Source organism: Barbus barbus, assembly GCF_936440315.1.
Source record: "Barbus barbus genome assembly, chromosome: 47".
NCBI classification, from domain to species: Eukaryota; Metazoa; Chordata; class Actinopteri; order Cypriniformes; family Cyprinidae; genus Barbus; species Barbus barbus.
The window spans coordinates 13,002,423-13,116,576 of record NC_136725.1 but is presented as its reverse complement, the minus strand read 5'-3'; the positions used below and the strand labels follow the sequence as shown (position 1 = coordinate 13,116,576).

At 39.6% G+C, this 114,154-nt stretch overlaps 4 protein-coding genes across 4 annotated transcripts; all 4 read right to left on the bottom strand.

Annotated features, from left to right (window-relative positions):
* Nucleotides 1–9,521: 9,521 nt before the first annotated feature.
* Nucleotides 9,522–18,308, bottom strand: LOC306865854 (uncharacterized protein; the record flags this gene model as incomplete). Its single annotated transcript, XM_079410680.1, has 8 exons — nucleotides 18,263–18,308; nucleotides 17,055–17,163; nucleotides 16,779–16,966; nucleotides 16,509–16,643; nucleotides 15,297–15,399; nucleotides 12,450–12,637; nucleotides 12,167–12,364; nucleotides 9,522–9,635 (listed from the first exon to the last, which is right to left on the bottom strand). The coding sequence occupies exons 2-8, from the start codon at nucleotides 17,146–17,148 to the stop codon at nucleotides 9,522–9,524; spliced, it is 1,020 nt and encodes a 339-aa protein (XP_079266806.1). The 5' UTR covers nucleotides 17,149–17,163; nucleotides 18,263–18,308.
* A 2,884-nt stretch (nucleotides 18,309–21,192) lies between these two features.
* On the bottom strand, nucleotides 21,193–23,795 carry LOC306865467 (cornifelin homolog B-like). Its single transcript, XM_079410072.1, has 4 exons — nucleotides 23,751–23,795; nucleotides 22,831–22,944; nucleotides 22,335–22,489; nucleotides 21,193–21,957 (listed from the first exon to the last, which is right to left on the bottom strand). Exons 2-4 carry the CDS (start codon nucleotides 22,934–22,936, stop codon nucleotides 21,835–21,837), a joined length of 384 nt encoding a protein of 127 aa, XP_079266198.1. The 5' UTR covers nucleotides 22,937–22,944; nucleotides 23,751–23,795; the 3' UTR covers nucleotides 21,193–21,834.
* Nucleotides 23,796–29,846: 6,051 nt separating this feature from the next.
* LOC306865344 (claudin-7-B-like) lies at nucleotides 29,847–34,644 on the bottom strand. Its single transcript, XM_079409888.1, has 4 exons — nucleotides 34,189–34,644; nucleotides 31,878–32,042; nucleotides 31,519–31,603; nucleotides 29,847–31,377 (listed from the first exon to the last, which is right to left on the bottom strand). Exons 1-4 carry the CDS (start codon nucleotides 34,409–34,411, stop codon nucleotides 31,221–31,223), a joined length of 630 nt encoding a protein of 209 aa, XP_079266014.1. The 5' UTR covers nucleotides 34,412–34,644; the 3' UTR covers nucleotides 29,847–31,220.
* A 15,290-nt stretch (nucleotides 34,645–49,934) lies between these two features.
* On the bottom strand, nucleotides 49,935–112,027 carry LOC306865597 (fibroblast growth factor 11-like). The gene is made up of 5 exons (XM_079410303.1): nucleotides 111,027–112,027; nucleotides 79,547–79,657; nucleotides 73,433–73,536; nucleotides 52,183–52,381; nucleotides 49,935–50,894 (listed from the first exon to the last, which is right to left on the bottom strand). Exons 1-5 carry the CDS (start codon nucleotides 111,217–111,219, stop codon nucleotides 50,761–50,763), a joined length of 741 nt encoding a protein of 246 aa, XP_079266429.1. The 5' UTR covers nucleotides 111,220–112,027; the 3' UTR covers nucleotides 49,935–50,760.
* Nucleotides 112,028–114,154: the final 2,127 nt, after the last annotated feature.

Genomic DNA, 114,154 nt, shown 5'->3' with positions numbered 1-114,154 from the left:
TGTCCCACCTGCCCTACACACATTTATACATCCACACACACCGTCTCCCAGCATAGCCCGAGGCATCGCTGTCTCCTCCTATGTCTCATCCATCTCCGCTCACTTCCAGTCCGTTCATTTCATGTTTTGTCACTTTTTGAGGGTTTAGTTTTAGTCCTATTTTCTTTTAGTAGAAATAGTTGTTTTCCCCTCCAAGCTGTTTTCGTGTGTTTACAGAGTTACCTGTCAGTTTTAAGTTACATTAGGTGGTGACATAAACTTGTAGCGCAGTTTATGGACTCTTCGACTGGTTTGAGGGTGTTTATAGGATTTTGTATTAATGTAGTTTGCTGTCTGGAGTATGTGTGTGCTGACATCCAACATGAGGCTACTGTGGGATTTAAGGGATAATGGTGCTAGTTACGGACACTGAAAAAAAATGGAAACATTTGGAAACAAGAGAGGTTCAGTTAGGGAGCGTTAGCATTAGCATTAGGTAGCATGCTGCTAATAATGAGCAGCATGTTTTGCAGTATTTATTAATCGAGGCTAATGTTAATTTATTATTGTTTGTATTGTTAATTTGATGTATGTTTGTGAATTTTAATTGATACAAAAAGTTCATGCAAATGTTATAAATGCATTAATGTTATATTCATTAATAAATGTTAATAATAATATATTAATAAACATTAAATATATTAATAAGCTATTCATAATTTTTCTCTACCTCATATTGCTGCTGTTCAAATACCCTGTACAACTTTTTGCACATTATTTTTGCACATTCCTCTTTATTACTATTTAAGTCAACAACATACTGACCTGCACATTTATATTATATTTTTTATCTTATCTTATTTTATTTTATTCTTTTATTTTATTTTATGTTTTGTACTTCTCCTTCTTAATATTTGTATACTTTATAATTGCACTGTCCTTGGAGCGGACCTGACCTACATTTCACTGCTGGTTATACCCTGTATAATTGTGTATGTGACAAATAAAAACTCTTGAATCTTGAATCTTGAAATGCTCTAAAAGTAGGCTATTATTGGTTGTCAGTTTGTGTTTTTAAAAATAGATTGAAGTTTTGAAGTTGTAAATGAAATATTATTGGAGTATGCATTCCAATACAATACTATTTCAGTCTTTCCATTTTGCATTTATGTTACTTACCATTTCTTTAATTATTTGTGAAATTTATAGCATATTCTGAGTAAAAAAAAAATTTCAAAAGTGAAAATTAATTTGCTCACCATCATCTCGTTCCATGGTATGCCTTTCTTTCTTCTGTGGAACACAAAAGAAGATATTTTCAAGTCAATGGGTCCAAAACAACTGACTTTCACTATGGACAACAACAAAGACTGTAGAAATAGGACTTTGACAATAAACACTTTTTTAAAATAAAGGCATACAGGATTGATTATTATATCATTATGTATGTTAATGTGTATGGTGAACTCAAGTGTATTACAGGAAATAAAGGAAAACTGTGATTATTTCCTCATTACTACCTTAGCAGCTTGAATGTGTTTCAACCACATAAAAAATGTACGCTTTGTAGTTCGTTTTAGCAATGTCCACTAAATGCTCTTGCAAACAAGCAGCACTCATGAGCCAAAGCAATGGACACACACACATACACTCAGAGAGGGTTCTTTCTGCTCTTTTCGTTCTGACATCTCCATGATGGATGGCTTTCAAACACACACTTTATGAGCTGAGCATTCATCTGGATTCACAGCATCCACAACCAGATTTATCTGGGACGTGTATGAATGTGTGTGTTGGGGTGTGTGTGTGTGTGTGCGCATGTGTGAACCGAATGTGAGAAAGAAAAAAACTGGGTAGCGACAGAGAAACAGTGAGGTGCGGAAAAATTTCTTTTTTTTTTAACGATTCTGTGGTCTTTTTTGTCTGAAATCCATGATTTAACTTTCATTCAGAATTATTGCGATTTTCAAATGAAAAAAAAGAGCGCTAATTAAATTCTGAATGTTTTCCCCTAGATGTATTCAAAATGTCCCACAGGTGAACGGCGAGCCTCAGGTGTCAATCAAAGCGTGTGGGCGGGGCTCCATGTGGCCAGAACAGTTCGTAATGAAGGGTTTCTGCAAGTTGACATAAGTTTGGGAGAGGACTGTCAGGACAGGGGTTTGGAATTTAGTTATTCTCGCTCTCTCTCTCTCCATCTCCTTCTCCTCCTGTCTCTCTCTCTCCCTCCTCCCCACTTTTCAGAGCGATTAACGCCCGGAGGATGAGACAATAAATCCTGGCCGCGCTGAATGAACGCCATTCATCATATTCATTTTCCTGTCGATACAATTATGAAAAGCCTCTGGCCTTTCTCTCTTTCTCTGGAACTCAATTCTGCTCAGGGAAAACGCAATTAGTGTGAGAGTAGGAGAAGGCTATCTTCAACTCCCTCTCCTGGATTCATCCCTTTCTCCATCCCTCCGCTCCTTCAACTTTTCCCGTTTCGTTATTCGAGGGGAGGTTGCGCGGTCCGTGCAGTTCGGAGTTGAAAAGTTGCCCTCTCCGTCCATCTGCTCCATGCGGTCGGTAGTTGGAACGCAGACTGACACCTGCTGGTCAGCGTCTCTGTCGACTCTGAAGCACAGACGTTATTGATTTATCATTATATGTGTGTTTATAAAGCACTTTTCGGGCCGACTGCACTTTACTTGCTTGCGCTCGCGCTCGCGCGCGCGCGCGTGTGTGTTCAAACAAGGGTGCAGGAGTCTTGTAGATGATACATGTGCTTTTATAATACACACTGTATCATACTGTACCTCGCTTGATGTATAGAGTTTGCGCGAGAGGAAAATAAATTACCATTGCCGCGTGTATGTGTATTATTCCAGAGAAATAATTTGTTTCAATGTAATGTTTCTATTTGAGTTAGAGACGATGACAGTGCGAACCATAAAGTGGAATACGTGCTGCACTGTGAATATATCACGGTATTTTATGAACATGCTAAAATATCATTTACACTCTCTGAGCAGCACTGAGGAATAGATTAGCTGAAATAGAGAGGGGAGATTCTCTAGTCCCATAATGCTTTTCAAAACAATTTTTCATCTTTTCGCTATTATTGTTGTACGGAGAGAGCGGCAAATGGACATGGATGTGGGCAGGGGGAAGGAGTGTACAGGTGAATGAGAACAAGAGGGAGAGATAGAGCCACTTTATGAACGCACGAGAGAGAAGAGGAGAGCAATAAGGTGAGTAACCAGCCCTGCGGCCCTATGCTGCCAGACTATTTAAAAGTTATTAACACACATCTTTAAAAGGTAGAGCAAAAGAGAGATAGAGAGAGTCCGGAAGATCGGCAAAAACCAATTCTGTTAGAAAAGGATCCGCATGGATGGATGGATAGATGGATGACTGAATGGACAAGAGCAGTGCGTCAGATGAGAGAGAGAGACAGGCCAGGTGTGGGGCCAGTCGTCCTCTGTGGGTCTCCCCCCGTCTGCCCACCCCCCCCTCCTGGTGCTAATTGATTCTGGCTGCTCTGAGCTGATTAGTGTGAGGACTCATGGGGTCTGAAGGCTTAAGCCAGCTGTCCCAGAGCAGTGTGTACCCCACCACCCACCTGCGGCACTGACGCCCCCTATTGGAGCTGCAGGGTACTACCACATTCAAGAGGAGGGGCGGGGGCAGGGAGTGGACAGGAAATGCAACATGCTTAATGTAATTTTGATTGCCTTCAGATGCTGGATGCAGAGTAATTAGTTAATAGGTAATTAGTAATTATTGTGTACTTGGCAGATGAAGTGCTTGAAGCAGCGATGTGCTGATGTGATGGGTCTCGGTGGTGAAGCACCATATCCCGAAGTCAAAACAGAGCGTGCAGTTCGTCTGTTATTCACTTCGCAAAAGATTCACTGACTTTCAAAGGGGAAGAAAGTTTTACGGGATCTTTTTTGGGGTGCAATCTGTTGAGGCCTGACCAGGCCCGGTTCTATGGGGGTGCTCAAATGAAATCAGTAGCACCCTCAGTTAACCCTGTAATAATGGCATTTCATTGCAGATTTGGAACTATCCAGTGCATTTGCGCTTTGAAAATCATTCTATTTCAATGTGTTTATGCAGCGTTGAGCAGTGCGTATCTGTTGGATTTCTTGAACCCAATAGCCAATCAGAAGCATTTATGTTAAAATCTGCTCACCGCTCGCTGACGTTTTTGTTCAGGTTTTGTGTTCAACACAAATCATCTCATCTCATGTTAGAGATTTATTGTGCAGTGTAGAGAACTTCATTGATTATAGCAACGGACAACACTAAAACCTTTATATTAAGGTTAGAGCACCCTCGCTAATTTAAAATTCACCCTCAGTGATTTGATTCTGGAGATCTTAAGAGCCTTTTGGATAAAGACATTTAGTAGGCCTACATTTCTGTTTAAACAAAACTCTTTTGTGATGTAAAGTGCTAACTAGTTGCAATAGCCTACTTACTTTTGTCAATATAGGCTGCCGTCCTAAAGGAAAGCAATAGAGATCTGTAGATCTATCTATAGTCAAAAGTTTTTGAACAGTTTTTTTTAAAAAGCCTCTTCTGCTCACCAATCCTGCTTTTATTTTATCCAAAGTACAGCTAAAACACTAAAATTGTACTATTTAAATAACTGTTTTCTATTTGAATATATTTTAAAATGTAATTTATTCCTGTAATTTCAAAGCTGAATTTTGTTAGCATCATTACTCCAGTCACATGATTCTTCAGAAATCATTCTAATATTCTGATTTGCTGCTCAAAAACATGTGTTATTATTATTGTTATTATTATTATAATGTTGAAAACAGAGTAGTTTTTCAGGTTTCTTTGATGAATAGAAAGTTAAGCATTTATCTGAAATAGAAATCTTTTGGAACATTATAAATGTCTTTATCATTACTTTTGACCAATTTGACCAAGCATCCTTGCTAAATAAAATTATTAATTTTTATAACCCCAACCCCTCATCCAAAAATAAAAATATTTAAAAAAATACTGACTGAAAGCTTTTTGTTTCAGATAAATACTGATCTTTGGATCTTTCTATTAATCAAAGAATCATGAAAAAAATGTAATCAACTTTTAAATACTGATAATACTAATAATAAATGTTTCTTGAACAGCAAATCAGCATATTAGAATGATTTCTGAAGGACCATGTGACAGATCAGTGTATTGATTTCAATTTCACGTTTTTGAAATTTTCGAATTAAAAATTTAGTACTGCTTTTGCTGTATTTTGGATCAAATAAATACAGGCTTGGTGAGCAGAAGAGTATTCTTTAAAAAACTATTTCTATGATAAAGCAATATCAATAAAGATACACTTTAACATTTTAAGATGACTTAAATATACACACTAATATTTTAAGATTACTTTTTTTGTCCAGACATATGAGGTGGATGCTGGCAGATTTTGCATAAACCCATTATTTGAGAGAAAAACAACTAAAAAAAGAAAGGAAGATAAATTGTAAATGAAGAGCTGAATAAGTGTAAATGTTGTTGCATGAGATCTAAAGAAAGTTAAAATGTGTGTTTCCATTCATATTTTCACCTCTCCCAGGTAACTGGCAACCTGCCATACATTTTCATCTTCAACCGTTTGAAGTGTGGGTGTATACAGATTGAATATTTGTTAATGTTTGCCCGCTATGATTAAGAGACAAAGTTGTGTGTCGGTGTACCTGTCTTTGTGTGCGCATAAGTATGTGTGTGTGAGCGCGTATGTTTGTGTGTGTTTGGTAATTGGCTGTATATTAAAGATAGTTGTGATCCTGCCCTCTCTAACACAGCAATAAAGCTCACTTAGAGTGTTTTATTAAAAACAGCTAGCGAGAGGGGGGAGACGGAGGGATGGGGCGGCAGAGACGTAACAACACAAAAATATTGGACTTTTTCCTGTATCATTTTTTGTCTTTAAAAAGTCCAAATGACCACTCAAATTGGGTAGTGCATCATTTTCTGTCATGCAGCTGAAAGCGTGGCAGACAGTTCTAATTCATCATTTTGGTGATTTAATAGCTGAGAAATATATTAAAATAATAAAATGTGGGCTGAAATGCCCTGGATTTGCAGTGATAAATAGCCCTCTCTGGCCTGATCGGATTAGTTGCACTAACAGATATATTGCGGTCAGGATTCACGCAGGCACGCACGATTGTTTTCCAATAAAAAGTTGCATATTAAATTCCAACACAGAAAAGGAGGGGAGAGGCCCTTCTATCTACAAACCCTCCAGAAAAAGAGATAGAGGGGAAAACGAGAGAGATGAATGTAGAGAGGGAATAAGGGATTTTAAGTGTTACACCGATATCATCCGGAGATATATTGCCAGAGCCGAACCACCACAGCCGATAAGTAAGCTACTTAAACTTATTTATCTGGACATTTATAGCAAATTCTCACACATACATAATTCCTCATGCTCAGAGAGTCATATTAGCATGCTCACAAGCTCATAAACTTTCATTTAAACTCTCTCTCTCGCTCCCTCCCTCCTTCCGTATCCCTGAGGAAAACATTTGGAGTCTCATTGTCCTTCGACTCATCAGGAATTGCTTGGTTGTAATTAATTAGCTCATTTGTTTATGCAAATGTCTGCAATTAAGTCATATTGTTTGTTAAAGAGATAATTTTCTAAATAAAAAAAAGATGTCCTGTATCTGAGAGCAAATGATGTTTGTCTAATTAAGCACATTAGGCCAAATTTGTAATTAACAGCGCATAATTAGGTGGGAAGATATCCTGTTTATGCGTGACGTCATCGGGGGTTTAAATGCACAGAACGAGAGTCTGACAGACAGATGGGCAGGTAGACGGAATCGTAGACTGATGTAAAAAAAAAAAAAACAGACAGCAAGGAAAAAACAGGTGAAAATGAGACTGTATCCAAGGGACATGTGTGGCAGAGGAATACACAAACATGTGGATTCGTGAAGTCAACAATTTTCACATTTTTCCGTTACCCATTCAGATGGAAAACAATATCAGTTTTACATTGAATCTAATGTTTTCCATTGCAATCAGTGCTGTAACAGTCAAATATGTGTGTGTGTGTGTATTTATTTATGTGTGTGGGTGGGTGTGTATGTGTGAAACACGATGGAGGGAAGGTGTTCGGGGGTCAAAGCGGTTGAACATTAAAGGGTTAAATCTCTTTCATTATTACTCCCCAAATCGACCTGGGGGGATGCAAGGAGAACTGATTAGAAAGGAGAGAGGAGGAATGAGAAAGCTAAAGAGAGATGAAGACAGAGGGCAGAGAAAGAGAGAGATCTCAAAACAGTCCGATATAAATCATAACAATCATAACCCCAGGGCACATCATTATAAAGAAGAGAAGGAAAGAGACAGAGCGAAAGAAAGAAAAGTGAGGGACACTATACAAATACAACCACAGTTGTTACATCACTGATGTGATGCTTATTTATTCAAATATGAGGGTTTGTACATTATGATTATTGTTAAGGTTGTATACAGTACATATATGAATTGTGAAGGCCTAAATGTGTGGATGGAAGGAAATCTTTTTTTTTCATGCAGGACTGGAGCATTCAAGAAGGGTGCAAAATACCATAAAAATATCATAAAAGTAGCCCATATCCCACATGCTATATGTAAGTCTTTTGAAATCAAACAATACCTTTGTGTGAAAAACAAACCACAATTTAGGTTATTATTTACTAAAAATCTTTCCATCCACCTTACGAGTTCATTAGGTATTTTTTTAATTCATAAATGAATGAATCAATTATTCGAAAAATATGATTTTTAGAGGTTGTTTAGTAGTTCTATTTATAACCATATTATCTTGACGAACCCTTGCATGATGAAATGGTGTAGGGATTTTTATTCCCACCCTTTTGTCTTTTTTTTATCTGTAATTGTCAAAAAATGTATTCAGTGCCACTTTATTGATTTTTTGCAGCTCATATATCAACATCCAACTACTCAGATTGTCAACATACTCTCAACAGACACTTGATATTCTTCTTAAAATGTTTATAAATGTTAACTTACAAATCGTAAGCGAACACTCAGACTAGGATTACAACAAAGAAATGTTTGTGCAGTGCAAAGTTTCCATAGATGTGAAAGTTTCTTCATGAAACCAAAGTTCCCATTAAATAACCTTTATTTTTAAGAGGGTAAGTGTGGTCAGCTCTGTTCAGTTGAGGATACTTCACACTTCTTCTCCACTAAGCAGGCTAGTGACTGAATTTATGATCCATATCTTGTTACAGTTTTTAGTTCTTGAGTATAAACAAGAAAAACAATCCCATTGTGCAATCCCATGACTTTGTACTGGTAGTGTTTAGAACCATTTTTCTAAAAAGTGTTCTTTTGAGTCTGGTCTTTTCATTGAGTCATTTCAGATCCCTTTCACACAGACTGAATGATCTGTTAATGAATCGAATTCATTCGGTTCAAGTTCAACTCACTGAATCATTGATTCTTTGCATCGTTAACGGCTCGCTGGAGGGGAAAATTATCAGTGACTTAAATTTCAGTTTGTTCCCTGCACAAATCTCGTGTATGGTTTCAGAAGACATATTTTTAATTATGATTTCATGTTGTATACTGTACATGTATTATTTTTGCTATGTGATGTAGCCTACATGTTTTTGTTCTGAATCTGTGCACATAAAAGTAGGCCTTGTGTGTGCCTGTTTTTGCCGTTTTATGCGTCAGGGGGATAAGTCTAAGAGAGGGTTGAAATGAGTAGTCTATCTCTTTTGGGATGGAAAGTGCCTCTGAAGAGATTTTCGCCAGACCAGCCCGTGTCCCAAACAAGCCACAAATGAACAAATAACACACAAGCATGTTACATTGTGCGTTTGAAGAAAAATACGTACCACAATGAGCGGGGAGCGGCGGAGTAACACCTCGCTTTACTGAGGATGACGGGATAATAGTAGAAAAGCAGGAGATATCGAAAGCTGAAAGGGGGGGGGGGGGGGGGGGGACCATGGCCATGGAGTAAAACCGGGAAAAACTGAAACTATATGAGCGACGAACGCGATAATTTTGTCCTCGTGAGACTGAAGTCTCTGGCCGCTTCTCCGTTGGGTAACCAGGGGGAGGGCAAAAGACGATGTCATCTCTTTGTAATTGGTTTTTAGTTTTAATTTCTTTGTGTTTAACACAAATAGGATGGTTCTATTAATGTTAAGTAGGCTTGTGTAATAAGTTTCTATGACCTGCAGGAATTCCTAATCATTAATTCAAGCAAAAGCCTAATGACCTTCTAATCTGTAGCATTTATGAAGAACATTAGTCTCTTTCTCCCTCTCTTTCACTCGCTCTCTCGTCCCACCTCTCTCTCTCTTTTGCTAAGAAAGGCTAATTAAAATAGCCATTTGGCAGCCTAGCGTCCTAATTGCTATTCCCATCATTGCTGGTCGATTGGGAGGAGATAGAGGAAGGGGAGAGAGTGAGGAAAAGAAAAGATGAGCGAGAATAAGATTGATAATGAGATAACGAGTCATTAGAAGCATACATTAGCGAATACAGCCCTGGCTAATGTCCCCTCAATCAGTTAGAGCTCTCTCATCCTTGCCTGTCTTCTTTTTATCATTCTGTCCCTGCATGTGCTTCCAGCCATCTCCTGTCTCATATCTGGAGAAAAGGATGTCCTCCTCTGGCTGGTAAAGAGAAAGTGCTGTGCCACGCAGCATTTTGGTCAGGTTTGTGATCATCTAACTTTTAGATCATTTTGCTTTAATGAAACCATGGCATTTTGATGTATGGTTTATAAAAAGCATCAGACTGATGTAAAATAATATAGGCTATAATCTGATTTTGGATTGCAGAACGATTCCAAGCAATACTTTGAATATATCCATTACGCCATCTGCTGGTGATCTGCGCAAAAATATAAATGCGTGATAAAATGAAACCTGCTGTTTTGGACTCCGATAAGAGCTTTATTTTGAGCATTTGTTATGCATTACGTTGTTAATTAACCATGTTTTAAACAACGATGGTTACAGATTGTTTCATTGCTTGAGCTACAAATGATGAGCTTTCAACACAACACTTTGGAACTGCATGTCACATCCTGAACAGGCTGACAATAGATTATACAACCTGGTTTAAATCATTCACATCTTGCAAAGAGTTACATCATGCCAGAATATTGTCAAGCAGCTGTATGTCACCGGTGACACTTTTTCTTTCTTTCTTTCTTTCTTTCTTTCTTTCTTTCTTTCTTTCTTTCTTTCTTTCTTTCTTTCTTTCTTTCTTTCTTTCTTTCTTTTTGCAAATGCCCTTAAATGCATTGTATGCTAGAAGGGGGAATACTTCAAGGATTCCAGGAAGGGATCAGCACCTAATCACCAACATAAAGTTTAGTTGGCAGGGAAATGCAAGAGCGCAAGAAATGGGGGAAGAGAATTAAAGGCAAAGAAAAAGAAAGAAAGAAAGATTAAATATTACCATGTCAGAGCTGTGACATAAATTAAGAGCCATTGTGCTCATGAGGACCTGGGTTCGAGTCTAACCCGTGTCATGCATGTCTGTGTTGTGTTCGTATTATTTATATACCATAGTATTTATTCATATTGTGAATTGGCTTTTATTTTATATTTTCAGGAGGGGGGGGGGGGGGGGTATTTAAACTTCAGTGATTTTGTTACTTTTATCTTTTTTCATATTTCTATATAGCTTTAATAAATTTTTAGTTTTAGGAATTTTAGTACTTTATTTCAGTTAGTTGCTAAGGCAACATATCTAAGACTAATATTTATATTTTATTTCAGCTTTATTTCAATTACAAAAAAAGCTATTTTAATACTTTTAGCTTTAGTTAACAATAACACTGGGGGAAGGATATTAAAGAGAAACAATGAAAGACAAATTGAAATATATATATATTTTTATATATATTTAATATATATTTCTGTGTTTTGGATTGCTTTTTTTGTATTTGTATCTCCATATAAGCTCCGGTACATGGAAGCCAGTTTTCACCTCACATTTTTCAATTTGAACTTTACATCTCACAGTTGTGACAAATTTTGCAGTTGATTGTGACTTTATTTCTTAGTATTGCAACTTTATATCTCACAAATGCAACTTTATTTATCTTAAAGGAATAGTTCAAAATTGAAAATGAATCTATCTTGGATGGCCTGAGTGTGAATAATGTTTCAACATACTTCCATTTTTTGGGTGAACTACTCCTTTAAATTATCTTTTTGTTTTTACTTTGAGGTAAAAACAGGCTTCCACACCAGCAATAGTGAACTTTGCTGAAATAGTGCAATATTTTTTTTTAATTACTGTTCCTGTGTATTCAAATCAGTTGAATACACAGGAACCCAGTGACTCCCATCAACGGGGAAAACCAGGATCTTATCGCCATTATAACCACAGGGTAAGGACAGAAGGAGGGATGTCCACAGGAAAATGAGGGAAATGTATCCACACATTTCTCTCTTTTTTACTCTCTCAAAATAACAAAAATAATCAGCATGAAAATCACTTTAAATGCCTTTCCAATACAATACACAGCATTTAAAATGGACTAAAATATAAAGACTGAGTTCTCTTATGCATTTTTCTTGCAAGTAGCCTACATGTATAAATATATGGTATATAAATTAAAACTATGCAAGTTAAATATCAATGTATAAATAGTTTGTTAGGTCACATACCTAAATTGAGCCTTCTAGATTCAGTCCCACAAAAAAAGTTGCTACGTAAAAGAAAAAGCCTTCACATGGTCTCTGAATGACGAGAGATTTGCAATTCTTGTTTGCAACTTGTTTGCAATTCACTAGTTTTCAAGAAATCTCATTCTATTTCCATTTTTGAATCTATTTTTTCCTGTAAACAGTCTCTCAGTTTTCTTCAGAAATGAGCTGTGCTCACTTCTGCTACTAGATATTCACAGACAAGGTCACTTTAAAATTTTTAATCAAGAATCATCAGAGACTAAACAATATAAAGACACAGGCCCTTTCCTAATGCATCCAAGCCATTCACAAAATATAATTTAAGCAGGTTAGATATTACACTATGTATCAGTTACTATTGTCTATATACATTGTGTCTATATATTTATGTATGCCTTCATTATTATTTAAGTGAGACGCAAGTAGCAGTCCTTCTATTTAACAACTGTTGTGACAGATGGAATTGCTGCCATATGGACTGCAGGAGAAAATGCTACCGGTGCCGCATTGATCACTCCAACCGACTGTTGTGTAGAGATAAATTGTGTGGTGGTTGCCATTGGAATGGGTTGAAACACATGATGTGTTGTCAGTACAGAGACCGTTTGTTTGCGTGCTTTGATTTCCCGACTCATCTGACACCAAGAACACCAGATACAACAGCAAGTCACCATGATGTCCTCACAGATACTGCCCTGTTGCAACACATACAAACAAATGATTGTTTTGAAGCCCTTTTTGATTTCCTGTCTCACTGGTAGAGGGAAAGGAAAAACTCACCCCAATATCGTATTTGTGGCGAACTGCCACCCTCATTCCCAGAGACACAGGTGGCACACATACTGGAACCCCGAAAGCTGCCATGATGCCTGGGCCGAATATGTCCAGCAGAGGCAGACAGGTGCTCTCCCCAAACTCCCCAGAGGTGGAGCAGGTAAAGCAAGGAAAGCACCAGAACCCATAGCAGCCTGAGGACCAAAAAACAAATGCACATAATGTGATATTATTTGCATATTTTTTAATTAACTGTAAAAATTGTCCTGTAATATTTATTATAAGGCCTTTAAAGTCATCGGATGCTAAATTCACTTTTACATGTTGTTTGAACTGAAATGTAATTTGGCAATGTGTGTACACAACCACCCTATAATAATAAAAATCCACCCAGTGTTTTTTTTTTTTTTTTTTTTTTTTTAATCAACATAAATCATAACCACTTTCTTAGATCAAGCCATTCACAGAGTGACATAGTTTTGGCAGGCCCCTTCCACATCTTTTGACAGACACTGGTGTTTTAGCATAGACTTAGTGAGCTGTAAACAGTCCGCCATTGTTTCGACACTGGAGCAGATGTAAACAAGAATGTCCCCTAAGTGATAGAGGTGTTTTAATAATGTAAAGGGTTCACACTACCATTGACCAAAATATGTCATAGACTTTTCATTAAGACCCTACAGAATCATATCAACTTGTGGAAAACGGGCATCTGGTGACCCCTTTAAGCATACTTACAAGAATTCAAGTCCTGGCAACAGTCACATATTCCTGAATTCCAGCCACTCTTCTGAGGTGCCTGCACAACTACAGTCGTCATTGTGTTTTGACTTTACTAATATGGGAAGATAACAAAGAAATAAAAAAATTTCACTCATTCTAGTGATTTATTTATTTTTTATTTGAACTTAAGTACGTTTACTGGAAATCTGCACTGTAAACTGAATTTTACTAAAAGTAAGCAATTTGAGACTCAACTCAAATTGAGTTTTCTTAGGAAATCTTAGAACAGGGGTGTCAAACTCAGGAGGGCCACAGCCTTAATTAAACACACCTGATCCAGCTAATCATGCCCTTTAGGCTTATTTGAAAGCCTAAAGGGCATGGTTTCTGTGTTGGAGCTGGGTTGGAGCTAAACTCTGCAGGGCTGCAGCCTTCCAGGAATCGAGTTTGACACCCCTGGCTTAGAATGTAAAGAGTTTTGTTATATTTTTTATAATCTAAAGAGTTACAGACAGTCTATTGAATTTAGGTTTAGTAATGAAAGAAATTTTAATTGATTATTATTCTTTTATTATCCACCTTATTCCTTAATGCAAAGTAAGCCTATGGGCTAGATTTCCAGTCCATTAGCCGCTATAGGGAAATAATGAGAAGAATAACAATGTGCAGTAAACAGTAAAACTTTTTGCATTACAAGTGTGTTCATAATTAAGATAATATACTAAAATAATATTATAAGACACACCAATTTGCAGTATCAAGCAGCAAAACGAGCGGTTTTGTACATATAAAAATAGCTGGAAGCAAATGAAATTAAAATGTACAAATGTCCGCTCCCATTTTATGTGAAGAATAAGGTGGATACGTCATATTTTTTCATACAGCAATGCATGCTGGGAACTATTGGAAATTATTTTGTATGTGTTCACGCTTAAAAATAAAGGTGCTTCATGATGCCATGGAATAACCTTTTTGTCTAAATGGTTCCATAAAGAACCTTTCACATCTGAAGAACCTTTCTGTTTCACAAAAGGTTCTTTGTGGCGAAATAAGGTTCTTCCGATTATAAAATGGTAAGAAAGAGATGGAGTGTTGGTATACATTCATGTCACCTTTTACCATATTCTTCAGAATGAAGCAGTTTGTTCAAATGATTCTGTTTGGCAAGTTTGTAATTCAAACTTGTGTGATAGTTTCAAAAACCCTGGTACTGGAATCAAATGTTTTGTGTGTGTGTGTGTAATCATCTTCTGAAGCAAACACAGTATCTACTGTAAGAAATGTCAAATTCAACCCCAAAAAAAACTTTGTTAGCATAATTTTTCCATTAGCAAACAATTATTTTACTTTCAGTTAAAAACCAGTTATACCTTTACTCTGATGTAGCTGCCAGTAATGCCCAAACTAGTTCCTCTGGGTTTTGCGTGGGTTTTCTTTACAGTTTTTGAGGACAATGAATGTGCGTGAATATGAAACAAAGATCATAAACTTGACTTAACTGACAATTATAAAAAACCGGCGAGGATACGGTTTCATTTAAATGTACTTATTAGTAACTTCCCAGTTATTCTGAGTAGTGATTGGAGCTTAATCAATAAACCTTCCATTCAAATATGATTTCATTAAAGATTTTGCTTTCATTCAAAAGAATATGGAACTGAAACAACTATAAAGAAAACTTGTATTTTAACCTTACAAAACAAAAATGATTTATAAGTATATTTTTTGCAGCTGACAGCTCTGTGTACATTCTAAAAACAAAACCATTTATTTCATGTTCATCCTACAGACTGATGATTAACTTTCTGCTGTGACTGATTACCAATGTATACTGTACAAATGGAATAAATATAGCATTTAGCATCCAAGAATTTCAAAAGACAAAACATTTTAAAGACAATTGTTCTCAACCCATTTTGAAATGTCTCATCATCTTATTTTAAAAAGACAGTGTAACTATACATTTGTTTTAATTGCTGAAAAAAATAAGATGAAGAAATGGCTTACTTACTCTTTCTAAAGCTCCTTTTTCTGTTATAAGAAAGTGAAAGCAGGCGTATTTATACGTTTGTGATTTCAAAGAAAACTAAGGTATGATTAATTGGCCACACATAAAAAAAGCAGCTAAACCTGAAGATATGACACGGGTAGGGCTGGGTAGAGAAAAAAAGCTAAGAATGTTTGATTCAACATGAATGGATGTGTTGGAATCTCTCCACTTTCTCTTTGAATTCTACAAAAGAGACAGAAAATCACACTGTTCCATGTTTACCTTTATATATTTAAAGGGGACACTTCATTTCTAGCGATTATTGTCAATTTGATTGCACAGATACTACAGGTATTTAAACTAAACTGAGCTAGACAATGACATCACTGAATTCAAAAATGAAATGCTTTTAACAGAAAATTGAGTGTTTAATCTTATCATTATACATTACACTCTGTCCTTCAATTTGATACTGTTAAGTTCTTTGACACAATCTGTCTTGTTAAAAGCGCTATATAAATAAAGGTGACTTGACTTGACTATACTTCAATGTCAAATAATCCAACAACAAAAAATAATTTTTAATTAACATTTAATGAGCATTGTATGTATAATCCGAAGAACGAGAGATCAGCTTCCCTACTGAACATAACTATATTTGGCAAAATATTTTTTATTATAAAACATTTCTTATGCTTATTCTTTAAGTCTTGCTCTCCACCATGAAATAAATTAAATGATGTTATTAAATGTTGAATTGCTAACACTAACACATTTTAAATCATTTTAAAGTCACTTACAACTACTTAAGTTATAATTACATGCTTTAGTGTTTGACAAATCTAATCCTATTTCCATTTTTGAAGCCCGCTGCACACTATAAACGTGCAAACTGCATAAAACCCTATTTATCTGTTTGTTCCAGAAAACAATTCATCAGTTTTTTTCAAAGCTGTGCTCACTTCTGCTATTTAAGGCTCAAAGTTATTAACGGACAAAATCGCTTTAAAATACTATATCAAGAGTCATCAGCGTTGAAGAAAACAAGACTTATATTACAATTTACTCTGCTTTTATTTAAAAAAAATAATTTGAATAAGTCTGATTACCTAAACCAAACAAGAAAAACAAATACAAAGAATAAACAATATACAATATACAATATAAACGCATTTTCCAAAAGCACCCAAGACATTCATGCAAAATTATGATATTGATTAAACTGATTAGCTAGTGCACTATGAATCCCTTATAAAATTATTTAAGCAAGATACATGTGGCAGACCTGAGGTGAACTTCTACATAGGAACTGTCTTCATTGGTGCCATCTGGACTGCAGGACCAACTCCTACCGGTGCGCCACCGATCACTGTCGGCTGCTGCATAGCGGCAACTTGTGGGTTGACTCTCATTGGAACTGGTTGCATCATGGGTTGACTTTGCACTATTCTGATGACTTTTTTGCGTGCTTTGATTTCCCTGCTCATCTGACACCAAGAACACCAGATGCAACAGCAAGACGTCATGATGTCCTCACAGATACTGCCCTGTTGCAACATACAAATAAATAATTGTTTTGTGGCCCTCTTCCTTTTATTGGTAGAGGGAAAGGAAAAACTCACCCCAATATGATATTTGTAGCGAACTGCCACCCTCATTGCCAGACCGACAGGTGGAACGCATACTCCGATTCCAAACGCAGCCATGAGAGCTGGGCCGAATATGTCCAACAGAGGCAGACAGGTGCTCTCCCCAAACTCTCCAGTGGTGGTGCAGGTAAAGCAAGGAAAGCACCAGTATGCATAGCAGCCTGAGGACCAAAAATGCACAGAATGTGATATAATTTGCATGTAATTCAGTAAAAATGGAAAGGCCTTACAACTTACAAGCATACTTACAAGAATTCAAGTCCTCGCAACAGTCACATATTCCTGAATTCCAAGATGCTGTCCCAGCCTTGCCAAGAGGCTGCTGCACAACTACAGTCGCCATAATGATTTGATCTTACTGATATGGAAAGATGACAGAAATGTTAAGGTTTCACTGATCCTGGTGATATATGTTATGTGAAATTCGAATTTCATGCATATTCGTTTCATGCTAATTCAAAAGCATGCATGCATTGCAGTCACCTGTTGCAACATTGTTTAGAACGAAACTGTTGTTCTGACGACCCTGTTTGTCAAGTTCAGTGTTGGACAACATTTGAGGAAATACTGCTGATGGAGTGTGTTTTATGTAGGTTGGAATCATTCGACTTTGGAAACTAAAGTAAACTTTGATCCAGAAATCTTTATCAATGTTTGTAATGTGTTAAAAAAAAAGGTTTCCATAGTTAACCCAAATATTTTATGCATACTTTAATTTTGCATAATAATAATAATACCCTTAGTCTGATGTATAGTTGCATTGACACCTATAAACCGGTTACGCTGCATTCGGTTATGCTGTAATCTGTTTATCGACTCTCAAATTTCCAAATTAATCAATAACTTTTACAGATTTTTTTTTTTTAATTATCAGAATAATGTTTACTCACTAATAATTCATTCAATGATCATTTAAAGAGTTTTTATTTCAAAGAAAAAATAAAAATGCTGCAGAATTACAAAAAACATTTAGTTGCAATCCTACAAACAAAAAGTGAAAATTATTTATTTATAATTATTCCATATTTTATGTACATGTGTCTCTGTGTACATTCTTAAAATAAAACAGTTACTTTCCTATTCATTGTATTTACAGATGATTTACTGTCTTATGTGACTAATATGTGGTTTTCATATTTCACCCATAATTATGTTCAGTGCATACAATCATATCAATAGCGTGACATCATTTTGTGTTCAAGTTTGCAAAGTAATTTACAAAAAGATCATTGACTAATGTGTACACAAATAGAATAAATAGAGCACTTAGCATCCGAACAGTAGACTAACATTTCAAAAGAGGAAATTCTAAAAAGTTGTGAATTTATAAAAAAAATAAAAAATAAATCTCACCTTTTTTTCCAACCATTGTCAAATTTTAAAAAGACAGAATGTAACTTATACATTTGGTTTAACTGCTGAAAAAAGGGAGACGGAATAATCAATGGCTTACTTACTCTTCTAGTGCAACTGCTCCTTTTTCTATCAAAAGAAAGTAAAAGCAGATGTATTTACGTGTGCAAGATTTCTTGACCCCCCCCCCCCCCCCCCCCAAAAAAAAGAAAGAAAAATGTTTACTGAACCATAGAAAATATGCAGCTAAACCTGAAAGGGGCTGTATTGTCTGATTTAACATGAGATGGTATCTCTCCTCCCTTCGCTCTTTGCATTCTTACAAGAGAGACAGAAAATCAACAGTTCATGACACTGTTCAACATTCACTTTCATTTACTTCAATGACAAATAATATTACATGATAGAGCCCCATGTGTAACAGTACGAAAACAATGCAAGATCTATAAATTATTTAAAAAACATTGGATGTATGGATGTAAACTGGAGGCAGCTAAGTTTGTCAGCTGACATATGGATTTGTGAGATACCAGATAACATGAAAAGGCTTTTACTGTAATATCAACACAAAGACCACAAAAGGTAGGCCTAAGAAAATTAATTTATATATATATACACATGTGTGTGTGTATATATACACAGACTGGAAAACAGAGTTCAAAAGTGCTATTGCAGAGCATAATAATCAATACATAAAATGATGCCAACAAAATGAATAATTAATCCAAAAATGAAAATTTTACTCATCTTCATCCAACATGTAGGTGACTTTCACCCACTATTAACTTCCAACAACATTGTTGATGTTGCAGAATTAGTTCATTATGATCAAATTTGATTCAGCTAAAGCAGCTCATTCTTCATTATTCAGCTCAACTCAGCTGAAGTTTTGCCATCTAGTATCAATAATACAAATATTAAAAATGTCTAGGAGACAATGGCACCCGGGGAATCCAAACTCCATCAGGTGACAGAAATTGAGGAAATAAATCCTTGGGAGAAACCAGGCTCAGTCAAAGGACCAGTTCTCTTCTGGCCTAAATGAACAAACATGGTGTGCATCACAAGGATTTGTGGATTTATGTTATTTAATAATACTTAGCATAATCTTTTTCTGCTTGAAGATTTGAATAGGCTACATCACATCAGAGGAGTTGTAGGCTTTCCAGCAGATTGAAACATGAAGTTAGAGCTGCACTTTAGCCAGCAGTAGATGAGGTCGCCTAGTTTAGTTTAGCCATTTGGCTATAGATGTTGTGAATGAAGATTAATGCTGATATGCTGAGGATGCTGATAAGTTGAGCTGATAAATATGAGAGATAAACACAATAATAGCCCACTCTATGTGGGTAGAGTGTGATTTTTTCCCAAAATAATCAATAGATAAATTCAGTATATATTTTTGTTGTAACTACAGACTACGTTGGCAAGAGTAATGTAGAGGTAGCCTGTTCACCATGAAGCTTAAACTGGTGATGTACCTGAGAGAAAACTGATTTCAAAGTAAGTTAACTAATTTTCAGCAGTAAGAAAAAAAAGTGTTGTTAAAGCTTGTTCTTTTGTAGTACATCACAGTTATACATGAAATGAGGACAGTAAGGCCTGAAGATATGGATCATGTGCATGTTATTCAAGAAACAAAATATAGCCAAATTATATTTTCAGAATGACTTTCAAACCTAGCCTTTGGGGTAAAATGCCCCCAGAGAGCAATGGGCAATTAGTTACTCTGTTCTGAACATCAAATCCTTTGTTTTTCCATCAAGTGTATTCTAACCAGTTGGTTGAATAAAATAATTTGGACTTTGTAATTAAAAATGACCTCAAGTTAGCCTCAGGTAGCTAATTAGCTGGCCAGTTAGCATCTGCTAACAATATTTTTCAAGGCTTTTATCATTTTAGAATTCATAATTATTGATTACATTATTTTTTTATTTTTAAGCTAAAACTGCCTGCACTCTTATTTTGCTGTAAATGTATGAAGCAAATTGCTTTGTCAGACTGGGGGCAGAAGGACAGAAGACTACAATAAAAATCTAACCACTAAGATCTTGCTTTAATTTTGGCAATTACAAAAATTCTCCAATTTGTTTACCTGTCTCTCATAGTGAATTTCAAAGTAAAATTGACTATTCTTTTTAAGAAAACACTCCTTACTCCATGAAGATTAATAAGCAGAGAGAGGCGGAGCTACCCAGTCCTATCGTTCAATGAAAGTCTTTACAGTCATGAGATCAAGGTTTGATTGGTTCGCCTTGGCATTTAATTAAATAATTAAAAATATAAAGAGCAAAAATGCATTATAATAGACGTTTCATCAGTACTCTTTTAGTTAAATACGACTTTATATCTCACAACTGCGACAATTTGAACGTAATTACGACTTTTTAAAATATGTTTTAGGTGTAACGTTTTATTTTGGGCCTGCAGTTGCAATTTTACAGCTTAAGAATTATCTCACAATCTGACTTTATTTCTTATTTGAAATGTATCTGTCATGCTCTTACTTTGTACTAAGCGAAACAAACTCACACAGCTATAGAGAAGAGGTTAAGAATTTTCTGTGCTGGATTGTGACATGCCTTGATGCTATTTTTTGCAAGTATGTTGTTTTGCAAGTATGCTTGACAGTGTTTTTTTTTTTTTGCATTTTTAGAAAATGTCCAGCAGGGGGACACAAACCCCACAAAATATATGCGTTATAGTTGCTAAATGTGACAGTGTCAACATTCACATAAACCTCAAAAGATATTAAAAATATCATATTAATAATGAAGTGTAAAACTAAAAAAACTGCTAATAACTTCTAAAATGCTAATAATATCCTGCATTATTTGTCATAAACATCTATAATAAAAGTTATATCCACTAGGCCTACTAATAATAATGTAATGAGAGTCATAAGAAGCAATTTACTGCATTAGCAAAGTCACAAGAAAACAGGAAAATAAATAGACTACAGGCATTTTACTATACCTGTTTACGCAACTATGCAAAGTGCAATTCCCTTCCAGAGACAGGAACAGGAAAGTGTCAAAGAAAATGATCAATAATTTATTGTGTAACAACACATGTAAAAGATATGAAAGATTTTCCGTCTTAAAATAAAGGCAATCGTGAAAAAGCAAACATGCTGGGAAGCAATACACATTTCTTGCTTCATGCTTAAAGTAAAACTCAAAAAAATTTTTTTTTTTTTTCTATTCCATTTTGTAAGTGAGTATTCATTTCTGTTGTTTTAATAAGCTTTACACGACAAAAACAGAAAGTGGTATGCAAAGTGGTATGTTTTTACCATTTATGTTGAATACATTCACTACTGTCACAACCCCCCACACACACACACACACATACACTAACATAGATATGTCAAACACTAATTTCACTGATCATGATATTGATAATACTGATTAGAAACTGAGAAACTGTCATTAAAGATGCACAACAATGCAGACATTATAGAAAAATAAAACTTAAATGTCTTTGCGTATCATCACTACTGACACCAGGGATTTACATAAAATCATCATTATTATAATAAGCATCTAACAATATAAATGCAATATAAAAATGATTCACTTCGATGAGATATATTAATAGATATGTATCTGCCTTTCAGCGTGTCAGGATTTTCCTTCTTATCATTTACACACCACCATAGCTGCTTCAAAACACATTACAAATTCCTGGCACCGACAAGAGTGATTTGCAGATCTCGTGCTTTCATTTCTCGTGACATCTGACACCAAACACAAGCTCTGCAGAATGTGGCCACCAAGCAGTCATGACACATGTCGCCCTGCAAATCAACACAAAAATATATTGGCTACTCTACATCGGCCTACTCATTTTGTAGTCACATTTAAAACATGTGACATATTGCCACAATGAAAATAACAATGTGATTTTTTTAAACTGTTCCACATTACCCCAAAACCATGGAAAAACATGACGATACTCATATCTTTGTTTGAAATTTGCTGTATAATTCTAAATGAAGACACGTTTGAATATGTTTATCAAAATCAATGCTTGAGGGAATAGGCCTAAACATTTTTTGTGTGATTTCACTTTTGGCTTAAACCTTCTAGTTACGCTACTGAGATACAGCACATGTGAAAACTAGCCCCTAAAAGTGAAGTAGCCTAAATTCTATTTTTGATTGATGATTCTTACCTTAATGCCATAACGCTGGCGCATTGAGACCCTTATGGACATGGTTATGGGTGGGACGATACCACATATATCCAGCAGGGGGAGACATAAACACTCACCGTATTTCTTTGCTTTTATACACGAGAAACACCAGAAACACCAGTAAGCAAAGCAGCCTGTTCACAGAGAGGGACGTAATAATAATATTTATTATAGTGCTTTACAGGGCTTTATGACACAATATACACAGTTAGATGCTGCAGTAGTCTGGATGTTAAAGATGAGTCAAAGCATAGCCCGCTAAGTTCAAACCCAGTCAGCGGGTGAATCTGCAGGATGCTTCAGGGCAACTGTCTCTGGTTCTGATCAATGACTGCACTGAGTAGAAAATACCACTCAAAATATATTTTATGTTCCATAGAAGAAAGTAAGTCATACAGGTTTAGAATGGCATTAGGGTGAGTAAAGGATGAGATATTTTTCTTCTACCTCACTTGTAGATCCAAACTTTACTTACATTCAGGAACGTCATTGCAACAGTCACAGATACCTGACCCCCACTGATCAGAATCTCTGGAGATCATAACAGGCTGTGGCTGAGTGACTACCATTGACTTCGACATGTTTACACCTACGTACAACAGAGAATATGATTTCAGCATCACACTGCAATGGTTTCTTATATTTATACACTACCATATATACTTCTTCTTAATGCTTTTGTTGAAACTGTGATTCCTTTTTTCAGAAGGTTTGAATTAGACATATTTTGTGACATTATAAATGTCTTTACTATCAACTGCTATCAAAAAAAGTTCTTACACCAATGCTTGAATGGCAGTGTAACATAATTTCCACAAAAATGTTAATGAGCTTTTTTTTCAACATTGAAAATAATAAGAAATGTCACATCATCACATGACACTGAAGGCTGGAGTAGAGCTCTGGCTGCTGAAAATTAAGCTTTGCATCACAGGAAAGAAATGCTTTAAAATATATTAAAATAGAAAATGGATTATTCTGAAGTTATTCTAAATTGTAATAATATTTCACAATATTAATGTTTTTACTGTGTTTTTAATCAAATAAATGCAGCCTTGTTGAGCATAAGAGACTTCTTTCAAAAAACATTAAAAAATCTGAATTATTCCAAAGTTTTGACTGGCAGCATATAGAAATTTAAATAAAAAAATATGATATATAATAAATATTATATTATTAATTTAATACTTATATATTTGATTATTGATGTTTTTTAAAGAAGTTTTCTTCATATAAAAGATTACATGCAGCTTAAAGTGTTTACAGCATTATATGGCATTCAGAACTCACAAGTGTCAAAGTAGAACATATTCCAGTCCTAATCTTAAACATACACATAAGAATAATAAAAATATCTTCTGATCCTGCATATCTGTATAGGAAATCTTCACCTACCTCTGTGTTGACCGGTCCAATGTAATGCAAAGTATCAGCTGTTTCTAAATCTGTGATCACAATCTTGCCTTTATACTGAGTGCAAGACTATGTCAAATGAAAAAAAAAAAAGATCATCACATTGGCTCTAAAGGAAACCTCCTTAACCTGTTAGACCCGTTCACGGCAGCATCTTTTAAGCATTACACTTAAAAAAGCACACAAAACAGGGTGGAGAGCAAGACTGCATTGACCCATGCATATGAAGAATCCAGACATGCTTAATGTATGAAAATATAGGTATTCATGAAACTGTTGACATGAATGCCTACACGCTCAGAAAAAAAGATACAAAAGCTGTCACTGGGGCGGTACCTTTTCAAAAACATATTAGTACCTCATTGTTAGTACCTTATTAGTACCTTAAAGGTACATATTAGTTCCTAAAGTGTACATATTAGTACTTAGAAAGAAACATGTTACTAATTAACAGAAAGAACAAGAAATCTTCAGAAAGAACAAAAGAAGGAAAGCACCAGGCCCAGACGGTGTGTCACCAGCCTGCCTAAAAACCTGTGCTGAGCAGCTGGCCCCCATCTTCACACAGATCTTCAACAGATCACTGGAGCTGTGCGAAGTCCCCTCATGCTTCAAATGCTCCACCATCATCCCCGTCCCACAGAAACCCAAAATTACTGGACTTCATGACCTGTGGCTCTAACGTCTGTGGCCATGAAATCATTTGAAATACTGGTTTTGGCTTATCTGAAGGACATCACTGGACCCTTGACCGCCTGCAGTTTGCCTACAGAGCAAACAGGTCTGTGGATGATGCTGTCAATATGGGACTGCACTTCACCCTGCAGCATCTGGACAGACCAGGGACTTATGTGAGGATCCTGTTTGTGGACTTCGGCTCCGCTTTTAACACCATCATCACGGACACCCTTCAGAATAAACTGACACAGCTCTCTGTCCCCACCTCCGTCTGTCAGTGGATCAACAGCAAGAAATCCTGTTAGCAGTAACATCCATGAAATACTTCCCATAAGTGCCTCTCACTCATGAAAAATGCAATATATTAAGAATGGACCTGGTAAGATGCTGAAACTCATATCTTGACATCATGCAGAAATATTAAAATGATGATTAGAGTAATTGCACAACTTTGACAGAGGTTTTTGTTTTCAGAGTTTTAACAGTTGACACAGAGTCATACGGAAATATCTGAAGCATTTTGCAGGTTGTGTAAATTCACATGGACATTTGCCAAGGTATGTCAACTAATCTTCCCATCGCATCTTTCTTCCTTATCAGTTTGGTTTCTATCCTCTTCTCTTTCTATTGTCGTTCCATTCTGATTCATGTGACGCAGCACCTTTAGTTGTTTTACTTTGTGCACTGAAAGCATGACTTAAAGATGCACAGGAGTTCTGTCCCCTTCAGTAATCTCAGAGACAGATTGTGTTTGAAGATAAGCAGAGTTACAACTTTCTCTACGGATTTATTAGTTTGGTTCCAGGATTAAAGTCGGAAAATTGTAAGCTGGAGTACAGCTGGGCAGTATACAAGAGTCATGTAGGTTTGGGATATCCCTGAGTCACAAAATCCTCTTCCTGTCTCCGTTGAGACGTTTGAAACAGACAACATCCTTAGTCTGAAAGTCCTATTTGAATTCTTATTAAAATTTGCAACCAGTCATGAAGGATCCTAATGTGTTTTTCCTCATACAATTAACACAAAACAACAAGTAGGTCTTTCAAACTATATAGTTCCAAATAGAATCAAATGTCCCCATAGTAGCCTACTTGGGGACATGTTTTATTGTAAATATAGTGTGTGTGTGTGTGTGTGTGTGTGTTGTACAGTACATACTGTGTGTGTACTTATTAGCATAATTACAGAAAATTATGCATAATACAAGTAACTAACCAAACCCTAACCATTGGGTAAATACTTGTCAATTAATATTACTCACTGTTTGCTATTTGTGTTATTACACTGTGACAAGGACATCTTCAAATTTAACCATAAACATACATACTATATTCCTACATTCACATGATAGACAAACAGATAGATAGATATATAATATTATAGAATATACAGTATTTAGATAATATAGCTACATTGATGATACCCAACATTATCTTTATAAAATGTATTCATTTATTCATGCATTTATTTTGCTGTTTCATTTTAATTCTAATTTAAAATCTGACTTTTGATTCTTAAAGGATTCTTATTAATTCCAGACTAGTTGCATAATTCAATAAAAATCCTGCAGACATTTCTTTTGAAATTTTGTTTAGGGATTACATGGATTTAGAAGGGCAGTAAATATTCTCTCGTTGTCGTGTTTAGTCGCAAAAACATCAAAAAGTCATTTAAGGAGCGTGAGTGAATGACTAATGTGATACTCAGCAAGAGGAGCTTTACGCCACCCGGTCCACTGCATCCTTTGACTGGAAGACACAGAACACGAAGACGGTCATTACCGACGGATGCTGGTCAAGAGCAGTTCAATTCTGCAGTTTTCCGCCTGAAAAACGAAGTGGAATGAAACACGAGCCCACTGCAGAGACAACGACAAACTGCTAACATTGAGTAAACTGATCCTCCGGCCAACATATCCACTGAAAATAACTGTTATATCCTCGTTACGTCCGTTTCGTCGTCCGCTACACATCTGGATGCTGTACTGCTGCGGTGGAAGGGAGAAGGGGGAGCAGGAGCAGGAGCGCACGGGCGCGGAGGAGGCGTCGATGAGCTGCGGGGAAGCGGACACCGTTACCGCTGGAAACCAGGAAGAAACTCCAGCTGCAGAGATGTTTGATACGACGGATATGCCCGAGCTCCTGCCGCCCCTGGGGCAACTTCAACCGAGTCCTCGTGACTCGGTGTGTCAGATGCAGCATTTGAGAGTTGAGTTCAACAGAGACTGCTTGAGCCCCGAATCCCCTCAAAAGAGGTTAGGCCAGAGGGCCCCCAAACTCGGACAAATTGGACGGTCAAAGAGAGGTCAGTAATATCTTTCTCATTTTGTATGGTAAACAACTTATTTAAAACCCTTATGTTTGAAGAAATATCCGCCGTTTTTAACTGTTTAAGCTGTGTCCAAGACAACATTTAACGGCCCCAATGGACTAATTTTGCTCTGGCATTTCTGACAAAGCGTCTATTAACACAGAATACAAGTATCTGCTAAACATAAACATGGACAAAACATACTCAGTAATGTTTTTCTGTTTCACTGTATTTGCTTTTGTTGTTGTTGTTGCTCAGTAAATTTATAATTTATACTTTGTATAAGGTAAAGAAGCTCTCTAAGCCTTAAATCAAACTGGGATATGGAAGCATTTAAAAGGTAACTGGGTTCATAACAGGGTTGACAGTTTTATTACTCATTTAATTAGCCTTGTGCTCAATGTTATGATATTACAAGGTGATTATTGGAAAGACAATTTAATGCTGATATATGCTCATACACAATCATACAGGGTTGACAGTTTCATATTTCACATGTGCCATAAAGGCCATATAACCAAGATTTTTATTAAGCAGATAATTCTTGATATTTCTACAAATACCAGTTTCAAAAAAATTATTTGTACACACGATTCAAGAATATCCCCTTAATGTAGAAAATGTAAGATAAAAAGGAGACACTTAGTTTGTAACATTTTATAAGAGTTTTTGATAATGTATTGTGTTAAGAAAAGTGCCTATAATAACTTATGCAGTTCTAATTTATGGAATTGCATATTCAATAGAATGTTTACATATTAAGTAAAGTTACACCTTATTCGTTAATTTAGTTAATTAAACTGTGTGCAGTGTAACTGAACACTAAAACATGACCCAAATTTCTGTCTCTGTTTAAAGTAAGATATGTGAACTTTATTTTATAGTGGTCATAGAGAATGAAGATCTGGACGACGTTATGAACAACAACAACAACGGACCTCTACCTGTCCCTCTGAGCAATGAGCCGTCCTGAGCCTCTCTAGATTCTTAATATTCTGGACCAGCTATTCGTGAAATGCACCCTTCTGCCACGGTACAGTCAGGAGACTTTCAGCAGGAGAAAAGTCAGACACCTCTCCCAGTATCAGATTCACACGAGATCCGCATGCGTTTCAGCTGTAGTTTACTAGTCGCATGGCAGAAGCTGTCAGCCTACAACAGGCCACACAGATGATTTGTTGTGCAGTAACTTCTTAGACCAGAGCTCTGTGTGTGACACTCGTGTCTCCCAGCGGGAGAAATATGCATATGTAGGCTGATTAACAGATTTCTGACCAAAGGCAAAGACCAGCCACTGTAGATCACTCTGTCCAAGCTTGTGCTGTTATAAATATGTTGTCTTTCAATTTGTTTAAACATTTGGTTAGAACAATAGCACAATGTTCTTGTGTTTTACTTTATCGCTCAAAACTCTGGAAATGTATGCTGCTTCTTAGAGCCATGGTTGTAACCTATTGTCCATGACAATATTCAATACTCAAATGTCAACTAAAAAGATATTTCCTCTGGTATTTCTGACTTATTTTATCAACAGAAAGTAGAAGTATCTATAGGTTAAAACAATGATGCATTTCTTGATTGCAGTGGATTCAGAACTAAACTTCTTTGATCACTTTTATTTCATAATTTAATTACTTTTTTGTAAATCTTAAGGCATCTTGCGCCCATGAGGCTGAGTATTACTTTTCTAAAGGCTTTGCATCTCTAGCTAGTTTACACGATTTTATGCCTTATGAAACATTGCACGTTGCATTAGTTATCACTGCGAAAAGCTATGCAATTGCTTGATCATTGCTATGATACAATGCATTTGATGAAGTATGTAACAAATTTAGTTGGCTGAATGATTTTGTGGCACGTATGAAGAATTTATATTGTTTTATGTGTTGCTTGCATTTTGTAGCTATTTAAGCACCGGAAAAAAGGGCCATGCAAAAAAAATAAAAAATTTGTAAATAAGTTTGACATAATAAATGGCAAATGTAAAGCTGAGCTGTGTTTGGTTGCTCTGGTGTGGGTCAAACTGTTCCATCTTTGTCCACTAGATGGCCACAAAACCTAAGAAATTAATTTGCAATAGCTATTAATTTATTGCATTTGCATCCATTTATTGGCATTAGTTTACTCAAAATCTACAACTTTAACGTCTGGAAAAAGCCTGGATTAGAAGGCGGTTTGTTTAAGGAATTACCATAAAACATGTTCTATCTAGGTTCAGTCCAAATTGTACTTGGCGCCACAATTATTAAAACATCGGGTATCTAACATACTTTTTGATAGAATGTGATATACATATATATATAGAGAGAGAGAGAGAGAGAGAGAGAGAGAGAGATATTGACAGCGTTTATGTTTTGTAAATGTTTCATTCGCTAATAATTCTAATCAAATAGGCTTGGTTCTATGGTAATTTCTTCAACGCGATTGGTGTTGGCAAGGGTTTACCAGGTGTCTCTATAATTAGTATACTATAACTTTTGTTGTTACTAAATCCATTTTGGGACGTATATGCGGTATATACACCTATTAACATGTAGGCCTATAAAGAATAAGACTACCAGCCTTTTTTTTCGACTTCCTTAAGGCGGGCTTAGTCTGAAATGAATCCGCAACACCCACCGACAAGATACACATTATTAGCAGGAAATGATCTCGAGTGGCAGTAGAGAGCAACAACTACCACAGGTTGAACATTGTGGAAAAGTACCTTACAGTTGGTCTCAAATATTTAGGTGAAACGTAAATCCCCTTTGTAAACAAACGTTTTATGTTATTTATTATAACCAATGATTGCATATTTGCAAAATACAAATGGCTGTAATTGTTACCCATGCATATGCTACTGCTCTAATTCTCCCAATGTACTTGGTGACCTATTTTCCTTTCATTCATATCCTGTAATATTCTCCCATTACAGGATTATTTACATTAAGACACATTTGCAGCGTTAGCCAGAATAGGCAAATTATGCTGAAACAGAAGCCAGAGGACCATGTGACTCACAAGGCCAAGGTATTTGCAAATCACTAATATGGTATCCTTCCACAGATTTCATTTGGCACATATAAAGAACAGGACAACAGCCAAGTCTCGTTTTAAAAAATGTATTTACATAATTTTTATATTGCAAACTGAACAGTCAAAAACGTTTCAAAAAGTTAAATATTTGCATAAGCTGGTTACAAATAAAATACGAATATCCTAAATAGACTTGAGGGCAACCCACCTCAAGTGGTCCAAGCACAAAGACCAAAAAAAAAAAAAAAAAAAAACACAACAATAGCCATAGAGGACCAGCTTTTGCATGTCACATGCTCGTGTACATGTTGTTGTGGATAGAAAGAGACACAATTCACGCAAGTCTTGGATTGTAACCAGCTGTGATAAAGCCTACCTACAGCCTTTTCTCCTGACCAATCAATGGGGTGTATAAAACAAGAAAGGAATATCAAAAGATTTTGTAACATTAGCTTAATAACAGGAAGGACACTGAGGAGCTGGAGCACAAAAGCAACTGAAAAGTTTCACTTTGCAAAAATACGAGCCATTTCTATGATTAAGATTTTTATAAAAATTGACTTAACTGAAAAGTTTAGTGCTTTAGTTTCTTTATCTTTAGCCTCACCCAAACCAAGTCAAGCTTTTGTTTATCCACCTAGTTTCAGTCTAGCTTTAAAGGCATGCCAGCAATTTCAGTCTAATTCCATAAACATACCAATCGATTCCATGATAGTTCTCGTTTGAGTAGCTCAATACTTTACTTCCTTTCAAAAACTGTTTTTCAATAGCAATGAGCGAAACTTCCCTCCGATGATTTGTATAAAGTGAAGTATTGTTTGAAAAGAGAAGATCTGGTATGTCACAGTCACCGGCCTGAAATTATGCTGTAAAGTGAACCAGAAATTTGCATGTTGGCCTCGGCTCTTATAAAAAAAAACAAAAATAAAAATAAAGAAATTTAAAGTTGTTCTTTTTATGCACCTCAGTGTCTGGCACAATTCACAAAGCAAGCAAGGCAGATGAGGTCAGGACATGGATTTACAATAGAGATGCAATAAAGATAATGCGTTAATGAGAAGTATGAGTGACGATTTTACCCCGAGTATGCCGCTCTCTTTCATGTCCACTAAACATGGCAGTCTTCTGAAATGAGGAACACACTGGGGAAGAACCCCTCTTTCCAAACTCACATCAGTAACAGGGTTTAAAATAGGAAAAAATAAACTTGGTGCTTATCAAAAGAAAGAAAACAGAAGTGACCTCTTTTTTTGAGGTGGGCTGCTGTATTGGAGCATGAGTAAAATTTTCCCAAGGACACTGATCTTAACTTTTTGTTCCATTCTAAGTCAAACAATACAAGAAATTAAAATCTAAACAGATCGAAGATCAGCTGACTAGGGAAACTTCTACAGATGCTATGCGATTCATTATGATCTTCTCCAGCTTGTGAACTGCTGCCATGGCTCAAACATACTCCTTGCTGCTGCTGGGGGGTCTGGAGGACTTGGGGTACTTGGGAGATGGTTTACCCTTTGGGCAGGAGGCAGCCAACATGCCTCCACCCATTATGTCCAGGAATGCACCTGCCCAGGCAATGAAAATGGCTGCACCGAACTCATACCTATAGAAACAGAATATTATGATATGAGCTCTGCCTTCCCTTTTTGGTAACAAGAGGATGAGAAACAATAAAATAAGATAAAGCACATGGATAAATGCCTAAACCTAATTTGCTTGTGGTTTGCAACCACATTGAACTTACTTTGTGTTGACTGGTGTGAAAGGGTTGTAGAAGTCCCGGACGATTTGATTTGTAAACCAGCCACAGGCAACAATGCTACAGAGGGCTGAGGAATGGAAGAGATAAATTAGTTACTTATGAAAAAAAATTCCAAACATGTTTTTGAAAATTTCTGTCCATGAAGAGCGAGTGAACATTTTAGTCAACTAATTCTGGAGCGATAACAAAGCACGGATTCCTATCCTGGCAAGAATTCCTTTAACCTTGACATTTAAAACCTTATCTAGATTTTTTGTGCTACAAGCACACTTTTTTTGTGTGCTGGAAAAGTACTGCTTCACACAACTAGCATTAATATAATGCTATTAAAGTGAACATACCTCCAACAACGAGGACTATACCGCCCGTCATGGCAATGCGGGACTTTTTGACCTTGTCATCGCCACCACAGTTAGTGCACTTCATGCCCATGCTGGCCACACCCAGTCCAGCTACTGTGAGAAGGATCCCGACGATCATCAGGGCACGAGTTGCCTGGAGAGAACCTGGAAGAGGGGGAGGGTAGAGAATGAGTGATACACAGAGAAAAGGTAAATAATTCGGTCTCAATGCAGTACATTTGTGACAGGGACACTCAGAATGCCCATGCAAATTTAAATTAATAATAAAAATATTATATATAAACTTAAAATAAATGTTCTTTACTAGGCTACAGGTAAGCTTATTCCCTCCATTGTTTATCATGGTTAAACTCAGTTCAGCACATGAAACGGGCAAGTGCTTCAGTGGAGAATCAGAAAGATTATAGGCAGACTAAAGGGTTTTGAAATGGCTTAATTCTCTACAGGCTTTTGTTTTTTTCCTCTGACTCACGAAAACGCCCTTCCCCCAGCTACACCTGCACTCAGGTACAACAGAGACCGGTTTCAACCGGAAGCCTCCTTTGAGAGCGCAGTGAGATTGTACACATATGTGGGCTTTAGCTTTAGAGAAGGAACCGGTTTAACCAGTCATTGGGAACTTGGGTATCACCGCAACAATCCACTTTCTTTTGCTTTATGGACATGGTTTGGCTTTCTAAAGTATTACAACACTTCGCTTTTAGTATAAAGATTAAGAAATTCTTATTAAATAGAAATCACTTTATTAGGTGCGCATCACCTGAAATGAACATTAAAATCTTACAGGATATACAAAATGGCTGCCTATGGAAAATACATCGCCTTGCTTTTTTTTTTTGCTCCTCTATTATATCTCATGGTTTACCCCTAACAGAAATACTACAGATAGATATTAAACATATCAAACTTGTGCATAACATAAAAACTCACTGATAAGGGTCTGTTTTACACAAGCTAAATCACATTACTGATATGGTAATCGGCTAAATGACTTTAGTGTGTATAAACATACAGCCATAAACACTGAAGTGAGCCTTTTCCATCAATCTGAGGTGTTAAGAGTAAAGATGGGATTAAATAAAGTGAACAAACATCATAAAGAGCCTCGACTCATTCATATATATATTCTCTAATATCTCTTATATTCTAAAAGGGCACTATGAGAGTTTAAAAAGCTTCATTGTCTGTATTTAGGTGTTTTCACTCCTTAGGAGTCCTCTTTTGGTTGTGTTTTAATAAGTTGTTGGCAAAATATACAAGTCATTCAAAGACAATGACTCCCCCACCCGATACAGGAGCACCGAGTTTCCGCGAGGGGAGGAAGGGTGGGAGTCACGGCCGTGTAATCATTACTTTGAGTAAAAGCGTAACCCAACTGTATCACCCAACACTAAACTAGCATTGTCTCAGTCGAAAAGTTCACCCTAATGTTAAAACGGTTTACATTTTGTGCTTATTATCATGAATAATCTCCTATTTTGGCAACCCTGGCTTGAAAATGTCCTCATACTTCGTTTACACATTCCTGAAGGACGGCTGTCCTTTTTTACCACCTTTAAGCTTCCTTTGACCCAAAACGTAACAAGTCAAAACAAAAATCATTATCTAACAACAGTTCTGCAGGAATGTGAGAGATAGGCTACTATTCCCACAAATTGTAGGTGATCACAGCCAATAGGAGTTAGCGTGCCTTTGTTATTTATATTTTAGTATTTTTTTTTTACACCAAACACCACAAAAATTGAGGGAACTCGTGGAACAACAGGTGATTGTCCTTATTATTGTAACACTAGAGGACTGGCCGAGAAATGGCTCTAGGGCGTGGTAACGTCCTAGCTTTCATGTAGCTACGGATAAGACAATTGCATCACAACAGTCTGAAATATAATTTGCAACTTATATTTTACAACTAAAAATTGAAATACATTTTTTAAATATGATTTTCATGTTATCAACAAATAGTTTAAAAGTTTATTTCATAATTAATAACTAACATAGCTATGACAGGACGCAAATAAATTATATCAGTAGCTTGGCACCATTCGAAGCCAAAATACTCATATAATTATCATCAGAGTGTGAGGAAGCGATCATATGCCAGTACGTACAATAGTGCGCGTACAGGTGCAAAGGTTTAAAACCGCAACTAATACAAACAAACAGTCTAGAGCAAATTAAAGTAATTTTTAAGAACATCCAGCAGTATTGTTAATAATATAGGCTAAAGTAAGCCTTTGTTTTAAAAAAAAAAAAAAAAAAAAAAAAAGGAGGCGGTTTGTAGGCTACTTACTATCGAGTTGTAGGATGGAGTCGTACACCTTGCACTGCATTTGTCCGGTGCTCTGGAAAGCGCACGACATCCAAAGGCCTTGATACATCGCTATCGCTGTGATTATATTATCTCCGACGTAGGCAGACATCTTCCATTGGGGTAAGATTGTGCCAATAATGAGCCCAATCAACCCCAGAAGCGATAGAGTAAATCCCAGGAGCTGAAGTCCTTTATTTGCCATCTTCTCGCAATGAACTTTAAAGATAAACTATATATGAAAGCAGCAGTTCAGCAAATAGTTATAGGCTTAATGCTTTTGCAAATGAGCTTTGTTTTCGTAATCTTCCGACGTTAAATCAACAAAAATGTTAGGAAAAATATGTTAAGAGGTTGTCGATACCCTGACTCAGCCACCTGTTGAGTGAAGCTGCACAATGAGCTGCTGATTTCAGCTTTTAGAGTGTCGTCCTCTTTATGGGCGGAGTTTGTTGTCGTGAGTTCTTGGGGTATCGTGACGACACCTTGTAATAATATGAGTAACGTCACTAGTTATCAAAAATCACAGCTTTGTCATACTTTTGTCATACATCATTATTATTTTGTATTATCTGTGTCCTGTCACTGTCAGTCTGTCGCCCTGTGGAGCTTCTGTCACTATAACAAATTCCTCATACCTGGCAATAAAGCTAATTGTGATTGCGATATTTTCATTTACAATCTGTATCGCATCTACATCTTATGTCTTGGAACTTAATGTAATAAACTTAATAAAATAAAATAAAAGATAAAAAATATAGATATAAATATAAATGTGCAGGTCAGTATGTTGTTGACTTAAACAGTAATAAAGAGGAATGTGCAAATAATGTCTCATATTAAAGCAAGGTTGTTTTCCGGTGACACATACATGTTTCGTAAGGGTTCAAGTTCGTGCTCCCACTTTTTGTCAACACCGTCAGACATTTATTAAAATGTTATAAAATCAGGGAACATCAGGGGCAGCTGTCACTCTAAAGGAGCCCCTTGCCACCTTCCACCTCTGCAGAGTTCATGCATGTCAGGCAGGCTCAGTTTTATAGTTTTAGAATATTTTAAATCCTAATGTTAATATTTCCTGGTCACAACCATGATATGTCAACACCATCTTCCAATTTGTGAGGAAATTATTTGAAATATTTAGATCATTTTATTCTCCTGAAGCAGGTTCCATTAGCATCTAGCGTCAACAGAAAAAAACAAAATAGCTACTACATGAACTCCATTTGTTTTGTGAAAGAAATGCCAAATTTGTCAACACCGTCAGATGTCACCACTGTCAGATTTTGTGTTCCAAAAATACTTAAATGTGACTCTTGAATAAACACTTTATGAACAATAACATACTCATTGTTTGTTGTGTTTGTTTTAATACAGTAATTGATTGAGCCAATGTATTTCATAGTTAAAAAGACTACAAATTCAGGTTTTCGTCACCACGTCAGATGTGTCAACTCCGTCAGATCTGTCACCTCCGTCAGATTAATATTTTGATATTATTTCATTATGATATTTTATATTTTTTGTAGAATTGTTGGTCATGTGAAAGTGTAATCTATCTGCTAACATGAGAATGTGTTTTGAAATGTTAAAAACATCTTGAATGCTGTTAAAGATAAAGTTGAAATTATGTTACACAGTCCAAGGTAAAAAGCACATTTTATTAAAAAAAGAGAAAAGTTGGGAGGTTGCATCAAAGCATAGCTCAGTAGATTAGCACACATAAATGTAGTCTAATTTGTCTGAGTACAAAGTTTTTTTTTTCCATTTTGCATCCTGTTTTGTCCCACTTCTCAAGAATGACTGATAGGTTACATTATGCAGTCACATGTGGGCCTTTTCATGAAAAGCATGCCTTATTCGTCATGTATGTGTAAACAATCTATAACAAGAAAAATAAAGTGTTTTAAAATACCACTATGTGTTACTAGTGGTATTTTATACACAACCAGTATTTATTTATTTATTTATTTATTTATGTGGGCATGTGGGGTCGTTAATAACAATAATAATAATAATAATAATATGTAGGCTATGTGTGTGTGCATATGTGTTGACAAAGACCTTATTTTATGTATACTGAATGATGGTGCAGCATTATTTCACCTAAATTTTGACATTTTATTTTCACAAAAGTTATTTGAAAAGCATAACACTTGTGTTTAATATGCTTTCCATGTATATAAAATAACTTTTGTAAACTTAATTTGATGGTGGATATCTACATATTGCCATTTATATTTATATATGTGACCCTGGACCACAAAACCAGTAATAAGTAGCACAGGTAGTTGTAGCAATAGCCAACAATACATTGTATGGGTCAAAATTATCGATTTTTCTTTTATGCCAAAAATCTTTAGGATATTTCGTAAATTTCCTACCATAAATATATCAAAACTTTATTTTTAAATAGTAATAGGCATTGCCAAGAACTTCATTTGGACAATTTTAAAGGCAATTTTCTTAATATTTTAAGAAAAGAGTTTTTTTGCACCCTCAGATTCCAGATTTTCAAATGGTTATACAACCCGAATTCCAGAAATGTTGGGACGTTTTTTAAATTTGAATAAAATGAAAACTAAAATAATTTCAAATTACATGAGCCATTAAATTTACATAAATTTTGTTCACAATAGAACATAGATAACATAACAAATGTTTAAACTGAGACATTTTAAGATTTTATGCACAAAATGGGCTCATTTCAAATTTGATGCCAGCTACAGGTCTCAAAATAGTTGGGACGGGGCATGTTTACCATGATATAGCATCTCCTCTTCTTTTCAAAACAGTTTGAAGACGTCTGGGCATCGAGGATATGAGTTTCTGGAGTTTTGGTGTTGGAATTTGGTCCCATTTTTGCCTGATATACGTAGGTTTCCAGCCGCTGAAGAGTTAGTGGTTGTCTTTGACGTATTTTTTATTTAATGATGCGCCAAATGTTCTCTATAGGTGAAAGATCTGGACTGCAGACAGGCCAATTCAGACTCCCAGACTCTTCTACTACGAAGCCATGCTGTTGCAATAGCTGCAGTATGTGATTTTGCATTGTCCTGCTGAAATACACGTCGTCTGGAGGGGAGCATATGTTGCTCTAATACCTTTATATACCTTTCAGCATTCATAGTGCCTTCCAAAACATGCATTCTCTTTAGCCCGGAGGACACGGCGTCCGTGATTTCCAACAAGTATGTTAAATTTGGACTCGTCTGACCATAGAACACTTTTCCACTTTGAAACAGAAATGAGCCTTGGCCCACAGGATACTACGGCGCTTCTGGACCATGTTCACATACGGCTTCATTTTTGCATGATAGAGCTTTAATTGGCATCTGCAGATGGCAAGGTGGATTGTGTTTATTGACAGTGGTTTCTGGAAGTATTCCTGGGCCCATTTAGTAATGTCAATGACAGAATCATGCTGATGAGTGATGCAGTGTCGTTTGAGGGCCTTCGGCCTTGTCCCTTACGCACAGAGATTTCTCCAGTTTCTCTGAATATTTTGATGATGTTATGTACTGTAGATGATGAGATTGGCAAAGTCTTTGCAATTTGAAGTTGAGGAACATTGTTTTTAAAGTTTTCCACAATATTTTTCCACACTCTTTCACAAATTGGAGAGCCTCTGCCCATCTTTACCTGTGAGAAACTCTGCCTCTCAAAGACATCCCTTTTATAGCATAATCATGTTACAGACCTGATGTCAATTAACTCAATTAGTTGCTAGATGCTCTCCCAGCTGAATCTTTTCAAAATGTCTTGCTTTTTCAGCCCTTTGTTGCCCCCGTGCCAACTTTTGTGAGACCTGTAGCAGGCATCAAATTTGAAATGAGCTCATTTAGTGGATAAAAGTGTAAAATTTCTCAGTTTAAACATTTGTTATGTTCTCTGTGTTCTATTGTGAATAAAATATTGGCTCATGATTTGAAAGTCGTTTAGTTTTCATTTTATTCAAATTTAAAAAAACGTCCCAACATTTACGGAATTCGGGTTTTATTTCGGCCAAATATTGTCCTGTTCTAACAAACCATACATAAATGGAAAGGTTATTTATTCACCTTTCACATGATGTATAAATCTGAATTGACCCTTATGACTGATTTTGTGCTCCAGGGTCACATATTCAGAATCATAACTACATGTTCAAAATTTGCAATTATATATTCAACTATATATTCTGATTTACTTCTATATATATATATATTCAGATTTACAACTATATTCTGATTTACATTTATATATTCAGATTTATAAAATATATTCTGATTTACTTCTGACAAAGACCTTGCTATGTATTAAACAGAATTTTTCATGACAAAGTTTTGGCAGGTCTGAACGAATAGGCTCACCCACTTAGCCCACATATAACCAAATCTATTGATAGTTAATAGTGTTAAATTGTGTTTAAGAAGTGTTAAAAGTGCTGACACAACTTAACATTGCCAGCCTTTCTCAAATAAAATAACATGGTGAATTATATCCCTATACATACTGTATTAGTAATGTGTAAACAAAAGTGCACAGAAAAATCTATACACATCTCACAAGAAAAAAAAGAATAATACTTTGCTGACATATTTTTGTATTTGGGGAAGTGATTCCACTTAAGGACAGTTTTTCATTGCTGTTTGTCTAGTCACATTATCACAAACATACAGAGAAAGAGAAAATGGGCTCATTTCAAATTTGATGCCAGCTATAGGTCTCAAAATAGTTGGGACGGGGCATGTTTACCATGATATAGCATCTCCTCTTCTTTTCAAAACAGTTTGAAGACGTCTGGGCATCGAGGATATGAGTTTCTGGAGTTTTGGTGTTGGAATTTGGTCCCATTTTTGCCTGATATACGTAGGTTTCCAGCCGCTGAAGAGTTAGTGGTTGTCTTTGACGTATTTTTTGTTTAATGATGCGCCAAATGTTCTCTATAGGTGAAAGATCTGGACTGCAGACAGGCCAATTCAGACTCCCAGACTCTTCTACTACGAAGCCATGCTGTTGCAATAGCTGCAGTATGTGATTTTGCATTGTCCTGCTGAAATACACGTCGTCTGGAGGGGAGCATATGTTGCTCTAATACCTTTATATACCTTTCAGCATTCATAGTGCCTTCCAAAACATGCATTCTCTTTAGCCCGGAGGACACGGTGTCCGTGACTTCCAACAAGAATGTCAAATTTGGACTCGTCTGACCATAGAACACTTTTCCACTTTGAAACAGAAATGAGCCTTGGCCCACAGGATACTACGGCGCTTCTGGACCATGTTCACATACGGCTTCCTTTTTGCATGATAGAGCTTTAATTGGCATCTGCAGATGGCAAGGTGGATTGTGTTTATCGACAGTGGTTTCTGGAAGTATTCCTGGGCCCATTTAGTAATGTCAATGACAGAATCATGCCGATGAGTGATGCAGTGTCGTTTGAGGGCCTTCGGCCTTGTCCCTTACGCACAGATATTTCTCCAGTTTCTCTGAATATTTTGATGATGTTATGTACTGTAGATGATGAGATTGGCAAAGTCTTTACAATTTGAAGTTGAGGAACATTGTTTTTAAAGTTTTCCACAATATTTTTACACACTCTTTCACAAATTGGAAAGCCTCTGCCCATCTTTACCTGTGAGAAACTCTGCCTCTCAAAGACATCCCTTTTATAGCTAATCATGTTACAGACCTGATGTCAATTAACTCAATTAGTTGCTAGATGCTCTCCCAGCTGAATCTTTTCAAAATGTCTTGCTTTTTCAGCCCTTTGTTGCCCCCGTGCCAACTTTTTTTGAGATCTGTAGCAGGCATCAAATTTGAAATGAGCTCATTTAGTGGATAAAAGTGTAAAATTTCTCAGTTTAAACATTTGTTATGTTCTCTGTGTTCTATTGTGAATAAAATATTGGCTCATGATTTGAAAGTCATTTAGTTTTCATTTTATTCAAATTTAAAAAAACGTCCCAACATTTACGGAATTCGGGTTTTATTTCGGCCAAATATTGTCCTGTTCTAACAAACCATACATAAATGGAAAGGTTATTTATTCACCTTTCACATGATGTATAAATCTGAATTGACCCTTATGATTTTGTGCTCCAGGGTCACATATTCAGAATTATAACTACATGTTCACAATTTGCAATTATATATTCAACTATATATTCTGATTTACTTCTATATATATATATTCAGATTTACAACTATATTCTGATTTACATTTATATATTCAGATTTATAAAATATATTCTGATTTACTTCTGACAAAGACCTTGCTATGTATTAAACAGAATGTTTCATGACAAAGTTTTGGCAGGTCTGAACGAATAGGCTCACCCACTTAGCCCACATATAACCAAATCTATTGATAGTTAATAGTGTTAAATTGTGTTTAAGAAGTGTTAAAAGTGCTGACACAACATTGCCAGCCTTTCTCAAATAAAATAGCATGGTGAATTATATCCCTATACATACTGTATTAGTAATGTGTAAACAGAAGTGCACAGAAAAATCTATATACATCTCACAAGAACAAAAAGAATAATACTTTGCTGACATATTTTTGTATTTGGGGAAGTGATTCCACTTAAGGACAGTTTTTCATTGCTGTTTGCCTAGTCACATTATCACAAACATACTGAGAAAGAGAAAAGGGAGTGTCTTTAGTAATCATACAAGTTATGATGTCACAGGTTTCAGTCACAAAACAATTCCTGATATGATTCATACACAAATAAGCATGTACAAGTGTGTACAAATGGATCTACACTTCCTAGTTTACGAGTATGTGAAAGTGTTCTCGATTGCATTATTTGCCACCGTTCTCACAGGGGGGAGGGTTGTAACGTACCAGTACTGGTCAGACAGGTTCTATGTAAACGACAGAACACCAGCCTTGAGCATTTCCCTGGAATCTAATCCAAACACATTCATACATGCAAAGAAATCTCTACTTTATATTTCCCTCCACACGCATAATCCCATATACACATCCTCTCATACAATCTTATGCTCCAGTGAGACATTTCACACACTCTACCGGTCACTGTCTCAGAGAGCATGAGAAACTCGGAAGTTTATTTCTGATGTTGTGTGCAAATGCAAACTTCCTATAAATAACTTTGCCATTGCAGTACAAGAATCATCTTTTGTTTCTCGCTGTGCTTTTTCCTGAGCAGAGACTTGAATGTCACCTCTATGTTTGGGTGGTGGGGGATAGGGTTCAGGGGGGAGGTCTTGTTAGACCCACCCCTATAATTGTTCAGAGTCCCAAGTCAAGTAATTCAAACTGTCAACTGATAGTGACTCATAGCTGGGAGGAAATGGGACGAGTATTGAGAGTCTAGTAATTCTGACAACTACTGTTTTGTTTACATGGTAATATTATCATGTATTGCTATATATAGTTGAATTAGCTCTGGAGTGTTTGCATACATATATATATATCTTAGAATATATATCTAGCATTATTATCACTTTGATCTTAACCACAGTTCCTATGGAGATGGGTTTCGTGGAAACTCGCTCTCTGTCTGCTCATACAGTTTCTACTTACTACCGCCCCCTATTGGAAAACTCTCGCTAGTGTCCAGTTCAGCCACTAGGGGAGTCGTGGCCTTTCAGTGGAGCTCAGTCCAGAGAGCTCTGACATTTGTTTTGTTCCTTCCTTTGTTGGTGTAATGGATCCTAAACATCACCAAAATGTCTCAGCAGACTCTCTCTGTTTCTCTATTTGTTCTTCCTTCTTGGGGTCTGATAAAAATAATGTCCATTTACATCCTAATGAGAACAAGAAGGTGAGATGGGGAGAATGAGGGAATAAAGGAGAGAAGAGAATGTGTGGGAATGAGATAAAAGTAAAATCAATGGTGATGTTACTAAGGTCTCACAGGGAAGGATAATGGAGGACATTAGGATAAATACTGAGTATGTTTTTGTAAGAGGCTACATACAGTCCATAAGTCTGAGACCACTAGTGAAAATGATATTTACATAATTTAATAGATTTTTTTTCATTACAAATTCAATTTTGACCATAACAGTATACATTTTATTTGGTTTGTCTCTCTTTTGCTTTATTCGACAGCAGCACTATTAATTTTAGAATTATCCTACACTGTAAAAAAAAAAATAATAATAATTCTGGAGTTCTAAGAGTTTTTTGAAGATTATTGGAGTATACACTCTAAAAATTCTGGGTTAAATACACCCCAGCGCTGAGTAAAATATGGACAAAACACCCATGGACAAAATAACCCAGCACTTTTTAGAGTACATGAAAATCTAATTTTTTTCTTTTTCTATTTTAAGTTGTTCTACTTAAAAATGTCATGTTTAATTCAACATGTTACTTGCCATTTATTTGTAATTATTTGTGAGCTTTACTGGCAATTTCTGAGTGAGAATTGGTTTTACACTGTAAAAAATAAAATAAAATTAATAAATAACTGGTAATTTTCCGTCAGATCATTAGTCGTTAATTTAACAGTAATTTCCATTAACCCAACAACACAACCCAGTGCGGTGCAAAATTCAAAATGCAGAACACCTGTAAAAAAAAACAAAAAAACAATACGAACAATTCCTTCATACTTTGTGCCATATTTTAATGACCCCCCCCCCTCAAGTGTACACCAGTTTGGTGTAGTATTTACACCAATTCAGTGTATTGCCCTTTCTGTTTATTAAGTTACCAATAATAATGCAGTAGATTTATATAACATTTTTAAATCTCCATTTTACCATAAATTACTTAGTATGCTTTTTTTGTTATATTAAAAGAAATATATAAAAGTAACACATCACACTCTTTATAAAATAAAGTTTCAAAACGGCAACAGAATGGGTACCTCAAAAATCATTCGGTGAAAAATTCTTAAAAGAATAATCTTTTTTGAATAACCTTTTTCCACATGTATAGAACGTTTGTGCTATAGAAAGGTTCTATGGATGTCACAGGTTCTTTATGGAACCATCAATGCTAATAAAGAACCTTTATTTGTGTAGGTATTTTAGGTAATCAGTGCACATAGTATCATAACCAAGGCTGCTGACTCAGGTTTCATTTGCGTTGTGGATGCAGCGTCTCCTAAATCCACTAGAGAGCAGTATAAACATGTCTTGAGCTGTTGCAATCTCATACACCAAAGACCTTGACGATCAGTTTAAGTGGTACAATCTGGGAAGAGTCTGGAGATGTGTTCAGGAGTTGAAGGCCTCAGGGAAGAGTTCAAATAGTATGAACGATGTCAGGTTTGAATGCACACAGCATACAGAGCAAGAAGCTTTAAGAAGATGCCATGCTGGATCAAAATCATCATCTAAGAGATCACAGAGGCTTGTAAGGGAACACAGTTGTGTCTGTGAGCGTGTATTTGCTTGCCATTGTGCATGTGTGCAAGTAGAGACTTGTTTCTGTATGCATTATACTAGCAGCCTGTGTGTGTGTGTGTGTGTGTGCGTGTGTAGGGTTAGATCAGGAAGGGAAGCCCCGGTCTAAATGCTGAGCCCAGATGGCAAATGTAATGAGGAGCAGCATGCAGAGGTGCGTTCTCCGACCCTGCCACCCTCGCCTTCCTCTTCCCTTCCTCTCCAGGGATACATCCATGAATAATGCATGGAACAATTATTACTTCTAACATTTTGCTGTATTTCCTCCAGAGCACTGTGAACACTGCCCAGCAATCTGCTTTTATGTGGTCACTTGGAAGACTTACCATTAGAATTTAACCATGGGGGAAAAAAATAATAATAATCTACTGAGCATTTATCACCTTTGACAGATTTGACAGTGCATTACTGTTGTGGTTTACCTTTATCGAGAGTTGCAGAGGTTTGCTGCAGGTGAGGGTCTGATACAACCATGACTCATAGCTTCTCTGATGCTTTCAAATTCAGCCTGGGGACTCAAAACCAAATTCTGGAGCACTTTTGTCAGCTGGTGGGTAAAATTCAGTCAAATCAAACGTGCTTGTGATGTAAAATAGTGTACTGCTGCCAGTAGGCTATAAGAAGCATATGAATCATTATTTTGATTTGGACTTCTTTTGCTGTGATTATGATTTAAATGTTCTTGTCAAAATGGTTTCACTATATTCTCTTGTACGTTTTTCTTTGTTTTGATGTAGCAAACGCCATTTCTAAGCAGGTTATGTATATTGCTGCATTATGAATAAGCGTATTTGTTCGTTTTTCATTGTTCAGGTACTCATTGCAACTGTAATAGCTCTAGGTATGTCAGTGGTAGACAACTTCCAAATCAGTGAGCGTCATTCGCTACATATTTTGAACAATTTGTGTATTTATGAACTCACGCACATTTATCCTACCGGGGGAGGATTCACAACACGTACGCAAATAGATTTTGTACTTACCTTGTTTCTTGTAGTATCGTTGAGCGCGTGCTCATAGATAGTAATTTGCATAATACGCAGCCCAAACTATGCCCATAAAAGGGCTTTCCGTGCTACCTCACCTGTCCCTCCCGCTCGCTCACGCTCTGTTTCGCGCGCGCACTCTCAACTAAGAGCATGCGCAGAAAGAGTTTCGATGAGTTCTCATTCTCAAAACTGGTTTCGTATTGGCCTAGGCTAGCCTACATCGTTCGTTTCCTCATTTTTGTTGTTATTCATTAAGAGAACCATTACGTTACTCCGTATCTAATAATGTTGCTATTTATTTAGCCTAGTTAGTTTTGTAAATGTGGTTTCAGTTGGTTTTAAATGTTACAGTAAATGTTAAAAATGTTAGAACTTAATGATGAATTATAGAATGATGTTTAAAACATGCCAATTAAATGGTTTCGAAAAGCTGACATCATGGCAAAAACAACTTTAATGTTCAAATTGTGACCACGAGAAAGTAAAACTTCGTGTTTTCTAAAACTTCCAACACTATTTTAGTCTCTCCCTTCATCCTGCAGAGAAATGATTACAGCGCAAGCATCTTTTTTGATTTATCCCATACTTTTAATGTCTTCACTCTTTCCTTGTTTAACCCACATGCTGTCATTATCTCCAGTAAGCAATCTGCCTTCTAAATATTTCCGAATATTCTCGCTGCAGGAGTCCTGATCTAGAATTAGTTTCTAGGATTACTTTTAGTTAAACATCAGAGGGATCTGAATTATGTTTTGCCCTCCCACGCTGAAATTCAGACACTGTTCTGTATGTAATTTTCTCATATTAATCCATCAACTGCCAGCTAATCCTCAAATATATAGAAGAATATATAAGAAGCTTGTTTTAAGAGTTTGTTAGGTCTGTAAAGGCATTCAAGACAATTATCTTGGCTTGCTTGAAGGGTCTGGAAGATGATCTACGATTTTATAACGAGTCTGCATGCAAGAGTGAGTGTGGGCTGTGGTTTATATCCCACCATGCGGTATTTATTCTGTTCCTCATCTGATTAGCAAGACTTCCTGTAATGCAGTGACATAATGCAGATGTTCGTAGGTGGCCAGTGAGCGGATTAGTCAAGGTCTGGTGACATAAAAGGCTGAAGTTTAATAAATACTGCACAGAGTGAACGTTTCATGTGTGTGAATGTGTTGTCCGTGTGCAGTGTGCCAATGCTAAGTGAAGGGAGCAGAGGTTGTCTGTCACCTGATTGCTCACCTGTGAGGACCTGCAGCTGTCTGCGCCATCTGTTTCCTACATGCTTCTGATATTATGCATGGTAATTTTCTAAAACCAGGAGCAGCGAACACCTAAGAACACATATTATACACAACACAGTCCATCACACATCTTACAATAATACAAATATAACTGTTTATTATATAATATGTAGTAATAAGACACACCCCCTTCCTGCTCCTAACCCAGAGATGTATAATTGCTTTAGAAACGTACACAGGATGACAAGTTGGAGGCCAGGAGAGGGTGCTAAGGATATCCTGTGCTCTGTAACGGGGAGTCCTTTTCTAATATTTCCAATGTGGGATGCATGCAGTAGAGTCCCAGTACTCTCCCAGGTGTGTCGGCTTTCAGAGCAGCACGTCCGCCATGCTGGTTAGGGGCGCAGGGGACGGCCAAATGACCCAGGATGTTAGTTTATGGTCAGCCTTTGTCGAGTCTCCACGCAGGCTCCATGCTCATTCGTAGGGCAGGTGTGTGTGGCTCTGCCTCCAGTGGCTGTCAGCCAATCAGCCTGTTTCTGTATTCACTGTAAGATCAGGGGCGGGGCTTAGGCAGGAAGCCGCGTTCCGTTTGGCAGTTACTGCCACACTCAGGCAAGCCCTGGCTAGTGGAAGACTTTGCTTTTTCGGAAGACAAGAGGACAGAGAAGATAAGGACTGGCTTCTTTTCATTTTGTTTGGAAGACCTGATCAGAAAAAGGTGTGTTGGCTTTTAGGTTTCAGTTTGAGTATTTTTTTTTCTTTTTTTTGCTTAAAACTCGCAAATGGGTGAGATCTCAAAAGTCCAACTAATCCATTAATGGCACAGCTTTATGAAAGAAAAATTTACAAAAAACATATAAAAAAACAAGTTCGCACAAGGGAAAATATAGCAATAAATGAAAACAATCAAATAAATACAAGGTTTCAGGTTCATACATATTTTCCACTAAATATAAAAGCAAATTTCAAGGAAGTACCCATCAGTTCTTTAAAATTACATTTTTTTTTTCTTTTTTTTTTTTCCTGTGGGTAAAATGGCCTTCGGTTGTAATTAATATCACAATGTAATAAAAACAAATACAAAAAGGAACTCAAATCTGTACATGTCCACAGTCCTTATGGCTCACAGCGGTTTTGGCAAGACCAAGCTGTCCATCTCCCCAAAAGCACCCATTTACAGTATTGTCATCGTTTTTTGATTGCATTTAATATTACTTTTTAATCATTCTTTGATTTATATACACATATTGTTCTCTTTTACTCCTCTGAGATAGATAGTATGAAATCTATTTTTCATCACAAAAATACAGCATGAAAATTTCATAGGTGTTCCCTTGATCGTCTCACTCTTTTTGCATGCTTGAATTGAGGGCAAATGAAACAGAGGGTGGACTCAATGTGTCCTTGAGAACTTGCCCTGATTTAAAAGAGAGAGCGAGAGTCAGGAGAGATCTGATAGCCAACCATAATGCTAGCAACTTCACAGCAAAACCATGCCTGTGTCCCAATGCGCATACTATCCATCCTAAATTCTATGCGATAGTAGTAATTTTCAATACTATTTAGGGCAGTTAGGGTGGATAGTATGCACATTGGGATGCAGGGCAGGTCTGGACAGAAGAAAGAGAGCGGGAGCGAGCAAGTGAGGCCCATTTGACAATACCAAAATTGGGTTTGCGATCTGAATGTCACTTTATCTTCATGTTGTCTCCTCCTCCACTGCTTTCTCGCCGACCGGATAAAGTCCCCAAAAAAAACACTCTCAGTTCATCGTCTGCTAATGTCCTCGGGTTCCTCGGTTGAACAGGGAAATTATTGCTCACAGCGCTGGGCTATTGCTCTCCAGTTTGGCTTTTATTGAGTCAATCGATCGTTATTTTGCTCTATCTCTCTCTCTCCCTTCTCTCTCTCACTCGCACACATACACACACACAGAGCTGGAGGGAAGGTTAATAGCCACTGGACACACATTAGAGGGTTTGGGGAGATTGCTCAGGAAATGGAGCGTGACTTTGAAGCACACACAAGGGGGCGTATGTGTGCCACATTTGTCCTTGTGTTCTTAACGTCTCTGTCGGGCCAGGTAGATACACCGCACGTACACGTTCCCCTCCCCCCATCCTCAGAGGGAATCTGTTCCTCGCCTTCCTCTCAATCAGCAATTCACATGTCTAATTCACAGAACAAGATCTCTCTCTCATCATTAGCATCAAAGCACACGTTCTCCTCCAAGAATCCAACTTAATGATCTTCTGGTTTTGCTCCTCATAATCTAATGCCTCTAAAGCCATCTTCCTCTCCAGCAGCTAACTTCAATCACCGAGCTGCCCTCATGATTTTCACAGACTCTCGCAGCCAGCGAATCGTCTTCATTCCAAATCTCGTCTCGCATAACCAAACGTTCTCCAGACTTTCTCATGCTACACATTACAGGAATGTTCCAGGCTCAATACAAGTTAAGTGCAATGAACAGAACTTGTGGCATTATGTTGATTAACACAAACATTTATTTTCTCTTGTCCCCCCTTTTCTCTAGAGGAAAGAAAATTAGAAGAAGCAAAAATCCGGGTTATAGTGAGGCACTTACAACGAAAGCGAAGAGGGCAAATTCATAAATCCCAAAATATTCTTTCTTTAATAAAACAGCCGGAAGATATAAAAAAATGCATGTTAACATGGTTTTAGTATAAAAAAATATGCTTACTAACTTTTTTGGTATAAAAGTGTATTCAATTTTACTTTGGGAACTTGTCATGACAACAAAACAGTTAAAACCTTAAAAATTATTAAAAATGGTAATTTAAACAGCTTTACTGTTATATTAATTCACAAGTTTAAACAGAACAATAAATGTAAATGTTTTGTCAAATTAAAAGCTTCAAATATCTGCCCTATTTATATCCATCTCAAGTGCATCACCATAACCAAGATTTTTTGCTTTTTTTTTTGTTTTGTTTTTTAAGAAAATGAGCAAAAAGTTCAAATGCATTTTTGGTGTAATCAGCATTATGCCACATCTTCAGTTCAACTGAACTGGAATATTCCTTTAATATTCAACTTGCTAATAACTTTCATTGAGACACATACACGTACCATGCTTCAACATGCTAAAAACTTTCTGCAACATGCTCAAACCCTCACTAACATCCACTATACATTCTTCTGACTTCCGGTTGCATTTTCCGAAATATTTTAAGTCCTTTGATTAAAGATTAATTTTATGTATTTTTTTTATTTTTTTTATGCTGCTCAGGTGTTTAGGGCACAGCTCAAGGACATAAAGACCATGCGAATACAAATAAGAATCAACAAATGACCTTTCTGAGACAGACAGAATAACAGCAAAACCAAAGTTGTGAATCACACCTACAGCCACTCAGGCTGTACCTTCTACAGCCCCAGCAGCTGCTATTGGCCAACAAATGCATGGTCATCATCAAAAAGGAGGATGCTTCCCTTCTGTAGGACAAAAGGGCACCGTTTGGAAGCTGGTTAACCAATGCTTTACTCAGACACAACTTTCAGAGTGTGGTGTGTGTGTAGACTGGTAAGATGCCTGTGGAATTACAAAGAGATTCTGGATATCACAGCACATCCTCTTGGTTATGTGTCAATTATGAAATCTGGAGAGGGTCATCAGTCAACATCTCTAGGCAGATTAAAATGCCCAGACTTGACCGAACCATTAAAATGATCAACTGTGGTGTGCGAGCCAATGCATTTACACATGTGTGCCCAGACTGCCACACACACACACAAATAAATAATGGAAGCAGATGTTCATTTCACATCGTTCTGTCTCTTTCACACTCTAATACTCACGCCTAAATGCACACAAACACTGTGTCATTGATCGGCTCACCACAATTTAAATTTGCATATTAAAATCTTTCATCTGAGCTGCTTGAACGAGCCGAACGTTCCTGGGAAAAGGAGTAAATAATTCAAGCAATCATGGCTGGACTCCATGTAATCCCCTGTAAGAATTCCATCAAAGACCTATCAAACAACTGCCCCGAATAATCTTCCCTCGTAATACGGATACCGCTTCATGCACACTGGCCATTAAACATAAATAGAGTCGTCACAAGAGAATTTAGTTGTATTTTTTTTTTTTTTTTTACAGCCTGCAGGTGTAGCCATAGTTAAACCAAAAACAGATGAGTTTGAGTTGTGGATTCAATCTAAACTCATTATTATCATCATCGGGTTGTTTTTGAGAATATCAGACAGAAGTGGAACTACAGAGTTATGTTTAATGTCAAAAGCTGCCCAATCACATATTGTGCACGATGCCATTGGCTTCCCTGGCAGCGACCCAGCAGAAATCAATCTACACCTGCTGACCAACAGAACTGGATCCTCCTTGAATGGTCCAATAAAAACAAATTTTACTGTACACCTTCCTATAGTTCTGACTGGCACAGAGCAGCCTTTGGCAAAGTGGTGGCAGGAAAAAAAATGAACCAGCCAGGGTCTCATCTGCTGGAATCATTATGATGATATTGGGTAATAACCTCTCTCTCTCTCTTGCTCTCGTTCTCACACCAAAACTCTTCGTTCAAACAAAAAGAAAGCCTGGGAAAGAAAAGTCAATTGAATTCTTCAGTTAGGATGGATATTTTTTGCATTTTTGTCTGACACTGTGAGAGAATTCAAGTAGGGCATTTGGGGGCACAGAAACATGTTTTTGCAGAGGATTATAGGATCATACAGGCATCAGGTGTCATGCCGGGTCAGTGGAAATTTATGTGAGCTGGTTCGACGGAGAGAGGCAGGGATTCTCCGCTCATTGCAGAGAGCCAGGGGCTGCAGTCTGATCTCGCCCCATTCAAAAACCCACAGCTAACAGCCGCTCACACAGCTCTTCTTGCCCTCGTTGCATGAAGGAAAATGGAGTTCTCAGTGCCAATGTAGTCCCTCACCCTCCCTGCGTGTGCCCCCTGTGCTATGAAGCATCAGCTCTGGGGGCCTCTTTCCTGCCGTTCTGGTGAGACGGGGAGTCTGAAGTCTTTACGGTTTTGCGTGGAGGACTCTGCTCCGCTACAAGCGCATGCAGCGAAGGTTCCTTGTACATGGCCACTGAGGGAACAAAAAGAACAATGACAAGTAGGTTATTAGCTGATCTAAAATGGTCATCAGCTGGTACAAGTTGGTTATTAGGTGGACGAAACTGGTCATTATCTGGTCTGAGTTAGTGCAAGCTGATTATTTTCTGGTCTAAGCTAGTGAAAGCTGGCTTTAGCTAGATAAATCTGGTTTTAGTTGATCTAAGATGGTCATTAGCTAGTCCAAGCAGGTTATCATCTGGCTTGAGATAGTCAAAGCTGGATATTGGCTGGCCTATGCTAGAGCAAGCTGGTTATTTGCTGGTTTAAATTGGCGTAAGCTTGTTGTTAGCTGATTTAAGATGGTTATTAGCTGGCGCAGACTGGTTATTAGGTGGTCTAAACCGGTTATTAACTTGCCTAATCTAGAGCAGTCTGGTTATTATCTGGTCTAAGATAGTGCAAGCAGGTTATTCTCTGGTCCAAGCAGGTTATTAACTGCTCTAAACTGGTTATTGGCTGGTTAAATTTGGTGCAAGCAAGTTATTAGCTTATCTAAAATGGTCATCAGCTGGTACAAGCTGGTTAATAGGTGGACGAAGCTTGTTATTATCTGGTCTGAGTTAGTGCAAGCTGGTTATTATTTGGTTTAAGCTAATGCAAGCTGGCTATTAATTGGTGCAGAATAGTTATTAGGTGGTTTAGGCTGGTTATTATCTGGTCTAAGATAGGGCAAGCTGGCTACTAGCTGGTCTAAACTAGGGCAGCTGGTTATTAGCTGGTCATTAACTTGTCTAGGCTGGTTATTATCTGGTCTAAGATTGGTTGGTTATTAGCAGGTCTATGCTAGTGCAAGTTGGTTATAAGTTGGTCAAAACAGGTTATTAACTGCTCTAACCTGGTTATTGGATTATTTAAGATAGTGCAAGTTGGTTATCAGGTCCAGGATAGTGCAAGATGGCTAGTCTAAATTGGTCATTATTATCTAAGCTAGTGCAAGCTAGATATTAGCTAGTCTATGCTAGTGCAAGCTGAATATTATTCATTAGTCAGTACAAGCAGATTATTAGTCTTTGTTGGTTATTAGCTGGTTGGCCAGCCACCATGATCCAAAAACCATCTTGACCACCTGCTTTGCTAATACACCATCCAAACTGGTCTACTAGCTTATCACCTGTTTGGACCAGCTACTGACAAGATTTAACCAGCTAGAAACTGAAACATAGTTACCCCTTTAAGGTAGATTTTCCATCTGGGAATGTCAGTCTCTGCTCAGCTATATTCTGCATCTGAATATGTCTCAAGTTTAAACCTGATCTGACCTTCAATGACTTTAGGTAGGAAGTGTGCGGCCGCTTTGGTCTTCTTCACGCGGTTGCCCTTCATCACTTGGCCATCCCGGTTGATGCCGATGTACCACGAGCGCCCAGACTGGCTTTGGCGGTACAGCATGGAGGAGTACGTCACATAGTAGTTCTCAAACACGCTCTCTTTGAATTTGCACTCTGGGTTGAAATTCTCCTGCCAAAGAATGAAAAACACAAATATGCTAATAAGTACAGAAATCTGTAATGCATGCACATACATGTATGTGAACACGAAAGATGACAAAGTTAGCATGTTGCAAACAGAAATAACATCACGCCGTACTTTTCATTGGTTGGTCTGCATCTGTACAGGGTAAGCAGAAATCCCATCATGGTGCTTCTTTGAAAGCAATGTTCTCCGGAGAGCAGGAGGTAGATTATTCTACTCATAAACTTCATTCATTTGCATGACTGATGAACTTAACACTGTCCCCAAAGGTACTCTGAGAGTAGGGAAGCAGCAAGCTCCACTCAACCTACATTCCGGCACGCAAATGTAAACGCGCACACTTGAAAGCAGAAGCTACAAATCTATAGATACTCAAAATGTCATGGCCTGAGATGAAGAAAAACACATTACGCTTTCAACCTAAAACTTTAATTTAGCCCGTTTTGAACATAACCTCGCCGTTCCCATTCATCTCCCTTTCGCTTAGAGCCCTTCCCACCAATCCAAGCCACTAAAGCCAGGTGACTGTAACCAGGAGTGACATGTATACATCTCTCTTAGCCTTCGTCAGGGTCTTTGCCCTGTCAGAGAGCAGACCCAATCAGCAGGATTGATTTACTGAGGGTAGCCAAGCAGAAACGGCTGACTGAAGCCTTTTGGCAAGCCACCGGAGATTGAGAGATTCGGACTGAGTGAGGGAAGGAGAAACGGAGAAGATGCTGTGGTCTGGAGGGGGATGAAAGGGTTATGGGAGTTTTTCTTCTCCGATATTAAGTAGCTCAGCTCAACTTGAGTGAAAACCAGCAAATACTTCCACATTTCTGCCTGTCTGCTTTTAGTCTATGCAACGCTCAGGATTTTTTCTTAGATTTGTCTTCATCAGCTCTCTCGTTCTTTTTCTTTCACTTATTTTATCCATCCATCCATCCATCCCACCCTTCCTTCTTCCTGTCCTATGCATCAAACTAAGCAGCTTTTGCCTCACGTATCTGATGTCCTCAAAATCTCACAGACGGAGGAGATCAATAGATGATCAGCCTCATGGAATGCTAATAACAATCTAATCACGTGAATAGATTTACCACGGCCACCGGGAAGGACATTGTCACCTCCAAACTGACATTTTCAAGATCAGTCTTCCAATATGTTACCCCAAAGTTGATCTTTGACCTATTTTACAGCATACATTACTTTATAGCTTGTGGTGGTACTGTCTTAAAACATTAAGAACTTGACCTCTATCCTCTGACTCCAGGAGTTGACATGAGAACAACCTAAATTAGGATTTGTAACCATTTTGATGCCAAGGACCACTAAATATGTTAGGGAGAAATGTGTTAGGAAAAAAATATTAAGTGTGATATTCCAAAATTGTTTCCAAAATTGAAATATATTTTAATTATATTCATATTTTTATTGATATTTATTTTTCAAGCAAATTGACATTATTAATATTCTCTAAAATATCTACTATTTATTAAGCATTTCTGAGTGTAACACTTTAAAATATTTGTATTATATATTAATAATAAATATAAATGTATACAAATAATGTAGAAATAATTTAAATTAAGTTTTAGATTGCATCTAAATGTAAACAATATTAAATTAAAACGTGTGAGAAAAATATTAAGGGTGATATTATAAAGACTACAAAATAATTGTTTCCCAAACTGAAATATATATTTATTATATTTTAAAAAATATATATTTTTCAAGTAACTTGTCATTATTAATAATATTCTCTAGAATAGCTACTTTTAATTAATCATATCTGAGATTAACACTTTAAAATATTTTTCTAAAATATTTACAAAGCAATATTGCAATATTATCTTATTTGGTGAATGTAAACAACAACAACAAAACAACAAAAATCTGTAATTTCCTTAAGTGCACACATTAACATTGACCCCTCTAAAAATACATTTTCTATTTTATTTTCTGTAAAATGTTTTACAGACCCCCTAGCACCCCCTTGCGCCCCCCCTGGAGGTCCTAGACCCCAGTGTGAAATCCCCTGACCTAGATGGCCAGCTCCTATCTGTGCTTGGGAGAGTTAGCATTGAGTAGCCGTGATTACAGGCATAAATAAAAAGCTAATCCTTTCACTCTGACTCATGAAGGAGTTAGACAGCCTTCTTCAGCTCGCGTGTCTTGGTGGAATGGGTTGGAATGACATGTGGAGAAAGAGGTAATATCCGGCCTGCGTGCAGAGAATCCTGACGACGACGCCAACATCTTTATCATGCAGAGCAGCACTCTGACCTTCCCCTCGCCACCACCCCCTCTCCTCCGCCTCCTCCTCCTCCTCCTCGCTGCCTCCCTCCATTTCTCTCCTTTCACATGCAAGTGTCTGATTGCATCTATTCCACCTGGTCATAAAGTAATGCCCATTTATAAGCCTCTGTCTAAAAAAGGATAACTAGCCCTGCTAACTCTTTAAACGTCCTCCATTTCAAAATCACTTCGTTCAATGCATAAACACAGACAACTGACCTTTAGAGTCTGCATGGAGTCAAACCTGACCCTATTTAGTTTATTTTATTATTTTTTTTGTAACAACTAATCTTAAAGAGGTGCATTAAAATCAAGCCTCGCCCTCAATGTTTTTTTTTTTTATTTAGTATTCTGCTTCACTTGGAAACACATTACAACACAAGACTATGACTTCCAGTTCATGCAGACTTCAACAATCCAAATTTTGTCAGGATTTTAACTTTTTCTAAGTGTAAACAGTCATATGGTGTTACAGTTTATTGTAATATTTTATTATAAAATATTCAAAAAATATGAAATGGCCATCATTATCCTGAAGACTTTCTAAATTGCGTCTAGAAGTACACATTAATTTTTTTTTTAATTAGTATGTATGCCTTTTTTTTTATTTACATTTCAACACTATCAATATTTATTAGAATCTGTCATTTGCAACTTCTTACAAACCAAACTTTAAAGATCTAAATTCTTCTGATAGTAACAGATTTGTCATACGTATTTAATATACATATTTTTGCCCTAAATATATTTAAATACTTAAAAAAACATTAATATGAAATGTATTTAGTATTATAAATTATTATGAATGTCAAACTAAATGATTTAGCATCACACCATAAATAATAATAGTGCCAAAAGCATCCAATATTTGTTAAATGCAATATTATTTTACTTCGGAAAAAGTTTTATAAATGTTATCCTGAATATACACATGCACAAATGCATCATATATATGTTTGTGTGTGCATGCATATTACTTAAAAAAAGAAAAAAAAAAAGTTTAAGGAGCAAAATACATGGTTTGTGTAAATTAATTTTATAATTATAGTTCATTTCTAAACATTTTTTTATTGAATTAAACCTACATGCTATATGCTATAGTATACTGTAAAAACGAACTCTTATTTTATTTCTAGGAAATCGAATCGTAGGGATCCGATATTGATTTGATTAATTGATATTAATCAAAACGTCTAATTTATACTTTATCAACGATCGTCCAGCGAGCGTTAAAATCAGTATATCTTAACAATTGTGTTTATTTCGTGGCCACGATAACAATACAGAATTGGTTGGGTAAATTTATGAGCACAGGTAACTTAGCGGCTCTGGGCAAAGTTTTGGCATGAATATTACACAACAGAAGACAGGAGCTTTCTTTATTAATGAATCAAAGTTTATTTGCTAACTGTTACTCTACAATACAACTAAGCTAAATAAAACAAAACACATATACACACATACATGTTGCAGGCAATTAATTGTTGCCATTTAAAGACAGTTAAAGTATAGCTATTTGCTATTTCACCAAGATCTACCTGTGCAGATCATGAACAGAGAACTCATCTTTACTTTTAAAGATGAATGCAACCCAGGTTCAGCAAAATATGAAATTAGTTGTTTGACTACTTGCTCTGGGTTGAGTTGACAGCTGATCTGGTGTTTCCGCGTGTTCCCGCGTGGTCCAAGGAAACCTCCGGGGCTGCTGTTGACGTCGTGCGTGAGGTCACTGGGGATGCCCTTCGGTGGTAGGTTGGCTTCTCTGTGACTTAATGACGCTCTTAGGAAGTTTGTTTGGAGTTCTTACAGCTTCAGGTGTTAAAGTTTCTTTGCTCGCAACTTGGAGGCATGCGTGGATTCTTACCAGATGGTATATGGCTGACAGCGTGATCAAATGATGAAGCCGAAGTTTCAAACAAGTCAGTGAGCGAGCAAGCCATGAACAAAGCTTTTGTGTCCATTTCAAACGGACTGATTTCAGTACGCCCACTAGAGGCTTCTTCCAATCAGATTGTCCTTGTAGGGCGGAGCCCCGCCCTGCACGGCTTCTTTCCGTGTGTACATTATTGGCTTAGTTATTTTAATTCCATGAAGCAAATAACGAAAACAGATTTCTATACGTGTTGTAATCATACATTATGATGCTAAAAGTTAACTTTCATCCATACCAACTTTCATCCATACCAAGCCAATGAAATCAGCTTTCGTTCAACATCAAACATCAGGTATTTGGCATACACGAAGTACATACCTTAATTGTATATACTACATGGCTGAGGCATAGATTAAACTATCCTAAATTCTGAATAATCACACCAAGCATATAAAACTAAACACTATGATCTGTTTGCAGGGAACAATTATACTTTCAAAAGATTACAAAAATACAGAGACTTGGAAATGTATTGTATTATGTTGCTTGAATTTTTTTTAAAGCTTAGAATCATTTTATTATGATTTTTTTCCTCTTTTTATCCAAGTGTGAACTACACACAGACTCATCAGCCACCACAGGATCTGAGCTATGACGTCCCCATCCAAGTTGTTCTGCAAGCTTCTTCTCACAGCCTTTGGTTCAGAGAGCATGAAATTGACAGACGGAGGGTGTGGGATCCGACTGCTGTGCTGTTTCTTTCTCTCGTCGAAGTGGAGTTAATGACCTTGTTACTGCCACATGGCAAACGCAAAAACACTTGACGTGAGGGCAGTTTACAGTGCCTGCTCAAGTGCTGCAAAAAGCAGTCTTAAGGCTGTCGCACCTTTAATGCCCAGCCCATCACAATAACTTCAACTGATGAAAAATGTAACAGTCATGTTAAACTGCTAACGACAAGAAATGCATCCGTCCTGTCCTTTTGAGAGTATATACACGAGGCTTCAGTCATGCAACACAGCTGTTCTTGAAATTTTGAGACCAACGTGACCTCTATGTCCATTATGTTCTCAGCAGGAAGTTCTGGAAACGTAACACAATGCTGGAGACATGGTTGAATAATTGATATCAATTATGCTATTTCAAAGACACATGTATTATTCAGTGAAACTGTATTAGTCCCAAATCCATGACTACAGCTATAGGCGTTATACTGAGACAGGAAGAAGACAAGAAAAATGCCCTTCATCTCAAGAACATGGGAAACACACAAAACAAGCATCTTGGCCACAAAGGAACACTGGGATAGAAAAGTTATGACTCAAGCTGTAAATGAGTGCTGTACTTTCTGTGAGTGGAGGAGGCCTATGACACTGGCGGAGAAAGGAAAATGAAAGAGAGGAACTGGATAGCTAGTTACTGAGGAATTAAATGCATGCTGGGAAACATTTTATATTTGCAAAATATTTGCTTATATAATTTATTTACTCAAAATACATTTTTAATGGCTGTCAATAGAATGCTGCTGTGATTATGTATTTTTGAAGGCCAACTCACCCTGGTTCCCTTAACAAAAATCCAATAGTATTTTTCCATTGGTTTTTGGCTGCCTGATGGAAAAATCCTATTGGGTTTTTGTTGAGAGAGCTATTGGGGAAGTACTGAACTATTAGTTCCCTTCCAGGAACTTCGAGCTGCGTCGAAACGCATATGGGAACGCCTTCAGCGTGACCAGGCTCTGAATATGATGTGTAATCAGTCAAACAAGGGCGAGGCGTCACGGGCGGGGTGACGTCACGACCAGGAAGCATATAAGCACGTGCGGCGGAGCCGGCTTCAGCTTTTTGTCATTCAGCGAAGCGCTCTGTGTGTGTCAGTCTTATTTACTGTTGTTTGTCCTAGTTTTAAGTGGAAAGCATTCAGTATCATGCCAAAGCCAAGGGCAAGCTCAGGGGTGAAGCTTTCAGACCACGTTTTGAGTCGTATGTGCATCCTTGCCCTCGCTATATCACGAGCGAGGACACACACGATTTTTGCGTGGTCTGCCTGGGTGCGGAGCACGCAAAATCGGTCTCCGCACCCGGAGGGCTCTCTTCGAGAAGGGAGCCTTCGCGAGCTCCCCACGCGGTGCCGGTCCCGCTGCTGCCAAGGCAGAGCGGCGGCTGCACTCGTGGGGCTCGCAGGCTGATCTGGCTGGCGAGTGTGAGACGGGCATATCCTTATCTCCTCCCGTATCCGCCAGATCTGGCGCCCCGTCTCTCGGTGTGGAAGCTGTCTCTTCCCCCGAGACGAGGGCTCAATGCTTCGTCTCTCTTCCTCTGAGGAGGTTGATGTGACGAGCGTTCACGAGGTTTCGCCGCCTCTGTCACCCCAATATGATATAACTATGAGCTTTGTAAGCTGCAGTGTTTGCACAAGCATAAAATGAATAAAGCCGGCCCTGCTTCTGCCTTTAAATCAGAGAGAAAAAAAGGCAGAGCGGCGGCTGCGCTCGCGGGGCTTGCAGAGAGAAAAAAAAAGAGAAAAAGGCTGATCTGGCTGGCGAGAGTCAGACGGGCATGTCCCTATCTCCTCCCACGCCTGATCTGGCGCCCCGTCTCTCGGTTCGGAAGCGGTCTCTTCCCCTGAGACGAGGGCTTGACGCTGCGTCCTCCGAGGAGGTTGATGTGACGAGCGTTGACGAGGTTTCGCCGCCTCTCTCGCCCCAGAGAGCTACTTCTACACAGGAGCCTTCCGTTTTCCCCGATCTCCTCACCGAGGTGTCGAGATCGCGGGTGAAATCTTTTCGTCCCGGCCATTCGTTCCCGCGGGAACTGAATGAGCGCGGGTATGCGGCGATGCCGCGGGTTGAACAGACGCTTGCGAGCTATCTGTATCCCTCTACGGCATCGCCTTTGAAGGCTCCTGCTCTGCTTACAACATCTTTGGTGGGCAGAGGGTATGCGCGCTCTCTAAACTCAGGTGGCTGCTGGGCGGGCGCAGCCTCCTCTGCATACCAGCTCCTCGCGCAAAAGGTCCTGACGGGCGAGCCCCAGGACCGCGGAGGGCGACCCCTACTGGGGTGGAGTGGCTTGCACCGCGGCACTCGGTGACCACTTCACCTCGGTGCCCTCCAGGGACTTGTCTGCTGACCCTGCCGCTGTTCCAGGGCACAGCCGGTCCCAGCGAGTATATTTCTCAGGTTTGTCCGCCCGGCAGCGTGGAGCCGAGAAACTCGCCTCAGCCACCAGATTACGCGTCTCATTCCGGTGCGCCGCATCGAGACAGCGGTCTGGCCGCTTCTCTGAACCCAGAGGTCAGTCTCGAGAGACTGATTCCCTTAGAAGATCATTGGGCAGCGAGCTGCCGAATGTGTCTCTTTGGGTCCTGCCTTGCAGGGTCTGGTTCGTTCAGAGGTCCTGACGGGTGAGCCCCAGGACTACGGAGGACGACCCCTACTGGGGTGGAGCGGCTTAAACCGGGGCACACGGTGACCGTCTCCCCTCGGTGCCCTCCAGGGACTTGTCTGCTGACCCTGCCGCTGTTCCAGGGCACAGCCGGTCCCAGCGAGTATATTTCTCAGGTTTGTCCGCCCGGCAGCGCGGAGCCGAGAAACTCGCCCCAGCAGCCAGGCCACGTGCCTCTTTCCGGTGCGCCGCTTCGAGACAGCGGTCTGGCTGCACCAGAGGTCAGTCTCGAGAGACTGATTCCCTTAGTAGAGCATTTGACAGCCTGGCAGCGGCTGCCGAATGTGTCTCCTTGGGTCCTGCAGACCGTAGCGAGAGGCTATCGTATTCAGTTCGGCGGGCCACCCCCGCCGTTCTGCGGGGTTGTTATGACTGTGGTCCGCCCCGGGCAGGCTCTGGTTTTAGAACAGGAAGTTGGTACTCTGCTGAGGAAGGAAGCCATCGAGTTGGTTCCTCCTCACGAGACCCAGTCCGGTTTCTACAGCCGGTACTTCATTGTTCCGAAGAAGGATGGACCATACTGGATCTGCGTCTACTGAACCGCTCAGTCAGAAAGTTCAGGATGCCTACTATCAAGCAGGTCGTGACTCAAATCAGGTCCGAGGACTGGTTTGTCACGATAGAGCTCAAAGACGCATATTTCCATGTTTCCATCCTTCCTTCTCACAGGAAGTTCCTGAGGTTCGCCTTTGGGGGCAAAGCGTACCAATATCGGGTTCTTCCCTTCGGCCTAGCACTTTCACCCCGCACTTTCACCAAGTGTGTGGATGCGGCACTGGCCCCGTTGCGGCTTCAGGGCATCCGCATACTCAATTATATCGACGATTGGTTGATCCTCGCTCAATCAGAGCGGTTGGCGGTTCGGCATCGAGATGTCGTTCTCGCCCACATGAAAGAACTGGGGTTGAGACTGAACGCCAAGAAAAGTGTGCTTTCTCCGGTTCTGAGAATCACTTATCTAGGCGTGGTGTGGGATTCGACCACGATGCAGGCACGATTGTCCCCTGCTCGGATCGAGTCGATCCTTACTACAGTCAGGAGAGTGCGAGAAGGCCAGTCATTCACTGTCAAGCAGTTTCAGAGACTGCTGGGGCTCATGGCAGCTGCGTCCAGCGTGATACCTTCTGGCCTGCTGTACATGAGACCCCTACAGTGGTGGCTCAAGACCAAGGGGGTCTCCCTGAGGGGAAACTCACTCCGCGCTGTCAAAGTGTCACGCCGTTGTGTCCGTGCCTTCGACATGTGGAGGAATCCTTGGTTCTTGTCCCAGGGCCCGGTGTTGGGAGCTCCTTGTCGCCGCGTCTCGCTAGCGACGGACGCTTCCCTCACCGGTTGGGGTGCGGTCATGAGTGGCCACCCTGCCCGCGGTCTGTGGAGAGGTTGCCACCTGACGTGGCATATCAATCGGCTAGAGATGTTAGCGGTGTTCCGTGCACTCAAGCACTTCCTCCCAGACCTGAGAGATCACCGCGTGCTGGTGCGCACCGACAGCACGGCAGTGGTCTCTTACATCAACCACCAAGGAGGTCTGCGGTCGCGCCCCTTGTACAAGCTGGCACACCAGATCCTTGTGTGGTCCCAGGGCAAGCTCTTATCTCTGAGAGCTATGCACATACCTGGGCATCTCAATGTGGGAGCAGACATCCTGTCGAGGCAGGGGCTGAGGCCCGGGGAATGGAGGCTTCACTCCGAGGTGGTGAAGCAGATTTGGGGTATTTTCGGCCAGGCCCAGGTGGACCTCTTTGCGACTCAAGAGTCAGCACAATGTCCTCTCTGGTTCTCGCTGACCCCTCCAGCTCCTCTGGGACTGGACGCTATGGTACAGACGTGGCCGAGGCTCCGTCTGTACGCCTTCCCCCCGATCACTCTGCTCCCTGGAGTTCTGGCGAGAGTGCGCCGGGACGAGGCCAGTCTACTGTTAGAGGTTCCCCACTCGTCCGGAGTGATGGAAGCTGTTGGTGACCCCTGAGGGGGCACAGCTCATAGCTTCCGGTCTGTCAACCGAGGTTGTCGAGACCATCCTCCAATCCAGAGCTCCCTCTATGAGGAAACTGTACGCCTTGAAGTGGAGGCTCTTCACTTCTTGGTGCGGGGATCGCCAGCTCGACCCAGTCAACTGCCCTGTTGGTGCAGTACTGGAGTTCCTGCAGGCCCGTTTCTCCGCAGGGGTAACCCATTACACTGTTAAGGTCTACGTGGCAGCTATTTCGTCATACCACGCCCTTACCGGTGGCCAGTCAGTGGGTAGACACCCCCTGGTTACACGTTTCCTCCGCGGTGCGCTGAGGCTGAGGCCTCCGGTACGATCTCGTCCCTACGTGGGATCTGGCTGTGGTTCTGGAGGCTCTGTGCAATGCACCTTTCGAGCCCATTCAGGAGATAACTGAGAGACTCCTCACTATCAAGACCGTTTTCTTATTGGCTATCACCTCTCGGAGGAGGGTGAGTGACCTCTATTCACTTTGCGCCCGGTTCGGCGAAAGTATTCCTCTACCCCCGCGTGGGGTATGTTCCGAAGGTCCCATCGGTCGTTCCACAGCCGGTCGTACTGCAGGCCTTCTGTCCTCCTCCCTTCGGGGGAGCCAGACCAGGAGAAGCACAACCGTATGTGTCCAGTGCGAGCACTAGACGCATACATCCACAGGTCCTCCCTGTGGATAAAGCGGACCAGCTGCCCGTGTGCTATGGTCCGCCTAAGAGGGGTCTTCCTGCTACGAAGCCCTCCTCTTAGTAGGTGGATTGCGGGTGCCATGGCTTTGGCATACGAGGCCTCTGAGCTCCACCCGCCGGTGGGAGTCAGAGCGCACTCAACCCGAGGTGTGGCGGCCTCCAAGGCCTTCTGGGCAGGTGTTCCATGCAGGACATCTGCAACGCAGCTGGGTGGTCCACGCCCCTGACTTTCGTTAGGTTTATGACCTCGACATCCGAGCCACTCCCGGCTCCTCTGTCCTTTCGTCCTGACACCAGGCAGGGACTTGTCAGTCTGGCGGCGTTGGCATCTCGTTCCCATATGCGTTTCGACGCAGCTCGAAGTTCCTGGAAGGGAACGTCTCAGGTTACGTATGTAACCATGGTTCCCTGAAGGGAACGAGACACTGCGTCGCGTTGCCACACTTCCGGCATACTTGCCAGCGCTTGCTTCATGACTTGAAGCTGAAGCCGGCTCCGCCGCACGTGCTTATATGCTTCCTGGTCGTGACGTCACCCCGCCCGTGACGCCTCGCCCTTGTTTGACTGATTACACATCATATTCAGAGCCTGGTCACGCTGAAGGCGTTCCCATATGCGTTTCGACGCAGCGTCACGTTCCCTTCAGGGAACCATGGTTACATACGTAACCTGAGACGTTTTTTGTCGAGGGAACCATGGTGATGCTAGCTGTAACCCCAAAAAGTTTATTTTAAAATGTTTAAAAAGATTTTTATAAATTTTGTTTATCATCATAATCTTCACAACTTTAATGAATTCTGAACCTTAAATACAATCACCAGAAGTAAAAACCTAGGCTATAAACAAACTACTGTATCACAACTTTAAGGTCACCATCACTAAGCTTCTAACAACTCTTTCTTTCTTAATTTAAAAAGTATTTATTTTCCTTGAAAGTTTGAGTTCAAATAGTTGATTATAGACACAGTGAGGCTGTGATATTAGTAAGTAGAGGAGTTTTCCTGTTATGGTATGGTGTTTACTGTCACCAACAACCTCCGTATTCCCAGTTAGCCACTTGTTAGCCACCATCTTTTTCAAGACAAGTAGCAAGACAAGTACCAAAAACCCATTTGAAAAAAAAAAAACACTTTGACTTCGGGATGATGGTACCAGAAGTGCTAAAATGCTAACTTGTTTCCTTTCTTTGGCCTACAAAAATATGTCATCCTTGCAATACTCCATAGAGAAAGATTGTGTGGTAATGGTATCCACCAGCAGGGGCTAACTGGACCATGCTAACAAGGCTAAACCCTCACTTTTTGGTTTCCACTGATGCTGTCTGACCGAAAGTGGCCCCAATTGTGCCATAATCTCTGTCTGTATATGTCATTTGGGGCCAGTCTCACCCATGATCATATCTAAACATTAAAGTTCCTTAATGGGGCTCCTTAAGTTTCATGAGCGAGAGCTCGTGTGTGTTTCTTTGTGGCCCAGTATGTTTATGCCTCAGTTAATCCTTGTGCTTGAGTGCATTCGTTTAATGTGTACACGTGTATACATACATGTGTGGGAAGACGCATTCACTGATGTAAGTTTGTATGTTCGGCAGATGTTCAGTGGCATACAACATTATATAAGTCTATAAAGCATGCAGGGCTGCATTAGGAAACATCAATGGTTGGATGAACGAATGCAGGCAAGGCCATAATCCATTTGCGCTCTGCCTATGGTGACGTTTACAGATGGTCGTGCAGCTGGTGAGGGTGGGCCGGGCTATTCCAGATCGCTGATGGCATTTATCTTTGTTTTGAGTGATGAATGGAGGGTCCCTGTCAATAAGATTCATGTTATGGGATGTTAGATGGCATCTCCTGTTTTAATGAATGATCTGGAACAGGGCTGACAGCGAGGAAGTATTACTAATAAGCATGTGGCAGAGTAATGGGATCTCATTTTTATTTGTTGTGAAGTGTGAATCTAACACACGTATATTTACAATATCAAGGTGCTGACAGCATCTAAACTGTCAACTTTAGAAATGTACAAATGACAATCTTTTGAGGTTCAAAGATTAATCGAGTTGGTTATTTAAATTTTATTTACAATAAATAAGATTCATTATTTAACACCATCATATTGATTTGTTAACCCATTTACCTAATTTGACTTGATGTTTTTCATTCTGCTATGTGTGAAGATCGATTAGAACTGTTGTGAAACCACTGACACATAGGCTGTATCCGAAATCGCCCCCTATACCCTCATTCACTGTTCCCTACATTAGTCCACTCATACAGTTCACTTGAAGGTGTGAATGAAAACGATTGAGTGAATTCGGACACTGAGTGCACCGGAAGGACAGCTGCTTTTGCATAGTTTGCTTGCTGTTAAATAAATAACAGTGCACTATTTAGTGGGTATAGGGGCGACTTCGGATACAGCCATACACTCACCAATCACTTTATTAGGTACACCTGTTCAATTACTTGGTAACACAAATTGCTAATCAGCCAATCACATGGCAGCAACTCAATGCATTTAGGCATCTAGATGTGTTGAAGTTGACTTGCTGAAGTTCAAACCGAGCATCAGAATGGGGAAGAAACGGGATTTAAGTGACTTTGAACGTGGAATGGTTGTTGGTGCCAGACAGGCTGGTCTGAGTATTTCAAAAACTGCTGATCTACTGGGATTTTCACGCACAACAATCTCTAGGGTTTACAGAGAATGGTCCGAAAAAGAGAAAATATCCAGTGAGTGGCAGTTGTGTGGACGAAAATGCCTTGTTGATGTCAGAGGAGAATGGGCAGACTGGTTAGAGATGATAGAATGGCAACAGTAACTCAAATAACCACTCGTTACAACAAAGGTGTGCAGAATACCATCTCTGAATGCACAACACGTCGAACCCTGAAGCAGATGGGCTACAGCAGCAGAAGACCACACCGGGTGCCGCTCCTGTCAGCTAAAAACAGGAAACGGAGGCTTCAATTCGCACAGGCTCACCAAAATTGAACAATATAAGATTGGAAAAACATTGCCTGGTCTGATGAGTCTCGATTTCTGCTGCTACATTCAGATGGTAGGGTCAGAATTTGGCGTTAAGAACATGAAAGCATGGGTCCATCCTGCCTTGTCTCAACGGTTCAGGGTGGTGGTGGTGTAATGGTGTGGGGGATATTTTCTTGGCACACTTTGGGCCCCTTAGTACCAATTGAGCATTGTTTAAATGCCACAGCCTACCTGAGTATTGTTGCTGTCCATCTCTTTATGACTACAATGTACCCATCTTCTGATGGCTACTTCTAGCAGGATAATGCACCATGTCACAAAGCTCAAATCATCTCAGACTGGTTTCTTGAACATGAAAATGAGCTCCCTTTACTCAAATGGCCTCCACAGTCACCAGATCTCAATCAAATAGAACACCTTTGGGATGTGGTGGAACGGGAGATTCACATCATGGATGTGCAGCCGACAAATCTGCAGCAACTGTGTGATGCTATCATGTCAATATGGACCAAAATCTCTGAGGAATGTTTCCAACACCTTGTTGAATCTATGCCACGAATAATTAAGGCAGTTCTGTAGGCAAAAGGGGGTCCAACCCGGTACTAGCAAGGTGTACCTAATAAAGTGGCCAGTGAGTGTAATCTGTTACGAGTGAAACACATTGAATAGCATACTATTCTTACATTTTCTTATAGTTTTAGAGAAACTCCGTCTCTTTTTAAGTACTGCTCTCATTGACTTCTGTCTTCCGTTTGTATTTCTACAGCGTGACGGTAAGGTTGTATGAATTTATGAATGAACTGCTCATTTTTAAAATCTTTCCAATCTGCTGACATTTGCTATGGCATCCATTCGCTACAAACATTACAATGCACGATAACTTTCGTTAACTTTACAATAAGTAAATCCACTTCACCAGCTAATTACTCTCCTACAATGGTGCTGTAGAGAACTTCTGTTCAAGATTTTTATTTGTCACATACACAATTATACAGGGTATAACCAGCAGTGAAATGTAGGGAATGCAGTAGCAAAGACAAAATTGTAAAGATGGCTGCGTGCTTGTTTCTTTGATGCATATGGTCTGTATGTGCATTTTCTGTATGCGTATTGCTGGGATGAACTAGATTTTCCAAAATGTGCGGTATAAAATCAGAGAACATGAGAAGCTGTATCCCACTGTGCAGTGCGCTCAACTTGACCTTTCCATTTCCAGAGTGAGGAATATACCGTTGGTTAAATCGACTGTTAGTAATTCATTCATCAGACTGGCAAGGAGTACACTATAAATATTTTTACAGAAAAAAAGTATTAACAATACAAAAATATCCATATCCATATTTAATACAGACATGCAATGTAGTGTAGCCTACTACAGTTTGAAATAACTGTCAGAATGATGCCTATTATTAACTTCTTAAAGATGCATTAAATTGATCGAAAGTGATAAAGACACTAATGTTGCAAAATGTTTGATATTAATTGATAATAAGAAATGTCTCTTGAGCACCAAATCAGCATATCATAGAATGATTTATGAAGGATCATGTGGCACTGAAGACTAGAGTATTGAGGATGAAAATTCAAAATTATTCATTCATTTTAAGATGTACAATCCTGTACAATTTAAAATTGTAATTCTAAATTTCAAAATATTACAGTTTTTCTATTTTTGATTTAAATAAATGCAGCCTTGTAAGCTATAAGAGCCTTAGTTCAAAAGCATTCAAACTAAAATTTTAACAACCCCAAACTTTGCAAATGTTTAGATAGATAGTAGGTTTTATAAAAGTTTTGTTTACATAATATATGTATGTGTACTTTGTATATTTATTATGTAAATATAAATACAAACATATATATGAGAAAAATGTAATTTGTCTTTCTACTGAGCAATTTGCACTTTTTGGCCTCCAAATAAAGTATTTTTGTAAGAAATCGTCAACCCTTATGTGTGTGAGCTCCTCTCCTTGTTGAACTTCACTAAATTTAATCTACATGATATTTTACACATTAGCGCCTATCAACATGTTTAAAATTGTGACGGAATACTAACAAGATTACTTTGGGCAAAGACAGAGAGGCCACAGAATAACAAGATTCTCTACTGAAGGGTACTAGGGTTCATAAGGGGGCTTATGGGAAATGGAGGCAGCTTAAAATGCTGCAGAGGGTTTATGGGGATGAACAGCTACAATCTGCAGTTCATTACCTGCAAGGGAAAAGAGAAGATTACTGAATCACTTACACTTCTGTTTCTCTCTCACTCTCTCTCCCTGTCCCTCGTCGGCTTGTGAGGGAATGCTGGGAATGAGGTGTGTTTGGAAGCAATTGCATGTTCTAGTTTGGATTCATATCAGCAAGTCTCTGGCTTTTCATTTGCCTTTAGAAAATACATGTTTGTCTTTGAGTCTGCAGTGTGATGGGTGTGATTGCATCTCAGTGACGGGAGCATTTTGAATCTCAATACCATCTGTGTAGGAGCGAGCCTATAGAAACCATTTATCAAACCTGAGATAAAGGCACCACAACACACATTATACACGTCTTGTCTGAGGTCACACAATCACACACACCCACACATGCACCTACTGTGCTCAGACAATGCCATTATACCGCAAGTTATTTGGTGAAAACTTTGTTTGGAGCGAGGAGTTTTCAATCGAATCCTGTGTCGCCTGAATAATGGCTGATCATGGCAACAAGCCCACAACTATTTCTGTCAAGAACCTTACAACTGTGTCAGCGCCTCCCACTCCCCATATCTTTCTCGTGCTCTCTTTCTCACCCTCTCTTGTTCAGCCCAGGAGGGTTTTTCCAGAGCATACTGTCTATAAAATGGGTCAGTATGGGAACGGGCTCTATTTTTAGCTAGAAACCATTTTCTTAACTTCACAACAGGTATCTCACAGATCTCGATGCCCACACAACCCCCTCTACTATAGACCAATAGCGTGGAGGTTCCCTCAGCAGTCCGTTCCCCATCGCTGTCCAGGGCTACCGCGCCAATGCGCGCACACACACACACACACACACACACACACACACACACACACACACACACAGCTAGTGCCTGGATAATTAAACATGCAGAACAATGAAGGCTCCAGAAAAGCTTTTAGCTTAGTGCTGATCTCTGTATGGTTAAAATTTGGAAATGGAATAGTTTAGTTTAGCCAGAAATGTAAATTCTGTCCTCATGTTGTTCCAAACCATGAGACTTAATTTTTTTTGTGGAAAACAAAAGGATATGTTTCCGAACTGCTCTTTTCCATGCAATGAAAATGGGTGGTGGTTTATACTGTAAAAAAAACTAAAAAAAAACTTGACAGTTACAATTTATATATGTCGAGAAGCTCAGACATTAAATAGCTCCTTTGGTGTCCAGTACAAGAAAGAAAATCTATATATGCTAATATGATATGATTATGACAGAATTGAGCCTTCGCATTTTCATAAATTTTTCAGGCTATATTCTGAACCATTTGACCAATTAACAGAAAATAATCAAAGAACGATTTGTTTGCAAGCAGGCTTTGCTCAACACAAGAGAAATATTTAGCTGCTGAAATATTTTGGATTATGAATTTTAAGATCCCATTAAATTATTTTTCCAGACATTTTTAATTTTTCTTTTCCTTTTCTACCAGGTTTTCCTGAGTTATAATATTTCACAAATTACACAAATAAATTCAAGTTACATCTATCAAATGATGTGAGTTACATTAGTGGATGCAAATAACCATCATAGACAATTTTCATCAGATTTTGAAGATAAGGGCTTCCAAATGTTATTTTGTCTGTAAAGAGAATTAATAAATTCTCGTTTGGCTCTCAGCGAAGGCGGTCGCATTTTCTCTCCTGTCCTCCCCTTATCTTCCCTGCTTGCTCTTCGTCTCGTCTTGTACTTGAGAGATTCCTTCTGCACTGCTCTGAAAAACTGAAAAATCATGGATTTGATCAACTGGTCTCGCAACGAAATTGACACCATCTTCTCGACGAGAAGCCTGGGATCGGGGAACCTGATCGGGGTCGTGTGTCTGGCGGCTCTTTCCATGGCGGACATTGACATCTACCTATTCGGAACCACGATAACGGGTTTTCTGCTGATTGGATTAGGCTTTGCTCTGGGTTATCAAAGAATTCAGGAGACGGAAACAGCTGTCCAAAGCCTCACAAGGCTGCCCGTCATGATTGAAAATTGATGGATTTGGAGACCAGAAAGGACTAAGAGAGTAGCCGTGAAATTGGAATGCGGCTACTCGATCCAAGACCAAACAATCGCAATCTTATCTTCTTTCGGCTCCCCTAAACCAGCTGGCTCGGCAAGGTCACTGCTGGTGTAAACAACCCCGGAAGAGCACTGCAGTGAAGACGCTCTCTTGCGTTCCTCCCCCCTTCCAGACACCTGATGTTGTCGACTCTGTCAGGGTCCTGACCAAGGCTGTTTCCGTGGCAACCTGCTGTGTCGCTATTACAATCTGCGGACTGAGGCAACTTGTTTTTGAATTCCAGCGTGACGACTCACCAGGCCAACGAACACACGAACTCCACTCATATACTGATAAGCATTCACCTCCCAACCCTAATCCAACGCCTTCGCCGCTTTGCACCGCCACCTGACAAGCGGGTCTGTGACCGGCGCCTTGGGCTGCAGGACCGGATGGCTGCTTGCCAAAGCTGGATCAACTCTCCCCCCGTTGCTAGTCATGTGTCTATGTTATGATTATGTGCTTCTGTTGCTGAGGTGTTTTTTTTGTCCTGTTCTCACACTGTACTCCCGCAGGAGCATAGTCTGGGGGTTATATTTTTTTCTCCTCTCCCTTCCTCATGTTTATGCTGTATTATCTTCCAAAATTCCCTGTCTTCCTGTCCTGTCTACCCCCTTGTCATATTGTATGTATGTTTGTGTATGTATGGACAGGTTGATGGCTAATTTCGCTGGTACTTGTGACTAGTGACAATAAAGGGCTATTACTACTAAATGATAAATAAGGTTAACATTACATTAAACATCTGCTCCTTACAGGCGACATCCAGCATTAAATACTAAATACAAAAAAGGAGAGTACTTTAAGATAGCTATGAAAAGTCTAACTCTTAATGTTTTTGTTTTATAGATGTGCCATATTCAAAAAGGCATATTGTCATAATTGCAAATTTTGTGGATTTTAACCTTTTAAATCATGCAGAATTGCCCCTTTCAGATCCGACGTTGCATTTTAAACCTTAATGGTCCTTATAGGCTTTGCACCAAACGCTGCATGAGGACATGAGGAATGTCTGCCCAAGGGGATGTATGAAATCCATTATATGGCAGAAGAGCACAATACCTGAGGCAGCTCGTCTAATTTACGTGGGCTTATTACAATGAGATATTTAGAGAGCTTGACAATATAGTGGCATATTATGAATGACCTTCTCTTTAACTGCAGTGAGGAGAGGAGGGGAGGGGAGGGGACAGGAGCATGCGGAGGAGAAAAATGCCCCGGGGAGTGAGGTGTTTCCCCATTGGCTGTGTCCTCCGAGTCTCACATATTTGTCTGTTCAGTTACACACGCTTTCACTAAGCCGATGGTTATCATACACACACTTGCACTTTCATATATAAACCCTATGTTTAATCAATCTTATATGCACAGACTGGTGATATAACAAAATAATTTGCCTGATTTCCTGCATCCAGATGCCAGTTAAGCAGCATTGTAAACATAGATATCATTCTCAAATTAATCTGCTTATGTAACCCCTCTGACATTAATTAAAATAAACCATCCCGTCACACACAATTTACCCAGAATTCAATGTAATGTTCTTTGATACGACTGGAAGCAAAAAATAATGCTTGTTTGAGTGCCAAAGACTAAAATAGGGCACAGAGAGGACAAATTCAGATGGTTACGGTAGCAAGGAAAGGACAAAGCTGTTAAGGCCGAGTCCGAATGAAAGGGAATGGTGAAAATGATAGACAGGACAGGACAGGACAGGACAGGACAGGACAGGACGGACAGACCAGACCTGAGACAGGGGAGGAGGGACAGTTTTAGGATAGCAAACACAGGACAGGATGTCCCAAAGCTTGCAGCGCATCGGTAAGTGACGCAGGCTCTGAATTAAAGTCAGTTGCCTTTGAACCAAATATCGTTCTTCACTTCTGAGAAGAAAATCCCCTCATTTCTCAGTTCACAGAGAGGCAGGAGACAAAAGCTCTCTCATCCCCCATTCTAATCTGCAGCTCTGGAATGCATGCTGACACACACATATACACAGCTTAACAAACACACACTCAATATGTCTCTCTGCGAGCTGTCTCATCACCCTCTCTGTTCTCTTTATCCTGCTCTAGACGTGACACAATCTAAATATCTGCTCCACCTTGCCTGCTAATGCTGCTGCATTCCACTCTACTCCACATCAAGCACAATTTGGGTAATTGGTCACACTGTATGGGCTAATCCTTTGTTTTTGTTTTTATTTGGGAAAGCTTGACCTTTGGGAACATTAACGGCACATATCCAATATGGCTATAGGGTCTCTAGTACATTTAACATATGTCTCCACAACCACAAGAGATTTGTAAAAAATTAATAAATTAATAATAATAATAATAATAATAATAATAATGTGTAACGTTTTTGATTTTCTAATTAGGTAAAAAAATAATAGCCATAAATACACTACCATTCAAAAGATATGTGCCATATATAAATATATATAATACATTTTTTTGTTTGTTTTTTAGTGAGGATCCATTAAATTGATCAGAAGTGACAGTAAAGTGACATTATCATTATATAATTTTACAAAAGACTTCTACTTTAAAATAAATTCTCTTCTTTTGGACTTTCTATTCATCAATGAATCCTGAAAAAAGTATAATAGTTTCCACAATATCAGCATTGATAATAATAGGAAATGTTTCTTGAGCACCAAATCACATATTACAATGATTTTTGAAGGTAAATGTCAGCCTAAATACTGAAATAGTGGATGTTGAAATTTAAGCTTTGCATCACAGGAATACATTACATTTTAAGATATATTAAAATAGAAAACAGTTATTTAAAATTTTTATAATATTTCACATTATCACTGTTTTTACCGTATTTCGATCAAATACATGTAGCCTTGGTGAGCATAAGAGACTTATTTCAAACACATTTATTAAAATCTGTGTACAGAACTGTATACTGAACCATTTTATTTGGCATTGTGACATTAGAGCTCTTAAATCTAGAAAAAGGCAACAAGATCACAAAATTGAATGTGAATGGAGAGAACCTAAACAATTCTGTCGCCTTCCTGCAGAGTTTAGCTCAAACCTGTCCTAAAGACCTTGATTACCTGGTTCAGGTGTGTTTAATTACACCCTGCAGGAAAGTGGGCCTCCGTAAACAGGACTGGATACTTCGATATAGCTAGAGAAGTTCAGAGAGCAACCTGATAATTCAGCACCATGGAAAGCATCCAGAGCTTCAACGCTAGGTCCAAAATGGGTAATTTTGTGCTACAAACAAAGCCTGCGGTTTTCAGAACCTATGACAGAGTCTGCATCATCCTAACTACGCCATCCCCTTTCACACGAGTCTGTTTGACCAATCTCTTTATTATAAGGAGAGTAATTAAACACACATGCATAATTATTTACCCCTCAAAAAGCAGCACATCGTCAATTATCTGTGAATCATTATTGTGGAGACACATGGAGGACACCGGCATAATGGTTCTAATTATGATAATCATCAATCTTTAAAAGAGCATTCAGTCACATACGGAGGTGTAGAGGTATCCCTCGCTGTTCATGCCCAGGTAGAAGCCAGTCTTCGCTCCCTGAATTGCCACTATCCGCAGACCCACAGGAATCAAGTTGAACTGTGCTGTAGGATGAAATCAGAGAAATTCATGCTCAGAGAAATAGATTAAACACTCAACGTGTGTCAGGTGTCATAGAGAATGGAATATGCAGGTAGAAACAGTGTTTGATTGCTCTAGATGTCAATCAAACTGTCTTTTCCTCTCTAAGTGGGCGATTCTTGGGTAGAATAAGCTGCAATGACAAGCAGACTTTTTGCCTTGAGTCAAAAGTCTGGCTTTGCGAGACTAGGGACAACGTGACATAGGATGAAACAGGATAACAGAGATGAAGATGAGAGCGACACAGAAGAGCGGATGTAAAACTGACAGGGATGGAAAAGATAATGGCATGAGGTGGGGGAAGGTATACGGGAGGGACTATCTGTCCTACGTCTGTTGTCCTTGATAGAAAGATGGATTGTGTTTGATATGGATCATTCAAGGAACATCACACAGTTAATGCTTCTGAGAGATAGCAGAAGATAAAACCATGCAAAATAAAAGGCAATGAGAGATATTCCCACACAGGCTGAGGAACACTGGGAAAATATTTCTGCAATTAGTCTTCAGTGAGATTTCCCGCTGGAGTTTGACAGCTATATGACAGTATCTAATTGGTGTCGGACAGTATTGTAACAATTTAGCACCATCAAATTCACCTCATTGGGTGTGAAGTGTTTAGGATTCACTTCAGACTGCCCTGTCACAACGTTCATGGGACGCCACAGTCGTATGGTTATTTAATATGTGCGATGGTCATTTCAATAGACAAGCATGACATGGAAGCTAGTCCTTGACAACCCAAGCAGGAATGTGCTACACTTGTGTACCCTGACCAACTGCCATCCCAATAAAATACTTCTCAATCTGTTTCTCGTACACTCGAAAAGAACTCACACAGAGCTACAAAAGACACAAGAACTCATGACGCATCACGTGTCTGCTCTTGTTGGCATGTTTTTCTCTCTCCTTCACTGTCTCTTCCCCTTCATGAACAGCATGTTATGGTGACTCAACATAAAATACAACATTGTACCATTGAGGCCTCAGACTGAACCTGTACAGAATTGACTTCCAGAAATGCAATCTTTGGTTGACTCCAGAATACTCTACACTGTTAAAAATATATATGTATTTATTTATTTTTGGTTTGCTTAAGGTACATTCACTCTGAACTCAAGTTTGTGAAGTTGTGATGCTGTCAGTTGCTAATAGGTGTTCTACACTGAACTACAGGAAAAATGACCTGACTTCCACGGTCACAATCCCATTGGTGGCCACTGTGGTGCATAATTCCTCATTTACATACAGTAAAACTCAACATCACCAGTGGTTGCTCATAAGCCACAAAATGGCAACTCTAATTAAGAATGAATGAATTTTGAGCAACTATTTAATCATCATTCCAAACCTGTAACACAAATTGAGATATTTCTGATGAAATCCAAGAGCTTTCTGACCCTCCATAGACTGTAACGCAACTACTAACTACTATGCCCAGAAATGCACACGTCATTGTACTCTCGAAAACCGGCATTGCACAGAAGAAATTGTTGAATAAAGTTATTTTTGCTTTCTTTGTGCACAAAAAGTATTCTACTAAATTCATAAAATTCAGGTTGAACCACAGATGTCACATGGAGTATTTTAAAAATGTCCTTACTACCTTATGGGACCTTGAACATTGTAGTTGTGATGCAGGGTCAGAAAGCCTTCGGATTTCATCAAAAATATCTTAATTTGTGTTCCGAAGATGAACAAAGTTTCTTACAGGTTTGGAATGACATTAGGGTGACAGAATGACAGAATCTTCATTTTTGGGGAACTGACCCCATAAATGCATTTACACTGCAATTACAGAAAGCATATCAATAATCCTAAAATTAGATTTTTCAATTATTTTAATATTCAATATTTTAAAAATTATTTAATAATAATATATATAATAATAATAATAGAATATATAAAAAAATTTAATATTGAAATATGAAATAATTAAAAAAATAAATGATGTTGACAAGTCACTTGTCTTAAAGGATAAGTCCACTTCCAGAATAAAAAAATCCTGATAATTTACTCAAGATGTTCATGTCTTTCTTTCTTCATTCGCAAATAATTTTTTTTTTCTCCATCTAGTGAACTTTAATGGTGGCCACACATACAGCATATATTTTTTAAATATTTACATGTATTAACATGCATATATTTATATTCATATAAATTATATCATATATAAATATATTTAATATATTAACGTAACATTTTTCTTAAATATATACATGCATGCGTGTGTATTTATATATACATAATAAATATACACAGTGCACACACATATATTATGTTGTATATGTTATGTTGTAAACAAAAACTTTTATTTAGGATGCGATTAATCGTGATTAATCATTTGACAGCAAGCGATTTCCTTGACCTCATCTTTTTTCCCTTTGTTTTTCCTTTTTAGGTTTCAGGCGAGCGCTCCTCCTCCAACATGGACGAAATCCTCCAGCGGCTCACTGAGGTTAGCATCCGCCAGCAACAGATTGTTGAGTACCTCGCCACCCGTCAGGGAGAGACGGAGAAAGGGATCATGGCTCTGCAAGCCGCCGCCGCTCAATGCGTTCCATTGCCGGACCCCGAGTGCAAGCCACTAAACTGCTCCCCAAAATGACCCCTCATGATGATGTGGAAGCCTTCCTACAGATGTTTGAAATGAGGAATCCAACCACCACCTTGGAACTCGTGGAGGCCATAGAGCTGGCAGATGCAGCCCAACGTCGGGATGCCGGAGGGTGGTCCAGGAGCGATGCGCGCCGGAGGGCACCCAGCGACCACTGAGCAGGCCGGCGGATTCCCCTTCGCGGGAGGAGCCCATGCCCACAGAGGCTTCCGCGCTTCCCGCACGGACTTGGCTGGCAGGCTGCAAGTGCTCAATGCTCCGAAAAGCCACCGCCAAAGCCATCGCCCAGAAACTCTTCCTGCTCTCCAGCCAAGTCGGCATCCCAGCGGAGATTCTGACCGATCAGGGTACCCCCTTTATGTCCCGACTAATGGCTGACCTCTGCCGGCTGTTGCAGGTGAAGCAGTTGAGGACCACCGCCTACCATCCCCAGACCAACGGACTGGTCGAACGCTTCAATCAGACTCTCAAGCAGATGATGAGATGGGTGGTCGTGGAGGACAAGCGCGACTGGGACCTCATGATCCCCTACGTCCTCTTCGGGATCTGCGAAGTCCCCCAGGCCTCAACTGGTTTCACCCCCTTCAAGCTCCTCTTTGGCCGACAACCCCGCGGCCTCCTGGATGTGGCGAAGGAGGCCTGGGAACAACAGCCGGCAGCCCATCGCTCAGTGATCGAGCATGTGAGACAGATGAGGGAGAGGATCGACCAGGTCATTCCATTAGTCCGGGAACACTTAAGCAAAGCACAGCAGGCTCAACAGCACCACTACAACCGGGCAGCCCAACCACGGGAGTTCCATGTCGGTGATTGAGTCATGGTCCTAGTCCCCAACGCGGCTTGCAAGTTCCTGGCCACCTGGCAGGGGCCCTACACGGTACTGGAAAGGATCGGGCCGGTTACTTACCGTGTGCGTCAGCCAGGAAGGAGAAAAGCTGAGCAGCTCTACCACATCAACCTTCTGAAGAGATGGGTTGGGACTAGAGACCAGCTCGCAGCCCTCGCCACCTCTGATCCCGTGGTGGTGGATGTCAACCCACACCTCTCGGCTACCCAGAAGGGGGAGCTGCAGCACCTGATCGGTCAGTTTTTTGATGTGTTCTCCTCTCTCCCTGGGCAAACCAGCGCCCTGCAGCATGACATACGGACGCCACCAGGGGTCGTCGTCAGGCAACGGCCCTATCGTGTCCCTGAGGCTCGTCGGCAAGCTATTGAGGAGGAAATTCAACAAATGCTGAAGTTAGGGGTGATAGAAACATCTCGCAGCCCGTGGTCCAGCCCAATCGTGATGGTCCCGAAACCGGACGGCACCCTCCATTTCTGCAACGACTTCCGTCGCCTCAACGAGGTCTCCGAGTTCGACGGGTACCCCATGCCTTGGGTGGACGAGTTGTTGGACCGACTGGGAAGGGCCCGGTATATCTCGACATTGGACCTCACCAAAGGTTACTGGCATGTACCCCTCTCTGAGAATGCCAAATCTAAGACTGCTTTTTCCACCTCTAGTGGCCACTGGTAGTACCGGACCCTTCCCTTCGGCCTTCACGGGGCACTCGCCACGTTCCAGCGGATGATGGACATCCTGTTGCGGCCCCATCAGTCCTATGCCGCCGCTTACCTGGACAACATGGTAATCCATTCCGAGGCATGGGAAGACCACCTGGACCGTTACGGAGGGTGCTCACGGAGCTCCGGAAGGCTGGGCTTACTGCCAACCCTCGCAAGTGCCACCTTGCACTCTCTGAGGCTCGTACCTGGGTTTCCAAGTCGGATGGGGCATCATTCGGCCACAGGAGAAGGTGGAGGCGGTACGCTCCGCCCCGAGACCCGAAACCAAAACCCAGGTACGAGCCTTTTTAGGGTTGGCAGGATACTATCACTGCTTCATCCCTAACTTCTCTTTAGCCGCCTCCCTGACAGACCTGACCAGGAAGGGGCAATCGGAGAAGGTACTGTGGACACCAGCAGTGGAAGAAGCCTTCCAGAAGGTAAAAGGGGCCCTCACCTCGGCACCAGTCCTCCGAGCCCCGGACTTTAGCTGCCCCTTCCTGCTGCAGACGGATGCCTCCCATACGGGACTGGGAGCCGTCCTGTCACAGATCCAGGAAGGTGAGGAGCATCCTGTCATTTATATTTGCAGGAAGCTGACCCCGGCCGAGAGAAACTACGCTGCAGTGGAAAAGGAGGCCCTGGCCGTCAAGTGGGCAGTCCTGGAGCTGCGCTACTACCTTCTGGGCCGGAAGTTCACCCTGGTCACTGACCACGCACCCCTTCAATGGATGGCTCGCGCTAAGGACACCAATGCCAGGGTGACCCGATGGTTCCTCGCACTCCAGGACTTCCACTTCGTTGTGCGTCATCGGGCTGGAGCCATGCATGCATACATAAGCCATGAAAGCCCAACACACAGGGAGACTTCTCCATGAGACCAAGCACTAACGCGCCCTCTCATTTCTCCCACAGACAGCAACGACCTTGAAATCATTGGCCACCATTGAAGTTCACTAGATGGAGATAAATAAATAAAAATATATATATATATATATATATATATATATTTGGGGCTAAAGAAATAAAGACATTAACATTTTGGATGACATGGGGGTAAGTAAATTATCAGGAAATTTTTATTCTGGAATTATTATCCCTTAAGTAATGGGTCATTGAATGTGTAACTGAATTCACTTAATTAAAAAATGCAGATTCATTCAGTAACGAAACTCCACTGTGTGTTGCTCACAGACATTTTGTTTTCGCAATGTGAATGACATGTTTTAACACTGCCTGAGCTGACATTATAAAGTAACAATTACGAAATGATCATAGATGATACATATCGCACACCCCTATTAACAATGTACAACAACCTGCAAGAGTGAATAAATTAATTACTTCTCGACATCTAAATAAAAAAAAACACAACATTCCCAAGAAAATGTGAACATCCTGTTCTAATTATCTGCTTTGGCTAGGTCCCTTAATTCTGGTCTAGACAAATATTAATGCTATGGCATGTGATCTTCAATCATAACGTTAAGTGTGACTCCCCATAGTGGCACCAGTGACCATGGGCTAAGTGTTATACACCTGGCCTTAGGCCTGACATACCGGACATATGCCAACATTGGGCTCTCAAATTAATTACAACAGACAGACAGACTGTACATGTACGTGAGGAGACTCTAAGACTTAAGAAATGAACGACATGAACAACAGAAGTTCATTTTATGTATGTCTAGCGGTCACAGGGACGGACACAAGCAGACACACCTCAATAGTTTCTACAACTAACCCAACCAGAGGTCACACTGCGCCTTTCAGCTGTGAATAACGAGTGAGAAAGAACACGCGCTTACAGAAGCAACTGTTCTCGTCCCTTGTGCCGTCCATGGTGCCATCCGGCAGCATCTGCAGGTAGTAGCCGTGCTGGCTGTACAGACGGGTGACGATGCCTTTTAGCTGTGGCTCTACAGAGAGAAAACACAATCACAGGCACACAGTGTTAGTCCAGGGAGAAAACATCACAGCTTGACCTATACAGGCACAACTTCATTAAAGCTTACGCAGAGTCTATTCATTATCAGAAGCTACTTATTTTGCTCAGATTTTGGACATGTTTAGTATGACAGGGAATTCAGTTCAAACTTCCTTATGTAAACATATATTAAAACACAGAAGAAAACTATTTATTTCCATCAAATACACTAATGTTCAAATATTTGGGGTCAGTAAGATGAATGCTTTTTTAGCAAAAGTCGCATTAAATTGATCAAAAGTGACAGGGCACATTTATAAATTTACATTTACGCATTTAGCAGACGCTTTTATCCAAAGCGACTTACATTGCATTCAAGTTACAGTTTTTACATTTTATCAGCTCTTGCTTTCCCTGGGAATCGAACCCATGACCTTGGCATGGCTAGCACCATGCTCTACTATTTGAGCTACAGGAAAGCTACTTCACAGTATAAATACTGTTCTTTAGAACTTTATATTCATCAAAGAATCCTGACAAACAATGTATCATGGTTTCTACAAAAATATTACACAGTTTTCAACTGATAATAATAAGAAATGTTTCTTGTGCATATTAGAGCATAGCAGCATATTACACTGATTTCTGAAGGATAATGTGACACTGAGGACTGGAGTAATGATGCTGAAATTTCAGCTTTGATATGAAAGGAATAAATTGCAAAAATATAATATCACAATATTACTATTGCATTAGATAGAAAAACATTAAATCCTTCGTTTAATAAACCCATTTATTTTTTATAGAAACTTAGCACAACACTTTACAACTAAAAACATTTGACAACAAGAGGTGTATAGGTATAAAATTATGCAACTTAATATAATATATTATACAAAACGTACTGCAACACTTTCTGGTAGTCAAACCTTTTTGGAACATGCATTTGATCACATTAACTATATATATATATATATATATATATATATATATATATATATATATATATATATATATATATATATATATATATATATATATATATATATATATATATATATATATATATATATATATATATATATACTAATACCTGTGGCTACTCTGCTAGGACACCTTGAGGGGAACTGATTTTATACATCCATTAAAAATCACCCAGGGACCAGTTGGTTAAAAGTAATTGCAAAAAACGACTAGGAAAACAATTTATTTCCATCAAATACACTAATGTTCAAATATTTGGGTTCAGTAAGATGAAAATGAATGCTAGCTATGAGAAAATTTGCTTGCAGTTGCAGATGCCATTTGGATTGATATTTTGTCATCGAATGCAATGAAATTAAAAATTTTTTCCCCCAAATAAAGGAACTCGTAAGCATATTGATTGCCAAAAGGTACATTTAATTAGAGTGAATTATAACAAGAATATGTCTGAATTGCATAAATTAATTACATCTTTCATCTATGATTCAGTGGCTCTCAACTGGTTTTGGTTCATGACATCAAGTGTACCATATAAAAATGAAATATTGAATCAAATCATTATTTACTAATATTATCATAAGCTACATAAGCCCAAAAATGAATTAGCATGACAGCTAAATGTCTCTCAGTAGCAAAACCCAGCCTTGTTTATTCTCCATGCAAGCAAAGTTAATTCATTTCGGTATGTTTGCAATTTTTTTCTTCTTTCAGAGATAAAGGGTTGTGTCAAACAACCTGCCTATGTTGGCCTAATTTGACTAGCTTCTACCAGGTGGCAGATTAATTTCTGCCAAAATACAACAGAATTTGGTTGGATGCTCAATTTTGATGTCAACAACAAAAAATCTCTCTTTTAAAAGTCTATTTGTTTTGCAATTGTAATTAAACCCTAACAGAGTAAGTTTAATTTTTGCATGTTTCCCTACTGTCCACAATGCCATAAGCACAGACTTGTGACCCATTTTTTGGGCCATGACCCACCAGTTGAGAACAACTGGACTAATTTAGCATCGCTATCCAGAGCACAGCTGTTTCTTCTGTACATGAAGATGCATCAAAGACCTGAAGGGTCAGACCAGAATAGACCACCTTTCTCAGGCCTCACATATATTCCAGATAATGCATTAGTCATGAGTATTTAATATACATAACTCAATTGATATCACGCATGCGCTGATTTGTGACTGCGTGTTTTGATTTTCAGCTCCATCAAGTTGATTCTTTATCATCTATTTTCTATCTTAAAAACAATTTTATACACTATCATTTTTGTTTCTATAACGTGTGAATATATCCCCTATAGCATTCGAAAACAAAACCAAGTTTTCACTAGTTTTATTTTGATTTCTCGAGTCTGCTATTAGCTTATAGCCTGTTAGCATCGGCAGCGTGGCTGCCGCTAATCTCGCTTAGATTGCTAATACTCTATTCACACACATGACCATTGTTTCACTGTTACTTGCTTAAATGGTGGATTTGTGTCTTTGAGTGCACATTCTGAGGACACATTCAAGCTGCATTCAGTGCAGCTGGAGCTGGAGGCCATGGAGAAGCAGATTCGCGACCTGATGGAGAAGACCCAGCTGAGAGAGTGGAGAGCCGCGCTGGAAACATCCCGGGCTGACGCTCACAAGTCCGGGGTAAGTATACAGCACGCTGCTAACACTCCCACCACCTCTACTCCATGTGTTTCTCTGCACAGACCCTGTGCACCCAGGACGCGATCTTCCCAGATGTCCTTCACTCCGGCGCCGGGACGCCACGGACCCTGGGTGCACCAGCAGCAGAAGACGCGAGCCAGGCCCCGGGCGACGACCTCTCCACCTCCAGTCTTCGAGATCTCCACCCGGAACTGCTTCGCTTCCCTCGGAGCGAAGTTGGAGACTCCATCATCTGGCACGTCCGTGCTATGTTAGCTGAAGGTAAAGTGCACACTCACTGTTTCCCCGGTGCTTGTGTTCTCGATGTTTCTGCGCAGATACCCACAATCCTGAAGGGCGACGAGAGCATCGGCGCTGTCGTGCTGTATGCGGGGGTTAACGACACCAAGCTGCAGCAGACGGAGACACTGAAGAGGGACTTCAGGAGCCTGATCGAGGCGATACGCAGCACATCGCCCGCGACGATGATCATCGTGTTAGGACCGCTTCCCACGTATCGACGAGGACAGGAAAGGTTGAGTAGACTTTTTGCTTTAAACGAATGGTTATTGTCCTGGTGTAAAGAACAGAAACTGCTCTTTGTTAATAATTGGAATATTTTCTGGGAGCGCTACGGATTCAGGATGCTACGCTCCATCTGACTAGTAAGCCAATTCTCAAATAACTGCTATGATGACTTTTGTTCTACCCACTTAAAAGATAGAAGTACTTGCATTGTCCAATCTATACAGACTGTGTCTGTTCCCCGAATAGCGAGGTCAAAATATAAATTGAATGCAGGATCTAGAAAAAATCTGATCGTGATTAAACCAGAAAAACGCAAAATAAATGAACAAAAAATTTTTTTAAAGCTTGGGCTCCTAAACATTAGATCACTCGCACCCAAAGCAGTTATTGTAAATGAAATGATCACAGCTAATAATTTTGATGTACTCTGCCTGACTGAAACCTGGCTTAAACCAAATGAATATTTTGGTCTAAATGAGTCCACCAAGCTACTGTTATAAATATGAGCCCCGTCAGACTGGTTGTGGCGGCGGTGTTGCAATAATAGTTATATTCTCAATGTTACTCAGAAAACAGGATGCAGGAGGTTTAACTCATATCGAAATACTTCTGCTTAGTGTTACACTGTTAGATATGCAAAAGAAATCTCTCCTGTCTCTTGCTCTGGCTACTGTGTATAGACCGCTAGGGCCATATACAGATTTCCTAAAAGAATTAGCAGATTTCCTCTCAGATCTATTGGTTAATGTTGATAAAGTGCTAATTGTCGGAGATTTTAACATTCACGTTGATAATACAAATGATGCATTAGGACTTGCATTTACTGACCTAATAAACTTTTGGAGTCAAGCAAAATGTCACCGGGCCCACTCATCGTTTTAATCATACGCTAGATTTAATTATATCGCATGGACTTGATCTTACCGATATAGATATCGTACCTCAAAGTGACGATGTTACTGATCATTTCCTTGTATCGTGCATGCTGCGTATATTACTGATATTAATTATATGGCTCCGCGTTATAGTCCGGGCAGAACTATTGTTCCAGCCACCAAAGACCGATTCACAAATAACCTGCCTGATTTATCTCAACTGCTCTGTGTACCCATAAATACACATGAACTAGATGAAATGACTAGCAACATGGGCACTATCTTCTCTAATACATTAGAAGCTGTTGTCCCCCTCAAATTGAAAAAGGTTAGAGGAAAAACTTACTGCGCCATGGTACAACAGTTATACCCATTCTCTCAAGAAAGAAACTCGTAATCTTGAGTGCAAATTGAGAAAAACTAACTTTTAGAATTGCGTGGAAAAACAGTATGTCCAGCTATAGACCGGCTCTAAAAGCTGTCAGGGCAGAGCATATCCACAAACTCATAGATAATAACCAAAACAATCCAAGGGTCTTATTTAGCACAGTGGCTAGATTAAGAAATAAACACATGCCACCCGATCTAAATATTCCCTCACAGTTTAATAGTAATGACTTTATGAATTTCTTTACTGATAAAATAGATAACATCAGAAATACAATATCAAATGTAGATTCTACTAGTATTTCAGCTACATTCATCGCACCCAAAGAAAAACTGCAGTGCTTTACAACTATAGGACAGGAAGAGCTAAATAAACTTATCAGTGCATCTAAACCAAAAACGTGTTTATTAGATCCTGTACCCACTAAACTACTGAAAGAGTTGTTACCTGTAGCAGAAGAACCGCTTCTCAATATTATTAACTCATCGTTATCTTTAGGTCATCTCTATGAAGAATTTCAGTCAGGTTTCAGGCCTCACCATAGCACAGAAACTGCACTTGTTAAAATTACAAATGACTTACTTCTTACTTCAGACCAAGGCTGCATCTCATTGCTAGTATTACTTGATCTTAGTGCTGCGTTCGACACTATAGACCATGACACACTCATAGATCGATTACAAAACTATACTGGTATTCAAGGGCAGGCTTTAAGATGGTTTAGATCCTACCTGTCCGATCGCTACCACTTTGTTCATTTAAATAGGGAGTCATCTCAATTATCACCAGTAAAGTATGAAGTACCACAAGGATCTGTCCTAGGTCCTCTGCTATTTTCAATATACATGTTGCCCCTTGGTAATATTATTAGAAAATACGGGATTAGTTTTCATTGTTATGCTGATGATACTCAACTATGTATCTCAACAAGACCAGATGAAACTAAGCTAATAGATTGTATTAAAAATGTAAAAGATTGGATGACCAATAATTTCCTCCTATTAAATTCAGATAAGACATAGATATTACTTATTGGACCAAAAAAAGTACACAGAATCTCTTGGATTACAATTTGCAACTAGCCGGATACACTGTTACGTCCTCTAAAGTCAAAAATCTGGGTGTTATATTAGACAGCAACTTGTCCTTTGAAAATCATATTTCCCATGTTACAAAAATCTTCCATCTTAGAAACATTGCCAAGCTTCGAAACATGCTACCTGTTTCTGATGCAGAAAAGCTAGTTCATGCATTCATGACCTCTAGACTGGACTATTGTAATGCACTGCTAGGTGGTTGTCCTGCATCTTCAATAAACAAGCTACAGATAGTCCAAAATGCAGCGGCTAGAGTTCTTACCAGGTCAAGAAAATATTATCATATTACCCCAATTTTACAGTCTCTGCACTGGCTACCTATTAAGTTCCGTATCATTTACAAAATATTATTACTTGCCTATAAGGCCCTAAATGGTTTAGCTCCTCCGTACCTAACTCATCTTCTACCACGCTACAATCCAACCCGCTCCCTAAGGTCGCAAAACTCTGGACTTTTGGTAGTACCTAGGATAGCAAAGTCCACTAAAGGAGGTAGAGCTTTTTCACATTTGGCTCCCAAACTCTGGAATAGCCTTCCTGATAACGTTCGGGGTTCAGACACACTCTCTCTGTTTAAATCTAGATTAAAGACACATCTCTTTAGCCAAGCATTCACATAATGCATCTTATAATGTTGTACTGCAGTTATATCTGATCAAATGTACATTATTATTATTCTTTAGCTTGGGTTGAACAAATCATTTTTGCTTAGATGGAACAGCAGCTACACTAATTATGTCTCTATTTGTTTCTCTGTTTCTGTCACGGGATTAACATCCCGTGGTAACGAGGAATGACAGAAGCTTCAGTCTGGATCCAACCCTTAAATGATCTGAGATGACCGAACACCTGAGAAAAGATAATGCCAACCCCTCAGAGGATTCCGATGCTCAGACAACATACAGAATTACCAAATTTTGCCATAAGTTAAATATATTAAGGTTCTGCAATATATAAATATATTGTGGAAACTTAATTTCCTGTAGAGCTGCTTTGCAACAATTTGTATCGTAAAAAGCGCTATACAAATAAACTTGAACTTGACATTTAATCTTGCTCATGTAAAACTGCTTGAACACAGTGTTTGCTCTCTTTTTCCCTGTGACTGTTATACTTTGAATGCTTCACTGTCCATCTCATAGCATTGTATTGACGTTCACCTCATCTTTATTTTTAGAGAAGCTTCGGTCACTACAGGACTTTGTCAAGTAAAATGTGTTTGCTACTCTATAAAAGATTTACTCTCATTGCACGTTTATTTATGAGACTAGAGGAGAAGAACAAAAGCTGAATGTTTTATTAGCATAGTCCCTCCGGCCTACTTTGTGTTTATTTTAGAAACAAGTGAAAGGGAAGCTAAACAGAAAGTTGCTTGTAAACAGACTAGTAGCTATGGTAAATAGTGACCATGGTAAGAACAGTTCCCTTCCAGGAACTTCGAGCTGCGTCGAAACGCATATGGGAACGCCTTCAGCGTGACCAGGCTCTGAATAGGCTTGTTTGAGATGAACAAAATCTGCGCAGAACCGATCACCGGTGATCAGCGCGAGATGCATGCCGGTTAGAAATGTGTCCGAGTGCGGTCCGCCTTGCTCTGATGTCATGCTGACGTATGTCAAAAATCTCTCGCGAGCGCAAGGCGCATGTGTCGGATTCTGCAGTCGAGCACAGTTGCTCTCCACCGACTGCGCTGATCAAAAGCATCATGGGAAACGACTTGCTGACGACACAGCTTAATGCTCATTGACTGTGAATGTCAGCTGATATTTTTTCCCCTTAATCCTAAAACGTCCATTACCTATAGACTAATACTATTTACTTTTTCTATAGTAATTTATTAGTAATTAGGACATGTGCTTTATTTATTTACCCTTTTATTTTTATTTTCTTGGTTTGAAGTCCTGTTTGTTGTAATTTTCTCTTTATGTGTTAATTTTGTACATTTACATTTTTGTACATTATTCCATTAAATAAATTAGTCAATCCATCAATACATGCATGCATAGGCTACATCTAATGTGACGGTTTTGCAATTAGGCCTCAAGTTTGTGTGTTTTTATCTGAGATCTTTATCTGGGTATGTCTTATTTCAGGAGTGCAGTAAACAAAGCCCACACATGCATGCTAATTTCTTAATTTAAAATGTTTTTGTTTCGTATTAATTTTGAATAATAATTTGCTGTACACACTTTTCCTAATCATTAAACATGAAATTCAAATTTACATTAAGGTGACAAACAATTGTGTAATATATTTATATGGAATATGTTTCATGTAAAAAAGGGATAGTTCACCCAAAGATTTTTTTTTTTTTGGGGTAAACTGTCCCTTAAGTAGGATACACATAATTAGGTTAATCAGCTGTGCCATATCCCACTCTGAAATGTTTAACCCATAATTAGGGATAACAGTGCAAATTTAGTGCAGCATCTGTGTGCTCCTTATTTCTCATTATGGCTTTGATTATAAAAGGCATCCACAAAGTGCAATAAAGAACGCGAACGCGATCTCTTCCATTGCTGACGTTTGCAGTCCAACGACACAACGATATTCAGGAAGTGTCCGGCTTACCTGCACTTTTTTCACTCCTGCCCTCACTGCAGCCGCCTACTCTCGACTAAATTACAGGCAAGGCAAGGCGCATCTCAAACAAGCCTAATATGATGTGTAATCAGTCAAACAAGGGCGAGGCGTCACGGGCGGGTGACGTCACGACCAGCAAGTATAAAAGCACGTGCGGCGGAGCCGGCGTCAGCTTTTTGTCATTCAGCAAGCGCTCTGTGTGTGTCAGTCTTATTTACTGTTGTTTGTCCTAGTTTTAAGTGGAAAGCATTCAGTATCATGCCAAAGCCAAGGGCAAGCTCAGGGGTGAAGCTTTCAGACCACGTTTTAAGTCGTGTGTGCATCCTTGCCCTCGCTGTATCACGAGCGAGGACACACACGATTTGTGCCTGGTCTGCCTGGGTGCGGAGCACACAGAATCGGTCTCCGCACCCGGAGGGCTCTCTTCGAGAAGGGAGCCTTCGCGAGCTCCCCACGCGGTGCCGGTCCCGCTGGTGCCAAGGCAGAGCGGCGGCTGCACTCGTGGGGCTCGCAGGCTGATCTGGCTGGCGAGTGTGAGACGGGCATGTCCTTATCTCCTCCCGTATCCGCCAGATCTGGCGCCCCGTCTCTCGATGTGGAAGCGGTCCCTTCCCCCGAGACGAGGGCTCAATGCTTCGTCTTTCTTCCTCTGAGGAGGTTGATGTGACGAGCGTTCACGAGGTTTCGCCGCCCAATATGATATAACTATGAGCTTTGTAAGCTGCAGTGTTTGCACAAGCACAAAGAGAAAAATAAGCCGGTCCCGTTTCTGCCATAAAAAAGAGAGAAATAAAGGCAGAGCGGCGGCTGCGCTCGCGGGGCTTGCAGAACAAAAAAAAAAAAAGAAAAGGCTGATCTGGCTAGCGAGAGTCAGACGGGCATGTCCCTATCTCCTCCCGCGCCTGATCTGGCGCCCCGTCTCTCGGTTCAGAAGCGGTCTCTTCCCCCCGAGACGAGGGCTCAACGCTTCGTCTCTCTTCCTCCGAGGAGGTTGATGTGACGATCTCGACACCTCACCGAGGTGTCGAGATCGCGGGTGAAATCTTTTCGTCCCGGCCATTCGTTCCCGCGGGAACTGAATGAGCGCGGGTATGCGGCGATGCCTTTGAAGGCTCCTGCTCTGCTTACAACATCTTTGGTGGACAGAGGGTATGCGCGCTCTCTAAACTCAGGTGGCTGCTGGGCGGGCGCAGCCTCCCCAGCATACCAGCTCCTCGCGCAAAAGGTCCTGACGGGCGAGCCCCAGGACCGCGGAGGGCGACCCCTACTGGGGTGGAGCGGCTTGCACCGCGGCACACGGTGACCGTCTCCCCTCTGTGCCCTCCGGGTATTTGTCTGTCAACCCTGCAGTTCCAGGGCACAGCAGGTCCCAGCGAGTGTTACTCTCAGGTTCTTCCGCCTGTGATTTCAGCGGGCCTGAGAAACTCGCCTCAGCCGCCAGATTACGAGTCTCCTGCCGGTACGCGGCAGCAAGACAGTGGTCTGGCCGCTTCTCTAACACCAGAGGTCAGTCTCGAGAGACTGATTCCCTTAGTAGATCGTTTGGCAGCCTGGCAGCGACTGCCGAATGTGTCTCTTTGGGTCCTGCGGACGGTAGGGGCTGGCTATTCCATCCAGTTCGATGGGCCACCTCCGCTGTTCAACGGGGTCTGTGTGACTACGGTCCGCCCCGAGCAGGCTCTGGTCTTGGAACAGGAAGCCGATACTTTGCTGAGGAAGGAAGCCATCGAGTTGGTTCCTCCTCACGAAGTCCACGCCAGCTGCTACAGCCTGTACTTCATTGTTCCAAAGAAGGATGGGGGGCTGAGGCCCATACTGGATTTGAGTCTTCTGAACCGCTCAGCCAGAAAGCTGAAGTTCAAGATTCTCACTGTCAGGCAGATCGTGTCTCAAATCAGGTCCGAGGACTGATTTGTCACGACATACCTCAAAGATGTCTTTTCCATGTACCCATCCTTCCCTCTCACAGGGAGTTCCTGAGGTTCGCTTTCGGGGGCAAAGCGTATCAGTATCGGGTTCTTCCCCTCGGCCTAGCACTCTCACCCCGCACTTTCACCAAGTGTGTGGATGCGGCACTGGTCCCGTTGCGACTGCAGGGCATCCGCATACTCAATTATATCAATGATTGGTCGATCCTCGCTCAATTAGAGCGGGCGGCGATTCAGCATCGAGGTGTCGTTCTCGCCCACATGAAAGATTTGGGGGGTTAAGACTAAACGCCAAGGAAAGTGTGCTTTCTCCAGCTCAGAGAACCACTTATCCAGGTGTAGTGTGGGATTTGACCACGATGCAGGCTCGTTTGACCCCTGCTCGGATCGAGTCGATCCTCACGGCAGTCGAGCGAGTGTGAGAAGGCCAGCCATTCACTGTCAAGCAGTTTCAGAGACTGCTTGGGCTCATGGCAGCTGCGTCCAGCGTGATTCCTTCTGGCCTGCTGTACATGAGGCCCCTACAGTGGTGGCTCAAGACCAAGGGGGTCTCCCTGAGGGGAGACTCGCTCCGCGCTGTCAAAGAGTCACGCCGCTGTCCGTGCCTTAGACATGTGGAGGAATCCTTGGTTCTTGTCCCGGGGCCCGGTGCTGGGAGCTCCTTGTCGCCGCGTCTCGCTAGCGACGGACGCTTCCCTCACCGGTTGGGGTGTGGTCATGAGTGGCCACCCTGCCCGCAGTCTGTGGAGTGGTCACCACCTGCCGTGGCATATCAACTAGCTAGAGATCCTAGCTGTGTTCCGTGCACTCAAGCACTTCCTCCCAGACCTAAGAGATCACCACGTGCATCAACCACCAAGGAGGACTGCGGTCGCGCCCCTTACATAAGCTGGCACACCAGATCCTTGTGTGGTCCCAGGGCAAGCTCCTATCACTGAGAGCTGTGCACATTCCTGGGCATCTTTATGTGGGAGCAGGCGTCCTGTCGAGACAGGGGCCGAGGCCCCGAGGGGTGAAGCAGATGTGGAAGGTACAGGTGGACCTCTTCGCCACTCGAGAGTCAGCGCAATGTCCCCTCTGGTTCCTCCAGCTCCTCCGGGACTGGACGCTATGGTACAGACGTGGCCGAGGCTCCGTCTGTACACCTTCCCCCCGATCGCTATGCTCCCGGGAGTTCTGGCGAGAGTGCGCCGGGACGAGGTCAGTCTACCGTTGGTAGCGCCGTTCTGGCCGGGCCGAGTATGGTTCTCGGACCTGATATCTCTCCTCGACGGCACTCCGTGGGAAGTGCCCGTCAGGAGGGACCTCCTCTCACAGGCCGGGGGCACCGAGGTGCACCCTCACCCGGAGTTATGGAAGCTGTGGGTGTGGCCCCTGAGGGGGCTCAACTCATAGCTTCCGGTCTGTCAACCGAGGTTGTCGAGACCATCCTCCAATCCAGAGCTCCCTCAACGAGGAAACTGTACGCCTTGAAGTGGAGGCTCTTCACTTCTTGGTGCGGGGACCGCCATGCTCTACCCAGTCAACTGCCCCATTGGTGCAGTACTGGAGTTCCTGCAGGCCCGTTTCTCCGCAGGGGTAACCCATTCCACTGTGTCTACGTGGCAGCTATTTCGTCATACCACGCCCTTATTGGTGGCCAGTCAGTGGGTAGAAACCCCCTAGTTACACGTTTCCTCCGCGGTTCGCTGAGGCTGAGGCCTTCCATAATTGAGTATGCAGATTCCCCTACCCTTCGGGGAGCCAGACCAGGAGAAGCACAACCGTATGTATCCAGTGCGAGCACTAGATGCATACATCCACAGGTCCTCCCTGTGGAGAAAGTCGGGCCAGCTGCCCGTGTGCTATGGTCCGCCTAGGAGGGGTCTTCCTGCTACGAAGCCCTCTCTTAGTAGGTGGATTGTGGGTGCCATGGCTTTGGCATAAGAGGCCTCTGAGCTCCCCCCGCCGGTGGGAGTCAGACCGCACTCAACCCGAGGTGTGGCGGCCTCCAAGGCCTTCTGGACAGGTGTTCCATGCAGGACATCTGCAATGCAGCTGGGTGGTCCACGCCCCTGACTTTCGTTAGGTTCTATGACCTCGACATCCGAGCCACTCCCGGCTCCTCTGTCCTTTCGTCCTGACACCAGGCAGGGACTTGTCAGTCTGGCGGCATTGGTATCTCGTTCCCATATGCGTTTCGACGCAGCTCGAAGTTCCTGGAAGGGAACGTCTCAGGTTACGTATGTAACCATGGTTCCCTGAAGGGAACGAGACGCTGCGACGCGTAACCACACTTCCGGCATCCCTGCCAGCGCTTGCTTCATGACTTGAAGCTGACGCCGGCTCCGCCGCACGTGCTTTTATACTTCATGGTCGTGACGTCACCCCGTCCGTGACGCCTCGCTCTTGTTTGACTGATTACACATCATATTCAGAGCCTGGTCACGCTGAAGGCGTTCCCATATGCGTTTCGACGCAGCGTCTCGTTCCCTTCAGGGAACCATGGTTACATACGTAACCTGAGACGTTTCTTAGGACTAGCTGATTCGTCCCCCACAGTGAAATTCAAATGAAAGAAATCTCTCAAGGAAAAGGGTAATTTAAAAATGATTATCTGGAGGGGTAGGCTAACTTGTTATGAGTTTCCACTGTGAAGGATATTAGTTAAAGGTTTGTATTGTATAAATGTGAAGCCGGTGGGTTAAAAATACAGCCAGTCTCAAATTTGCATGCTTCATCATGTCAAATTCAAAATGAACTGAGAACGGTTTTGTAATTAATGCTTAATCGGGCGATCCAGTCACAATTGGATAAGAAGATCCTTTCTCACCTATACAGCGTGTGTTCTGGAGTGTGTGTGTGGCCTTTTATTTCTCTTTGCTGTCATGTCACCTTTAGTGGTGCAGAGGACTGTGGTGGAATCTGCTGAACTTTTCCCAAAAGCTTGTATTGATTTCACCCACGCAAATCCTGATAAAAATTCCACTGACACAAAAGGGTTGCAGGTTTGTGTATGTGTTAGTTTTGCTGCTGCGGTTTTATCTCTGGTCCGAGATCAGCAAGAAGCATTGGTAGAAATAGGAAATTATTCTGCTTTCAAGTACACATGGAAAGCTCCTTCCGAATTGAGCAGTCATGTGCATTGGCTGTTTTTCAGCTATAGGCACTTTGGATCCTGTGCAGTACAAAATAAAACACACTTTAAAAACTTTAACTGTTGTTCCTGTCCACTAAAATGTCCTACAGTAAATGCACATACAGAAAATATAAACAGAAATTCTTCTATCATGCATGTCATAAACATTTTCACCAGTGTCTTTTTTAGCATTTATTATGTACTGCATTCCACAGTAATTCATTTTTTTTTCACTTAATTGTTTTGATTGTAAATAATGCACAATAAAAATGATATTTACCTTAATTTTGCTTCACAAATCATCTCAAATTTCATCTCAAGCTGCTCTTCTGAGACTGTTGTCTCATTGATAAAGTACACTAAATTTAGAAAAAAAAATCAATTGTTATAATGGACTTGATGGCAAAAACTGAGATTGTAATCAAAAACAAAATACATTTCACAATTAAATATTATAATAATTTCTCTTTAAAATTTTTTTTAGATTATTTTCTTTATTTTTTGTTTTAAAATGTAATTCATAATTGTTTTTTCTGATGGATTTTTATATTTTAAGATTAAAACTCTGGGTGAAATGTAAAACTACACAATCTATACAAAACCCAATTCACTTCCTGTCTAAAATACTGTCCTTTCACAATACAGGCAAAAACAGCAAAAGTAAATCTTAAAAAAAATGCCTGACTGTTTTAATAAATGTAAAACCCTGGGTCTGAAATTTAATGAACACTCTATTATTACATATGTTTAAAAAAGTAGCCAAAACAAATATACAATGTACAAAAGGAAAAAGCTCTTTTTTCTGTTGTACATGTGGATAAGCAAAAGGGAATACACCTGCATCACATTACACAACCTATATTATTTATTTATGAATGTTACCTAGAAAATAATGAATTTGTATAACACAAACCACAAAGGGTGAGTCATTAGCTTTACATTAGCTGACTATAAGCTCTGTTGTATATTACAAATATTACTAAAACACTGCAATAGTATAACTTTGCAATACCATTCGCAACAAAATATTGCAGAGCTGCTTTCCATCCTCTTTCATCTGGACATCACAACCTCGCAATTCTGAGTTTCCCATTCATTTGCCTGGTCATTTACATGACACAAAATTCAGGATTACAATATTTCTTATTAATTTCCCTTGGTCTCTACTCTTCCTCCACCATCTCTCCTTTACTTACCCATATGGTGTAATAATATAATACATTAACCAACCAAAAGGGGAAGCAAGTGATTATTTTCCAAGTGAGGAGGAGGTAGGGATGCATATGATAAAATTTCATTAGAGAAGATGGCTCTATATGTATTGGACAGACATAAAGTATGCACTAACAGCCTCATTTGATAGACAGCTGAAGCATGACAGGGCTAATCAGATTCTCAGCTGCCCTCCACTGGAACGGCGACACTGATGATTATCTTTGGAGGATCAACATAAAGCACCGGGTTGCGAACACCATCCCACGCTACTGTTAAACAGCGGAAACCGGGGCTATCACAGCTCTTCAACACGACATCCAAAAACCAGCATGACACAGCAAATCGACAGAACACACACATACTCATGCCAACATGGTGTTTAGCAGCATTTAATGCAGCATGACATTTTGTACTAATTTAGTCCTGCGTAGGAACACAAGTAACTGGTGGGTTGCTCTCGGTATATATTGATACTAGAGTTGGATTTGCGTGGTTAGTCACCATGCCATGTGCCTGCGGCTTGAGAGTATATAGTCACATGGCATTTACGGCTTATATGATTGGCTAACCAGATATTTTAGCGCTCTATATTCATATGCATTTTGAAATTTGAATAAAAAGAGAATGGAAAGGAATTAAACTAATGACAAAGGGAGAAAAAGAAGAGAAAGATTTAAATGCTATTCTGGGAACTGGCTTACAAAGAATTGTATAAGAAAGAGATCCCCCTCTGTGTAAAAATCTTAGAAAAAGAGAAAAGAAAGCGAGTGGCTGCTCTGATTTCCCCCCTGAGCGCTGTTTATCCGGTGGAGGTGAGGTGTGTGTGGGGAGTAGTAGTGTGCAGTGTCCAGTTCTAGGCTGTTACAGATGGTAATTTTGTCAGAAATCACTGAGCTGCTGCCAACTCCACGGTGGAGACGGCTGGTGTGCTGTGCTGAATCCAGCCTGTGAGGACCAGCCACCAGCTTTTAGTCTATCTCTCATTCAGACTCACATGCACTGGATAAAATACTGTTTGCCAGGATTTAGCAAAGTGACTGGAAGCTGCTACTGGAGAAATAAATGCTTGAATTCTGTTTATGTTGGATTTATTTTATGTCATTATTTGTCTTTTAGCTTCTCATCTCTGCACAGTAATCTTGCAGTTCCAAACCCATATGATTTTCTTTCTTTCGCTGAACAGAAATGAGAAATTTTGAAGAATTGTGGTTGCTCTTTTCCATTACAATGACAGCGTTTTGATGCTTTCAAGGATGCAAAAGTACCACAAAAAATCATAACAGGGAGCTATTGCAAAGTCTTCTGAAGCTATATGATTTGTTCATGAATCAATTAATAAAGTATCAGTGTATAAAAGGCTTCAATTTTGGTCTGTTCCTCACAAAACTATTTATTGAATGCATTGTAAGAGTTCAGAAGACTTGGTATTATAGCACATAAATCACATGGGCCTCTTTTATGATATTTTAATGGTGTCCTTTCTGAAGCTTGAAATGCTCAGTCCAAATTCATTTTAACTCTAAAGAAAGGAACAATTATAAAATTTTGCAAAACATGGTAGAAAAATCCAAACTGGTTTAGATTTGGAACAATATTAAGGCAAGTAAGTGATAACCATTTTATTTTTAAGTGAACTTTCCTTTTGGCAGCACGTTTGTGTTCCAAATGCCAGCCACTTTTTTCAATTGGGTATAACAGTGCACATTATACAAAGTTACATAGCGTGTTAATCTACTGCATACATGTTCCCTATCAGGCTTTTATCTTTATCCCTTCCGGAATATATATGTTACACATATTGCAACTTTTACACTTCAGTTTAGCTACTTCTTCACTACACATTATGGATCAATCCCACTTGAATGAAAGTTGTTCCCATCTGCCATTTTATTACTGTCAGACAAACCATTGCTCTTTTTAATGAAATTTAATGTATGTCCAATGTGTTTGGTTAGCTAAAACAGTATTTTAACAGGAATTATCCAAAATATGGTAAAACGTTAGCCTACATATTGAATGCATAGACAAACTGGAATTTCTCTCTTATACGTTTTAAAATAATTATTGAGAAATTAATGTTCTTAACTATGTAGTCCAAAAGAAGCAATGTAGAATCAACAAGTACGCTTAGTTTGCTCCAGTGCAAACCAATATTACTAACATTAACATCATTCAAGTATTGATTCAGCTCAACCATTGATCAGGTTTAACAAAGGGCTTAAAAAGTAAACAAAACATTTAGTTGTTCACTAAAGTGTTTGATGCCACACTTTTCAGCGGCGGCTGGAGTGAATAAGTTCGAAATCAGAATTGAATGTATAAAGAAGCAAACTCCTACCATTGTTGCTTAACCACGCTTCCACGTACACCTGCATAAGTAAACGTCAGTTCGATGTTGTGCGTGAGTTTTCTGTGAAAAGTGCATGGTGTTTTTAATGTAAGGAATTAGCATATTGTCTATTTAAAGAAATATACCTATATTATCACATATAACAGCATTCTGTGTAAAATACATCTATCTATTTGCACTAGTCTCTAATTGAATTGTCAGATGCAGTTCTTGAAAGATGCCAGCCTGGAAAATGGGCGGTATTTTACCTCATTAAAAAGAGCAGGTAAGATGTTCAGTTTTGTCACTGTGTAATATCAAAGACTGTAGAATACCCAGCACATGTCACTCGTATAGTTTTGAATGAGGAAAAATGCAACGCTCAATATGGCCGCTCAGTTGCAGGAACCCCGCCTTCTGAATGAAAGAGCCAATGGCTATTCGGTAAAGTCAGTGCGTCACTGCAGCTGCCGTTAGAAGTCCCGGTTGCTATAGAAACAGTCAGCATTCTGAGATGTGCGCTCAGGACTGCGCATGTGCATTGGTTGATCTAGCCAGAAAAATAAGCTTTGTAAACCGCTATTTGAGCAAAAGAATCAACATTTATGACACAGTTGTTGTCAGATTTCTTTGGTGATTTCAAATATGAAATTTAATCGTAAGCTTAGTGAACCGTTTTGGAGAATGTGATGTTTCCCCATTCAAAGAGATAGGAGCTGCACTTGGATGCCTGAGAGACATTTCAAAGATGGCCGCCGAGTGACATGTCTTGTCTTAAAGAGACTAATACAATGAGGTAATATAATGTTTCTGACAAACGTCCCGGTTTTGCAAAATCCTTCGTTATTACTTGTCATAGAACAAAACATGCTTTGCATTCAAATGAACACTTCTAGAACATTTAGGTGAGTATAAGGTGTTAACGTTATCTCAGATTAAAATAATTAGAGTTTTTTCTTACATTTCTCTTCAACTCTTACATTTTATTTGAATAATTATTTCTGTGTGAAATGTATGATACAACTTGCTTAACAAGCAGCCACATATGTCCATGAAATTAAAGTCTATTCTTGATTTTTAGAAACGTCATCTGCAGCTCACAATACACCTCAGTATTGTTTTGATAACTGGCTTTTTGCAGTAAGATTTAAAATTTCCAAACTTTATTTCTTCCAAGATATATGTATTTAGTAGTATTTTAAAACTGGCATCAGAGCTTTGTTCATTTTAAAACTCATTTGCATGAGGAGCTGACAAACTGATTGGGACCTAGGACTTCTGAGCAGATTCACAAATGCAAGCAGGTTGGTTTTGTTATACACTCGAGATGAACTGCAAAATATCCATAAGAGCATTATAGCCTAATGCAGTAGTACTTAAAGTTAATATTTGGTTTGCCACCTGACAGGGGTGAATTGCCTAAAGCCTACAAGGAAAAATAAGTGACAAAACTGAGCATGGAAATCTGAAGCATTGCAAGCTTTTGTCTTTTTTTAAAGCCACGTTTCCTGGTCTTGATTTTGCAAACCTGATTCAGCTCATCAGCTCATGATTAGAACTGATGACTTTATACACAACCTATTGAAGTACTCTTAGATAATGTATTGATTCAGTACTTTATCATATATGCAAGATTAACCAGAACATCTTGATGCATTTTGGAGGTTGCCAGGAAGCTCTTGAAAAACTATCTTGAGAATGCAAGATACCAAGGATATGAGTAGCATATATGTTGATTGGCTCATTAGGTCTGCCCAAGGAGAAAGTGACTGGTAAACCTTTTCTTGCTTTATTTAAATAACATTTTTTCTTTGACACTTATTTTCATGTGTTTTCTCTGTTTAGGTTGAGGCTGTTATCTTGCTGCTGTTCCTCCAATTACAAAAGGTCAAAGGAGTATCTCCTCAGGCATTTGTTGAGGTCTCTGAAGGTATTTTTTAATTGTACCATTTTTTTTTTTTTTTTCCCAAATGGAGATGTAGATTGATGGAGTCTTTCGCTTTGCAAGAATGTGTATTTAGACAATGTTGTTTTACCATTCTTTCCAGGTTTGTACAAACATTCAGACCTTTGTGTCTAGTGTTAAATTTTTCCAGCATTTCCTGCTCTGCATTACGGAGCATAAATAGAGTATCCAGAGACTCTACATCATCGTGGACAAGAAGGCAATGAAAAGCAATATGCGAGTGTTTTCGACAGTGATGAACTCTTCAAAGCTCACTTCGTATTCAGCACATCATACATTGAAGCACTTTGCAGTTGCACCACAGCAGACATCAGGAACAAAGTTACTGAGAGGTGTGTTTCTAATGGTTATTTATTTAACAGGTCAGGAATGATCATTAAATGTTAACAGGTTTAAAACTTCAGCATTTTCACCATGTCCTCTGTGCAAACAAGTTGTGTTTGTACTGTTCAATAATTTTGCTTCTAACTCAATATACTACTTGGGTTATATTTCCTTCTAACAGTTTTAAATATACACTGAGCCAGAGGAATAAATAGAAAGCTTTACACTATTCAGGTCCCTACGCTTACTTTTCTTTTTAGGAGCACTGTCAAAAATTCAGGAGCACCTTCTGATAAATAACAAAAATTAGCCTTCCCATTACAAGGTAATATTTGACTCTTTAAAGTTATTTACAGTGGGGATTTTTTTTTTAATGCCATTTTTTTCCTAATTTCATTAAAAGTGTGTCATATTATGTCAAATTCAAAAATCTATATTTATAAGCTTTTCCAAATTTTCTAATTAAAAAAATAGAATAAGAACAGGTAGAATAAGAAGAATGTTACCAATCAAAAGAATTGAGTATTAACAAAATTAGTTTCCACTACAAAGGTGGCACAGAAGAACACAAAAGTGGCATGTGGGTAAATCTACAAACATTTACAGAGGCTTAGAGGTGGCATGGATGTTTTAAATTCATAATGTTGTGAGATTAATGTTTTAAATATAAAATTTTGAATACAGAACTATTGTTTGATTTAAATGATTTAAATAGGCTAACTGAAATGACACTTTAAAAATAAAAAGTCACTGATTTTATCACTGAATCATTCATTCAATTGATTCATTGAATGAATGAACGAAGCAAGTGGCTGTCCTTGTGAATGGGTAATTGAGTCATTGACTCACTAGATTCATTGGGGCAAGTCGTGGCCTAATGGTTAGAGAGTCGGACTTGTAATCGAAAGGTTACGGGTTCGAGTCCCCGGCCGGCAGGGATTGTAGGTGGGGGGAGTGAATCCAGCGCTCTCTCCACCCTCAATACCACGACTTGAGGTGCCCTTGAGCAAGGCACCGAACCCCCAACTGTTCCCCGGGCGCTGCAGCATGGCTGCCCACTGCTCTGTGTATGTGTGTGTGTGTGTGTGTGCGTGTGTGCATTTGTTCACTACTCACTACTGTGTGTGTGCGCACTTGGATGGGTTAAACGCAGAGCACCAATTTCGAGTATGGGTCACCATACTTGACAATTTAAAAATGCACGTTCATTCATAAACGAAACACCGCTTTGTTTGCTTCGAGATGAGCAGCTGCTCAGCTGTGACTTTCTTTGAAACTATTTTTGTTGGCTAAATAGAGCAACATAATACAATACTGTTAAAGTCATACAATGTAGGTCACTTAAAATTAACTTGAATTGTTGTATTAATATCACATTTTCAAACTCCCTTAATAATCTTTAAAAGTTCACTCACTTCAGTTCATCGTGATCTCACAAAATGTGCATTATAATCAACGAACCTTTCTAAACTGCACAACAAATCTCTTATTTACACCATGTCTACACTTTGTTTGTCATAACGAGAGGATTTGTGAGCTTGCATAACTCAGCAATGAACAAAACTCCAGTATTTTGAGCAGTGAGTAGATTCTGATTAACATTGCATCCAATGAATCAACATATGTCTGCGATACATTACTCAATGCTGCAAAAACCCATAAGTAGAAATCTTTTAAGCTCTCCTGAGCACAAACGCAAATATACTGATAGGGTTAGTCGCACAGGCGCTCCTAAAAATATACTGATAGGGTTAGTCGCACAGGTGCTCCTATTTTTGATAGTTGCACGCAGTACTTTTCAGTCACAAATGCGCCTGAAATGGTTGCACTGTAGAGCCCTGCTATTGTTGGAAATTTAATTCCGGGTAATGTTAGAATGCACCACTATTCCCACTAGAGATCAAATGTAGCTTTATGTGGAGTTGTTTTTTAACTCTATTTGGGAGTTATTTCAGTAAGTGTTAAAATACCTGTTTAGAGATGGAGATTAAATACAATCTATTAGAGTAGAGTTTTTAGTGTGTGTTTACCAAATGAGACTTGACTTTTTTAACCATTTGCCAGATTTACAGTCTCTATACGATTTTTAATCATTACTGTGTAGCTTTAAAGTATTAAATATTCATTTTTGGGTGAACTATCCTTTTGAGAAAAACTTCAGAGACAAATGCTTTGAATTTCAAAAATCATTACAGACCAAGTTTAGATATTATTAATAGACATTGTACCACTTTACCATCAAATTTATATATATAAAAAGATTGCACTCTTTGTAAAAAATCCTTGATTTATTGAGTCAGAAACCGTAACCGTGAGGAACAGAGCATGGTGAGGGAACAGTCTGCTTCATCAGTCTTCTTTTTATACTCTGTGAACGTGGGAAGATAAAAGAAAGAATAAATAAAGATAGAATTGATAGAACAGGGAAGTCATTTGTGAGGTGGGACATCCTTTTTTTTGCTTAGGTATAACATGTACTACTGAATCATGCACAGGAATGAGTATTAAGAAAGTTTTCTCCACTTTGTCAAGACTTCAGAGCAGTGTTGCAGATGTCACATTATCAATACTGTTTGTGTCATTTTTTTGACCCACAAAAGTAAGTTCTCTTTTTTTCTATCTCTGCACCCAGCTTACAGTGATCCCCTTTTCACCCCTAGCTCTATCTAATTTAATCTCACGCATCGATGACTTTTAATTAATATGATTGGCTGAGGGATTCTCGTACTTTTACATGGTATTTTTCTGCCTTTCTGAGGGTGACAATTGTTATGGAAATAAACAGCAAACATTCAACATATAAACTAACAATCCCCACTAAACCAGCAATCCTCTCTCTGTACAACCAACCCCACTGGGAGCAGATTTAAGCAATATTGGCATTATTAGCCAAGCATTGCTATTCCCTACACTAGCTAGAGTGATAGAAATGCATGCTAATCATGTTCCTGCTGGTGCTTTCCGGCTTTGTCTCTTGCTTATCTTTTGCCCACTTGTGGTATCACCACACACACACTGTAATGTGGGACTCTTGTACGGAGTGGGATGTTCTCTTCAGCCAGCTGTATTGAGAGCCCTGGCTGTTTATTTAAAATGCGGCATTGCCCAGTGCAGCTCCTCAAAGTCAGACAGAAAATCCAATAACCAAGACGAAGCCTCCATGTGTTCGTTCAATTATGTGTGCGTGGTTTGAACGGTCACAGTGTAGCAGAGCCAAAAGTCGCACCCTATTTTCCTGCTGGTGTTCACAGGATCGATAGAGATTAACTGTCAAGTAACCTTTCGTGTATGTGCAAGGAGGGTGTATTTGTGGGTGTTTTTTTGTGTGTATGTGTATGGGAGGTTTTGTACTGAGTATCTGGTACAGTGCGGTGTGCTGCTTTATAGCTGTGAGATGCCGGCTTACCCCGTAATGATAAGAGAGTGCAGAGTAATTACAGGCGCTGCTTCAGCGAGCAGCCAAGGGCATCTGTGACTCCCCTCCCTGACTAAGGCCAAACTACCAGGGCTTCCCTCAACCTTTATTAGGACTCCCCACCAGTCCCCTCTCTCTCTGCTGTCTCTCATTCTCTGCAGTTCTCAGCAGTTTTTCCCCTCTTATCTCGCTCACATTTCTCATTGTTCTTTTCCCTCTCTCTATTTCTTCCTCCTTCATCAGATCTTCCCTCTTGGTCTGTCCTCTTTCTTATCTTACCCCATTTCTTATTCTTTCAACCTCTCTATTGCAGGGGTTTTCAATGTCTTAAACCGTGGGCCTCCCCATAAACACGCCATCATATACTTGGAAAGTAATTACAGCAGACCAAATTTACCTGTTTAGTTTATATGTAATAAAATGTATTACACAAGTTTATAGTATCCTAAAAAAGTCTATGGAAGTTCATATTTAAATGTGAGCCCATAGGCATCTCTAATTGTTTTTTTTTAATGCTTGTATGCAGTGCACATTTCTATTTGTGTCTTTAATTCAGTTGGCTAAATTCAATTTTAGTTTGCTTTATTAATTTAAGTGCACAAAACCAACAATGTTTTTGAATATTTTGCCTTTCCAAAAATACCCCAAATTGTTGGAAGTTCCATTACACTTTCTGCACAGAAATGAAAGATTTATTAGTTTTCCCTGTTTTGATTGGGGATAAAGATATATAGTTTACTAACCTGAGTTATATTTGCCTATTATAAGTTATTTTCACTAAAACTTTCTTCTTTTTTTTTTTTTTTATAACTGAAACACAGTATTTCGGTTAATACCAAAAGTTTTCATTTAGCCAAATACTGAAAATAAAATTTGGGTTATTAAATTTGGCTAAGTGAACTCAGTATGCTAATCAGTTGTGTTCTTGTGTAAAGTTCTTCTGTCCTTAGCTGGACATATTTTACATATTGCTGCTCTAGCTTCATTTTAATCATGGTGAGGTGTGTCCAGTCTTACGTTGTAGCTTATGGCACAAAATATACACTGATGTGGTCAAAACACATATTTGGAGAAATGCTAATTAAATGTCACTGTTTGGGTCATTAATTTCGGCCCTCCAAAACTATTTCAGACAAAACTAACAATTTTTATATTATTATTATTTTTGGTGCACGACTAATTTAGAATGCAAATAAAAAGTATGGATAAATGCCGACTAGCATGTTTTGAAATACTGTAGCGCAGGCTGCTGAATGTACAAAACTTGAATGAAAGGTGGTTTTACATGCTGGTTTGGTTCCAGTACTTGCAGTGGTGGACGTGTTATATGTAACTATAAAACAATCTGACTCTCTGGGATGACAGCCCTACAGTAATGGAGCCTTGCACGCTCAATGACGTCAACACCAGCACTTAAGTGCTCAGAAATTACTGAGGTAAATGTCTACCTTTTCTGTCTGCTGCTCCTTATCCTCTGCCCCTTCTAAAACACACACACACACACACACATACACACACACACACACACACACACACACACACATATATACACTTCTTTTGTGTGTCTGCCTCTTGTTAGAGGTCAAACTCAATCTGTCCTTGTCAGGTTTAATCAAAGTATCCACAAATTCAATTTCAGCTGCTGTGTGAGAGAGGCTATTAAGGCATTCTTTGTCATTCGCAATGTCATTACGCAGTGAGACGAGAGGGCATGGGGGTGTTTCCGATTCTGATGCATTTACTCATCATTTTAGGGTAAATAAAGCCCAAGTGCTCTCTGTCAGTACCTAAAGGTGCCAGAATTACTTTACGCTCTGAGAAATGATTTGTGAAACATTAACAGTAACTTTAAGACTCAAATTCTCATTCTACATTTGTCTGTGCAGCAAAATGTCGCACTGCTCAAAAATCATTCTTAAACTGTATTTCTTGTTTTCCAGAAGAAACATACTTAAAAGAAGATTAATTTAAAGCTTAATTCCATTAATGTGGCTTGAATTAATGTTATTTTCTGTTTTACTGGTTTCAAGAACATAAATAAATAAAATTACTAAGTTACAAATGTTACATTTAAGCTTTAAAACATTGCCAAAGTGGTAAGAAAAAAATATAGATACATTTTTCTGGAAACACTTTTCGATTATCTTACAGAATTTTGTTTCTCAGTAAATTTATAATGATTTAAAGATGTTTAGTTATTTTTACTGAAACACAAGAGATACATATGTCTAAGTAACTCTACAATTAGACTAAGTTAAGGTATCATTTGTAGTATTTTTTATTATATTTGTTATTAATATGATAAGATATGACAAATGCACTACTTTTTTCTGTCATTCAAACAAATGGCACATTAAGATTGCAAAGACTTGGAAAACTCTTTTGAAACGAGGAAAAAACTTAGCTTATATTTTGTTCGTATGCAGATAATGTTGCTAATGTTTTCTTCTTAAAAATGTTACATATACACTTTTGTGTTGCCTGACTTTAAATTTATTTTATTTTTTTCCCAGAAACCTCATTTTGGGCACAGCAGGCTGTGCTATAACCAAAAAGCTCCATAAAGATAAACCATTCTTTATTGTTTTCTTACAAAGCTCTGCTTCACCTGCTAATTTTAGATGTTTCCCTCAAATACCAAATTCAGGATTGCAAAGATACATTTCCCCCTTCTATTTCATGCAAATTTATGAGTATCATTTCCTTTTTTAGTGATTTTTTTTTATTATTATTTTTTATCAATAATGATTGATGAATATGATACTTGACTTTTTGCTCCAGCATGAATTCATTCACTAATCACAGGCTAGTGCCATTTATCTCAGTGCTGCCTTTTCTCTGATCTCTTTCAGGAAAATTTAGTTCTAAACTGATTTCTTCCAAACTGCTGGAACTTTTCTACAATCCTCTTCTAAAAGTCCAGCCTTCTAACCCAGAGGCAGCACTGAAATAACCCTTCAAAACAAAAGCATGAATCCCTTCAGCTTTAATTATCTTTTCATCTGGAATTAAATTCTTGATAGATTATGAAACCCTTCTCAATCTTTGGCTGTGGAACAGCATAAGCTGATGTTTGTATGTTTGGCGTCCTCATTATCAAAAAAAAAGAGTCTGGGGAACTCGTTTGGCTGCCGTTGCAGCCGCAAAACTAATCGGATATTCATTTCATACAGATGGTAGTGAGCAGTGATTGCTGCAGCTGAGATTTGTCAGAATTGGGGCTCTCAGGACAGCCAAAGAGGAAGACATTTTGGAGTGTTAGTGTCATTGTAGATGTTACACTCCAAGAAAAGTCCATAAAAATAGGGCACAAAGTACTGTGTTAATTATCCATATTGTTTAGTCACTGGTGTTTTACCCGTATTTTGAATAATACATTGTTTAAAAAAAAGGGTTATAGGAAATATTTTTGAACTTACCAGTACTTTTCCAGTTTTTCTACATTTCTTTTTTCATATAGTACATATGTATTTTAAAACTAAGTCTAAAATGTGAATTACTATGTGACCCATCTGCAACCTGTCAAATACACTAATTATTAAATTAAGAGCTTGTAAAGGGGAAACTCCAACCTCTCAGTTCATTTGGAGGGCCGCTAGTGGAGGATAGAGCAGATTAATGCTGTTAGCTCTGAGAAAGCCTCAGCTAATGTTAACACCAATAAAACGTGCACAGTAGGGGCCATTAGTCACATGTGGGTTCTCTTTCCTGCCACATTATTAGACTCTTTCAGATGGTCAATCACAAATCATCCCACCGGCCCTGATGTGGAGATCAATAGTGTTAACCATCCAGTAACATGATGCCTTGGTGTCTTTAATTTCTGTCATATTTACTTCTCTCATATCTCTCAATATCTTTATTTGTTTCTGCCTATAGGATCATCCAGAGGGAGCTGAGCGTGGCAACCATGAAGTAAATATTTGGTTTGTTGATTAACAAAATCATTAATGAACTACATCTTAATTCATTAATTACTTGAGCAAGTGCTGTGTTGTGAGCTCAGAGAGAGAGTAAACAAAATTATTTGACTATACCAGCAGCTTTGTAATCAATACTGTTTTACTTGTGCATAGATATTCTATCTATCTATCTATCTATCTATCTATCTATCTATCTATCTATCTATCTATCTATCTATCTATCTATCTATCTATCTACAGAATACAATTAAACCTTAAATTATGCTAGTATATTAAAAAAAAAAAATTAAAAAGGAATTAAGTTGTTTTCTGTGGTAATCAATAACATCTTGATAGAACTTGAGGACTTGACCCTTGAATGTTCTTTTAAAGAGGTCATATGATACGATTTCAAGTTTTCCTTTCTCTTTGGAGTGTTACAAGCTGTTTGTGCATAGATAAGATCTCTGAAGTTGCAAAGACAAAAGTCTCAAACCCAAAGAGATATTCTTTGTAAAAGTTAAGACTGCCACGCCCCCCTAAAACGGCCCATTCAAACACACCCCCACATGTCTACGTCACGGTGTGGGAAGATTTGCATAACACCGTCTAAACGTACATGCAATGAAAGAAGGCAGAACTATTATTCTTGCTGTTGTATTGTTGTTGCCACCTCCATTTCGTGGAGATGCTGTGTTTCGTTGTGAAAGTGAAAGTACTTTGTTTGGCCTTCCAAAGGAAGTACACAACTAGAAATCAGTGGTTAAGCTATATTTACAACACTGTTCCATAACAGTACAATGCAAATATTCGAGTGTGTGCAGCGCATTTTACGGAGAACTATTTCCTGAACCTGGGAGAGAGTAGCCTACAATGTGAACACTATGAATGTCTGTGAACAGCAATTCCAACGTCGCAAGGACAGTCTGGTGCTTCTGACTCACAGCCTGTAAGTACATTTCGATATTTAAAGACTTTGCTACTGACTATTCAAACGCGAGTTTTGAGCAGTGTAGAATAATGTTAGTGCTTGTTTGGCGTTTCTACAATCATAACTGCAGACATGGTGTTATGTTTACGTGGCGTGGCGCAACACGTAAAAAGACTGTATGAGTCATTACAATCAGTTATTATGTCCTCACTGAATGCAACAAATGCCTCATTTATAGCGGGTTTTATTGTTTTAGTCTCGTCACGTCAGGACCATAGACTGTTAAAAAGGGCGGGACACGGCATCACAACATGGGATGACACGCTTGAGGTATTCGGCCACTCACAATGCACCGGATAGCTGGCCAATCAGAGCACACCTCACTTCTCAGAACGATGATCTTTGTAAAAATCGGCATGTTTCAGAAAGGCGGAGCATAGAGGAGCAACAACAATATGTGGAAAGTAATGTTTTTTGAACCTCGAACCGCGTAAACACATTGTATTACACCAAATACACAAAATGTTCTTTTTAACAACATCATATGACCCCTTTAAAATAAGACAGTTTTCTCACATTTTAACAAGAAAAATGAACAAAAACTTAATGCAGTGAAAGTACAGGCTGCCAATTTTAATTTAATATACTCTCTGCCAGAACTTGCTTAATCATCAGTGATTTTCTGTCTTCCTCTGAATTCCCTCTGCATGTCCTTCAGTCTTTTGCAGTGACTCACTTTTTGTCTTTCCACCTGTCTCTCCTCCATTTTCTCCTTTCCTTCCTTTTCCATCTCTCCTTTACTTCCTTCCTCTCTGCATTACTATCTCTTCCCCTCTCCGTCTTTCACTCACTCTTTCTTTCTGACCCCTGGCACTCTCGGTACTCAGATGAGAGGCTACCTAACACTGTGCAGTGTGATCAGGTGTTGTTGAGTAAGCAAGATAGACAGCCCATCTTCAGCGGTCAGCTTAATGCTGTCCTCCTCCAGTGCCACGTCCTCGTGCCCTGAGCGACTCCTTTAGTCCCAACACGGAGCAGAGCTACTGCATTTCCCTTGCTACACATCTGCAGACCTCCTATCTCTCTTTCGTTCTTATTTAAATTTAATTTTGCAAGTTGTATGCAGGACGGGAAATTAACTTTTCTTTCAGCTACAATAACATGTTCACCATGTATCCCCCCAAGTTTCAAACAAGGCACTCAGTGTTTAGTGCAAATCACAAAATCTTGACAGCTGTAATCTCATATTAGGTGATTTTTTAAAAAAGAAAACACATTATAAGCTGATTGCACCCTAAACATTTCCTGAGCTGATCTAAGATCTAATCAAAATATACACACAAACAAGTATAATATAGAGACAGCTTTTTTCCCCCCAATGCCGCTCTGAGCCATCTTAAATCCTTTCCCACCACAGAGCTGGTTCACCCACAACTGTGAAAAAAAAAAACTCACTTGGCTGGTGACAGCTGTTAATTTCCCACCCTAATGGAGTGCACTAGAACTCTAAGGTTGCATTTATCCAGCAGCAGAAAATGGTTATCTGCCAGTTGCAGTTTTAGTGTGATTAAATATGGTTAAGTTTACATGCAGTTTGTTTATTAATGACAGCGGTCATGTGTGGCTCTGGAGATATTAATGATATATCATATGAAGGTTCAACTTCAGATGCTGTTTTCACCGTTATCTTCTTAAAAATAAAACATTCCAAGCCAAAGTCAGATTAGGTATTAACCGGTGAAGTTGTGCCTTAGTTGCATTCATTTATTAAATGAAGTCATGATAATTGTGGTAAGAGTTTGTAGTGTTAGGAAAGATGCCATCTTTAATGTTCACTTTAGACACTGATTTCAGGTGTTTCTTCCAGCTATTGGCTTGACTTTGATTATTCATTCATATAGACAGTATGAAGTATTCAGTCCACTCCTTTAAGCTCTTGTATATTGTAAAGGAAAAGTCCAGAGTAGCCTGTGTGAGGGGTTTTCTCGCTCCTTTGCTGATAATAATCTGTTCTCTCCCGCTCAGTCTCTCTCCTCCTCTATAAGGAGATTTGTTGTTGAATAAAGCCAAACTCTCTGCAGAAGCCAAGTGCTCCATAAAAGTGTAAAGTGTAAAACAGCCTTTGCTATTAAGAGAACAGTGTGTGTGTGTGTGTGGGGTTTACGTTTCTATACCATCTCCACCTTGCGTGAAATTGGGCACTGGGCAAACAGAGAGGGTGATCATTGATTAATCAGTATACGTTAATGAGCTGCATCGATCGAGAGACCAGTAGACTCAGCGTCGACCTCAGAGGGTGTGAGACCACGACGCCATCTTAGAGCAGAAAGGGAACCCATCCTAAACCAGAGACAGGTGTGCGTGAGACAAATGTGTGAAGGGTGTCGTGGGTGCAGCAGGGGCTTGACAGTGTTATGATGGATGTATATGGATCATTGACCTGACAATGCAGCAGTGATCCCATGGTCCCACACTGCTGTGGCTAGGTGACACCCACTAATTTGTCAATTTTTGGCCGCTTCAGTTCACCCATAGTGCTATGGATTGAATTTTGAAGCACAACTCGCATGTCACAGATTGAGGTATTCAAAAGGACTTCCCTGCTGGAAAGTACTAGCAAGGGCTAACAGGCCATATTAACCATCCAAACTTTGAGGCATGGTAGATAAGCACTAAATCAGCAACTAGAATAAACTTGTCTAGATGAGCATAAGGATTCAAGTCAGTGCTATAGATGTAAGAGTTAGAAATATCAGAAAAAAATATCACCTGTGCTAGCAATGCAATACTATCTCATTTCCTGAGCCAGTTTTTGTGTGTTTGCCTGTGCAAAAATATGTTTGCATTCCAGTATGTTTCTCAATCATATTATGCTAACGGTACTGGAGCATAATGTGATAATGTGTTCAGTTGATATCAAAGGAATGTAAATATTACAGAATATGGTCCCAGGAGCAGGACAGGCTATCAGCGTTACCTCAGTATCATAAAAATCCATGCACGCACTCTCCCTTTCACATTCATTTCTGTTTATACCCATATTTTTTCTGATGATTGCAGTGTGGCGTGTTTCATGTTCATTGGTGAGAGAGGCGGATAAAGAGGCAGATTAATATCCCTGACTATAATCATTTTCGTTTACGTACAAAACACCCACTCTCTCTCTTTCACTCTCTTTCACTCACACACTCACTCACTGCCTTATCTCGTTATCCCGTCTTTCACTCGTTTTGTTTTTAGATTGACAGTTCTTTTATTCAGTATCTAGTTATTCAACCTTAGGCTATGGCGTCAATTGCACAATGTCATAAGTATTTGGTCCCCAAGATATTACAAACTCACAACTGATGGCAGCGACACCAAACGGAGATGTTTTTGTTTCAATAAAACTGCTAGTCAGATTTGTGGACACTGGTGTTTTGCATTTTTGCCCTGTAGGTTGGCATAACAATCGCAGAGCTTCTGTCTCAGTATCAGTGCTGTAATCAGAGAGCGTGCTGTTTTTTTCTGTTTGGCCAGTGGCAAGGTTACCGGAACTAAAACATGGCCAGAGTACAACTTCCAATTTCATGGCACCACTGAGTAACAATCTTTTATGAAACACAGTCGAAAATAAGTATTAATATGCAGACATGTTTGTCCATGTGTGAACATAGAAGAGATGATGTGTCTCAGGGTAGTAATTAGCATCCTAAGGGCAGGTCTTAATGCAACCCAGAATAGCATATGCATGTGGGACACTTTGAAAGACTGTAAATCACAGCTTATAAAGAGCTTGCCTCTTCCGGCTTTGTTCATGTCATAAAATAACAGTCAAACCCTTTCCTCCCTTATAAAAGTCTGAATAAATCCCTTAACGCTGCAACTTAATGAGCTTAGTGGTTTTCTCCTTTATGTGACCTATGGAGCATCGCTTCACAGAGACAACTGTATTTCAGACCAGACTGTATTTCAGCTTTGTATCCTTACATTTGTACCACAGCCAGTTTGACTGTAAAGTGTCAACAGAGAAGCTAAGAAGAATGACGTCAGTTTGAAACTTTCGCTCAAACTTTTTTCATTCTGCTATTTTGCAAGAATGCAGTTGGTGGATAACCAGTTAAAAGTGATTAAATAGAAAAGTTATAAATGAACCTACCTGGTCTTTTTTCTGTTCTTCCTCTGCGGCTGCCACATAACCGTACTTTTGATATGAGAACAAGAATTTGTTTCTGACAAAGAGACTTGTTGCTCTTAGGGCACGGCTTGCGTTTGTTGGCTATTGGCCGGTTGGCTTGGTCGTCCTTGACTGCCCGTTTTTGTCTGATGAGAGAACTGGCAAGCGCTGCCATCTTACCCCCCCCCTCTCACCTTTGGGAGGGGGGTCTCTGTTTGCCTAAGAGACCCTCTCTGGATGCACTTGTCTTTTTACCAGCAGCACAAAGAGATAAAAGTCAAGGGTCAAACCTTTTCGCTGCGAGCCAAGAATTCAGGTAGGTTCCTCACGTATCCGTGTGTTTCCCTCCAGTAAGGGAAGAGGTTAAGATCTGGTCCACTCACAACCTGTCCATGGTTTGTCCTTCATTATGTTTGTTTCGCTAAATACATATTGGCACCACAACAAATCCGTAAAAAATGTAAATGGACGCGGTCACATTTCCACAAAAAGATACAGAAAGAGGCTGACAAAGTCATCGTTGCGACATCGCCGACATATTTGCCCCCCCTCTCATCTCCTCTCCCTTCCCCTCCCCTTGTGTCTTGTTCCTGAAGACAAAAACACTGACAAAGCTAAAGTTTAGCACACAGAAACGAAGAGCTTTCTCACCCACACATGGCTGGTCCTCGTGGAAAGTTCTTCATTCACTGGCAGCAGAATTATTCTACTCAAATCAGGAACAGATCCTGTCAGAAACGGACAGATGGTCAGCCTGCAGTCCCTATGGCTAACTTTAGTTGTGCTGGGTGAAAAAAAATTTAATAATCTGGAGCGGTAATCCAGTGCTCCCACGTCCAGAGGCACTTCTGCTTCAGCTGCTGGGACGGACAAAGCCCTGAGTTGCAGGAAAGGAGCCGGCAAAAGAAGAATGGACTCCGAGAAATTTCCCTTCTGCCTCTTCTGGCACACGCTATCTCTCCCCACAGCCCTACATTGCCCCCCCCCCCCCCCCCAAAAGCCAGCGAGCTTGTGTGTATGTGGGTGTGTGCGCAAATCCAGCGGCTACCACCAGTAAAGGTGACATTCATGAGAGAACAAGTGAGGGAGGGAGAGCAAGCGCAATCGAGTGAGGGAAATAGAGCGAGCGAGTGTAAAAGAGTGTGAGAGAAGAACAAGAATGATGAATGAGAACAATGGAGAAGAGAAAACAGAAAGATGAAGGGAGAGAAAAAGAGGAGGGTGAGAGAGAGTTAACGCTACTGTTCTTCCTTCACTCTGCCGTGTCTGTCCTTGATGGGTAGAGTGGAGGAGAGAGAGAGAGAGAGAGAGAGAGAGAGAGAGAGAGAGAGAGAGAGAGAGAGCGCTTTAGGTGCCAATGGTGACAGTTTTCAGTCACCTCAGGAAGAACATCGCAGTAATGCGTTCCAAGTCAGTTATCACTGCCAAATTCACACACTCGCACACACAGTTATCCCCCTCACCCATCTCTCTCTCTCTGATGCACACATCCTCATGTACACTATCACTGTTAGGGGATTAGGATTGTACCACTTTTATTGGTTTAGCGTTCAGTTTTTTGCAGTCCATGTGCTGGGAGTGTTTGACGTTTGCTGAAGGTGTGAAACTAACGCAAACAGAAAGACTTTCTCTGTCTTATATATAGCTTATCTTGTTTTTTCTTCATTTACTTGATTGCTTTTCATCTCAAAGCTCTTTTCCCCTCTGTCAGTCTCTCCCCCCCCCCCCCCCCCCCCCCCACACACACACACACACACCACCCCCATCCCCAACCCCTTTCTCATTCTTCTTTCTGACATCATTGCAGTTTCGCTTTATCTCTGTATTTTCCAGTCTCTTTGCACTCTGCAAATACAGCATGTGAAATGAGCGGGACCTGAGGGGCGGTTTGCTTAGAGACAGACAGGCACTGAGAGTGTGTGTCAGATGGGAGGCTGTCTCTTATTAATAGTGACACAGACAGGTAGAGACAAAAATCATCTCTGATCTACTGTGCCCTCATCCACAAACAAATATACTATGATGCCTATTATGGGTGGGCGATATACTGGTAGACCCATTTATCTGGTTGAAATTGGTCAACCGGACAAGATTTTGGATTATCGTCTCTATCACGGTTACACGTGATGTTGCTGTGCTGCGCGTATCGTTTGCCTGCATTTTTAAGTATTGCGATTATTAAAAACAAGTGATATCAGGCTGTTGAAACTCAATCAACAGCAAAAGAACTCATTTCGCTATATGCGCACAGTGTCTGAGAGACTTTCTGAGCACTGTCAGAGAGGTATGTGCATGTGAAAATGGTGCTCATAGAGCACAAGAGTGTTGAGTTGTTTTTGCAGCTTTATATGCCTTGAACTATACACACATTTTAATATAAAAAAATACCAATTTTTGCAAGTATTCTTGTAAAAACAGTAATTTAGGTATTAAGTGAAAGCAAACAGCTGAGAAAGAAAACACGTGTAACAGTATGTTGAATCTTAGCAGCTCTTAAAGTGACAGCAGTCTAATTCCTGCTGTCTGTCGTTCATGTTAATCATTCATGTTAATTAGTTTCTTATTCTTTTTTTTTGTGATATTGAGAATTATAATTTTTTTATATCATAAAGACCTTATTCAAAGCATAAATAACTATATTGTGATATTGTTACTGTGAAATGAAATTACTCATATTGTGATATAAGATTTTGGTCATATCGCCCACCCCTAATGCCTATATGCAAATTCAAGTAGTACAAATTCATTAAACAGTTTCACCACTTTACTATGTGGTATTTTAGCAGCCTCTCTTATTCATTAACCATTTCTAATTAGTCCAACAGGTGTAAAATAGTTTACATAAAGATGTCCTGTCTGTGGGTGGTAAAAAAGGCAGACTTTTATTTTGGAGATGTTTGTTTAAATATTCTGTTGCAAATGGCAGCATCAAATGATAAAGAAGAATGATAACAGTGCATACACTGTATACAAGTGTGCAGTCAGGCACAATGTAATAGTTTTATGTTTTAAAGTGCTTATTCAGGTGTATGGTTCGCTTTGGTGGAGGGATGTGGTACAGTCCTAGCCAGTATGTCCATCCTCTGATGGTGGACATGGGCAATGCACTG

Bases quoted from the DNA above. Each gene is read 5' to 3' on its own strand.
- LOC306865467 (XM_079410072.1), bottom strand. From the start codon at position 22,936: ATGTCGAAGTCAATGGTAGTCACTCAGCCACAGCCTGTTATGATCTCC. The intron at 22,490-22,830 runs GTAAGTAAAGTT...CTCTGTGAACAG, and splicing joins TTGCAATGACGTTCCTGAAT to GCTGCTTTGCTTACTGGTGT. The intron at 21,958-22,334 runs GTAAGAATCATC...GTTGATTTGCAG, and splicing joins GCCAGCGTTATGGCATTAAG to GGCGACATGTGTCATGACTG.
- LOC306865344 (XM_079409888.1), bottom strand. From the start codon at position 34,411: ATGGCAAATAAAGGACTTCAGCTCCTGGGATTTACTCTATCGCTTCTG. The intron at 32,043-34,188 runs GTAAGTAGCCTA...CCCCTCTTCCAG, and splicing joins CTCCATCCTACAACTCGATA to GTTCTCTCCAGGCAACTCGT. The intron at 31,604-31,877 runs GTATGTTCACTT...TCCATTCCTCAG, and splicing joins TATAGTCCTCGTTGTTGGAG to CCCTCTGTAGCATTGTTGCC.
- LOC306865597 (XM_079410303.1), bottom strand. From the start codon at position 111,219: ATGGCAGCGCTTGCCAGTTCTCTCATCAGACAAAAACGGGCAGTCAAG. The intron at 79,658-111,026 runs GTAGGTTCATTT...TTCTCTCTGTAG, and splicing joins AAGAACAGAAAAAAGACCAG to AGCCACAGCTAAAAGGCATC. The intron at 50,895-52,182 runs GTCAGATCAGGT...TTGTTCCCTCAG, and splicing joins CCTACCTAAAGTCATTGAAG to TGGCCATGTACAAGGAACCT.